Source organism: Drosophila miranda, assembly GCF_003369915.1.
Source record: "Drosophila miranda strain MSH22 chromosome Y unlocalized genomic scaffold, D.miranda_PacBio2.1 Contig_Y1_pilon, whole genome shotgun sequence".
NCBI classification, from domain to species: domain Eukaryota; kingdom Metazoa; phylum Arthropoda; class Insecta; order Diptera; family Drosophilidae; genus Drosophila; species Drosophila miranda.
Window position 1 is genome coordinate 28,694,614 of NW_022881603.1, and position 126,216 is coordinate 28,820,829.

The 126,216-nt window shown below is 46.4% G+C and overlaps 5 protein-coding genes and 4 pseudogenes across 8 annotated transcripts; 5 read left to right on the plus strand and 4 right to left on the minus strand.

The window, feature by feature from the left end:
• The first annotated feature begins 50,182 nt into the window (after positions 1-50,182).
• On the plus strand, positions 50,183-65,187 carry LOC117190206. 3 transcript variants are annotated; one of them, XM_033395262.1, is made up of 10 exons: positions 50,183-50,686; positions 51,701-51,936; positions 53,193-53,227; positions 54,356-54,492; positions 62,565-62,692; positions 62,745-62,988; positions 63,052-63,166; positions 63,224-63,365; positions 63,441-63,514; positions 63,587-65,187. In XM_033395262.1, the coding sequence occupies exons 1-10, from the start codon at positions 50,494-50,496 to the stop codon at positions 63,783-63,785; spliced, it is 1,503 nt and encodes a 500-aa protein (XP_033251153.1). In that variant the 5' UTR covers positions 50,183-50,493; the 3' UTR covers positions 63,786-65,187. The 3 variants fall into 3 exon arrangements, with proteins under 3 accessions (XP_033251153.1, XP_033251151.1, XP_033251152.1); XM_033395260.1 differs by lacking the exons at positions 51,701-51,936; positions 53,193-53,227; positions 54,356-54,492; XM_033395261.1 differs by lacking the exons at positions 50,183-50,686; positions 51,701-51,936; positions 53,193-53,227; positions 54,356-54,492 and adding an exon at positions 52,913-53,154.
• Positions 64,909-68,776, minus strand: LOC117190205 (annotated as a pseudogene).
• A 167-nt stretch (positions 68,777-68,943) lies between these two features.
• On the minus strand, positions 68,944-69,578 carry LOC117190207. The gene is made up of 3 exons (XM_033395263.1): positions 69,392-69,578; positions 69,078-69,266; positions 68,944-69,016 (listed from the first exon to the last, which is right to left on the minus strand). The coding sequence occupies exons 1-3, from the start codon at positions 69,508-69,510 to the stop codon at positions 68,986-68,988; spliced, it is 339 nt and encodes a 112-aa protein (XP_033251154.1). The 5' UTR covers positions 69,511-69,578; the 3' UTR covers positions 68,944-68,985.
• A 23,828-nt stretch (positions 69,579-93,406) lies between these two features.
• LOC117191581 lies at positions 93,407-94,534 on the minus strand. Its single transcript, XM_033396407.1, has 4 exons — positions 93,964-94,534; positions 93,861-93,904; positions 93,600-93,797; positions 93,407-93,538 (listed from the first exon to the last, which is right to left on the minus strand). Exons 1-4 carry the CDS (start codon positions 93,989-93,991, stop codon positions 93,407-93,409), a joined length of 402 nt encoding a protein of 133 aa, XP_033252298.1. The 5' UTR covers positions 93,992-94,534.
• A 74-nt stretch (positions 94,535-94,608) lies between these two features.
• On the plus strand, positions 94,609-99,352 carry LOC117191247 (annotated as a pseudogene).
• Positions 99,353-103,920: 4,568 nt separating this feature from the next.
• On the plus strand, positions 103,921-106,939 carry LOC117191317 (annotated as a pseudogene).
• Positions 106,940-107,216: 277 nt separating this feature from the next.
• LOC117191316 (spondin-1-like) lies at positions 107,217-110,420 on the plus strand. The gene is made up of 6 exons (XM_033396218.1): positions 107,217-107,458; positions 107,697-108,091; positions 108,156-108,368; positions 108,427-108,681; positions 108,744-108,915; positions 108,985-110,420. The coding sequence occupies exons 1-6, from the start codon at positions 107,269-107,271 to the stop codon at positions 110,385-110,387; spliced, it is 2,628 nt and encodes an 875-aa protein (XP_033252109.1). The 5' UTR covers positions 107,217-107,268; the 3' UTR covers positions 110,388-110,420.
• A 2,943-nt stretch (positions 110,421-113,363) lies between these two features.
• On the plus strand, positions 113,364-114,253 carry LOC117191582 (annotated as a pseudogene).
• A 121-nt stretch (positions 114,254-114,374) lies between these two features.
• Positions 114,375-120,108, minus strand: LOC108159315 (protein HID1). 2 transcript variants are annotated; one of them, XM_033395778.1, is made up of 3 exons: positions 120,091-120,108; positions 117,682-119,017; positions 114,375-116,486 (listed from the first exon to the last, which is right to left on the minus strand). In XM_033395778.1, the coding sequence occupies exons 2-3, from the start codon at positions 118,922-118,924 to the stop codon at positions 115,213-115,215; spliced, it is 2,517 nt and encodes an 838-aa protein (XP_033251669.1). In that variant the 5' UTR covers positions 118,925-119,017; positions 120,091-120,108; the 3' UTR covers positions 114,375-115,212. The 2 variants fall into 2 exon arrangements, with proteins under 2 accessions (XP_033251669.1, XP_017147977.2); XM_017292488.2 differs by lacking the exon at positions 120,091-120,108 and adding an exon at positions 119,092-119,170.
• Between the last annotated feature and the right edge of the window lie 6,108 nt (positions 120,109-126,216).

The window sequence follows — 126,216 nt, forward strand, 5'->3', positions numbered from 1 at the left end:
GATCTGCTTCTTACAGCTTTTTTGGCACAGACCACAGCGTATTCCATTTTATTATTTATTTATTTACTATTATTTGCAAAACAAATTGGTATCAGACCAATGTGCCAGACAACGCTCAAAGCGGAATTGGTAAAAAAAAGAGAGCAGAGTGGAGAGCGGTTATAGCGAGAGCTACTAAGCAGAGAGCGCTATTGCTCAGAAAGTTTGAAGAGCGAGAGAGAAAGAACAGGTATTGAAGTTGAGGTGATAGCGAGAGAGTGATAAAACAACAAAAGCTACCAGACGAGAGCGGACTGCCATGCGATGTAATGCGTACTCGCTCACTGCAACAACACAAACACAAGCACAAGCCGACGCCGAAAAATAAAAAGTTAAATAATGTTTTAACACAAATCAAAGGCATGCACTCGCGTAAATGAATAGGTTTCCAGATTGCTGTCTGGTTAGAAAGTATAATTAGAATTTAGTTAGGAAAACACCGGCTGTTTATTCAAAACAAAAGGAAAAAATGCCGAAAAAATGTACGTATCGCTCTCTCTCTAGCGATTTCTGCCCAGCTTCGGCTCGGTTCTCTTTCTCTGCCGCCTCGCCGCGTCGCTCTCCTCCTCATGTGGGCGCAGCGGCCACGTGCTGACGCTATTGCTAGGGAGGTTAGGGAAGCCAGCCTCGGCTGTACGTGAATAATGGGCGACCTCACGTGCGGTTTTTTTTTTCAGAGATATACAGCTATTCTTGTCCTAATGATTCCGACTGGCCGTGCTTGCGCATGGTACAGTCCCGATTCCCCCTGCTACTCTTTCTTCTGATCGACTGTTCCACTTAGCGCCCCAAAACATAACGGAACCCCGGAGTCCCTGCTCGGGCGCCATCTGTAAGGAAGCGATCCTGGGCTGGGGTACATATCTCAGTCTACTCCAGGGTCGAAATTACAGCAATATTTATAATTTGCCGGGACTCCGTATTTCGGACCGACGATGGGGGACGGGGCCGCAGTCCCGCGGACGGGAGCGATCGTAGCGTGGGACGGGGCAGTTGGTTTCACCGAGAACACTCCGGTTATCGCCGAATAGCGCCTTCAGGGCCCCACCGAACTCAGAATCAATACGGAGGTCTTTACTATGCGATAATACCGACAGGTGTCGCCGAGAGTACCTAGGCTATCGCCGGACAGTACTTACGGGACCCCGCCGGCCTGAGAGTTACTAAGAAGCGGAAAGGGGGACTATGCTATGCGGGAATACCGACAAGTATCGCCGAGAGTACCTAGGCTATCGCCGGACGGTACTTACGGGACCCTGTCGGCCTAAGAATTACTACGACGCGGAAAGGGGACTTTGCTATGCGGAAATACCGGCAAGTATCGCCGAGAGTACCTAGGCTATCGCCGGACGGTACTCACGGGACCCTGTCGGTCTAAGAATTACTACGACGCGGAAAGGGGAACTTTGCTATGCGGGAATACCGACAAGTATCGCCGAGAGTACTTAGGCTATCGCCGGACGGTACTTACGGGACCCTGTCGGCCTAAGAATTACTGCGACGCGGAAAGGGGAACTTTGCTATGCGGAAATACCGACAAGTATCGCTGAGAGTACCTAGGCTATCGCCGGACGGTACTTACGGGACCCTGTCGGCCTAAGAATTACTACGACGCGGAAAGGGGAACTTTGCTATGCGGGAATACCGACAAGTATCGCCGATAGTACCTAGGCTATCGCCGGACGGTACTTACGGGACCCTGCCGGCCTAAGAATTTTACGAGGGTCAGGGATATCGACAGGCATCGCGGCATCGCACTTACGGGACACCGCCGAACTAAGAATTACTACGGGGGTCGGGGATACCGGCAAGCATCGCCGAGAGTGCCTAGGCAATCGCCGGATAGCACTTACGGGACACCGCCGAACTAAGAATTACTACGAGTACGAGAATACCGACGCGTATCGCCGAGAGCGCTTAGGCAATCGCCGGATAGCACTCACGGGACACTATCGGGCTAAACATTACTGCGAAAGTCTTTATCATACAGGGCAGGTATCGCCGAGAGGGTTTAGGCAATCGCCGGACAGCCCCTTCGGGACCCAGGGAACTACGGGGATCAGGCGAGACACCAACAAGAGTCACCGGGGGCGCTTAGACGATCGTCGGATAGCGGCCTCGGGACCCTGCGGGGTCACAAACTACGGGATGGGATCATGCGGAGGGAACGCCGACAGGTATCACCGGGAACGCCTAGGCAATCGCCGGACAGCGGCCTCAGGATCCGGTCGGGCTACGAACTACTGGATGGAATCACACAGACTCGGGCAAGAGGCGGGAGGAAGGGCAGGGAAGATGAAGCCTCGGGCCTCCAGGTTCCCTAGTGTATATATTGTTGGTGGTCGTGCTATGTTTCTGTTATATTACATTTCACTTTATTCTTTCTGGGTTCCCTACCTATCGCACCGCTCAGCAGCCCGTATGCACGTCCAGAGACTCGCTTACCCCTGAACTCCCACGCTTGTATTCGTAGAAAGCCTCCTCTTCCCCGTGGGTACGGCGTAGATGCAGGATCTCCTCTCCGTAAGTGTAGTATCGATGCAGGGTCTTCTCCCCGTAAGCGTAGCGTCGATGCCAGATCTTCCCCGTGTCACTGATAGCGTTGGCGTGGATCCGGGCCGCCACGTGTTATTTTACTTTTTCCAAGCCACTCGAATTTTTCCGCGAACACGTCCGACTCCTACGACTGCTCCCAAACGACTTTTTCTTCCACGTTTTCCCCGCTCAGAGCCGGCGTTCTGCTCGCTCTGCCGATCCAGCGTCAGCGTGGGCGGCTAGCGTCGTCATCCTCGCTGCGGCAGAAGGCTGCGTCGTTGTTTCCCCTCTCTTTCGGCGTCTGTAGCTGCGCCGGTGACTTTCGCCTCTCTTTTCCGCTGCTGGCGCGTCGTTGCTGGATTTGATTGCTGTTCTCAGCGGTCCTCTTCTGCCGTTGCTGCGTTGATGCTGTTATCTTATCTTTTCAGCGCTTCTCCTCTGCCGTTGCTGCGTCGATGCCGGCGGCTCGCTGTTCTCGGCGTTTCTCTTCTGCCGCTGCCGCGTCGATGCCGGCGGCTCGCTGGATCCCGGTGTTTTCCTCGTCTCTCTTTGGCCGCTGCTGCGTCGTTTTTGTTGGGTTTGGTTCTCGGCGTATTCCTCGTCTCTCTTTGGCCGCTGCTGCGTCGTTGTTTTCGGGTTTCTGCTTTCTCGGTGTATTCACGCCGTTGGTGCGTCGATGCCGTTGGTTTTCGGTCCTCGGTGTATTCCTCTCCCTCTTTGGCTGCTGCTGCGTCGTTGTCGTTGGGTTTCTGCTTTCTCGGTGTATTCACGCCGTTGCTGCGTCGATGCCGTTGGTTTTCGGTCCTCGGTGTATTCCTCTCTCGTTTTAGCTGCTGCTGTGACTCGTTGTTGTTGGGTTCTGTTGGTTCTGAAAAGCCAGTGGCGTCCGCCGTGATCGCGACTTTCCCCCCTTTAAAGAAGATAATAAGCTACGTGGGGCTTAGAGACCCCTCGGGCCGTATAATATATAAAATTAATGTCATGTAGCCTTCGTGGCCTTTGAGTAAATATAAAGTGTGTATAAAATTTAGTGATAGGTAATTGTTCCATGGCTTGATTTAAATATTCTTTTGTGTAATCAGAAAATAATCTTAAAACACACAAGGAATATATTTTATAAATTTTTTCAGTATTATTAATACAGGTTTTTTTATTTCTGTCAGCAGACACGCACCACACACACATAAACATATATATACGTACTTTTTCAAACACATTCACTGAAAACATGTACCGGGTTTTTCCGGCTATCTGTAGACAGCAACAATCGATTGAATTTTTCTTCCAACTTAAAGAAAACAAAAAAGAAACAGAATGAGCAGCTACAGTGTCTCTGCGACGTCAGATTCCAATGTTTTAGCCCTAAGTGAGTGTTCGGAGCAGAACCCAGCCGATTAGCTGCTTGCCAAATAGCACCTAATTCTTGGCCCTCAGCCGCTTATTTTGTTTGTTACTTATATCTATGTCACTCATTTGTTTGTTAAAGCTTTGCGCGTGCTTGCCCTGCTAAACGCTCTCTGCCAGCTCGCTCTTCGCTATCTCCGCTTTGCGTCTGCCTACCGACGTCAGCCGAGCGAAGCTGCGCTTAGCGATCGGAGCGGCAATGTAAAGGGCAGGCAAGCCACACTTGCAATTTGGATGTCACGCATTAAAGAACATATCGTAATTTTATTTCTGCGCCGAGTTTTATTTAATTCGAAATAATTAGTCGGCCGATTGGGGATAAGAAACATTGGTGACCCCGACGTGATCTCTGAGTTGCAGTGTCAATTAATAATCATTCGCGATCGACATTCGTTAGCCCTAGCAAATTTTCGGCGGTTAAGCACAATTCGGTGCTAAAACACACTTACATACACCTACATACACGCATTGCTGGCTATTAATTTCTCTGTCGCGACAATTCAGTCAGTGCAGTGCGGTAGGCAGTGCAGCGAACTCACTAATACACACAAGCGGAGTACAAAGCGGAATCGGACAGCTCGCAAATCCGCACAGCTAAAGGCATTAGCTGTAATCCCTTTGCTTTCGGTTCCCACGTTTATACGTATACAGGGTGTCTTTTTCGGTCGTGCTGAGTGACTCTTTTAAAACCTCAACATGGCAGCACCTGAGCCTACCAATGTCGCGAACGCAGCAATGCCGAGTGATGTAGATTTCTACAAGCACAAGGCCGAGTCCATCGCGCGCCAACTAAAGGCCATGGATCGCTCTCTCACCAAGGAAGAGCTTGCCGAGTTAGATGAGGCAGAACTTCAAGCTCGCTTAGAGCAAATCGAGCGAATGAATGCGGATTTCGATGCCGCTCAAACGAGCCTTGAAAGGCTGGATTTCCTGCAGTTAGCCCATGATGCCCGGCTGGACTTTTCGAATGTTTATGTCAAGGTTAGGTCCAGGCTGTCGCGGGAGTTGATGGCTGCTCGCACGGTAAATGTTGCCAATTCAACGGCTCGGCATACTCTCGAGGGGAATTCGTCGTTGTTCGCCTATAATAGTATAGGCCGTTCTCGAATGCCCGAGTTGCAGCTTCCGCGATTCGGTGGGAACTACATGGATTGGCCAGAATTCCACTCGATGTTCTCGACAATGGTGCACAAAGACCATCGTATACCAATCATCGAAAAATTCCAATATCTTCGTGGATGTCTAGATGGTTGGATGCGCTGGATACGATTCGTTCCTTCGAACTTTCTGAGGAGAATTACGTCAAGGCGTTGAATTTGCTAATGTTGCGATTCGATAATAAACTGTTCTATTTTCAGGCACACGTCAAGGCTATTTTCGGGCTGCAAGGGGTGGAGAAGGGCTCAGCTATCGGCTTGCGCGCGCTCAGCGACAAAATCAATTCGCACTTGCGTGCACTTCAGACCTTGGCGACCCCGCAGGAGATTTCCGATGGGTTGCTGATCTTCATCATAGGCACGAAATTGGACCACAAGACCAAGGAGAAATGGGAAGAGCACTTGCCGACGTCAGGATTGCCTCGGTGGTCAAGCATGGCCTCATTCTTGGAAGCAAGATGTCGGATGCTGGAAAATTTGGGATCGGCTATGGTAACAATTCCTAGCCAGCAGGTGGGAGAAAGTAAACCTAGCACCCTAATCACCTCCATTAACGATCATAATAGCTCAACATGCAAGTATTGCAAATCCTCCGATCACTACATATCCCGATGCCAGGCATTTCTAGATCTCCCTGTTTTTTCTCGATACAAGGAGGTGAAGAAGCGCCATTTATGTCTAAACTGCCTCAACAAATGACATTCATTGCAACGCTGCAAGTCAGGGGCATGTAGAAATTGCCAAGCAAAGCATCACACACTGCTCCACATGCAGTCGGGCGCTGACGCTGAGTTGCCGTCGCCGAGCACGGAATCGACCCAGCATGATCCTGCAAGTGCCCTAGTAGCAAGCAAATATACTAGCCCTCCCCCCTCGAGTCAAAAATCTCTGCCTAGCCAAAACGTGCTGCTAGCTACCGCAATCGTATATGTCATGGGCCGTTTTGGATCGCTTATTCCATGTCGTGCCATTTTAGATTCCGCTTCTCAGGTTAACTTTATAACATCGAGACTCGACAATCAGCTGCAGTTAGATCCTCACCCGTCTCACGTTCAAATCGCCGGTATTGGAGAGTCAATTCTACCATCCAGCAAGGCTGTAGACATCGTCCTGCAATCTCAAGACGAAAGCTATCACGGTTTCCTCTCTGCAATTATCACTGCCTCAATCACAGGAATGCAGCCTAACTTCGGCCTAGACGCAAAGGATTGGCCAATGCCAAATAATCTAAAACTGGCTGATCCTAATTTCGCCAAGCCCCAGCGTGTCGATCTGTTGATAGGTGCTGGTTTGTTCTTCGAATTAATGTGCGTTGGACAGATTCGACTGTCAGACCAATTGCCAAGATTGCAGAAGACGAAACTTGGCTGGATAGTGTCAGGAAGTATTAAAAACTCTGAGAAAGCCCGTGCGGCGCTAGCAGCCGTTGAAGATCCCCCTGTCATCTCCGCTTGCGAGACTAATTTGTGCGATATTGTAAGGCGGTTTTGGGAAGTCGATGGAGATTATTCGCCCTCATCAATTTCGGAGGAAGATGTTCATTGCGAACAGCATTTCGTCACAAACTGCATTCGCCTAGATTCCGGAGCTTACTCCGTGCGTTTGCCAACCAAATTCAGTCTAGAGGAATTAGGAGAATCGTATCAGCAGGCGCTACGTAGATTTCTCAATTTGGAGAGGAAGCTAGCAAAAAATGCACAGCTTAAGGCAAAATATATGGAGTTTCTCCAGGAGTATCGTGATTTAGGACACATGTCGCCAGCTTCGCGGCAGTCAGACCTCCCGCAGTACTTCTTGCCTCACCATTGCGTCCACAAGCAGGATAGTACAACCACCAAATTACGCGTAGTGTTCGATGGATCTGCCAAAACAGCGTCTGGAGTATCACTGAATGATGCGCTAATGGCTGGACCCACCATCCAACCTAAAATTCTGATAACTCTGCTTCGTTTCCGCTTTTTTAAAGTCGCCTTGTGTGGCGATATCTGCAAAATGTACCGCTGTGTACGCGTTTCCCATCCCGATACGCACGTCCAGTGCATCCTATGGCGCAATGACCCGAAGGAGGAGATTCAGGAGTTCAAGTTGGAGACTGTTACTTACGGAACCAAACCTGCCGCTTTCTTAGCAATTCGTGCTATGCATCAATTGGCAAATGATGAAAAGTTGCGTTTTCCGCTTGGCGCTGATGTTGTTCGAAGAGATTTCTATGTCGATGATCTCATATCTGGAGGGGACAGCATTGATTCTGTCATCAAGATTCGTCAGCAGGTAAAGGAGCTACTTTCGAAAGGATGTTTTCCCATACGTAAATGGTGTTCCAATGAACCCGCTGCTTTGGAAGGCGTATCGGAGGCGGATCGCGAAAAGTTCCTTACCTTTCATGACGGGACTGAAGTAACCAAGGCGCTTGGTCTAGTTTGGGATCCCACCACGGACAATCTTCTGTTTAGCTTCGCTCACGTCGGAACCGCTGCAGGCCCAATATCGAAGCGTTCGGTCCTGTCTACACTAGCTAGGTTCTACGATCCTCTAGGGCTCATCTCTCCCATCATCACAAAAGCTAAAATATTTATGCAGTCGCTATGGAACGAAAGCCTAAAGTTGAATTGGGACGAAAGCCTGCCCCAGGATCTACATACGACTTGGATTGAGCTGACTTCGCAGTTGTCGATGGTTAAAAACTTTAAGTTTCCACGTTACGTGCTTCGGCAGCAAGCCAGAATTGAAAAGCACGCGTTTTGTGATGCGAGCCAAGCAGCATATGGCGCCTGTGTATACATGCGTTCGGAAGCTCTTGGCATTGTGCAAAGTCATCTCTTATGCTCTAAATCCAGAGTCGCGCCCTTGAAAAGTATGACTATCCCCAAGCTTGAGCTATCCGCTGCCCTCGTATTAGCCGAACTAGTGTTCACCATAGTTAAGGGATTATCAGCTCCATGCCAAATACATTGCTGGTCGGATTCGTCCATAGCCCTTGCCTGGATTCGAGAATCACCATTGAATTTTAATATATTTGTTTCTAATCGAGTTCAGCGGATTCAGGAGCTCACCGCTGGAATGACTTGGCATCACGTGCCCACAAAGTTGAATCCTGCCGACATCATATCACGTGGATCCACGCCCGCTGAACTAATGGATAGCAGCCTTTGGATCTCTGGACCACCATTCTTGCGTCTTGAGAGCTCAGAGTGGCCTGCAGGCTTGCAATTGCCGACCGATGTACCAGAACGTCGTCATGCAGCATTGGTTGTTTCAAACGAAAGGGATGTATCGTACGATTGCAAATTTCAAAACTCATTCGGATCCATGCAGCGCGTCTTTGCTTACATATATCGATTCTACATTCTCAAGGACAAAGGCATAGCGCGGTCGAAGGGTCAACTTACCGTAATCGACATCAAAAATGGTACGCATTTGCTCATAAGGGCAATACAGCAGCAACAATTTTCGGAAGAGATAAGGGCCCTCGCCAGCAAACAGGCCCTACCCCCAAAAAGCACGATGGCCTCACTGAATCCATTTCTGGATAGCTTTGGATTGCTGCGTGTTGGAGGCCGCCTCCAAAATGCCGAATTGGACTACGACGCGAAGCACCCGATCCTGCTTCCTAAGGGACATCCTGTCACTGTCTCTATTATTATCTTCTTTCACGAAAGGTTTCTCCACGCAGGAGCTCAAGGATTGCTCGGACGGCTTCGGCAAAAATTCTGGCCTATTGGTGGACGCAAATATGTGGCGGGAATCATTCGCAAATGTGTTAGATGCTTTCGTTTGAAGCCAGTGCTGAGGGAACATATCATGGGAAACTTGCCTGCGGATCGCGTAAGGACTAATCCAGCATTCCACACAACGGGCGTTGATTTTTGCGGACCCTTTTATCACAAGTCGGAAGTCAGAAGCAGGCCTCCTATCAAATTTTACATCGCTGTCTTCGTATGCTTTAGCACCAAAGCAACTCATTTGGAAGTCGTTCGGGATCTATCTACAGAATCCTTTCTGGCAGCATTAAGGCGTTTTATAAGTATACGTCCCAAACCTCGAATCATCTGGTCAGACAACGCTACAATTATTGTAGGAGCAAAAAATGAGATTTTGGAGCTTCGGCAAATGTACCTCAGCGATCCTCATACGTCGGCTGTGTCACATCTCTGCGATTCTAGTGGAATCGATTGGAAATTCATCCCCCTCGCTCACCTCATTTTGGGGGTTTGTGGGAGGCGGCTGTTAAAGCAGCTAAATATCATTTTCATCGCATCGTCGGGACCTACATTTTTACTCTTGATGAAATTCAGACCTTGGCTTGTGAAATCTCTGCTTTGTTAAATTCCCGTCCGCTTTATGCAATTACAGAAAGTCCCGATGATCTAGATGTGCTCACGCCAAACCACTTTCTCAATGGAGCCCTGAAAGCTGCATTCGACGAGCCAGATGTGGCGCATCTCCGGGTCAACCTACTTAGTCGATGGCAGCGGCTGTGTCAAATGAAGCAGGCGTTTTGGAGAAAATGGAGCACGGCGTATCTTTCGATTCTTCAGGAGCGGTGCAAGTGGCGGTCATCGTCTCCAAACATCAGCTAGGAGCGCTCGTCATGATCAAGGAGGAAACGCTGCCACCATTAAGGTGGCCGCTTGGCCGCATTGAGAGCGTCATCCCAGGAAAAGATGGAACCATCAGAGTAGCCGTCATCCGCACTCAAAGAGGCCGTTTCAAGAGGGCCGTTGGAAAAATAGCGGTTCTGCCCCTTCAGGATGGATCTGTTGAAAGCCTTTGCCTTCCAACGGGGGGTGAATGTTCGGAGCAGAACCCAGCCGATTAGCTGCTTGCCAAATAGCACCTAATTCTTGGCCCTCAGCCGCTTATTTTGTTTGTTACTTATGTCTATGTCACTCATTTGTTTGTTAAAGCTCTGCGCTTGCTTGCCCTGCTAAACGCTCTCTGCCAGCTCGCTCTTCGCTATCTCCGCTTTGCGTCTGCCTACCGACGTCGGCCGAGCGAAGCTGCGCTTAGCGATCGGAGCGGCAATGTAAAGGGCAGGCAAGCCACACTTGCAATTTGGATGTCACGCATTAAAGAACACATCGTAATTTTATTTCTGCGCCGAGTTTTATTTAATACGAAATAATTAGTCGGCCGATTGGGGATAAAAAACATTATCTCCACAGTGAGCATAATTGTTAAACGAGTATATAACGAGTATCGATATTGAAATACCTAAAGCTTTACCTACCACAATGTGCAGTGCAACAGTACAGCTGCAGTCATAACTACATACTTACATATATAGTCACACCAAAAGACCTAACACCGAATCAAAACTATAATTTCACCCATAGGAAAGAACTCAACTGAAACATAAATATATGAACTGTAACTATTAAGCCCTAAATTGTAATTTAACTGATCGAAAATAATATCCAAAAACCGGAACTGAAGCCGTTTGTATCAACTAACTTCTCAAGAGACATGCGAAAAGTATTAGGGTGGTAGCGCTGCCCATAATCAGATCAGAGTTAGCTACAAACAGAGAGTCAAATGCCACAACTAATTCCACACTCGATCCGCGTGATCTGAGAGCAAGCAGAAACCGAAACGAATCTAACATAACAATTTTAATAATAATTCTATTCTACTTAACAGGCAAGAACTAAAACCAATAAAAACAGAATATACAAATTAAATGAGAAAGTGAACTTTTTATTTGCCAAATCCGTTTCGGGCGGTGTGGGCATGGCTTGAACCATGAACCATCCAGGCGGTGCCTGTGATTTTGTTGCATAAAAATGTTTCTTATAGGGATTATAGAAATGAATACAAGATATTCTGTATTCCAATCTACTGCAGTACAACCTTGCGTATACGTGATAGCATTCCGCCATCGCCATCACCATCCGCCATCATTAAATGTACATTACATGTTACATGACATGACATTTGTACTACGTCTGAATTTCATGTGTGTTTGTGTATTTCCTAAAAAGCAAGGGCAGGACGGAGTATAGAAATCGGAACATCGGAGCCGAAAAGCTTTTCTTTAACGTTAACAGAGTCGAAAAGCTATTCTGAAAAGTTAACAGTGCCCAAAAGCTTTTCTGCGATTTTTACATCCGTATGTACTTGCCGATTCTTACATTCATACTAAACACATGTAGAGAAAGAATGTGGAGGATGGATGCTAAGCGATAGAGAGTCTCGCATATTTGTAAGGTGGGGTTGGGGATCGGTTGGGGGGTTGTATGGGTATTTTGTTTGTTTTGCTTTGCTTCGGCCTTTGTCGTTGTTATTGGTGTCATCGTCGGCGTTGTCGTCGGCATTTGGAATCGTGTTATTTTTATGCCCGCACGAGAAGCTGTCGTCTTCCGCTGCCTTTTCGTCTTCTGGTTCCCACCGAACGTCCGTGTTGTGTCTGCGGCTGCACTTCTACTTTCTGCCTTCGTCTCAGTCGTCAACAGGACATCGAGCAGTGCAAGTCGACTGGTCGCACGTGGATGTAGCGGATGTTGTTGCTGTAGCCCTGTCTTGCCGTTGGCGTTGGATTGACAGTGAGTGAAGTAGAGTGCAGTTTTGGATTTTGTAAAGTTTCGATTTGTTGTCGTTGTCGTTGCCGTTTCTGTTGTCGCTGCTTCTGGCTGTATCCCCGTGTCCTTGTCCTTGCGTCGCGTGTGTTATCCATAGCCTTGCTCATGGTCAGGTGTCACAACCCCACACCGCACCCCTCCACCAGCTCATCCGCAAGCTATTCACGATTGCACTCAGGTCGCAGTCCTTACCCAGCCTCCGCCAATTGAATGCAAAAGTTCAGGCTATTCCGAGCGCTAAAAGCCACCCTTCCCCCCACGAAGATATTTGGAATCAATGCATTAGAATTAACATAAACTGCCTGGGATCGACATACACAAGAGCCGGAAGGAGGCTGCGGCTGAGGCTGCCATACCACACCACTGCCACATGTCATAAGTCAACTACAGGGCTGCTGCTCCTCTTGTCCACTCGCAGCTCTGGGACTGAGCGGATGCCGCTGCAATATGCATTTATTCGCTCAGTAAGGGAGTGAGTGCGAGGGAGAGATGAGCGAACGCGGCAGCGGAGGCACCGTCACCGGTGGCCGTCATGCCCGGGTCAGTCCCACGCCCGGACGTGCCAGTAAGATTGCGTACACGCCATGTCCGCGCTCCGAGCCGCAACAGGATCTGGCACTGGCAGTGCCGGCCCCAGCGCGCAATTGCCTGGCCATACCCATGTCTTCGCTGCAGACGGCCAACGGACCCAGCAACAAAGGTAAGTGGGGGTCAGGGTCATGACAATCAAATAAAGAAGAACAAGAGATGAAATCCGGTAAATGTGTCTTATCTGACACTAATAGGGCTAATGAGTACAGCGGACACGCTTTTGGCATGCAATTGTTATGTCTGTTCTCTTTGGGCTCTGATCTGTTCTGGGTCTGGGTCTCGGTATTCGATCGAACCATTTGTTCCCGGCAATACGAATAATTGCGAAAATAGATGTTTACCTTAGCTTCTGTTTTTCCGTTCCTTTTCTTTCCTCTCCCATATTTGTCCCCCACCTTTATTTCATTTTCCCCTTCGAACAAATTTAAATGCAACTTTTGACTTTGATTGCCATTTCATTGTCTTCGGCAATCATCAAAACAAAATTTGTGTTTTTCTTTCCACAAATACAAACAGAGCGTAGAGCGGTAGAGCCGCAGAGCGTTAGAGCGTTAGAGAGGGAAAAAGACCTTTTGGCCAAAGACCGACGCCGTCTGGCGTTTCAAAATCGATTGGCAATTTCTCAGAGCTGATTGCAACCAACACGAAACAGCGGCAGCCCCACAACCCGAAAAGCTTATATTAAAGATCACAGAACTAGATTTGATTGCCACCAAAATAGATTTCAATGAAATTGTTGGTGTTCCCGTAGTAAGCTACAGTAAAGGTGAAATTATTTGGTTTATTTAAATGCCCAGAGCTGCTGTGATCTTTAGGCTGCCGCAAGGATTGACTCATTATGTGGATACATATGTATCTTCTTGATCAGCATGAACAGACGAGCTGACATAGCCATTTCTACTGCTTATAGCCAAACTAGAATCTCTTCTGAGTCTGAAATCAGACAGATTGGACCACTAAATCATTCATGGGATTCTCGCAGTCTGCAGTTTGCCTACCACTTTTTACCACCTTAAATCACCAGCGATCTCGAACCTGTCCTCACATATGAAAATTAATACTTAATTAATAGCACCGACTACGACAGAAACAGAAAAAGAGTTGCAGTAAAGGCCCATGCCAGAGCCTGTGCTACTCATAAATCTGGCACCAATCTCTTTGTCTCTTCTGTCTCTGGTTAATTAATACTTTGCCCGGGTGGCCAGAAAAAGTCAATAAAAGGGGTAACGTAAAAGCCCCCTTGATCCTTCCTGCTGCTACCCCCTAACGTAGGAAGCGGAAACGTTCGCTCCGCGTGCAACGCTGCGTATGATTTATGCAGCGTTTCAGAAGCTGTTGCATATGCATGAGCATCATTTGTACAGGTGAGCAGAAGGAGCAAGAGAAGCAGAAATTGCAACCACCGCAATGCAACAATGGGAAATTACATAGAAAAAACGCAAACAAAGAGTAAATTGAAAAGCCAACTAGAAGGAAAGGCAAAGGCAATGGCATCCCACTCACGAAACGGGAGCAGCCAAACTTGGATGCTCTTCAGGGGCAAAGAGACCTTTTGGCTATAGAAAGGGTATCCCAGCAGCAGCAACAATCATTGGGTTGGTGTTGCTTTTTTGGATCTCTGCCAAACATGGACGGAACAGGAAGGACGGATGGACAAACTCAGCCTCAGCTTCAGCCCGGACAATGACAACATTGATAGCTAGCTGGCGACACGGCGACCCCACTTCATTTATCAAAATTTATGACTCTGCCAACGGCCGCACAGCAATTGCATCGGCAACAAAGATGTAGATTGCAACTGTCACTGCCATTGCCACTGACAGGGCCAAAGCCGCAGTAAGGTCAATCTCATTACAGCTGACTCACAAAGAAAAAAGTAGCCGGAACAGACCTCAGCTTCCACAGGCCAGCTTTAGCCAAATCCTATTCTGGCAGACAATTCTGGCAGGTATCGCATTCAAAGATCACCGCAGTCTAAGTTGGGGATAAGAGTTCTCTGATGCAATTGAGTCTATCAAAATGTTTTGGCTACGTACAATATTTAGTACAGATTTTCCCCATGAAATGCCTTCCCAGAGAAACTTTCTTTGTAAATTAAACCATAAATATTTCTTCGCTCACTTTCGGCTTGGGTTAATCTTTGGGGCTTCTCCCTCGATTTCATGCTCTATTTAGTGCCCAAGTACCCCGACTTTCTCTGGGCCGTTCCCTTCCTTCTTGGCTTCCCCTTTTCCATCACATTTAATCCACTTGGCAGCCTTTTTCCTTCACGCTCAGATTTATTTATGCAGAAAGCAAAAATGCCATAAAGAAATATGCTGACTATTTATGTACATTATATTGTACATATTTATGTGTGACGTATGTGTGAGAGGGCTCAACGATTTCCAGGGAAATCTAACAATAAAAATCTTTAATGCATATGCCTGGCTAAGGACTCCATAAATCCCTTTTTGAGCCACAAAATGTATTCATTTACGATGGCGGAGGTGAAGCCTCCCCTTCCATACACGTGGAATACCACCTTCTTCTCTGGCCTTTTCTGCCGTCGAATGAATGATGAAGAAATGCGCAAATAAAATGAATGCCAAAGCATGAATCCTGATGCTGCAGCACCCATTTCCGACAACGCCTGCCTACTCCCCTGGTGAAGATGCATTCCATGGAGAGTCACGTAAATGAAAGTCGGTAGGGGAGGTTCTCAAAAGAACAAATAAAAACCTATGTAAATTGTCTCTACAAGGCAGTAACGGAAGGCAGGCGCCTCTGCTATAGATCTTCATGTAATGTGGGAGTTTTGTTTATTCTGTACGAGCTCCCTATCTAAAAGTTCCCAGTTGTGGGAATAGTTGATTGATGCATGAGAGATATGCCTATGAAGATACAGGCATAAATTATACGCCTGTTGTGTATTGAAGATTCAAGGAGCGGGGAGTGCTGTTCCGTTTTGTTGATGTCGGTCTCCAGATATATCGATTTGATACAAATGCGCTCCTATAAGCCCCTTTAAAAACTTCCTCAGTAGTTTTCCTTCCCAGAATAAGCCGAAAAAGATGGAACTGGAAAATTACCTCAAGTCGCGCTAGCAGTTATGCAAAAGAAAATTGGTTTGAAAAGTTTCACTCTTCTTAATCCAAGTACGTCTTTGCCTCTCATTTGTTTAATTTTGAATGATTTTGTGCCATTTTCTTGGGAAAACTTTGTACGGCATGCAAATGCAATAAGGAAAGCCCAAGAAGAAAATAAAATGAGTTTCCATGTTGGATAGACCCACACAGAAAGGCCGCCATTATACATACACAGATACACTCTTAATGCTGCTTATTAGGGTTGGTCTTGCGACAAAGTTTCGGCGTTCGTCACTTGAGCGGTGGTGATAAGCTCTTCTGATGAGCCTGAGCCTGATCCGGGGCCAAGCCCAAGGACGCACAAAATTAGTGGAAGTCGGTGACGGGGGGGCGGAATCTTCGTCTTTGCGGATAATTGATTTGTGGCAATCGTTCAGGATGATGAATGCTTTTGGGAAAATCTCACAAAATATACTTTTCGAGCTATGTGGCGGACATTTTTCAGATACTTTAAGTCTCCCAGAAGCCTCCCCAAATCTCCCACCCTCCTTTTTCCCTATTTCTTTTTACCAATTGGCATGGCACAAACAGGGGTTTCCCATAGAACCGATAAAACAAGAGCGAAAAAAAATTACTTGTAAGTTCTAGTCCATAATTTGCAGCAATTGACCAAATTGAAAGGACCACAAACCAAATTGTGGGCGACGTATGCGGTGGATTTCAAGGCCCTATATGCGCCCCTAAAAATATGCAATAATTTATGACACCAGTCCATAGCGAGAGTGTGTGCGTGAATGATATTTTATAGGGGAAACGAGAGAGAAAACAAAGATCATTTTTGTTAATAGTTCAAGGAAGTAGCTGATAACCAGCTATGTTGATTTAAATTAACTTTAAAATTGTATTTATTGATTTACTAAGTATTTCGGATCCGCGCAAAATATTTCCGCTTCGTTGGACCCCCCACGAAGACATTTTCCATAAATTTGTGTAGAAATAAATTTCTCAATTTAACGATTTCCATTGTTGTGGATTTTTTTGCTTTTGCAGCAGAGCCATAAATATCAGGGCCTGCCGTTGTCTGAGCCCTGATTTCAGCGCTTATTATGAATAATGACAGCAGAAATTAAATTGGGATTTGGTGTGGTGTGGGGTTGCTTGGCAAATATGAAAAGAAGTTCGCATTTGATTGACATGCAACTTGGCCTTTTTTATCAGCGTTTGAGCCAAATTGAGCTGGCTGCACTGGGCCCAGTTATCAATCAGAGCACCTTTGCCAGGTATGTCTTTCCGTCAGTTTGCTGACACCTGTTGAGAGAGCTGCACCACATCCAAAATGTATCGCAACGCCGTGCAGAAGTTCTGGGACATGGGCCAATTCAATACGGGCTTCGAATTTGACTCTGAGGCGGTCCTCAAGTGCGAGAGGACCCACACGAAGCGCAACAAATTGGCCACCCTGATGAACTGGCTCAGGCAGTTTAACGAGCCCCCATATGCGACCATATGAGTGAGTCTACATCTTCCACATATATTTCCATGTGTATGCGGTATGTGGTATGGTGGGGGCTGCCTTTAAGTGCAAACCAATATGTAAATTGTGCAAATGCTCTCCAACATTTTGTGTGTGCTGATGGTATTTTCCTATGGCCTACAGGCGGATGCGGGGGGTGGTGAAGAGCACTGACAGTTTGTTATGTGAGGTTATGGCCACTTGTGTCAGCAAAGCCATAATGGGCCGGAATTATTTATATACGAGTATCAGCATTTTGGCTCTTGCCAATGGCCAACAAGTTTTTATGCCACAATTCTCTCTATTTGGTAATTGGATATATGTATTTGATGCAGCACATGCTTCAATCGATTGTGGTGGGATATTATGCAAATATCATGTGAAATATCATAGCGCCTTATGCCAACAATTACCCTAGGAAGTGACGCTTATGGGGAAGATGGAATAAATATTTCTAAACTACATTTTGGAGCAAGGGTTTTGTATTTTTGTCAGAAATAGAGGAAAGCTTCTGATATTTGCATCTGCTGTACATGAACAAATGGTTATGGGAGGGCGGATCGCTAAGGTAGAGGTTCCAAAGAAGCGGGGTAGCGGGGGTTGAGACGTAATTAATTATGTAAAAGCGTAGGCCCGAGAGCAGTGTGGATCTTGAGAGCGAGTGGGAAAGCGAGATCTCTGTTAGACAGTGGGTACAGAGCTCTGTAAGTGGCTGTCCACGGAGAGCGGCGATAACAGGCTGTTGCTCAGTTACATCTTTACAGAAGGATTGCGGAGTCGGTTCTGCCCTTCGTATAACTATTTCTATTTTAAATTTGTAATACAAATTATAGAAAAATCCTTAATCCTTGAAACATGTCTGTACACATCCGTAAAAACTACTGTTAAAGCGGTAGCTATTTTGCAGGTACTTTTATTACCGGTTTTACAAACAAACGAGGGGGAACGTTGTGAGTTGCTGCGGAGACCGCAACTCTACAGTTATACCCGATACTAAGTCAGTATGACTCTCCTCCGGCAGACGCCGCTAATATTAAACGACACGACAAGGAGTGCGTGCGAGAGAGACAGAAAATCAGTCTGAGCGTGACGTCGGGGGCTGCGTAGCCAGTGCAAATTGATTTGTTCCTTTTGGCTATAAAAATGATCTGATCTGATCCAGATTCAGCAATCTGATAGATATGGTCATTATCTATGATTCTGCGTTTTTAGTTTTCTTGAATGTGAAATATTGTGGATGCAACAGATTTTCGTCCTTTGTGGGGGCGGAAAAGGGTGCGGCGAAATTCTGAGATATACGTTTTATAGTGAGATCTAACAGAAGTGCGGATACCAAATTTGGTTACTCTAACCTTAATAGTCTCTGAGATTTGTGGATGCCCCAGATTTTCGTCCTTTGCGGGGGCGGAAGGGGGTGTGGCGAAATTTGGACACGAAACGGTCAAGGTCCGATATCACAGGAGTGTGGATAACAATTTTGGTTGCTCTGGCTCTTATAGGTTCTGAGATCCTTGAACTCATATTTTGCAATTGACAAAACCGACCATGAAACCTGTGTGTTAGAGAGAGACAGAGCGAGAAAGAATGAAATTGTTTTCTTGATTCTGGCTAAAATCATTATACGATCTGGTTCAGATTGTGCACTGTAGAAGATATGGTCATCCTCACCGATTCTGCGTTTTTGGTTTTATCGTATCTTTAAAAATGTGAATGCCACAGATTTTCGTCCTTTGTGGGGGCGGAAGTGGGCGGGGCGAAGTTTTGAAATATTTTTGTGGCAGTGACATATCACAGAAGTCGGGAGCCAAAACATCGTTGCTCTAGCTCTTATAGTCTTTGAGCACTAGGCGCTGAAGGGGACGGACGGACGGACGGACGGACGGACAGACAGGGCTCAATCGACTCGGCTATTGATGCTGATCAAGAATATATATACTTTATGGGGTCGGAAACGATTCCTTCTGGACGTTACACACATCCACTTTTACCACAAATCTAATATACCCCAATACTCATTTTGAGTAACGGGTATAAAAATGTACAAACGTTGTTTACCGTTAAAGTTTGATGCGAGTGTAATCAGCCTCTGTCGCCATAAAACCCCCATGCAGCTGCCACACTTTCTCTCTCCCCCCTCTCTTTCACATGTGTGGTGGCCAGTTGTGACTCTAAAACTCCAGAGAACAGCTTGGGAAGTACGGCCCTCGCGTTTAACATTAACTCTGCTCTTTACAAAAACAAGATAAGAGATCAATTACAAGAGAGCAGTAGTTAAAGCTTCCATTGAAGAGCTTAATGTCTAATTTAGAGAAGCAGCGTGGATTTGTGGGAGTTATGTTTTAAAGCTTTACTAGAAATCATACGATTACTCCGTTAGTCGTGGAAGCTATGTGTAAGCTTTGCTTAGCATCGTACGATTACTCCGTTACCTAGGGAAGCAAGGTGTAAGCTTTGTCTAAAATCGTACGATTACCCCGTTGGTTGTGGAAGGTAAAGTTCCGATCGTAAGGGCTAATGCAAGTAATAGAACTTCTGGCTAGATCATTGCTATAGTGAAGCTGTGCGAATTCGGATGTGTCTTTTTATACAAATATATATATATACAAGTGAATTTGAAAACGTTGTGCAATCAAACACGTGCCAAGTAAATTAAAGTTCTGGTGGACTACATTATTCCTTTTGGATTAAGAAAAATAAAAGGTATTTGGACCTTACAATAGTGACACAGCTTTAACAGTCTCGTATCATAGGGCTGGAAATCTTACTACGTTCGACACCTCCAAGAACGAGGTCGTCAAAGTCCATCGATTTCTTAGTAGATCTGGGAAAGACCTCGGATTTCCCAGGAACCAGCATCTACCTAAACCAACGATAACTACAACCAAATAAACCAGAAAGAGCCGTTCAAAGATATACTAGAGTGAAACCCGAAGTTATGTGGATGCATACTTGAGCGGAAGTACATTTTGGAGTAAGACGAGAAGAATGGTTTTCTTGCGAATTCGGAGAAACTAATATGCCGCACTCGTCACCCTTCTCGCTTATGAATTAAGCGCGCGCCTAAGGCTTTCGCATATAGTTCTTCGCAGTGTGTGGAGTGGTTCTCAAACTGTGAAAATAAAACATTATTCTGCGGCGATCCACACTGCCGTTTAATAGTCGTCGTGTGAAAATGTACCAAAGTATTAGTTTTGAGTCTCGTCATGAGATTTTCCATTTATTAAAGATTAGGCTACGCACTAACTATTTTTGTATTGTATAGATTTTTTGTATAGATTTAAAAAGAAAAAAACCAATAATGTATATAATTACCCATAATTAGAAATTAGCGCAAATGAAAACCACATTTTTTAAGATCAGCCGTTGAGTGGCAAATCGTCGTCGTACGGGTATGGAAATGGAAAGAAAATCGGTGTTTCATGCGAATTAGAAGTGAAGACCTGTATATTCATAATTTTTCTCCCTTCCTCAGAATATGTTCCTACGTCCCCCTTGAGCTCAACGGACACGCCGGATAATTCGTATAAAGTATGAGTGAGTTACGAAACTTCCTTAAACGGAATTCTAGAGTATTTTCGAAATATATATCTGTCTTATAAAACTTCTATTCCGGTATATAAAACAACCATATCCGTGCCATAATTTAAAGCGGATCGGCTACTAATTTTTCTTTCACGTTTGCCTTCTAGTTATATAATTATCATATTTTTCTCTTCTTTCCAATTTAATTTCTTTTACGCCATATTCTCTACACATAAGTCCTATATACATATAACTAGATATAACTGGATACTATTTCTTCCTTCTTTATTTAATTACTTTATGCTAAGTTTATACTTATCTGGAAAACCATGAAGTCCAAACCCTTAAATTTTGAATTATTAAATAATAATTAGTAGATAATAATGGAACATTAAACCTTTCGTGTTTGTCCTGAGTAGAGCCTGAGGAAGTCCGATGATCAAATAGAGATGCGCTCGATTAGGGTTATGCTGTCGATTAAACGGCATACAAAGGTAGGGAGGGTAGAGAAGGGGTCAAAGTCATCTGAGTTCCCCAAGAGCGACGGAATATAGCCTGACTATTTGTCGGTAGTCGGTTAAACAGTTAGTTAAAATTCACATTATTTTCTTTTTGATTTCTTTGGTAGAGTTCCTTTTGAACATTAAATCAAGTGTACCTAAAACATCTTTGCGAATGTGTTCGTATAGCAGATAGGAGAGTAGGAAAGATCCCACGACATTCCGGCGAGCTAGTTAGAGCATAGCTAGAGGTACACGTTCCGAAATCCTGCTATACTATTGGTGTCTGACCGTCAAAAAAAAAGTATGTACAACCTCCATCCGTACATATAATCTCACACCTCTACGAATATGAATTTCTGGCACATTACATAGATTGGCGCCCAACGTGGGGCCAGAGTACGAGTTACTACTGGTTAAAACCCCCAAAAACTTTGCTCGTTGCAATTTTAAATTCCACATTAAAATTAATACTTCCCGTCCAACTACTGTAACGGAGGATATTGATGGAATTTTGGGTTTAAGATTCTGAGTTTCGGAATACCTAACCAAATAGAATCCGACAGGTAGCAAGGGATGGAAACTGATATTTTTTTTGTTACCAGAATTAATTTGCGAATATACGACAGCTATTCACAAAGGCGGATAGGTCGGCCAAATTATAATAGGATAACCCCAAAAGAGTTTATGAGGGAAGAGTATCGATGGCTTTCGGAAGTCTAATTTTCTAGATATAGATTTGGAAATTAGCCATTGCCAAGGTTACTGACCACATAAACATACCATAGACCAAATTAGATTTCATTGAGGTTATATTCCGGCGACAAGAGAAAGCGTATATCGGACGGAGTCAAGCCCGAAAAGGACAAATATTGGGTATTTAGGAAAATTTTGTAGAATTTATTGAAGCTTTGGTCCTATAATTAGGGATTTCCACATTTAGTGATCAGAACTCGTATTACTGGGTTACCTTAACATGTCACCAGTACAACGTATCCCAGGGGGCAAGGCGTCGGGTGACGTGGACGCCCGATCTGTGGTATATGTCAAGAAGCCATAAGAAGAAGTCAACTAATATGTACTGCATCTTGTGGGCACAGGTATCATGATACTTGCATGAAAGAATTCGTGAAAAATAACAGAAATTGCCCCGTATGTAGGGCGGAGTTGAATCCGGAGGAACTTTCGTTTGATGAGAATACTCTAGCAGCCGAATTACCACCCGACATGGGTTCGGGTATAGTGCCGTTAGAAGGGGGATCCAACCCGGAGTCAAACGCTTCAGAGAGAGGACATCAAAAGTCAAGAGGGGCTAGGCCTAAACAGGGATGGGGAACTACATCGCGCAGAGGGATGCATACTAGGTTGCAGTCTCAACAATTTCGGGATAATTCTTTGGGCAGTATCAGCCATAGGTCGGGCGAAGGAGATACGCCGGACAGAACCCTTGAGGTTATACAAGCCCTGATAAAAGGTGAGCAGAAAGATATGATGGTGGAGCTAAGTTCATTCGTTAAGAATTTGATCGAAGAAAATCTACGCGGACAATTAGGTAGGATGACTATAGCTTCAGATAGCACGCCTGTGCAAGCGACAAGGCAAAATCACGAGCCTAATATAACAGGAAACTCGTTGTCTTCAGAAAATGGAAGGGAAAGGGGATTACCACATCCAAATGTCTCTAACAGGGCAATAGCTCCTGGGAAGGCCGCTAATATCTTAGCCAGTTGGCGACTAAAGTTTGACGGATCCAAAGACGCTATGCACGTCGACGAATTCCTGTACAGGGTTCGTTCACTTACATCCTCCACTTTAAATAACGATTACGAATTACTCTGTGACAATATGCATCTGCTTTTCTCGTCTAAAGCCAGCGATTGGTTTTGGAACTTCCATAGAAAGAACCCACAGTTTTCTTGGCAAACTTTTTCTGCCTCGTTTAGACAACGATTCGATGATGCTAAAGATGATTTCGACTTGTGGGAGTTGATTAGAAAACGCCGTCAGAGAGAGGGTGAATCGTTTGACGATTACCAGACGGCCGTCGAAGAATTAGTGTCCAGGCTCTCACACGAGGTTAGCGAAAATAAGTTAGTAGACATTTTAAAACGTAACGCAAAAACGGCCCTCAGATATGAACTCTTGCATCTCAAAATCAGCGATCGAACTGGCCTGAGAGAAGAAGTTCGCAAGCATGAAAACTTCTGTAAAGACAACCATAACCCTTTTCCACGAGGTAAATTCAGTAAACCGAATGTAGCAGAAATACTTACGGACAATGAAGATATGGAGGAAGAAGACGTTTCGCAGATTTATCGTAAGAAACTGGTATGCTGGAACTGCGACCAGGAAGGGCATCGTTTTGATGATTGTTTAGGAGAAAGGCGAATTTTCTGCTATGGTTGTGGTGCTAAGGATATTTATAAACCTCGATGCGTCAAATGTAACCCAGCGAAAAACTTGAAACGGGATGTACCGACCGGAGCCCAGTCAGTACATCCGACCAAGAGCAGCAACTAAACGAAAGTAAAGCAACTACCTTAAGAGGGCTTTCCGAAGGGGTAGTTGACGTAAAACCGGATATGATACTACACCAAATTTGTACAGGTATAGATGTAGCGACTCAAACGATGGAGAGCAAAGAGTTAGATTCAGAAAATGTGAATACGTGGTTTAAATTGATAGTTAAGCCCAAACGATCGACGGTCCGGAGACGAGCGTTCTGGAAAAACGTCCAATCTGTTCGAAAACGTTTAGTCTCAGCAGTTATTCTGAGTTCAGATAACCGATTGTACACGGAGGTAATGATCGAAGGGCAAACTTATAAGGCTTTGCTGGATTCAGGAGCAACCATTAGTTGTTTGGGTGGGAGAGCAGCAACCTTTTTAGCACATCACCCACAATCTCAGAAGTGTTTGGGAACCATACGCACTGCCAGCAACGAAGCTTGTACCGTAGTGTCCAAATTGGTGGTTCCGATTGAATTCCGTAAAATAGTTAAGGAAGTAGAGTTCTTTATCATACCAGATTTAAAGCAAGATGTTTATTTAGGAGTTGACTTTTGGAAAGATTTCGGTCTTCTATCCCAATTATTGACCCGAGAAGGAACTGTGAGCTGTTTGGAGAATAGAGACGACACGATTATGAAGGAAACGCCTAAAATGCATTCCCTAAATGAAGAACAAAGGAACCAATTAGATGCGGTAATAAGAACCTTCCCGTCATATGAATGCGACGGACTAGGTCGTACACACCTAATACAACATTCTATGGTAATCAATGCCGAAGTACCCGTCAAACAACGACATTGGCCCATTTCCCCCGCGAAAGAGAAAGTGATGTTCGAAGAAGTAGAGAAGATGATTAAGCTGGGCGTGATAGAACCTTTAAATAGTCCATGGAGTAGCAATTGCGTCCTAGTAAAGAAAGGGAACAAGAATAGGTTATGCCTTGATTCTCGAGAGATCAACAAATATACCCGAAAAGATGCATACCCCCTTCCCCATATAGATGGGATACTCAGTCGATTGCCACCTGCCAAATACATAACGTGACTCGATATGAAGCATGCTTATTGGCACATTCCCCTAGAGGAGTCTTCACGCCAATACACCGCGTTTACCATACCTAACCGACCGCTGTATCAATACAAAGTTATGCCTTTTGGTCTAACCAATGCCTCACAAAGCCTCTGTCGTTTAATGGATAAGGTAATACCTGCTAACTTGCGTACGAGAGTGTTTGTTTACCTCGATGACTTACTAATTTTATCAGACGATTTCGAATCCCATTTAATGTTACTGAGAGAAGTTCAGTACACTTACGAAAGGCTAATCTTACGATAAACATTGCCAAGTCGCACTTTTGCATGCGTGAGATTAAGTATCTGGGGTTCATCATTGGATACGGACAGGTAAAGACGGATCCGAGTAAAATTGAAGCTATTAAAGAATTCCCCGTTCCCAAGACGGTGAAACAATTGCGACGATTCCTTCGTCTTGCTGGGTGGTACCGTCGTTTCGTCGACAATTATGCAACGGTAAGTTGCGCCCTCACAGAACTATTAAAGAAACCGAAAGCGTATGCGTGGAACCCTTTGGCCAATCAGGGATTTGAAAAACTTAAACAGTGCTTGACGTCAGCTCCCATTTTGTCTACTCCTGATTTCTCAAAACCCTTTTTGCTGTTATGTGATGCTAGTACTGTAGGAATTGGTTGTGTGTTAGCTCAGAAAAACGAAGAAGGAGAAGAATTACCCGTAGCATTCATGTCCGAGAAGCAACTAAAGCTCAGAAAAACTACTCAGTCACGGAATTAGAATGTTTAGCGGTGATAAAGGGAATTAAAAAGTTTCGTGCTTATGTAGAAGGTCAGGCATTCGAGGTGATAACCGATCATGCCTCATTACAATGGCTTATGCGTCAGAAGGAGTTGTCTGGTAGATTAGCTCGATGGGCCATAAAACTACAGGGATTCTCTTTTGAGATAACGCACCGGAAGGGCTCACTAAACGTGGTAGCGGATGCCCTATCGCGTAAAGAGGAAATTACTGTTTCTGAAATGGAAGAGCAGGGTCCGATAGTTGATCTATCTGCCGCAGAATTTAAATCACCAGAATATATGACCTTAATTGATAATATTCGCGCTAAGCAAGACAAATTACCAGACTTGAAGATTCTCAATGATTTTGTCTACAAAAGAACCGAACCTGATCAGGGAAATAATGGTGTAGATAATCTATCTTGGAAATTGTGGATTCCTAGGGAACTCACCCAAGGTGTATGCCGCTCACAGTGGAGTAGGGAAAACCATCGAAAAGATTAAAAGATATTTGTTTTGGCCAAAAATGAACAAGCAAATACGTGAGTATGTAACTCATTGTGAAGTGTGTCGTCACACCAAACACCCGAACACCGTGTTGAAACCACCCATGGGAAAACCAATGGTGTCTGATCGTCCGTTTCAAAAGCTTTATATGGATTTGCTGGGTCCATATCCCCGATCCAAGAAAGGGCATATTGGTTTACTTATTATCGTAGATCACTTCACAAAATTTCATTTCCTATGCCCCCTTAGGGTGTTTACTTCCAATCGGGTGTGCGATTACCTCGAAAATTATTTGTTCTGTACATTTGGAGTCCCCGAGGTGATATTAACAGATAACGGATCTCAATTCGTTTCTGGAGCCTTTCAGGCTTTTCTAACCCGCTTTGGGATACAACATATTCGTACGGCGATATATTCACCACAGGCGAATGCCAGTGAGAGACTCAATAGATCGGTGTTAGCAGCTATAAGAGCTTACATAAGCCGGGATCATTCCACTTGGGATACCAAATTACCGGAAATCAGTGCTGCTCTCAGATCCAACATTCACCAAAGCACCGGGTACTCGCCCTATTTCCTAATCTTTGGACAAAATATGATTCTGAATGGTAAAGACTATGAGTTGCTTCGCCGGAAATCTTACTACGTTCGACACCTCCAAGAACGAGGTCGTCAAAGTCCATCGATTTCTTAGTAGATCTGGGAAAGACCTCGGATTTCCCAGGAACCAGCATCTACCTAAACCAACGATAACTACAACCAAATAAACCAGAAAGAGCCGTTCAAAGATATACTAGAGTGAAACCCGAAGTTATGTGGATGCATACTTGAGCGGAAGTACATTTTGGAGTAAGACGAGAAGAATGGTTTTCTTGCGAATTCGGAGAAACTAATATGCCGCACTCGTCACCCTTCTCGCTTATGAATTAAGCGCGCGCCTAAGGCTTTCGCATATAGTTCTTCGCAGTGTGTGGAGTGGTTCTCAAACTGTGAAAATAAAACATTATTCTGCGGCGATCCACACTGCCGTTTAATAGTCGTCGTGTGAAAATGTACCAAAGTATTAGTTTTGAGTCTCGTCGTGAGATTTTCCATTTATTAAAGATTAGGCTACGCACTAACTATTTTTGTATTGTATAGATTTTTTGTATAGATTTAAAAAGAAAAAAACCAATAATGTATATAATTACCCATAATTAGAAATTAGCGCAAATGAAAACCACATTTTTTAAGATCAACCGTTGAGTGGCAAGTCGTCGTCGTACGGGTATGGAAATGGTAAGAAAATCGGTGTTTCATCCGAATTAGAAGTGAAGACCTGTATATTCATAATTTTTCTCCCTTCCTCAGAATATGTTCCTACGTCCCCCTTGAGCTCAACGGACACGCCGGATAATTCGTATAAAGTATGAGTGAGTTACGAAACTTCCTTAAACGGAATTCTCGAGTATTTTCGAAATATATATCTGTCTTATAAAACTTCTATTCCGGTATATAAAACAACCATATCCGTGCCATAATTGAAAGCGGATCGGCTACTAATTTTTCTTTTACGTTTGCCTTCTAGTTATATAATTATCATATTTTTCTCTTCTTTCCAATTTAATTTCTTTTACGCCATATTCTCTACACATAAGTCCTATATACATATATACATATAACTAGGTATAACTGGATACTATTTCCTCCTTCTTTATTTAATTACTTTATGCTAAGTTTATACTTATCTGGAAAACCATGAAGTCCAAACCCTTAAATTTTGAATTATTAAATAATAATTAGTAGATAATAATGGAACATTAAACCTTTCGTGTTTGTACTGAGTAGTGCCTGAGGAAGTCCGATGATCAAATAGAGATGCGCTCGATTAGGGTTATGCTGTCGATTAAACGGCATACAAAGGTAGGGAGGGTAGAGAAGGGGTCAAAGTCATCTGAGTTCCCCAAGAGCGACGGAATATAGCCTGACTATTTGTCGGTAGTCGGTTAAACAGTTAGTTAAAATTCACATTATTTTCTTTTTGATTTCTTTGGTAGAGTTCCTTTTGAACATTAAATCAAGTGTACCTAAAACATCTTTGCGAATGTGTTCGTATAGCAGATAGGAGAGTAGGAAAGATCCCACGACATTCCGGCGAGCTAGTTAGAGCATAGCTAGAGGTACACGTTCCGAAATCCTGCTATACTATTGGTGTCTGACCGTCAAAAAAAAAGTATGTACAACCTCCATCCGTACATACAATCTCACACCTCTACGAATATGAATTTCTGGCACGTTACACATGACGCAAACGCACACAGCCATTCACATAAAGAGCAGTGCGCACACACACATACACATGCAAAAACACAAACACGAAGAAACAGTTTCCGGCCGCAACATTTGCAGCGCGTTTCATTGCGATGTCGGTGATGGTTCTTTGGGTCTGTTTTTGGTATTTGCACGTAATTTGCACAACATTTTTCAATTTTATGTTCGCGGAAATGGAATGATGCCGTTATTTATGCTCTCCCTTTGTGCGCCGGCCATCTTGTGAGCCCTCTGGCAGCCCCTCTGCGTCTGCCTCTTCTGCCCTTCCATCAGATTGGCTGGGGAAAAGCAGTTCGGAAAATTGAAACTGATGCAGCCAGAGCCAGCTGAAATGCTGACACAGATTTACTTGCAATTTGCACCACCGCTTTATGGTCTCTGTTTCCACCCCGTCCTAATTTCCGTTCCTATGTATCTGCCCTTCTCTTTGTTCTCCGTTAATGGTAGAGTTAATGGAATTTGGAATTTCATGTGGTTAATGGGGGTTCCCTGATACTCGTGGCACTCGTGGTAGTATTTCATTTTACTGCCAATTGGCACCACAAAACTGTGAACAAGCCCTGCCGTGTGACGTTGGGGATACCCTCGCACTCACCGACTGATAGATACGTTCTAGCCTTCACTCTGCCCCCTGTAGTGCCAGTTCCCATGTCCATCAACCGCGTATCTTTGACACCCGCTTATCAGAATCAATGCAGAGGCAAAGGTATGTCTTGTACTATATTCTGGATTGACATGCATCACATGCAATGACAGGGGGAGTCTACTATGCAAGCGTTAGTCATGGAGCAGTCATGGAAGTTTAAAAGTAAAGAGACTTCGACTATGTGATACCTCTTATGCAGTAACATACAAAATAAATGATTTCGATGATTCATAGATCCAACAGCCAATATATCGTTAATAATCAGCCCATACTAGACGAACCAAGTGGAGTAACTTGGTTCTCTCTCCACATGACATGGAAAGCTGATGAAAGCGTGTTCCGACAGTTCCGTTAACCGCAAAATATAATGCGCAAAACTCGACTATGGCATAAATTAGGCAGAACATTCTTATTATGATTATTATGGCCTAGAGGAGGACTCAATAACTAACTATCAAAATGACATTTGCCTTGTGGGAACCCTAATGAGGGAGAAGGGTGAGGTGGAGGGAGAAAATCACGTGCCTAGCACGGTAAAAGTTATGACCTGCTCAAAGGCGCACAGAGGAAGAAGGAGAGGCAGGAGCAGGAAAATAGCAAGAGAACAGTAAATTTATGCATACGTTAAGCAGCTCATAAAGGAAAAGCCGAAGAGCCAACTAAAGATTTACTGTGCAGTGCAGAATGGATGGAAAACGGCGACATTTTCAACACTTTTCCCAGTGCTCCACCACCAGCAGCACTTGAGAAGGCCATGAAAACGGAATTCATTTGAATTTATAAAGCATGGAATTTCATTTAGATCGGGTCTCTGGGGCGTGTCCAAGGACTAGTACTTGGAAAAAAGGCTTTCAATAAGCGATTAAGCCAAGTCCGAGCCACAACCAACACAGCAATCAAGGGAGGAACATTTAGTTGTCCGGATGGATTCCAAGCTTGTGGTTTTTATGGGTATAGGGTATTAGTGGCAGGACAGTGGAGTTGTTGCGTGTTGTTTGCCGCAGTTAGTCCGCATGCAACCCAAAAGTAATGGAGAATGGCCAGAGCAGGTCCTGCGGCAGGGTCATCTCGCACAGCACTAATCCCGACCCTGCTGCATGACAATTGCTGTCGGGGCAAGAGACAGGCGAAGCGCCCCAACTTAGACACATGTAAATCACATCTGGTCTCCAGGGCTCCGGGCCAGTTCAAGTAGAAAACGGACAGGCACTCCAAAGCCCCAAAACCTATAATGTTACGGCTACGGGCTGGTTAAATCTTGTTGGCAATGCAGCCTCAGCAGGAAAGGGAATCGAGGTTAGTGCACTATACTGCGCTCTGGGTTCAGCTCGCCGGATGGGGTCGGGGTCTTTCCTATCCCTATACTTCCTTGTTCTCGCCATATTATAAAAATTTAAGTGCACTGACACAGAATCTACTTTGATCAAAACAAAAAAAACAAATGTAATCAATCCCCGGTCGGCATAGATGGCAAGAAGGAATCCGGTAGTCGCGTATTTAATTTAGTGATCCTAGGTGTAGGAGATCACTAGTTCCTCTATACCCTCCCTACCTTCGGCAATGCGTGGAACGATGTTGGCATGGCCCCTAACGTAACTACCGCTGCATTATTACACTCGATGCATCATTGGCATTATGTACTTAGACAGAATGTTTGTTTTTTATTCCAAATTCATGATAATTCAAAATAGTTATATTAATCAAGATTCAAAAGATTCATATATAACAAAAGGTTCATTAACTTAAGAATATAAAATACAATTCATATCAAAACTGAGCCTTTTTACTCACGAAGGTCAACATTTCCATTCAATACGAAACTAATGATCATTACCAATTCAAACACTTTCCTTGACGAGCTCGTTGGGCCCAATGAACTGCTTCGGTAGCTGTGGAACAATATTAATTATATAAAAATAGTAAAGAATTAAAGAATGATATTTTGGCCGACATTGCCAGAGTGAATCAAGGCTTAACATTGAGTTGATTAGGAAAGGACTTAAGACATATGATAAAGAAAGTAATTCTATAGGAAAGATATTCCTTAATATAACTGTATATGTTTATATGATTTTACATCTAAAGTCAAATTTAATTGAAGTGCAAACACAAGAATGCAAGCAAAAGAAAAGAACAAGACAAAGCAAAGAGAATGTCGATGATCAAATTAATGCACGTTTATATGTGTGTGCAAACGCACGCATATGTCCGAATTCTCTTCGAACGAAAGCTCGCTCTTGGCGTGTGAGTTATCACGCTCTCCCTTTCATTACGCTGCACCGCTGCTATACCCTGCTATTTCGCGGGTATGTTCGTACTCACGAATCGATGATCACATGTTGTCCACGACACAGGTCACCCTAGATTCCGATTCCTGATCTTGTATTCACATCTTCTGCACAATTTTAGCTGACATAAATTTCCACTTTAATTCCTAGGCGTTGTCGATTCCGCATCAAGGATGTTGAGTTGCATCTCGCAAGATACGATTAGAGGGCATTCAAAAGTTGGCCAAAAATAAGACACTGGAGGTTTCGTGGGGGGGGTTAGGCGTGAGAGCGCCAAAGCACGGCAGACCTCCAGTGACCAAGAGATTCTGTAATAGATTCGGAATTCAGTGAATGTACCAAACCTGCTTTCCTCTATAATCACCTTCTTTTTCTCTACGTAGCACTTTGCACTTTCACCACACAATATACATAGCTTGATCTTGCTTTTTAGTCGATTCTCCGCCGACTTGCAGTTATGTAATTTGGTATGTATTATGTAATACAGGGACACGTGAACTTCCACTAGCGTTTGGCACTATTGGCACAGGCACAACCGAAGTGTTTTGGGAGAAAAATGGAATTGATCCGCGTGTTCACCGTCGCTGTCGGCTTAAGCGGCATAGACGAGCTTTAACGGGACCCTTCCATGGAATTCGGTCTCGAGAGACGAAAAAGAACATTCCAGCAATTAAAGCTACATACTCGAAGTAGCTGTTTTTAAAGCCTTGGTGTTCGAACTAATCAAGTTGGCGCGTGATTTGAATCTGCTTTATATTTTTATTTATTTATTAAATTAACAAATTATCTGTTAATAATGGTACTTAGTTACTAAAGGCAGAAAAAGATAAGTTTGGAGTTTGCTAAATTTAAATGATTATAAATATTGCATGCAATTAGTTTAAGAGACAGTTCAGGGGATAGGGTTAGACAGAGGTAGTTATAATTATGGCATAAAACCCTAAAAGGTTCATGATCAGCATAATTAGACCTACATATGGGTAGACGGATAGGCCTAAAAGTACGGGTAGGTCTGGATGGAACGGCCAAGTCAATCTGACCCAAGAGAGTTTGGGAGTCAACAGTCCCAAGAAGGAGCTTGTGCACGAACATTACGCCATTGCATATTCTGCGATGGTGCAACGACGGCAGGTCAATAAGATTTAGCCTAGACCGGTAGGGTGGCAAGATTCTACCCGAATCCCAGTTAAAGTTCCGAAGGGCAAAAATTAAAAATTGCTTTTGCACGGATTCAATAACAGCCTGCTGCTCTTTATACTGCGGGCTCCACACACAAGAACAATACTCCAATATAGGACGTACTAACGAGATGTACAGTTGTTTCGTAACGTACGGGTCGTCAAACTCCTTGGACCAACGCTTGATGAACGCTAAAACACCCTTAGCTTTATGTACAGTTGCAGCTATATGGGTGTTGAAACACATCTTATGATCAAAAAGGACTCCGAGGTCATTTGAACTCGAAATTCGCTCAAGGACATGATTTCCTAGAACATATGAGACAAAATGAGGAGCGCGACGGTAAAATGTCATAAGTTTGCATTTGGAAAGGTTCAGAAAAAGAAGATTAGTTGAACACCACAATAGTAGTTCACTTAGATCAAGTTGAAGGCGTGTGTGCAAATACCAATCAGAGTAAGAAAGACAGATTTTGACATCATCAGCATACATTAGTGTAGTAGAGTATGTTATAACTTGAGGAAGGTCGTTCACAAATAAAATAAACAGAAGCGGGCCCAGATGACTTCCCTGTGGCACACCTGAAGTAACATTAACAGTATTTGACAACACGTTAGAAAACAAAACACGTTGAGTACGGTTAGAGAGATAGGACAAAATCCAATCTAGAAGATTCGTTGGGAACCCTAATAAGGAGAGCTTTTGAATAAGCAGAGCATGGTTCACAGAATCGAATGCCTTGCTGAAGTCCGTAAAAACTACATCCGTCTGCAAACCAATTTGAAAACCACGGTGGATTAGGTTAGAAAACTCAAGAAGGTTAGTCGATGTTGAACGATGTCTGAAAAAACCGTGTTGCGACGGAGATATCAAGCTGCAACAAAGATGTTGCAGTTGCCGGGTGACCAGGAACTCAAGAAGCTTCGGGATGGCGGAAAGCTTTGCGATACCACGATAGTTTTCAATGTTTGATCTTGAACCTTTTTTGTGAAGCGGAATGATGTAGGACTCATTCCAAATTACTGGGAGACAAGACTGTTCCAAGGAGAGGTTGAAGAGAAAGGTCAAGGGCTTGCAAAGGGACTGGGCACAGTGTTTTAAGATGCAACTTGGTACCTTATCTGGACCCGCAGAAAACGATATGTCCATAGATGACAAACCTTCAAGAACAACGCTTTCCTCGAAAAAGGGCAGAAAAATACTGTTAGCTTGAGGTAGCTGGTACGGATACGGAGTGGATGCGTTGTAAATATGAGACGAGTACGTTGTTTGGAAAAAGTTAGCGAATAAATTTGCAATACCAACAGCAGAAGCTTCTGTTTTGTTCTGGTAATGAAGGGACGGAGGAAAAACGTTTGACTTGCGCTTAGAATTAACGAACGAATAGAATTTTTTAGGATCACTACGAAAATTACTACTACATTGTGAAAGGTAATGATTATAACACTGACTATTGACGGCAAGGAACAGAGAGCGAGCGGAGGAGTATAGAGCTAAGGCCAACGTGGAGCCCGACGTCTGGTACTTTTTATAGAGCCGGGATTTATTATTTTTTAAGTATGACAAATACTTGGAGAACCAGGGAGGCTTGGACGATACAGGTACAGTGATATCTGGAACAAACGTATTAAGGGCATTATATCTGGGAAATTATTAGGGAATTTAATCTGGGTTTGCTTCACTGGCCACTACACTCTCCACCACCAGATTATGTCCCGGAGTGATCGACAGGGATCGTAATCGAAAAGAAAAGAAGGACAGTGAATTAGCGGGTTTGAATATCCTTTACGTGGTATACTCCCATTTTCTTTCCTTTCTCGTTCGATAATTCGTAATAAACAGGACTTAGCTTTTTCGTTACTGTTGCTGTCACAAACACCTGCGCTAATTTATGGCTGAATGGCTTTGGGAGAAATTGCGAACGTAAACCTGATCTCCGACGTTGAATTGTATGTTTCTACTCCTCAAATTGTATACCCTCGCGTTGGTTGCATGAGCCTTTGCATTGTTGACCTTTGCTGCATACCTTGCCAACTGCAGAGCATCGGGGTAATTAACTCTAGAATCATCTGATAGCAAGTTAAGTTTCCTGAGCAATTCGTAATCCTTGCCATTCAAAATCATGTTTTGCCCAAACGTAAGGAAGTAAGGAGAATATCCGGTGGTTGTATGTAGACTAGATCGAATAGCACCGTTAATCTCATTCAGTCGTTGATCCCAGGTAGTGTGATCTTTCCCCACGTACGCACGGATCGCCGCCAAAACCGATCGGTTTAAGCGCTCGCTTGCATTCGCTTGAGGCGAATAAAAAGCGGTACAAATATGTTTAATTGAAAATCGAGTTAGAAAAGCCTCAAAGAATCCTGATCGAAATTGAGAACCATTGTCCGTTAAGATGGATTCCGGCACTCCAAACGTAAAGAAAATGGAATTTTCTAAGTACTCGCAAATCTTTCCGGAAGTGAATCGTTTCAATGGACAGAGGAAATGGAATTTTGTACAATGATCCACGATTATTAATAATCCGATATTCCCTGCCTTTGAACGAGGGTATGGACCTAACAGATCCATGTAGAGTCGTTGAAACGGTCTCTCTGATTGCATTGGCTTTCCCAATGGTGGTCGTAATACTATATTGGGACTTTTGGTCTGTTTACAAATGACACAATTATTCACATACTCTCGGATTTGAACCAACATCTTGGGCCAGAACAGGTATCTCTTAAGTTTTTCAACGGTTTTACCCATCCCGCCATGTGATGCGCTAGGAGAATCATGGGCTTGTTTGATAACACTACTGACTAGGCCAGAGGGTACCCATAATTTCCACGACTGGTGGTCAGATTCAGAATCTCCAATCGAAGCTTCGGTGCGTTTGTATACATAGCCATCTGTTATTTTTAAATCTGGAAGTTTCTCTTGGTTCTGCTGAATGCGTTCAATTAAATCAAGATATTCCAACGAAGTGAAATGCTCGGACTCTAAATCGATAATCGGCCCTAGATCTATAAACTCATCTACTGACGATTCATTTTGCCTTGACAGAGTGTCAGCAATAACATTTTGTGAACCCTTCCGGTGTTCAATGCGAAAATCAAAACCCTGTAACTGTATAGCCCATCGCGCGAGCCTTCCAGACAAATCCTTTTGTCGCATCAACCACTGCAATGCTGCATGTTCGGTTATTACTAAGAATTCCTGGCCTTCTATGTAAGCTCGAAATTTCTTAATTCCCTTAATAACTGCTAGACATTCTAGTTCTGTAACGGAATAATTCCGTTGAGCTTTGGATAACTTAACCGACATGTATCCAATTGGCATTTCGAAGCCTTCTTCATTCTCTTGAGCTACGACGCACCCGAGACCAAAAGAACTAGCATCACACAATAAGATGAATTTCTTAAAAAAATCAGGAGTTCTGAGGATTGGAGCTGATGTTAATCTTCGTTTCATAACTGCTGATTGCCTGAATCTTAAATGAATCAGTCTTAATCTGACCATCCGAAATTATGAAACCGAGATATTTAATCTCTCTCATGCAGAACTTAGATTTTCGAACGTTGATAGTGATATTCGCTTTTCTTAAGCATAGTGCGATTTCTTGCAAAAGAATCAAGTGCGAATCAAAGTCATCCGATAGAACAAGCAAGTCATCAAGATATACAAAAACTCGATTCCGTAAATGTGGGGGTATGACATGGTCCATTAAGCGGCATAAGGTCTGAGGTGCATTTGTCAGACCAAATGGCATGACCTTATATTGGTACAGTGGACGATTCGGAACGGTAAACGCAGTATACGGTCGTGATGGCTCGTCCAATGGTATTTGCCAGAAAGCATGTTTCATATCAAGACCAGTTATATACCGCGCTGGAGGTAAGCGGCTTAAGATCCCGTCAATATGTGGTAAGGGGTAAGCATCCTTCCTCGTGTATTTATTGATCTCGCGAGAGTCTAAACACAACCGAACCTTATCACTTTTTTGAACAAGAACACAATTACTACTCCAAGGACTGCAAGAAGGTTCTATGATATCGAGAGCTAACATGTTATCTACCTCAGCAAACATAAGTTTTCGCGCGCAGGGGAGATTGGCCAGTGTCTTTGTTTAATCGCCTTAGCATCCCCTACGTCGATCGAGTGCGAAATAATGCTGGTTCTGCCCAATCCGTCTCGTTCGTACGAAGGAAAAATTTCGACGACACCTTGCAGTCTCTCCTGCTCTTTACTAGAAAGTTTGTGTAACTTGGGTGAGCTTTCCTCATCCTCCGTGGGACCTATATCTAACTCAGAGACACTTTCGCTCATGAGTCGATCAGCAAGTTTAAATTTCCTAAAAAAGTCAATTCCTACGTAAGCCTCTTGGGTTAAGTTTGGTATGATGAAAAAATCTATACTTTCCGTGAGACTACGATATGTAATAGTCGCTGTGAAAATGCCCTCAACCGAGCATTTGGTTCCGCTGGCTGTTCCTTCCCGAACACTTACGTGATTTCGGATGGTTAAGGAGAGCACGGGCGGCATTGTTGCCAACGCAACTAACCGACGCTCCATAATCTAACAAGGCGTTGTAAACCTTGTCTTCAATCGTGATGGGTGTGTACAGACGGTTATCTCCCGTACTGAATATGGAAGCAATTAAGCATTGTCGAGTGCTAACAACTGTTTTCCAAAATTTGCGTAATCGAAGGGTAGATCTTTTAGATTTTGTCGTAGTTGATATGGTACAAAGATCGCCAAATATCCTATTTCTAGCTTTCTTGTAATTTGACAGTCTTACATGTAAGGGTAAATATCTAGTTGGTCGTTTATCCGATAAAAATCCTGAGTCCATAGCGGTTTTAGCTAAACCCTCATCTATAGTCTGACTGATGCTTTCGCTATGTTTTGGTACGGATGTGCCTACAGGGGGTTCGTTGACACATCCCGCAGCCGGTTTTCCGAAGGATGGCACTTAGAGCAACGTGGCTTGTAAACATTCTTGATTCCACAACCGTAACAAAATATGTTTCTAGGTTCCACACAATCATCCCATCTATGCCCTATCTTATCACAATTCCAGCAGGACATCTTATTACGCATGATCGCTGATATGATTGGTTCAGGCTCCTCAAGGTGTTCCCTCTCCTACCTCTGCAAGGTCCGCGTTATTTAATTCCGTCGCCAAATCAACATTTCCCCGAACTAACAATTCTGTAGTGCATAGTCCGCGACAGGTTGGACAACTCGGTGAACTCTTAAGCCAATCGGTCAAACAGGAATGGTGAAATTGATGTTGACACGGTGTCGTGGCAAACAATTGATCTTTCTCAAGTTTATCGTGGCAAATGCGACAATAGCCATGCTGATTTAATGCAGTTTCAAAGCTATTATCTTTACTGGCCATATTTCCTCTTAATTTTTTTTTTTTTATCCCCGATACTCAAAATGAGTAATGGGGTATATTAGATTTGTGGTAAAAGTGGATGTGTGTAACGGCCAAAAGGAATCGTTTCCGTCGCCATATTATAAAAATTTAAGTGCACTGACACAGAATCTACTTTTATCAAAACAAAAAAAAACAAATGTAATCAATCCCCGGTCGGCATAGATGGCAAGAAGGAATCCGGTAGTCGCGTATTTAATTTAGTGATCCTAGGTGTAGGAGATCACTAGTTCCTCTATCCCCTCCCTCCCTTCGGCAATGCGTGGAACGATGTTGGCATGGCCCCTAACGTAACTACCGCAGCATTATTACACTCGATGCATCATTGGCATTATGTACTTAGACAGAATGGTTGTTATTTATTCCAAATTCATGTTAATTCAAAATAGTTATATTAATCAAGATTCAAAAGATTCATATATAACAAAAGGTTCATTAACTTAAGAATATAAAATACAATTCATAGCAAAACTGAGCCTTTTTACTCACGAAGGTCAACATTTCCATTCAATACGAAACTAATGATCATTACCAATTCAAACACTTTCCTTGACGAGCTCGTTGGGCCCAATGAACTGCTTCGGTAGCTGTGGAACAATATTAATTATATAAAAATAGTAAAGAATTAAAGAATGATATTTTGGCCGACATTGCCTGAGTGAATCAAGGCTTAACATTGAGTTGATTAGGAAAGGACTTAAGACATATGATAAAGAAAGTAATTCTATAGGAAAGATATTCCTTAATATAACTGTGTATGTTTATATGATTTTACATTTAAAGTCAAATTTAATTGAAGTGCAAACACAAGAATGCAAGCAAAAGAAAAGAACAAGACAAAGCAAAGAGAATGTCGATGATCAAATTAATGCACGTTTATATGTGTGTGCAAACGCACGCATATGTCCGAATTCTCTTCGAACGAAAGCTCGCTCTTGGCGTGTGAGTTATCACGCTCTCCCTTTCATTACGCTGCACCGCTGCTATACCCTGCTATTTCGCGGGTATGTTCGTACTCACGAATCGATGATCACATGTTGTCCACGACACAGGTCACCCTTGATTCCGATTCCTGATCTTGTATTCACATCTTCTGCACAATTTTAGCTGACATAAATTGCCACTTTAATTCCTAGGCGTTGTCGATTCCGCATCAAGGATGTTGAGTTGCATCTCGCAAGATACGATTAGAGGGCATTCAAAAGTTGATACAGATCGTCCGTACAACGGAAACGCTGGTAATTCGAAGCGGCCAAAAATAAGACACTGGAGGTTTGGTGGGGGGGGTTAGGCGTGAGAGCGCCAAAGCACGGCAGACCTCCAGTGACCAAGAGATTCTGTAATAGATTCGGAATTCAGTGAATGTACCAAACCTGCTTTCCTCTATAATCACCTTCTTTTTCTCTACGTAGCACTTTGCACTTTCACCACACAATATAGCTTGATCTTGCTGTTTAGTCGATTCTCCGCCGACTTGCAGTTATGTAATTTGGTATGTATTATGTAATACAGGGACACGTGAACTTCCACTAGCGTTTGGCACTATTGGCACAGGCACAACCGAAGTGTTTTGGGAGAAAAATGGAATTGATCCGCGTGTTCACCGTCGCTGTCGGCTTAAGCGGCATAGACGAGCTTTAACGGGACCCTTCCATGGAATTCGGTCTCGAGAGACGAAAAAGAACATTCCAGCAATTAAAGCTCCATATTCGAAGTAGCTGTTTTTAAAGCCTTGGTGTTCGAACTAATCAAGTTGGCGCGTGATTTGAATCTGCTTTATATCTGGGAAATTATTAGGGAATTTAATCTGGGTTTGCTTCACTGGCCACTACACTCTCCACCACCAGATTATGTCCCGGAGTGATCGACAGGGATCGTAATCGAAAAGAAAAGAAGGACAGTGAATTAGCGGGTTTGAATATCCTTTACGTGGTATACTCCCATTTTCTTTCCTTTCTCGTTCGATAATTCGTAATAAACAGGACTTAGCTTTTTCGTTACTGTTGCTGTCACAAACACCTGCGCTAATTTATGGCTGAATTGTTTAGACGCGTTGCTTTGGGAGAAATTGCGAACGTAAACCTGATCTCCGACGTTGAATTGTATGTTTCTACTCCTCAAATTGTATACCCTCGCGTTGGTTGCATGAGCCTTTGCATTGTTGACCTTTGCTGCATACCTTGCCAACTGCAGAGCATCGGGGTAATTAACTCTAGAATCATCTGATAGCAAGTTAAGTTTCCTGAGCAATTCGTAATCCTTGCCATTCAAAATCATGTTTTGCCCAAACGTAAGGAAGTAAGGAGAATATCCGGTGGTTGTATGTAGACTAGATCGAATAGCACCGTTAATCTCATTCAGTCGTTGATCCCAGGTAGTGTGATCTTTCCCCACGTACGCACGGATCGCCGCCAAAACCGATCGGTTTAAGCGCTCGCTTGCATTCGCTTGAGGCGAGTATAAAGCGGTACAAATATGTTTAATTGAAAATCAAGTTAGAAAAGCCTCAAAGAATCCTGATCGAAATTGAGAACCATTGTCCGTTAAGATGGATTCCGGCACTCCAAACGTAAAGAAAATGGAATTTTCTAAGTACTCGCAAATCTTTCCGGAAGTGAATCGTTTCAATGGACAGAGGAAATGGAATTTTGTACAATGATCCACGATTATTAATAATCCGATATTCCCTGCCTTTGAACGAGGGCATGGACCTAACAGATCCATGTAGAGTCGTTGAAACGGTCTCTCTGATTGCATTGGCTTTCCCAATGGTGGTCGTAATACTATATTGGGACTTTTGGTCTGTTTACAAATGACACAATTATTCACATACTCTCGGATTTGAACCAACATCTTGGGCCAGAACAGGTATCTCTTAAGTTTTTCAACGGTTTTACCCATCCCGCCATGTGATGCGCTAGGAGAATCATGGGCTTGTTTGATAACACTACTGACTAGGCCAGAGGGTACCCATAATTTCCACGACTGGTGGTCAGATTCAGAATCTCCAATCGAAGCTTCGGTGCGTTTGTATACATAGCCATCTGTTATTTTTAAATCTGGAAGTTTCTCTTGGTTCTGCTGAATGCGTTCAATTAAATCAAGATATTCCAACGAAGTGAAATGCTCGGACTCTAAATCGATAATCGGCCCTAGATCTATAAACTCATCTACTGACGATTCATTTTGCCTTGACAGAGTGTCAGCAATAACATTTTGTGAACCCTTCCGGTGTTCAATGCGAAAATCAAAACCCTGTAACTGTATAGCCCATCGCGCGAGCCTTCCAGACAAATCCTTTTGTCGCATCAACCACTGCAATGCTGCATGGTCGGTTATTACTAAGAATTCCTGGTCTTAGTCTTGTAAGCTCGAAATTTCTTAATTCCCTTAATAACTGCTAGACATTCTAGTTCTGTAACGGAATAATTCCGTTGAGCTTTGGATAACTTAACCGACATGTATCCAATTGGCATTTCGAAGCCTTCTTCATTCTCTTGAGCTACGACGCACCCGAGACCAAAAGAACTAGCATCACACAATAAGATGAATTTCTTAAAAAAATCAGGAGTTCTGAGGATTGGAGCTGATGTTAATCTTCGTTTCAATTCTTCAAAAGCATTGGTTGCGGTTTCATTCCATATTAAGGAAGTATTCTGTTTCTTAAGCATCTCGGTCAATGGATAGCTCACGGAGGCATAATTTTCGACGAAACGTCGATAACATCCGGATAAACCGAGAAACCGTCGTAACTGCTTTACCGTTGTTGGAATTGGGAAGTCGTTGATTGCCTGAATCTTAAATGAATCAGTCTTAATCTGACCATCCGAAATTATGAAACCGAGATATTTAATCTCTCTCATGCAGAACTTAGATTTTCGAACGTTGATAGTGATATTCGCTTTTCTTAAGCATAGTGCGATTTCTTGCAAAAGAATCAAGTGCGAATCAAAGTCATCCGATAGAACAAGCAAGTCATCAAGATATACAAAAACTTGATTCCGTAAATGTGGGGGTATGACATGGTCCATTAAGCGGCATAAGGTCTGAGGTGCATTTGTCAGACCAAATGGCATGACCTTATATTGGTACAGTGGACGATTCGGAACGGTAAACGCAGTATACGGTCGTGATGGCTCGTCCAATGGTATTTGCCAGAAAGCATGTTTCATATCAAGACCAGTTATATACCGCGCTGGAGGTAAGCGGCTTAAGATCCCGTCAATATGTGGTAAGGGGTAAGCATCCTTCCTCGTGTATTTATTGATCTCGCGAGAGTCTAAACACAACCGAACCTTATCACTTTTTTGAACAAGAACACAATTACTACTCCAAGGACTGCAAGAAGGTTCTATGATATCGAGAGCTAACATGTTATCTACCTCAGCAAACATAAGTTTTCGCGCGCAGGGGAGATTGGCCAGTGTCTTTGTTTAATCGCCTTAGCATCACCTACGTCGATCGAGTGCGAAATAATGCTGGTTCTGCCCAATCCGTCTCGTTCGTACGAAGGAAAAATTTCGACGACACCTTGCAGTCTCTCCTGCTCTTTACTAGAAAGTTTGTGTAACTTGGGTGAGCTTTCCTCATCCTCCGTGGGACCTATATCTAACTCAGAGACACTTTCGCTCATGAGTCGATCAGCAAGTTTAAATTTCCTAAAAAAGTCAATTCCTACGTAAACCTCTTGGGTTAAGTTTGGTATGATGAAAAAATCTATACTTTCCGTGAGACTACGATATGTAATAGTCGCTGTGAAAATGCCCTCAACCGAGCATTTGGTTCCGCTGGCTGTTCCTTCCCGAACACTTACGTGATTTCGGATGGTTAAGGAGAGCACGGGCGGCATTGTTGCCAACGCAACTAACCGACGCTCCATAATCTAACAAGGCGTTGTAAACCTTGTCTTCAATCGTGATGGGTGTGTACAGACGGTTATCTCCCGTACTGAATATGGAAGCAATTAAGCATTGTCGAGTGCTAACAACTGTTTTCCAAAATTTGCGTAATCGAAGGGTAGATCTTTTAGATTTTGTCGTAGTTGATATGGTACAAAGATCGCCAAATATCCTATTTCTAGCTTTCTTGTAATTTGACAGTCTTACATGTAAGGGTAAATATCTAGTTGGTCGTTTATCCGATAAAAATCCTGAGTCCATAGCGGTTTTAGCTAAACCCTCATCTATAGTCTGACTGATGCTTTCGCTATGTTTTGGTACGGATGTGCCTACAGGGGGTTTGTTGACACATCCCGCAGCCGGTTTTCCGAAGGATGGCACTTAGAGCAACGTGGCTTGTAAACATTCTTGGTTCCACAACCGTAACAAAATATGTTTCTAGATTCCACACAATCATCCCATCTATGCCCTATCTTATCACAATTCCAGCAGGACATCTTATTACGCATGATCGCTGATATGATTGGTTCAGGCTCCTCAAGGTGTTCCCTCTCCTACCTCTGCAAGGTCCGCGTTATTTAATTCCGTCGCCAAATCAACATTTCCCCGAACTAACAATTCTGTAGTGCATAGTCCGCGACAGGTTGGACAACTCGTTGAACTCTTAAGCCAATCGGTCAAACAGGAATGGTGAAATTGATGTTGACACGGTGTCGTGGCAAACAATTGATCTTTCTCAAGTTTATCGTGGCAAATGCGACGATTTAATGCAGTTTCAAAGCTATTATCTTTACTGGCCATATTTCCTCTTAATTTTTTTTTTTATCCCCGATACTCAAAATGAGTAATGGGGGATATTAGATTTGTGGTAAAAGTGGATGTGTGTAACGGCCAAAAGGAATCGTTTCCGTCGCCATATTATAAAAATTTAAGTGCACTGACACAGAATCTACTTTTATCAAAACAAAAAAAAACAAATGTAATCAATCCCCGGTCGGCATAGATGGCAAGAAGGAATCTTTACTAGTCGCGTATTTAATTTAGTGATCCTAGGTGTAGGAGATCACTAGTTCCTCTATACCCTCCCTACCTTCGGCAATGCGTGGAACGATGTTGGCATGGCCCCTAACGTAACTACCGCTGCATTATTACACTCGATGCATCATTGGCATTATGTACTTAGACAGAATGGTTGTTATTTATTCCAAATTCATGTTAATTCAAAATAGTTATATTAATCAAGATTCAAAAGATTCATATATAACAAAAGGTTCATTAACTTAAGAATATAAAATACAATTCATAGCAAAACTGAGCCTTTTTACTCTCGAAGGTCAACATTTCCATTCAATACGAAACTAATGATCATTACCAATTCAAACACTTTCCTTGACGAGCTCGTTGGGCCCAATGAACTGCTTCGGTAGCTGTGGAACAATATTAATTATATAAAAATAGTAAAGAATTAAAGAATGATATTTTGGCCGACATTGCCTGAGTGAATCAAGGCTTAGCATTGAGTTGATTAGGAAAGGACTTAAGACATATAATAAAGAAAGTAATTCTATAGGAAAGATATTCCTTAATATAACTGTATATGTTTATATGATTTTACATTTAAAGTCAAATTTAATTGAAGTGCAAACACAAGAATGCAAGCAAAAGAAAAGAACAAGACAAAGCAAAGAGAATGTCGATGATCAAATTAATGCACGTTTATATGTGTGTGCAAACGCACGCATATGTCCGAATTCTCTTCGAACGAAAGCTCGCTCTTGGCGTGTGAGTTATCACGCTCTCCCTTTCATTACGCTGCACCGCTGCTATACCCTGCTATTTCGCGGGTATGTTCGTACTCACGAATCGATGATCACATGTTGTCCACGACACAGGTCACCCTAGATTCCGATTCCTGATCTTGTATTCACATCTTCTGCACAGTTTTAGCTGACATAAATTTCCACTTTAATTCCTAGGCGTTGTCGATTCCGCATCAAGGATGTTGAGTTGCATCTCGCAAGATACGATTAGAGGGCATTCAAAAGTTGATACAGATCGTCCGTACAACGGAAACGCTGGTAATTCGAAGCGGCCAAAAATAAGACACTGGAGGTTTCGTGGGGGGGGGTTAGGCGTGAGAGCGCCAAAGCACGGCAGACCTCCAGTGACCAAAAGATTCTGTAATAGATTCGGAATTCAGTGAATGTACCAAACCTGCTTTCCTCTATAATCACCTTCTTTTTCTCTACGTAGCACTTTGCACTTTCACCACACAATATACATAGCTTGATCTTGCTTTTTAGTCGATTCTCCGCCGACTTGCGGTTATGTAATTTGGTATGTATTATGTAATACAGGGACACGTGAACTTCCACTAGCGTTTGGCACTATTGGCACAGGCACAACCGAAGTGTTTTGGGAGAAAAATGGAATTGATCCGCGTGTTCACCGTCGCTGTCGGCTTAAGCGGCATAGACGAGCTTTAACGGGACCCTTCCATGGAATTCGGTCTCAAGAGACGAAAAAGAACATTCGAGCAATTAAAGCTCCATATTCGAAGTAGCTGTTTTTAAAGCCTTGGTGTTCGAACTAATCAAGTTGGCGCGTGATTTGAATCTGCTTTATATCTGGGAAATTATTAGGGAATTTAATCTGGGTTTGCTTCACTGGCCACTACAAACCTCACAGATGCGGCCCGCTCTAGTTGCACTTGAGTTGAGGCTTAGTTGGGAAATATCTGGAAATAATTTCAGTGTGATTTTTCAGTATTAATCGTTTTCGGCCCGTGTCCATGCTCTGCCACAAAATGGTACGGAATCTCCTCTTTAATAATGAGTATTGATTAGCTGGCATAATGAATGCCCCATTCGTTTGCTTGACAAATGGGCCATTGATGCGATTTGTCTACGGGTTGCGGCTTGCGGGTTGCAATTTGGAATAGCGGATTGGAAAATTTCAGCTTGGATTTGAAATAAAGCGGAAGCAGAGCCTAAAACATTTCACAGAGAGGATATCCTTAGCATTCTCCAAACGGCAACAAATTTCGATCATTTATTAGCGGAAAAACAAAACAATGATTGGTGGAAAGACTTTCGTTTTGGCAGTCAAATTTCTGGCAGTGGCAGCCACTCGCAGGGAAAGGGTAGAAAATAAATAACATGGACAGGAAATAATCAATAAAAAGCCTATTCTAGAGCAGAGGACGCAGCTGGGAAAAAAATACCCATGAAGGGGTAGAAAAGAAAATCTACTATAGATAATGTGAAATAGAGTTCTTTTCTGAAATCTTGACTTTAGATGCGGAAACTATTTGCATTGAAATGAGGGAGTATGAAATGGAACTGACATTAATTTTTAAAGCTGAGAAAGTGGACAAATGGGTTTTTATGGAGAGCGCAGAGGTATGGAAGACAGAAAAAACCTTCCTCTAGAGCGCTGCCAAGTCCACCTTTGACCCACATCGCCTGGTTTCACTTTCATTTTCGTTTGGCGTTAATTGTTTTCGGCTCGAGGAGCCCTGAAATGCTTTACACATACATAAAATTTCCCCATAATGCCATAAATATTTAATAAATTTGACAAATAACAGTCGCAGCAAACGGCGAGGGCCAAGCGGTCCGTCACAAGGGGCGTATGCGCAACAAGTGACGAGCACGAGCAGGCCAGAGCTTTTGGTCTGCCGTGCGCTTGTCTATGGTTCTGTCACTTTACATATATTTAAGTCATAGAGTCGCATACAAAGTTAATGAAAAACGCTCGCCGTGCGAGCGATGAGAGATCTGACGGCGACGGCGACGTCGCCAGGAGGCATGGCCGCCTGTCAGCGGAAAAGCTCTCCAAGTGGCAGTTGTACATCTGACGTGTCGCGGGCAAAACGCTTTTCATTTTCGTGAAACATTCATAATTCCTTGAGTTGTTGCGTCGGCAGGAGCGCGTGGGACAAAGCGCGTAAATACACGTATGGGATAAACCATTAATAGGCCCACCGATAAGGTCTCCCGATTTCTCTATTGATTGCCACCTGCCCCCGCAGCGGGTGACGCATAGCCGGAGTTAAACCAATTAGTGTGCCGAGCAGTCCTGGGCTGAATATTACGCATACGCCCCGACGCACAAACGAACAACTGCGGTCGGTATGTGCCACTGCGTCGGCTAAAACTGGCTGAAACTAATTTGGCAATTGCCGAAACGTTGCCACAAAGTTTGCACTTGACAAATAAATATATAAATTGATTCGATTCAAATGAAATGATTCACCATAATTCGGTGGATTCATGTGTGCCAGCAGCAGTGAAAATTCAATTTTCCACAAACAAAAGGGCCTAAAAATGAAACGCGAGCACTGATAAAGATAATTTCTTCATTTGTGCAAGCCCAAACTTTTCCCAGACATGACTGACATCCAAATAGTGTATCAAATATAGATATTCAGCTGAAGAGGTACAAGTTTGTTGCCATGGTTTAAAGAATTCGTAACTCTTAAAATTTCAATCCACGAATGGAAAATATAGAAAACACAAAGAGGAATAAATGAATTGACTCTTTTGAGCAATCAGATTTCAGATCGCCAGGCACATGTATCTGTATGTAGGTATCGGCCATAGGCGGCTGTGGTGCAGCACCCAAATCATTCACACTTCACACACACGCACACACACATGCCCGTGATATGTAGTTTACGATATATGTACACACGGCCAGCCAAGGTCAAGGGCCGTCCGACCCGCCTACCTTCCTTGTCTAGGTCACAGCACCCTCTCGATGCTCGATGCTCGATGCTCGCTACCGCACGCTCCCTCTCACGCCCTCTCTGTTGGCGCAATTCTAATTTTATAATTTTCGTGAGTCTGCTTCTTGCCCGTTTTGGTTTATTTTGTCAGAGGAGAAAACGCAGAAATTGTATTTTATTAGCTTGTTTATTTTTGGCCAGAAAACGAAACGAAATGCGGCTTCCCAAAAGTGTTTTCTTTTTGATTTTATTGGGTTATTATCTCCCGCATCTTAGCCCGCTGTTGTTTTGGCCGCTTGATTGTTTTGGCCTACCAGTGTATGTATATTTGCTCCGATGTGTGCTCGATGTTTAATGATAGGCATTATTATTGCAGTAACTGGGGTCGTAAAAGCAATTAATTATACTGGGCCCAGGCCCAGCCACTTGAAAATGCTGTAAAAATGTTTACGAGCCATTTTGACGTGGCTCTGTTTGATTCTTAGTTTCGCTGATGGCCTGAGCGATTGAGGGAGTGCTGATGGCAGGGCTTAAGTGAGTGCCAAAAGAAATTCCACTGATGGAAATGCAGCTGGGGCAGCCCATGGGGAAACCGATTTGGTACAGTAAATTCCACATAACTGAAATGAAAATTATGCTTTCTTTATGGGCTAATCATTCTTTGAGTTATTATGGGAAAAATTCTTGAGATTTCATTAAGATTAAGTTCGCCAATTTCGTTTCGCATTAGGCCTAATGATATTCCCTTTCCCTTGTGTGGAATGTCCTTTGTTCACAGACTTTTACTAATTATACCCGATACTCAAAATGAGTATTGGGGTATATTAGATTTGTGGTAAAAGTGGATGTGTGTAACGTCCAGAAGGAATCGTTTCCGACCCCATAAAGTATATATATTCTTGATCAGCATCAATAGCCGAGTCGATTGAGCCCTGTCTGTCTGTCCGTCTGTCCGTCCGTCCGTACGTCCGTCCGTCCGTCCGTACGTCCGTCCGTCCGTCCGTCCCCTTCAGCGCCTAGTGCTCAAAGACTATAAGAGCTAGAGCAACGATGTTTTGGATCCAGACTTCTGTGATATGTCACTGCTACAAAAATATTTCAAAACTTCGCCCCGCCCACTTCCGCCCCCACAAAGGACGAAAATCTGTGGCATACACATTATTAAAGATACAAGAAAACCAAAAACGCAGAATCGGTGAGGATGACCATATCTTCTACAGTGCACCAGCTGAACTAGATCGTATAATGATTATAGCCAGAATCAAGAAAACAATTTCATTCTTTCTCGCTCTGTCTCTCTCTAACACACAGGTTTCATGGTCGGTTTTGTCAATTGCAAAATATGAGTTCAAGGATCTCAGAACCTATAAGAGCCAGAGCAACCAAATTTGGTATCCACACTCCTGTGATATCGGACCTTGACCGTTTCGTGTCCAAATTTCGCCACACCCCCTTCCGCCCCCGCAAAGGACGAAAAACTGGGGCATCCACAAATCTCAGAGACTATTAAGGCTAGAGTAACCAAATTTGGTATCCGCTCTTCTGTTAGATCTCACTATAAAACGTATATCTCAGAATTTCGCCCCACCCCCTTCCGCCCCCACAAAAGACGAAAATCTGTTGCATCCACAGTAGAGAAAACTAAAAACGCAGAATCATAGATAATGACCATATCTATCAGATTGCTGAATCTGGATCAGATCGGATCATTTTTGTAGCCAAAAGCAAGAAATCAATTTTCAGTGGCTACGCAGCGCCCGACGTCACGCTCAGACTGATTTTCTGTCTCTCTCGCACGCACTCTTTGTCGTGTGGTTCAATATTAGCGGCGTCTGCCGCAGGAGAGCCATACTGACTTAGTATCGGGTATAACTGTAGAGTTGCGGTGTCCGCAGCAACTCACAACGTTCCACCTCGTTTTTAAGTGGGTTTCCCCGACAACTAGGAAACACCCATTTCATGCTTCATTTGCGCCCGCTTTCAGGCTGTTTATAAATGGCCAGGACTTGGCTAAGCGCTTTTCAATTTGTACCCAAAGCCGGCCCCTCAACACCCCTACCGAAGGGCTCTCGGAAGCAGCTGTCTAAATTTATCGCGCCAGGAAATCAATAAGCTACCATAAAACTAATTGCGCCGTGTCTTGAACTAATTAAACTCACACAAACCTGTTCCGACACCCACAAGCCACCCACAAGAGTACCCTGCTCTTGGAGTCAGTTTAATTGCCGAGCATTTGGAATTTTATATTCCCGCTTTTTCCGGCAATTCCGATTTTCCCCTTTGCCGTTTTCTCTCAATTTTGTTGTTGTTGTTGTTCGGTTTACCATGCGGTAGCCTGCAAGTTCGGTTCAGCAGTTGGGCTGTGCTAAGTAATTTTGAGACGGAAACCGGCAATTTCCGTAAGCCGTTGAGCAGCTCCTCACACGGACATACACTCCTGTGCATGCCGACCCTCACACAAAAACTCCGAAAGTCATTTGGGCCGCCACTCCACTCCGGACAACAGCCATTTTGGAAGTTAACGAACCGAATGGCGAAGAAAACCAGCTCCCTCCACACTTCTATATACTAACCCTAATGTTTATTACTTAGGTTACTAAAAATGGATATGAAATATAAGCTTGTATTAGGTGTGATCACAATTATTTAAGCATTTAACCATCGACTCCTGAGAATCTTTTGCCCATTAAGTTATATCAATAACTTCTGATGTTGTGACTTGTATCCTGCACACACACACACACACACATAATCACTCATGACACAGGGTATCCACTAGTCGAATAACCAAAGAACATGGAGATAACTTCTCTCCACCTGTGATTTTCCGTACATGGGGCGAAGGCAAATAAATTGCAAGTCCTTTAAAACAAAAATTAATACAAATTCTACGTAATAACAAAGTTAACAAAGCGAAAGCGCAACAAAAGCAACGCAAATAACTGAAAGTTATCTACCAAATGAAATCCACAGGCACACAGCAAATGAGATACAAAACAAAAACAAAGACAAGAAACAAGAAAAGCAAAAAAAGCAAGAACAAAGCGCACAGGCCGGCCACATAAGCGGACAAACACACACCAATACTCCACCCACAGAACATACCACTCACCCAACCGCCCAACCACCCACCCACACAAGCTCCATCCGGTTTGTTGGTCAATAGTAGGAGGACCAACATCACCACCACCATAAACCACAGCGACAAGTCGCACACACTGCGTACATAGCTGTGCCACATCCCCGTAAACGTATACGTACCCCTACCCGTACCCGAACTCACGATGAATTTAATGTTCCGTAAGAATTTCCGCGAGGGGGCAAGCAAGTCTGCCGGCGGCGGCGGGAAGCTACAATCGAAGGCAAACCGGACGAAGCGGTCGCGGGACATGGGCCTCGTGCAGCAGCCGGAGGAGATACACTACCGAACACACCTGTTCTTCTCACCCAATCGTCCTGGCTATGACGTCGGCGAAGGTAAATTGACGTTCGCCTTGCGGCACTAACAGCAGCAGCAGCAGCAACAGCAACAACAGCAGCACAAGCAAATGTTCCGTTTCAATCATCCACAAACATGACTCACCTTCGCTCATTCTCCTCCTTCCAATCCCTCTCTCTCTCTCTTCTTTGCATTCGCTGGAGCCTGGCCCTCCGTCACTCCGTCGCTTGTGCTCCATTAACCCCACATTGTCATTTGCATTTCATCCATATGCAGTGCATTCAATTGAAATACTTCCATCAGTTTTACAAACAGCTTATGGCTGGGGGAAGGTAGGATGTCAATATGTCATTCGAAAATTAATTGAGAGTCTAATCAATTGGTGACAGTTTTTCAATTAAATTCAATTATTACACGTTTTATTATGTACGAGTATTAAAAATAATTAAATGAGAATTAGGTGCCCTCTTGGGCACCGATTGGCATCTTGAAAAAGACAACAGGGATGCCAAAAAATGCTCAGTAGAAGAAATGTCAGAAGTCCCAGAGAGTTATCATCCTGCATTTTCCCTGCATGTGACTGTACCTGGGCCTGTGCCTGTGCCTGTGCCTGTGCCTGTAGGTCTTCCTGCTATTGGTGTGAGTGGGGAGCCTTAGCTAATCTTCCGATTTCCAGTTGGCTTGGCTTCTGGGGCACAGAGCACACACTCGTACAGCAAGCTAGAGCACAGCCGTATGTAAGTTACTTTTGTAATTCCCTTTAACTTTTGCACTTCCTGCTCCCCTGGCAATGGCCTTGAATCTCACTTTGGTGCAAGGAGGTGTGGCTTAGACTTAGAGGATATCCAAAAGAAGGTCCTACTAACCCATCCCCCTCAAACTGATGGAACTGATGAATGTGTCTCGAATCACGTGATTCCCAGCTCACTCAAACATCATCCAGCTCCGTAATTGTAACCCCCCTCCCCGCACACACATTCATTTCGTATGTTGTTAGTTGTTTGATTGCTGCGTGTTTGTGTCCTTATAAATATCGAGAGAATCCATTGCAGAACGATGCAGCGCACTCTCAGGCATACCGAGTACCCCAATCTTGAGCACAGCCCCGTCCTTCGCCCTGCCCGGCAACTTGCAACCCTATGAGTTGGACGCCCCCCAGCCGCTGGTCGATCGCCGGCCGTCCTTTTCCCTGATGCGGTGGAATAGCAGTAGCAGCGGACCGGGTACTGGCAGCAGCAGTGCGAATAACAGTTTGCTACGCCTGCAGCAGCAGCAGCAGATGCACTTGGCAACAGCAACAACAACCTTGGGATACGGTCATGGTGATGCAACAGTGGCCACGGCAACAACCACGTTGCTGACGGCCGCGGCTGCAGCCACGCGGCAAGGTTTGAATCTCCTCAACTATCCCACACAGACTCGATCCGACTGGATACGGTGGTCTCAACTAGTTGTTGTTGTTGCTGCCCAATCGATCAGCCCCTAACGACACTGCCAAAATGCTCACACGTACACGCACCCACACACAAACAAACACACACACACACACAAACCAAAGCCCCTCACGCATTTTCCCCATTTTGTTGAACTATTTTCCACCCAAAACCTATAACCTACGCCCTACACCCTACAACACCCGTTCCAAGCCAATCCAACTCCCGAATACCCGAAACTTACACACGCACGTTGTAGCTAACCTCAAACGTTCCGATACCGATACCGATTACGAATTCTTTTCTAATTACGGTTCTTCGTCTTCTTTGTTTATGTTGCAAGTTCAGTCCTGTTTATATTTTGTGTTTATTAGAGAAAAAACTGAAATCGAGACAAAATATACTCGGGAACATGTAACGAACCTAAAAGGGTTCGATACAATCCGTCCCTCGACTTATAATGAGAGCATCGCACCACACCCCGCAACCAACGCCCCCCCTCCGCAAGCAACCACCGAACAAAACGCGCAAACTCCATAACGATGACCAAAGACATCAGGTCACGCGAACTTTCCCCACTCCAGGCCAAGCCATCGGCCAAGTGCGGTTTTCCGGATTCATCGACGGAGGAAAGTCGACGCCGCCAAAATCTGCGACGATCACCAAGAACGGTAAAGTGCACCCCGACGCGGAAGTGCATTTGTCAAACCCGCCGACCCAGCAATACGGGCCTATAAAAAGACGGCGACGAGAACCAAAGAGCGACTTACGCAGAGATCCGGCTCACAGTACGGTCGTGGTATCAAAACTTACGCAGAGACCCGGTCCGGAGTACAGACGCGGTACCCGGAACTCACCCGTACCCGTACCCGAACTCACGATGAATTTAATGTTCCGTAAGAATTTCCGCGAGGGGGCAAGCAAGTCTGCCGGCGGCGGCGGGAAGCTACAATCGAAGGCAAACCGGACGAAGCGGTCGCGGGACATGGGCCTCGTGCAGCAGCCGGAGGAGATACACTACCGAACACACCTGTTCTTTTCACCCAATCGTCCTGGCTATGACGTCGGCGAAGGTAAATTGACGTTCGCCTTGCGGCACTAACAGCAGCAGCAGCAGCAACAGCAACAACAGCAGCACAAGCAAATGTTCCGTTTCAATCATCCACAAACATGACTCACCTTCGCTCATTCTCCTCCTTCCAATCCCTCTCTCTCTGTCTCTTCTTTGCATTCGCTGGAGCCTGGCCCTCCGTAACTCCGTCACTTGTGCTCCATTAACCCCACATTGTCATTTGCATTTCATCCATATGCAGTGCATTCAATTGAAATACTTCCATCAGTTTTACAAACAGCTTATGGCTGGGGAAGGTAGGATGTCAATATGTCATTCGAAAATTAATTGAGAGTCTAATCAATTGGTGACAGTTTTTCAATTAAATTCAATTATTACACCTTTTACGAGTATTAAAAATAATTAAATGAGAATTAGGTGCCCTCTTGGGCACCGATTGGCATCTTGAAAAAGACAACAGGGATGCCAAAAAATGCTCAGTAGAAGAAATGTCAGAAGTCCCAGAGAGTTATCATCCTACATTTTCCATGCATGTGACTGTACCTGGGCCTGTGCCTGTGCCTGTGCCTGTAGGTCTTCCTGCTATTGGTGTGAGTGGGGAGCCTTAGCTAATCTTCCGATTTCCAGTTGGCTTGGCTTCTGGGGCACAGAGCACACACTCGTACAGCAAGCTAGAGCACAGCCGTATGTAAGTTACTTTTGTAATTCCCTTTAACTTTTGCACTTCCTGCTCCCCTGGCAATGGCCTTGAATCTCACTTTGGTGCAAGGAGGTGTGGCTTAGACTTAGAGGATATCCAAAAGAAGGTCCTACTAACCCACCCCCCTCAAAACTGATGGAACTGATGAATGAGTCTCGAATCCCGTGATTCCCAGCTCCCCCAAACATCATCCAGCTCCGTAATTGTAACCCCCCTCCCCGCACACACATTCATTTCGTATGTTGTTAGTTGTTTGATTGCTGCGTGTTTGTGTCCTTATAAATATCGAGAGAATCCATTGCAGAACGATGCAGCGCACTCTCAGGCATACCGAGTACCCCAATCTTGAGCACAGCCCCGTCCTTCGCCCTGCCCGGCAACTTGCAACCCTATGAGTTGGACGCCCCCAGCCGCTGGTCGATCGCCGGCCGTCCTTTTCCCTGATGCGGTGGAATAGCAGTAGCAGCGGACCGGGTACTGGCAGCAGCAGTGCGAATAACAGTTTGCTACGCCTGCAGCAGCAGCAGCAGATGCACTTGGAAACAGCAACAACAACCTTGGGATACGGTCATGGTGATGCAACAGTGGCCACGGCAACAACCACGTTGCTGACGGCCGCGGCTGCAGCCACGCGGCAAGGTTTGAATCTCCTCAACTATCCCACACAGACTCGATCCGACTGGATACGGTGGTCTCAACTAGTTGTTGTTGTTGCTTCCCAATCGATCAGCCACTAACGACATTGCCAAAATGCTCACACGTACACGCACCCACACACAAACAAACACACACACACACACAAACCAAAGCCCCTCACGCATTTTCCCCATTTTGTTGAACTATTTTCCACCCAAAACCTATAACCTACGCCCTACACCCTACAACACCCGTTCCAAACCAATCCAACTCCCGAATACCCGAAACTTACACACGCACGTTGTAGCTAACCTCAAACGTTCCGATACCGATACCGATTACGAATTCTTTTCTAATTACGGTTCTTCGTCTTCTTTGTTTATGTTGCAAGTTCAGTCCTGTTTATATTTTGTGTTTATTAGAGAAAAACTGAAATCGAGACAAAATATACTCGGGAACATGTAACGAACCTAAAAGGGATCAATACAATCCGTCCCCCGACTTGTAATGAGAGCATCGCACCACACCCCGCAACCAACGCCCCCCCTCCGCAAGCAAACGATGACCAAAGACATCAGGTCACGCGAACTTTCCCCACTCCAGGCCAAGCCATCGGCCAAGTGCGGTTTTCCGGATTCATCGACGGAGGAAAGTCGACGCCGCCAAAATCTGCGACGATCACCAAGAACGGTAAAGTGCACCCCGACGCGGAAGTGCATTTGTCAAACCCGCCGACCCAGCAATACGGGCCTATAAAAAGACGGCGACGAGAACCAAAGAGCGACTTACGCAGAGATCCGACTAACAGTACGGTCGTGGTACCAAAACTTACGCAGAGACCCGGTCCGGAGTACAGACGCGGTACCCGGAACTCACAAGAAGACATCGGCAACCAATTAAAATAAGTTCATTTAAACCGCTAAGAATTACAATAAAGTGTCGAATTATCAAAGTAAAACCCCCGATTGCGTAAGTTCACCCCAATTAGTCGAGGCACCGACGCCACCCCACCCCGAGTCTACGCAGCCGTTTCGTATACACGACGAGCGACGCCCATCCTAGCCCCGATCCACCTCTCTACGACAGGCCGCCCACCTGACGCCGCCGGACTGAGCTTACCTCAGCCTGAAATAGGTGCATCACAAGTGGCGTCCGAGCAGGGACCCAAGGGAACGTCAGCGAGGGTTTGTGGAATAAAACCCCACGGCCACTAGAAAAGAACACAAGAAAACGACCCGAAGAAAAACCTCGACCTCGCACAATACCAACGGCAAGAGTTGCGCAATGAGCAGACGAAAGCGCGACACAGCGACAGAGAAACGCGAACAGTGCCGTCACCCCGAGAAGAAATTCGAAGCGTCAGCCGCGAAGCTCGACACAGTGCCCTAGTGAAGGAAAAGCGCAAGCCCAGCGAAACAGCAACTCGAGTAACAATCGAAGCGATGGAATCCCATACAGAGGAACAGCCCAGTGGGTATTATCCTGGAGAATTCGTCGCCAACCCAGGGGTGAGTACCGGCTGGATACACAAACGCCGCCGAGAGGAGCTGGAGTCCTTCGCGGAGGAATTCGGATTCAGCCGCGAGGGTAACGTGGAAGATTTGCGGAAAAATTTCGCCGAACTAGTCGCTGGGCCCCTCGAACACGATGCCTGGGTCAGGTTGGCAGAGCTCGAGCGGCAGTACGCCAGATCGCCAGGACGAGCCAGATCGCCCCAGCCCGACATCTCAGCACTAACAGAGAAGCGAAAGACGGACCCCAAACTCAGCCTACAAGTTCCAGGAGTCATGGAGGGCAAAGCCAGCACCTCACCGACATCGATAACCGTCGAAGATCTACCCGGAGCCAAGGCCTTCGCCCATGAGAAGGATCTTGCCGACAGCAGGAGGAAATGGCCCCACGGACGGTCATTACTACAGTCACGCCGCACAGATGGCGGAACGGATCCGAAAGTGGGGAATCCAGTTCGACGGGCAGGACGACCCACTGTCGTTCGTCGAACTACTGGAAGAGCGTGCCCTCTCGTACGGGGTAGACATGAACTACGTGCCGCGAGCCATGGCAGAGCTCCTCACCGACCGAGCCAACCGTTGGTTCCGCACCAGCCGACTCCATAGCGCCTCTTAGGCCGATTTCCGCCAGGAATTCCTAGCCTTTTTCCTGCCTCCCCGGTACTTCGAGCAATTGGAAGACCAGATCAGGGACCGCAAGCAAGCGGTGGGCGAACCGTTCAAGGACTTCGTCATCGAGCTCCGGTTGCTCATGCACCACGCCGGGTACGACGAAGCCAAGGAACTTAGCCGGATCTATGACAACACCCTCCCGGCGTACCAGCTGTACGTGCGAAGGCACGAACTGAGAAGTCTGACGCAATTAACAATGTTGGCCACAGAGTTCGAGAGTATCTAGGAACGAAACGTACCAGCGACCCTCATCCCCCCTCGACAACCACCCAGGTACACGCGGCCAACGGCACAACAAAACGAAAGCGGGACGAATCGGGCCCAATTCCGAAAACCTCACTGGAATACCTCGGAACCCGCAAGGAAGCCGCACCAGGCCGGCGCTCCAGCACAGGAAACGGCACATCGAATGATCACCACACCTATCGCCAACCCACGCGCAGCCTGTCGACGCTGCGGAGAAGCTGGACATGTTTCTCGCGACTGCACCAACCCATCGATCCTCTTCTGTTGGGAATGCGGCAAGCGCGGAACGCGCACCGTGGGCTGTTGCCGCCGGGACCCGTCGGGAAACGACTCACGTCCCCAGCTGACACGGGAACAGCCGGGCACGACGCTTCCTCAGACAACCAACTAAGAAACCCGCTACAAGTACACGACGGCCGGATAATGGCGAGAGTGACCATCGGAGGACGGCGCGCGGAAGCCACGGTCGAAACCGGGGCGTCCCGAAGCTTCATCAACGCCGACCTCGCCGCAAACTCGGCTGCGACAACGACCTGCGAGCCGCATGCGTCCCGATACGCCTAGCAGACGGCTCGGCTCGCGAGATAACTCAGATCTTGCTAGCGCGCGTCAAACTAGACGAACAAGAGATACAGATGCCACTCTTGGTACTACCCAATATGGTAGAGCAAGCCATCATAGGGATGGATTTCCTGTGCGCCATTGAAACCACAATACAATGTGGCGCCTCCACACACACCTCCATCTCCAAGGCTCCCGACGCCCCACCCCAAACACGCCGACGATCACCGCTAGCCAAGTACACGCCCCCGGACCCACGAACTCGAGACCTCCGCCGCCAACGAATTCGCCGCCACGACACGAGACAAGAGCACAAGGAACAAGGAACAAAGAACCCATGGCCACGACGAGGCACACCAGCCCCAGGCCCACTCCAAGAAAACCAAAACTAAGCAAAGCCACGAAGAAAGCGAGCCGGTCCCCCGAGGGCACCGACGCGGTTCCACCAACGAAGGGAAAGGAACCCAGGACGCCCCTCCAGAAGGCAACCCGGCCCCAGAAACGACAGCCGCCACGCAGCAGCCAGGCGCTCGAGGTACCACCTCCGACCGCCACCCTAGCCCACGAACGCGCCGACACCGCCCTCGACGCGAAAACGACCCCTACGACACCGACCGACCCGCTACTCCCGCGTCCTCTCAGGCAGGAACCGGGAAAGGCGATCACTGCCACGCGAGGCACCCATCGGAACCCCGACGCACCTGGAGCCGACGCACCATTGATCGTCCCCGACATCATGGAACGCCTCCCGGGCAACACCTCGTACGGCGCCGACATGCGGCCCAGAACCACGCCTGGAGCCATGTCGGTGAACCTCACCGCCCAAACTAGCCGTCGGTCAAACGCTACGATCGCAATCGAGACCCGCACGTTCGTACATCACGCTGAGTACAACGTCGCGCAAGCACCCCCCAGGACACACACGAGCCCCCTACTCATGATCGAGGCACCCGCCATCGTCGCCAGCATAAGCGAATACACTCGCGAAGTCGAACCACCAAGCGCATTCGACACAACAATCCTCCCCGAGAACCCCGACCACACTTGCGACCCAGGAATCGACGACCCACCCGAGGACGATTCGGCCATGCGGCGGATCATCGATGAACAGGTCGACCAACTGATAGCTGAGGACCTAATCGAACCATCCCGGAGCCCCCACAGCGCGCCAATCGTCCTGCTCCGCAAAATGGACGGGAGATGGCGCATGTGTGTAGATTATCGGCAGCTAAACGAGCGTTCCATCCCGGACGCGTACCCGCTACCCAGGATCAACTACATACTAGAGTGACTCCGAAATGCCCACTTCATCACGTCCCTGGACCTGAAAAACGGGTATTGGCAGATACCAATGGCCCGCGACAGCCGGGAAGCCACGGCATTCACGATACCCGGCCGAGGATTATACCAATGGAAAGTAATGCCTTTCGGTTTACACTCCGCGGGAGCCACGTTTCAACGGACCCTCGACGCCGTTATCGGCGCAGACATGGAACCATTCGCATTCGCATATCTCGACGACATCGTCATCGTCGGGAAATGCTTCCAGGAACACCTGAACAACGTGAAAGAAGTTTTCGCACGACTGCGGAAGGCAAACCTACGGGTCAACACGGACAAGTGTGCCTTCTTTCAACGCCGGATAAAATACCTGGGCCACATGATCAGCAAAGAAGGTATCCACACGGACCCCGACAAAATCGCAGCCGTAAAGGATCTGAGGCCGCCGACCAACCTGAAGGAGCTACGACAATGCGTAGGCATGGCCGGGTGGTACCGCAGATTTGTCCCAAATTTTGCCACCGTAGTCCAACCAATGTCACTGCTGCTGAAGAAAGGGAAAGCATGGACATGGGGTCAAGAACAACAAGACGCCTTCGACGAGCTGAAAACACTGCTCACCACCGCACCGGTACTCGCCTGCCCAGACTTTAACGTCAAATTTTCCCTGCAGACGGACGCAAGCAACCTTGGAGTAGGCGCGGTCCTCACCCAAGAGATCGAAGGGAAAAAGCGGGACATCGCATACGTCAGTCGACGCCTCAACAAGGCAGAAGAAAACTACTCGGCCACCGACAAGGAATGCCTCGCCGTCATCTGGGCGATCCGAAAACTGCGATGCTATCTCGAAGGCTACCGATGCGACGACATAACCGATCATCTCGCACTAAAGTGGCTGAATACCCTCGAGAGCCCTTACGGTAGAGTAGCAAGATGGGCGCTCGAACTACAGCAATACCAATACGACGTGCACTATCGGGCCGGCAACCAGAACGTAGTCGCAGACGCACTGTCAAGACAACCACTGGAGACCCTCTCCCGCATTGAGGAAGACGACACACCATGCACCTGGCTTAAACAAAGGATCCAACAAGTCCAAGACGAACCCCAGAAGTACCCAGACTACACGTACGAAAATGGGCAGCTATACCGCTATCTAGGACACGGAGCCGACGACGACGACCACATACCGTGGAAACTATGCGTGCCCAAAAACGGCCGGACGAGAGTACTCCGCGAATGCCAAGACGAACCAACGGCAGGACACCTTGGCGTCCGGAAAACAATCCTGAGGACAACACAACGATACTACTGGCCAGGACTACACCGAGACGTGCGACAGTACGTGCAGGGCTGCGTAAGCTGTCAGAAGTTCAAAGCCACGCAGCGCAAGGGCGTGGTCAGGATGCTCACACGCAAAGCCGAAGAACCCTTCGCCACCCTGTGTGCCGACTTCGTCGGACCATTACCACGGTCCAAGCAAGGGAACACCATCTTACTGGTGTTCTTCGACACTTTCTCCAAGTGGGTCGAACTGGTACGATCGTTCAGAACATTCATGCGAAGCGCAGGCGTGGAGCTGCAACACACAGCCCCATACGCCAACACCACCTCTCAAACGCCGCCGAGGGCTTTGCGGCAAAGCTAGCCCCGAAGTTCGACGGCCCTACCGGGTCAAGAGTTTTCCATCGCCAAACATCGCCAAATTACAGCACTGCGAAAGCCGGAAACACAAAACCGCAAATATCAACGACCTGAGAGAGTTCCACGATCACGAGTCCGAAGAACCCACTGACCTACTCGAGAATGCTGACATCGACGAAGAAAGCAACGAGACATCAACCCGACGCCCCAACCACGGCACCGCTGAGTCAGCAAAACCCGGGACACCCGGCCAAAAGACAACACCGACAAAAAAACTAGCCCGATGGCATAATACCGCCGAGAATGCAAGCGCAGCGAACCGCGCGACCACCAATTAATCGAACAGCGCTGACGCCAGTGAGAGAAGTAACGTAACGCTTACGACCCCGTGCCCCACAAATCCGCTGACGAAGCGAAGAGAACGAGGAAACCCCCAACGCAGACAACAGAAGAAACCACAAGAGCCCGACCCACGAGTCCTCGTAACTCTCGCCGGGGAAGAAAGGGGAGGGTGTAACGAACCTAAAAGGGTTCGATACAATCCGTCCCCCGACTTATAATGAGAGCATCGCAACATACCCCGCAACCAACGCGCCCCCCCCCCCCCCCCCCCCCCCCCCCCCCCCCCCCCCCCCCCCCCCCTCCGCAAGCAACCACCGATCAACACGCGCCAACTCCATAACGATGACCAAAAACATCAGGTCACGCGAACTTTCCCCACTCCAGGCCAAGCCATCGGCGAAGTGCGGTTTTCCGGGTACATCGACCCCCGACGCGGAAGTGCATTTGTCAAACCCGCCGACCCAGCAATACGGGCCTATAAAAAGACGGCGACGAGAACCAAAGAGCGACTTACGCAGAGATCCGGCTCACAGTACGGTCGTGGTACCAAAACTTACGCAGAGACCCGGTCCGGAGTACAGACGCGGTACCCGGAACTCACAAGAAGACATCGGCAACCAATTAAAATAAGTTCCCCCGATTGCGTAAGTTCACCCCAATTAGTCGAGGCACCGACGCAACCCCACCCCGAGTCTACGCAGCCGTTTCGTATACACGACGAGCGACGCCCATCCTAGCCCCGATCCACCTCTCTACGACAGGCCGCCCCCTGACGCCGCCCTTAAGGTTCCATCACATTTTTTACAAATTTCTTGTGGATTGACCCCTGGACGGGACTGAGCTTACCTCAGCCTGAAATAGGTGCATCACAAAAACCACAGAAAGAGCATTGGGTGGAGCCAATAATGGACCAAAAAGGACCATGAGATCGATCTGTTATCCTATAACCGTACTAATCTCATTGCTAACAGAGTATACATATGCTAAGGCAATTCTTTTCTATGCTTCACAAAAGCACTGGATCAATGAGAGGCTTTCGTCATAAGAGTTTTGTAATTGTCATCGAAAGCTTGCCAGCCCAGCTACTCCGTTGATTATCTTTTCAACTAAATTGCTAACTGTACTTGTACTCCTGCTAAGTCTTTTGAACTCGCTCGCTAATGTTGGACTACTGCGTTTTTTCAGTGAACTTTGGTGGTGGTGGCCACTCTGGAGTCACGCGATCTGAACTCACAAGAAGACATCGGCAACCAATTAAAATAAGTTCCCCCGATTGCGTAAGTTCACCCCAATTAGTCGTGGCACCGACGCAACCCCACCCGAGTCTACGCAGCCGTTTCGTATACACGACGAGCGACGCCCATCCTAGCCCCGATCCACCTCTCTACGACAGGCCGCCCCCCTGACGCCGCCCTTAAGGTTCCATCACATTTTTTACAAATTTCTTGTGGATTGACCCCTGGACGGGACTGAGCTTACCTCAGCCTGAAATAGGTGCATCACAAAAACCACAGAAAGAGCATTGGGTGGAGCCAATAATGGACCAAAAAGGACCATGAGATCGATCTGTTATCCTATAACCGTACTAATCTCATTGCTAACAGAGTATACATATGCTAAGGCAATTCTTTTCTATGCTTCACAAAAGCACTGGATCAATGAGAGGCTTTCGTCATAAGAGTTTTGTAATTGTCATCGAAAGCTTGCCAGCCCAGCTACTCCGTTGATTATCTTTTCAACTAAATTGCTAACTGTACTTGTACTCCTGCTAAGTCTTTTGAACTCGCTCGCTAATGTTGGACTACTGCGTTTTTTCAGTGAACTTTGGTGGTGGTGGCCACTCTGGAGTCACGCGATCCGAGCCGATTTCCCTGGCTACCTTGGATCGGGACTGCTTCATCATTCCTGTGCATAGTGTGGACCGCTTCCTGCCGGCCGGTATACCGGTAAGTCAGATCCACGGTCAGAGTTCTCCCAGACTAAAGCTGCCTCTTGTAGCTACCCGCTCTGAGTGCCGATGGCAAGACAGTCAGTCCGCTGAGCATCCTGGAGGTCTCCGATCCGAAACTATGCATTCTGGTGCATTTGATGAGCCCCTTGGAGGCTATCGATCCCGTGATGGAGTCACTCTTGGCGCTCCCGCTGCTCAAGCAGCGCTCAATCGCCTCCGAGCTGGTGTCGGAGGTGCAGCAGGCCAACACAGCTGTGGGCGGCATGCTCCTGGCCAACATGGAGAAGAGCTGTAAGTGTGGGGAAGAAGAAATGTAGACCGTAGAGTTCTTACTTGGCTTGTTGTCTTTTGCAGCCGAGTTCCCATTCATCTCGTACTATCTCATCAATACGCTGCAAACGGATCCTTCCAGCTTCTATGCCAGCCTGCGCGTCTCATCGCTGTCCAAGTTCGAGCCCAAGGCCCTCAAGTGAGTTAGCCTGGCCATCCCCTGATGTTTGCAATCTCCAATTGAAACCCATTTCAGATACACAGCCGCCCACACTCTGGATCTTTATAGCGAGGTGGCATCCATTTACCGGCCGCCGTTGGTGCTGCCCTCGAACGAGGCCGGGAGCTTTAAGAAGTCGCAGACCGAGGCCACCGGCTACATTATTACCGTGTTTAAGGCAGGTGGTTGGGGCCGTCGTCCCCGGTCGAACGATTCCATGGATTTCGTGAAAAATTCAATTTTAATTCCGCAGGTGTTCGAGGGCGACGATGGCGAAAGGTTTGAAAAGAATTGGCTCTACTGGACAGGGGCCCGGATGCTGTACAGGTAAGAGTGCCTGGCTCGGCCTGGAATTTCATTGTTAATTCCCTAACTCGTGCATGAATACTTGTATTTCAGATACTTGCCACGGGCGGCGGGTCTGCGGCGCATCGCTCTGCACAAGAGCACCTCACAGAAGGGGGACAAGATGTACCTCCTGGTTTGCGAGTGTGCCGACTTGCTCAAGGACATCTCGCTGGCCGCCTTCCTCATACCGGCCATGCGGGCCAGGCTCTGCGGCTACACGGGACTCTATCGACCAATACAGGCCTTCTAGATGGAATCGCCATCGCCCTATATTTTTCTATCAGCTATAAATAGTTTAGTCCGGCTGAGATGGACTCTGCACCTGTTACGTGATTCGATTCTGATTCGATATTTACCAGCCCTAAACAAATTTTAAAACTCTCTCCACTCAGATACGGATCAGCATCTGCCAATTAACACTCGATAGGCGTATATCGTATATAAGTAGGAGACAATATACTCAAGGTAACTCATATCGTATGTTAGATTTTTCTATAAAACATCTCGGGAGACAGACCCAATAAATAGGACCATATCTAGTGTGAATTGCTAGCGAAGAACTTCCATTTTAGCCACAACAAATAGCGAATCAATAAGAGCTATCTATATCTATTCGAACCTAGATATATCAAAAGTTTAACACAACTTCGTACATATGTATGTAGAATAGACAGATGTATAAACGCTGAATTTTTCGCGCTGAAAAGTAGCATAACAAAACCGCAAACCAAGAGTCAATTCTTAGCATAAAATCTAGAAAATGTTGATCAGAAAAGATCAGAATAACCGCAATGTAGTCGAGGGAAAACTTTGCCCAAATCTAACAATCTGCCAAAAATTAGCAAAAAAAACAAAACAAAAAATCCGTTTGGGGTTAAAAAAATTATATAAAATTTCACTTTTATATACTCGTATGTAGCTATGTATGTATGTAGAAGAATAAGGATGCGATGCAGACCAAACCAAAGTTTTTCAATAATAATTAATTAACAAATTTTTGCTTGGCTAAAGCTTGCCACTAAGCCTAAGAGACATACTAAATAACCTAATGATTTTTAAAAATATACATAGGAAAAGCGAGAGAGAGAAATAGAGAGAGTATATATGTATGTGCTGGTGAACTTGTTAGGCACTTACTCCACACACACTCCCACACAGACCAGGACTCTGTTGGAGGGACATATAATTTTGCAGAATAAAAACAATATCAAAAAGTGCTGTGATAATTAATCTAAAGCAGAAAGCAGCAACACAAAATGAAGAATCGTGCTGAAGCCGAAGCCAATAATGTATCTCTCATTGAATGGTGATAGAAGGCATGATATTTTGCTTTAATTTGGGGTTCGTGGGATTCAACCAGTCAAAGACAATTATTCCATCTAAGTAGCTGCCATTGAAATGCTTCAGAGGTCTCTGGCTTATATTTTCCAAAAATTAACTTGGTTTTTGTTTTCTAGTTAGTTACGAGTACTTGCAGTCCTAAAACCCACACTTTTAACGCTTAAGCTAAGCCTAAGCCATATAGGATATTAATTATATACTGTTCGACGATAGTTCTTAACAAACAACTTTTTTGCCACAACTAAAGCTTGCAGCAACCAAAAGTTATGCGCGTTTTGGCATTAATAATAAAGCGTAAATCTAAATGATAATAAATTCTATTTAATAGTTTAGCCAAAGATGTTGTCAATGAGGTAGCCGCCGCGTCGCGGCTTGAACTCCGCTTGGCGATTCCTGTGCAGGATGTACGCCTCGAACTCCTGTGGCTGGCGGGGACCCCAGTCCAGCGTGGGCTGCAGGAACATCTTCAATTTCTGTAGCGTAGAGAAAGGAATTAACATCGTAAGATGTATCCCTCCTCCCTACTTACGATGCTGAAAGTCTTTCCCGGCTGCTGATAGATCGTATAGATGGCCCAAATGGGCAGCTGTAGCACTGCCAGGCCCCAGAAGATCCAGCCCGCCGTATAAGCAGCCCGGGGATACTCCACACTTCGATAGGTCAGGGGCTCATAGTTGGAAAGCATATAGACCAGGACGAGGAACATCAGGCCGGGGGCCACAATGGCCCAGCAGATGCGCCAGTAGAAACTCGTCTTTACGTTCAGCATGAACTCGATGTCGCTGCAGATGCGCTTCACCCCGTAGATCCAGCCCACGGCCAGCATCTCGGCAATGGCCAGTAAAATGGCTATGAAGGTGCAGCCGTAAAAGTCCACCAGGTTGAGAACGAATTGTCATATAGACCAGCCCGCATAGGAAGCCGATTAGGGAGAAGGTGGCGGACAGTAGCCAGTGGGGCAGATGGTTGAACCGATCCTTAACCACGTTGATCACAGAACTGTCCATGCCCACGTTGGACCCGATCCCCAGCACCAGCAGCATGAAGAACAACAGCTGCGGCAGATACTTGAACTTGGCAATCGCCTCCGGATACGAGATGAAGGCCAGTCCAGCTCCTCCCTGGACCACCTGAGCGATGTCCTCGGTGTTGGTTTCATGGTCCAGATTGCCCAGGATACCGAAGATGATGCAGCCGGCGAGGATCGAGGTGAAGGAATCAATGCTGGAGATGATGATCACATCTCTGATGGGAGGGAAGGCGGCATTAGATAGAGGGAGGAAGGAAGGCTTATCCACGAACTTACTTGTGGACATTCTTGTGGAAGTCGTTGAAGGAGGCGTACATGACCATGTTGCCGAAGCAGATAGCCAGCGAGAAGAACATCTGGGTGATGGCAGCATACCAGACATGCGGATTCAGCAGCTCGGACCACTTCGGCTCGAGGAAGTAGATGATGCCGCGCCAGGCGCCGGGCAAGGTCAACGCCCTCCCCAACAGGATCAGCATGATCAGATACGGAAAGAGGGCCAGGAAGTAGGATGCCTTGCCCGAGCTGCGTATGCCTTTGAAGAGGATGGTGCCAATGATCAGCCAGGTAGCGAACAAGCAGAGCACCAAGTCCCAGCTGGGAGTTCCCAGGCCATTCTCCTGCAGGTTCTCAGGCTCCCTGAGCACCGTATGCCTACAAGAGGTAAGCTACTGAGAGCTACTCAGGGGGCAATATTGTTTTTGGTCCAACTCACGTGAAGTAAAGCTCCGCAGAAGATACACCCTGGCCGAGGGCAGTTCCGTTGGGTGCGACGGTGGCTCCTGTGGCCAAGCAAGCACTGCCCCACGGCACCAGACAGTAGGTCCACGGCAGGACATCTTCAAAGCTAGCCACCAGATAGCGTATGGTTAAGGCCATAATGCAGGCGTAGTAGGTGGTGGCCAGGGCAGTGGAGTATACCTGGCCGTAGGCGATTCCTGGACAGGATATTCATCGTTGAGAGACAGAACAGAGTCTGAGGGGGATTCACTCACCCTTCATAATGGGAACCATGTCGAAGGCCTTGATGCAGCCCCGGCTCGAGAACTGTCCTATGACGACCTCCAGATAATAGATCGGTCTGCCGATCAGGAGGAGTACTATTACATAGGGGATCACAAAGGCTCCACCGCCATTCTCCAATGCGATGAACGGAAAGCGCCAGACATTTCCCAGGCCCACGGACAGAGCAATGCACGAAAACAGGAACTCCACTCCCCGACACCATTGATCGCGCTGGCCAGAGGATTTCACACCCCTCTCCACCGCCTCTGCCTGTGCCTCCAACGGAAGTTGTCCCTCGATTTTGTTTAGGCAACAGTTAATAGTAAGCTGAAAGGATTGAGGTAGCGCCAAGGATATTCCAAACTAAAGTAATGCGCATACTACCCACCTCATCGCTGGATGTGGTATACAGAACGGAGCTTCTCTCTGTCTGGTCTTTTGCCTGGCTTTTATCCATCCTTTGGCTCAGTCTCTGGTACTCTGCAGCAGCATCCATAGTTATTGGATTAGGACTGACTTAATTCCTAGGACAGTAAACGAAGAAGCTGGCAGAACAAGACACAAAAGCTCACATTAATCAATGAAGATGGGAGGCCACGATAAAATAGACTCCAGGGAAATGGCGATATTGGACAGGGTCAGTATTGTGCTCCGAGGTCGGGGCTACTTATAAACATATCATTAGCATTAGCGTCTCAGAGATCAGGTGACAAAGAAGTTGATGGCACGCTTAGCGTATCAAGTTTTGGGGTATAAATTGGGATAGTTTATGAATCTGTTTACTTCTAGTTTCTTGTTTTTATTGTTGATTTGTGATCCCATAATCGTGTTGATCGAGTTTCCAAAACGCCACTCATCACGTGTCATTAAACCAGTAACCAGGTGCGATTCTATTCTTTGCCCAAATTGTCCCATAAATAGATGGATTAAATTTTAAGCCGTATTCTCAACTGGTTAGAAATTAATGGAAGCAAAATTTTGAATTTTGATTTTTGCTGTCACAGATTCCGGCAATTAATTATAATGCCAAAATGTACGGGCGCCGTTCAAAATGCTGATAGTACAAAATGCACTTCGAAATCGCTAGTCAGTGGGTTCAATGCGATCATCAATCACATCCATGGCACTCTCTGCCTGGTTCCGCAGTTCGTGAACCACGGTGTGTCCAAATATGACCGGAATCTTTGGAATCGTAAAAAAAAATATCTAATCTGGACGCATGCCTGTCTAAGGCAGAGTGTTGGTCGCATATAATTCGGGACTGTTCCAGACTGTTTGCCCAGCTAAGTGTAAGATCTAGATAGTAGCTAGCAGACCAGATATGCTGTAAACTCTTGGCATTATCTAAATGCTTCGGAAACATTTAAACATTTGTGGCAACTTCTCCGCTTATCTATTATACACGACACACAAAGATCAAGCACCAACACCACATAATCACACAAGAGATAAAATATACTTTTATGCTTACACTTTCACTTGGAATCTTCTTAATCTCGCATACAACAGATGTCCCGATGTCCTACTTTGTCACCGTCAACCGTCTATAGCAAACGGCCCAGTGCGACTAACTGAAGCATAACTGATAATAGACTAGGAAACCTCCGAAGCCGAAGCAGCGGCACCATCTGATATTTGCCGAGATGAGCGCTGAGTGCTATAGCGATGCTCGTTGCGCACTGAGAATTTCAACCAAACAGGAATTATTAGGGGAACTCAAGCCCAAGATCTTACATATGAATCCATCGGCTCACGAAGGGTTACGCTACTCACATTGATCATCGCTTGGGAGTATCTCTAACCCATCCAACGAACATTAATTACTGCGACCCTGCCCTCAAAATGCAAATCATTTCAATTAACTGTGCCAGATTCAGACTCAGCCGGGCGGCATCTCTACTGATCATCGTCAATCTCCCTGCCGACGTCCCCAGTTCAAACCCAGGGAGATATGCATATATAATACCCACTCAAATAGTATTAGTACTTGCAATATTTACTAAAACACGAAAAATTATAGCAATAAATTTGTCTGATTGATCCATTTTATATTGTATGGTATCTGCTCCACCTACTATAACGAAATTTGATTGCTAATGTAATGCCTGCGGGAAGTGGTGGTGCAACAGATTTAAGCTATGGAATCTCGATTGATGGTTCGCTTACCGATGCACATACTGCTGCTGCTGCTGCCTGGCAAGGTGGCTATAAAGTGGTCGAAAGTTGGTTCCATGCAACTGAAAATTCTCCTGCGTCTGCTGATTTTGGAGAGAGGGATCTATACAGTAGTATCCATTCAGTTCAGTTGATTGTTCTGGTCGTCTGTTGTTGCTAATATGATCTTGATACACCTTTCTGAAAATTGCAGTTCGTTTAAAATCGCATTAAACTTTCTTTGCTACCTTAGCTTGCCACAACATAACCCCCGATTTAAGGGGATCGAGTGTGTTTAAGGCAATAGCAAGCTAATAAACACGTACATAGAGCCTATTAGTTGGGAAATTTCACGTTCCATCAAGAACTCATTCTCACGATGCCTATTCCGGAGGTCGGAGAGGTGAATATTCTGCTCCGTGAGCATGATTTTAGACTTTTCCATGCACTTGAGCTTCTTCTGCCTGCGATTTAGTTTCTCGCAGACGAGGCGTAGCTGCCGACTCCAGCTGGATGGTTAACTGAAACGAGAAATATATGTAGTAGTTTAAGTTGCTTGATGGCAACGAGTAACATTTATTTGATAAGTATGTTGGACTTAAAATTATAACAGCTCCAAGTTTTACAAGTATGTTTGTGACTAATTATATGCGTGTACGTCTGATGCGTGGCTGAACTGACAACTGACTGATCTCTCTCTCTTGCTATCGGCTCTCTCAGAGCCGATTACTGCTCTATCCCGACGACACGACGAAAACACAACCGCTTCGTGTCTCTCTCTTTCCTTCGTTTCCTACATTCGGCTGTCCTGACGGACCATTCGCCTCGGATGGGTCTAGGCAAGGTTTCATATATTCTGAAACTGTAGAGGTCTTATAGGGAACCTCAGTATCCCCAATCTTCTCGACTTCGTACCTTCCATGATTCTTTACCCTAACCACCTTATACGGCCCTAGATACTTTCCTTTTAGCTTTAATCCAGTACCATACTGAGTACGCTTGATAGCTACTAGCTCATTAACCTCATACTGTCTATCTAGTTTCCTTTTTAAGTCAAAACTCTTCTTGTTTTCCTGCCGTAACCGTGCAATGTTTTCAACTACTTCCTTTCTAATTTTTTCGCGGTCCTTATTCAACTCTTCGATAAGTGATTCTTCCAATATTTCTTTTATTTTTGGATAGATTCCTATACGCATGTCTAGCCCAGTCAATATCTTGAAAGGTGTTACCTTGGTACTTCGCGGCTCAACACTGTTGATCATTTGCTGTACTTTTCCTAGATGCTTATACCAACTACCGGAATTACCCTGACACAATTTCGACAACATAGGCACCACTATCTTGTGCATCCTTTCGACTTGACCATTCCCACGTGGAACGCCTGTGGCAATCATTAGAATATAACCAAACAAACTTAGAAAATCCATCAACGACAACCAGTATATAATTGTACTGTTTTTTAGTCATTTCCATTGGTCCAACGTGATCAATGTGATACGTTTGTAACGGCCTATCACCCTTGTCTATTGGTTGCAAATAACCCTCACGTTTTCCTGTCTTTTCATTGACAATGATACACTCGACACAACTATTTATTACGCGCCATACTTTGTCTTTTAACTTCGGAATATAATACGACTTTTCAATGATATCTTGTGTCTTTTTAACTGAAAAATGTCCTTGCTTATGTGCTATTGATATAATCTCATTTTCCAACTGAGCTGGTACTACTGTAAGATATGAATATTAGTTTATAAGACTTGAATATTAGTTTAAGATTTACTCATCGATAGTATTATAAGAAATACCAATGTACTCGATATATCGATACTTGTCCTCGACAAGTATCGATATGCCAACACACATTCATTCGAATACGACGATCAAGAAAGAAGAACATATAATAAAACCGTGCTATTAAAAGTTTACACTACAATGAGCTCCTTATCCAGGATCCTTAAACAAAATCTGATTCTGAATATAATAATCCTCATATTCTTTGTCCTCTACAATACTTTTAACAGCCTTAACCCAATCGTCGGTTAGCTGAGCTTCTTTCAAACGATGAGCTATACTTTCGGTCACCATAAGACAAGATATACGACTCAACGCGTCAACGTGCCTCACCTTCGTTCCTGAGCGATGTTCTATAACATAATTAAAATCTTGTAGGTACATGGCCCAACGTGCTACTCTCAAAGGAACGTCTTTCTTTTTGATCGTCATTGTAAATGCATTACAATCTGTGACAATTTTGAACTTTATACCCAAAACGTATACACGCCATTTCGCTAAAGCTTCGATAATTGCCAGAACCTCAAGGTCATAAGCAGGATATTTCTCTTCACATGGCTTAGTCCTACGGCTCATATATTGAACTGGATGGAATTGGCTGTCTTCCAAACTCTTTTGCAGTAACACGGCTCCATACCCCCATTTTGATGCATCAGTATGGATTTCTGTCTCCAACTTCGGGTTGTACATTTCTAAAACAGGTCTACTAATCAAAGCTACCTTTAGTTGTTCAAACGCAACCTGATGTATCTCCTTAAATTCAAATTTAACATCCTTCCGCAGCAGATCTGTCAATGGTTTTGCAATAACAGCATAACCCTCAATAAACTTTTGGAAATAAGAAGTCAATCCTATGAAACGCTGCACTGCTTTTTTATCAACTGGCACTGGGAACTTTTCGACTGCCCTCGTCTTCTCATCACTTGGTCTTATCGTATTCTTTTCTATTATATACCCCAGAAAATTACCCTTTTGTCGTAACAGCTGACACTTTCTCCAATTTATACGTAGCCCATTCATTTCCGCTATCTTCAGTACTTTTCTCAACTTTAACAAACTCTCTTCTACATCTTGACTACAAATAATAACGTCACCCATATAGACTGCTGCTTCATTATTCTTTACCAAATCTCTCAACACAGCCATTATAAATCTGGTAAACACTGCTGGAGAATTTGAAATTCCAAATGGTACATATAAAAATTCGAACTGACCATTCTGAGTCACAAAAGACGTATATTTTTGAGACTCGACTTCTACAGGCACATGGAAAAAACCATTCGTTAAATCCAACGTGGTGAAATACTTTGCACCCTGCAGTTTCTCCAACACTGTATCCATATGTGACATTGGAAAGTTATCGCGAACTATTTTCTCATTCAGCTTTCGGGAATCACAGCATAGTCTCTTGCTACCGTTCTTTTTGGGTACCAACACTACTGGTGATGCATACTCCGATGTACTTGGCTTTATAATCTTCTGAGCCAGCCACTCTTCCACTTGCTTGTCCACGATTTCCTGTTCACACAACGGTAATCGTCTCGGATGCTGGAAAACTTTTATCTCATCCACTAATACAATTTTCATTTTTATCGGCGTATCTACATTTCTCTGAGGTTGGTACTTTCCTACCATACCCTAGGTTAGGTTAGGTTAAGGCGGTAGCCGGGAGGGGGGGATAAGAGCCTCCCGCCCCCAAGCTCACTTGGACCTATAAAAGGTCCGTTGTGTTGCCGCATGGGCATGTGCCCCTTCGCGTTGCCCGAACCGTGAGAGCATACTACTGCAGGTTAAGGGCAGTCCCATCCGGTGGCTTGGATGTATTTGGACAAGGTCCCTGGTTTGATTACGGACAGGTCCGAAATGTCCGTGAGGAAAGCGGCCCCGAGAATACGAAGACGACGATTTCAAGGGCTGGGCAGTGGCAGAAGAAGTGGGGGACCGATTCCTCCTCCTCATCGTCGCGACAACTCCTGCAGAAGTCGTTATGAGGGATTGACAGTCTAGAGGCGTGAGTGCCGATCTGCCAGTGTCCCGTAATGGCTCTAGTAACTGCAGAGCACTGTGCTCTGCTGAGTTTATACAGCTCTGCTGAGCGCTTCTTCGATCGATATGGCCATATCAATCTTGAGACTTTACAGGAAACGGTTTGCTGCCATCTCCTATTGGCATTTTGCTCGAACAATTCGTGCGTTAGGAGCCTGCACGTAGCCAAGGGCATCGCTACTTGCTCCCTCTCCGGTAGGAGAGGAATCGTAGTACCCTGCCTGGCTAGCTCGTCGGCGGCGTCATTCCCCTCGATGTCCCTGTGCCCGGGGACCCATATAAGGAAGAGATCTAACTGCTCTGCGATCTCGTGCAGAGACCTGCGGCAGTCATTTACAGTCGCTGAGTTCGACGATATTGAGCCTAGAGCTTTGATAGCTGCTTGGCTGTCCGAGAAGACGCACACTAAGTGCGTATCTAGAAGTAATTTGGAGACGATCGAAATGGCCTCCTTGATGGCTTCAACCTCCGCTTGGAACACACTACAGTGATCCGGGAGCCTGAAGCAATGACTGATGTTCAGCTCGCTGCAGTAGACTCCGCCTCCCACGCGGCCGTCTAGCTTTGAGCCATCAATGTAGAAGTGGACCGCATTTGCAGGTCCTGGTTCGCCCATCTCCCAGTCCTCCCTAGATGGGATTGATACCTGGAAGGGCGTCGAGAGGTGATCACTGGGGATACAGTAATCTGTCCTCTCTGGTAATTGCGGGAGTCTCATCAGGATTCCCGAGTGCCCAACCGCGGATGCTTTCCACAGTCTGGCTTCTCTCATTCTGAGGGCGGAAAGTGTTGCCACCTTCTTTCCCATGAGATCCACAGGGAGGAGGTCCAGCACAGTATCCAGGGCTTCCCCTGGAGTAGTGCGTAGCCCGCCAGTTATGCATAGCTCTGCCATGCGCTGAACTCTGCTGAGTTTATTGAGGCATGTCCTTCTGTCCAAGGCTGGCCACCATACCACCACTCCATAGAGCATGATTGGTCGTATGATGGCGGTGTAGAGCCACCGAACTATATAGGGGGTCATTCCCCATTTTAGTCCGATGGCTTTCCTGCAAGTATAGAGGGCCACTGTGGCCTTCTTTACTCTATCCTCTATGCTCAATTTCCAATCGAGCTTTCTATCGAGGATTAGGCCAAGATACTTGGCGTTGTTGCTGAAGACTAGCGTTTCCCCACATAGTCTTGGGGGAATCAGTACCGGAACTTTGTACTTCCTAGTGAAAAGCACCAGTTCCGTTTTAGACGGGTTTACGCCTAACCCGCATTTGTCTGCCCATTTCGACATTTTCGTGAGAGTACTTGTCAGGCACTCACACAATGTCTGCGGAAATTTTCCGGAGAATGCTATGGCAACATCGTCCGCGTACGCCACCACACGGCAGCCACCCCCCTCTATCTCCCGCAGCAGTGTGTTCACTGCCACGTTCCATAGGAGGGGCGAGAAGACTCCGCCCTGCGGTGTGCCTCTGCTGACAAATCTGGTACACGTTGACGTCCCCAGTGATGCCTCAACCGTCCTGCATTGTAGCATCTGATCGATCAGGCTCACCGTCCTGGAGTCAACGCCCAGATCCGTCAGTGCGCCCGTGATGGCGGTCGGAAGGATGTTGTTAAAGGCGCCTTCTATGTCGAGGAAGGCTACTAGGGTGTACTCCTTAAAATTAAGGGATGCTTCGATGATCGATGTGATCGAGTGTAGGGCCGTTTCGGTGGATCTTCCCTTCCGATAGGCATGCTGGGAGTCTGAGATCAGACTGGACGGAATGCACGCCGTTAGATGCAGCCCCAGGAGCCGCTCCATCGCCTTTAGAAGAAAAGACGATAGATTTATGGGTCTGAAATCTTTTGGGGCAGTGTGCGAGGGCTTGCCTGCCTTGGGTATGAATACGACTTTGGTCTGAAGCCAGGTGTCAGGAATGCACCCGTGGGAGAAGATTCCCTCGTAAATTATTTTGAGCCAGTTAATGGCTTTATGTCCCGCGTGAATCAGTTGGGCAGGGCCCAACGGACTTGTAGGGTTTAAAGCTTCTGATCGCCCAGGAAATGTTCTCCTGGCTTAGCAGTCTCAAGATGGCATTTGAGGCGACAGAAGGAGGCGCGAGGTAGTTGGGTCTGTTTTCATCGCAGCCAGGGAAGTGGGTATTTAGGAGAAGATTTAGCGACTCCTCGCTGGACGTAGTCCACGACTGGTCGGTGTTCTTCAAGTAGCCCAGGGTGGGTGTTGTCTTCGAGAGAACTCTGCGCAAGCGTGAGGCTTCTGAGTTACTCTCGATTTCGCTGCAGAACTTACGCCAGGAGGCGCGTTTGGCTTTTCTAAGTTCTTTGTTGTAGGTTGACAGACTGGCCTTGTATTCGGCCCAGTTTTGCTCAACGTTTTCAGCCTTAGCTTTATTGAAGAGTCTCCGGGAGGCTTTCCGGAGTTCACCCAGTTTCGGATTCCACCATTCAGGTTTCTTCCGGCCTCTGTTCTTGCCAGAGGGGCATGCTTTGTCGAGCGCCTTATTGCAGGCGTCGGTAAAGATCTTAAGAAGACGAGTCGTGGCCTCCGTGGAGAACTCCTCCTCAGATGGGGGCTCAGGGAGAACACGACAGAGGTAATCAGAGTACCAAGTCCAGTTTGTCCGCCTGATGTTCCGGAATCGGACTGGCTTCGGTACTGAGAAGGAGAAGACAGTTTCCACGTACCTGTGGTCCGAGAAGGAGTGCTCTTCCAGGACCCTCCAGGATTAAATGTTACGCTGTATCTCATGAGAGGCAAGCGTGAGGTCCAGGACCTCCTTGCGGTTTTTAATGATAAAGTTGGGAGCACTACCCCGGTTTAGTAAGACCATCTGAGTGGTCAGTAAGTAACTGAAAAGGTACTCATAAGCTACCATACCCCTAACCTCTCTAGCATGTACTTCACTGAGATGACCAACATCAATTGAAAACTCCTTCTCAACTTCGTCAATACTTGACATGCAAATGCCTTTATATTCATTAAACAATTCCACGCATGAGGACGATGCTACCTGATCAAGTTTCTTATCTTTATCCTCGCCACAAACTCTACGAACAAATCTTGTTCCTGTCTTAGAAACTTGCATGTCCACATGATCCAGAATAGTCCTTCCTAAAATGGCTTCAAAACCAATATCCTCGTCTGTAATGACATGAAATTCTACCTCCATTTCAATCTCATCGATTTTCACTGGTATCGAAAAGCTACCAAAAGTGACAACTTGACTATCTCCATTACCTGTTAAACATTTCTCCTGGCCGATCAGTTCAAGATTTCCAAATTTCAAAAATACCCTCCTGCGAATTAAACACAAATCTGCTCCAGTATCAATCAAACCTTGGAATACCAAATTCGCGTACTTAATATCCTTTAATTCCAAACCTGATGGAGTGAAAATACCTGACGGCTTATCAACGACTACCTTATCTCGAATAATGTTCGTATTCGATCTATTTTCTTGTCTGGTTTCGACCTTGACATTACAGCTTGCAGCACGGTGTCCTGGTTGGCCACATTTGAAACAACAAAAATCATTTTTGGGACAATCTTTCCTCAAATGCGATTTGTCTCCACACTTAAAACATTTCCTAAAATTCTCTGCCATCGACCCTTTCACCGAACTCTCACTTTTATTACTCAGCGGCCAATTCTTACTCATCGGCTTGGATCCGCCTCTAGCTTTCTGGTAAACATCGATCTGAAATTTAAGCTCCTTTAACTTCTAGCTTGGTACAGCATTGCCTTACTTGCCCTAGCGTCTGGTATACCATCCACAAAATATTCGATTAAACTCTCATCATCTAGTTTAATTGGCTTGGCTATCTCCATTGACGCATACAAAAACTCATGCAACGACTCTCCTTTTTTCTGCTGGCGCTTTTGCAACATTCTATGTACTTCTACGGACGAGAGTTTAACACTAAACTCATCCAATAGAGCTGCCTTCAACGAATTCCAGTTACGAATATCACGCAAACTACGAGCGAAAGATTTTGCTGCACCAACTAACAACTGCTTGGCATAAATGAATAATTGTAATTGACTCCATTGAACAGTAGCTGCGCATTCTTCTAATTCCTCTATCCATTGATTAATGTCGGGGTTATTAGAACCAGAAAATTGTGACACACTACCTTCCACGTCTTTTAGCGTAAACCAAGATTTATACTCTGCCTGTCGCGTACCTGGTTGAACTGCTACGGTATCATCCACTGCTGTTACTACGGACTCATTCTCTGACTCTTCTTCATCCTCAACTGGAAAGCCGTGATGTATTAATAGTCTATCTTGCAAATCGCGCTTTCGTCCCGTCGTCTGCAACGCAAGCTCTCTTAACTTCTCTCGCAAATGTGCGACTCTCAGTGTCATTATCTCTTCAACTTGCATCGTGACGATTTAAATACAAAATAATTGATATTAGCTTATATCTAAGAAAATGTAATTAAATCAACTTAAACAACCTTATTACTGCTGGCCTGTTAACAATTTTCCAGTTAACATCGACTCCGAAAACGCCTTTAAAGTCGTCACTGTTAACGATCGCTTCTCTGTTAACGCTCACCTTACTATGGGTTTACCCTTGTTAACTCTCGCTTCTGCGCAGAACTTTCCAGACTCCAAATTTGACGCACACACACCACCACATCCAGATCTCGCTTGCCTGTCGATGTCGCTGTTACCGTCCTCTCTTTGTTGCCTTGCCTTGCTCTCGCTGTTCGCCCTTAACTCGTTGTCGCTTCCCGAATCGTCGCTGCTTCTGCTGTTACAAAATGGTCGTCTCCTTGCTGCTTGTCTCTTCTTGTAGTTGTAGTCTCCGTTCGACGCAGTGCAGCACAACAACAATCAATGTTCTTTGATTCTTGCCGTTTGCTGCCGTCGTTTTGTCGCTTCTGCTTCCTTTGGAACGAACGCACTCAGATTGTCGTCTCTGTGCCGCTTGTCTCCTTGTAGCTCTAGCCTCTCAGACGCAATGTACAACAACAACAACGAAGGTGTTGATTCTTGCTGTGTTTGCTGCCGTCTGCCGTCGTTTTGTCGCTTCTGCTCTCTTGAATGTCTGCTCACACTAATGCGCCTTCTTCGACAAGTGTCTCTCTCGCACTTATAGGTCAGACTGCAATTCAATTTCGCACCGCGACCGATCTCTTGTGTCACCAGTCTCGTGTTCGCCAAAATTTCCAAATACACGCACAAATCTCACTTGCAAATGTTGTTGTATTGGGCTTATTTTCGGACGGGCCCCCAATTTGTAGTAGTTTAAGTTACTTGATGGCGACGAGTAACATTTATTTGATAAGTATGTTGGACTTAAAATTATAACAGCTCCAAGTTTTACAAGTATGTTTGTGACTAATTATATGCGTGTACGTCTGACGCGTGGCTGAACTGACAACTGACTGATCTCTCTCTCTCTCTTGCTATCGGCTCTCTCAGAGCCGATTACTTCTCTATCCCGACGACACGACGAAAAAACGACCGCTTCGTGTCTCTCTCTTTCCTTCGTTTCCTACATATATATGTAGTAGTTTAAGTTGCTTGATGGCAACGAGTAACATTTATTTGATAAGTATGTTGGACTTAAAATTATAACAGCTCCAAGTTTTACAAGTATGTTTGTGACTAATTATATGCGTGTACGTCTGATGCGTGGCTGAACTGACAACTGACTGATCTCTCTCTCATGCTATCGGCTCTCTCAGAGCCGATTCTGCTCTATCCCGACGACACGACGAAAACACGACCGCTTCGTGTCTCTCTCTTTCCTTCGTTTCCTACATTCGGCTGTCCTGACGGACCATTCGCCTCGGATGGGTCTAGCCAAGGTTTCATATATTCTGAAACTGTAGAGGTCTTATAGGGACCCTCAGTATCCCCAGGCTTCTCGACTTCGTACCTTCCATGATTCTTTACCCTAACCACCTTATACGGCCTAGATACTTTCCTTTTAGCTTTAATCCAGTACCATACTGAGTACGCTTGATAGCTACTAGCTCATTAACCTCATACTGTCTATCTAGTTTCCTTTTTAAGTCAAAACTCTTCTTGTTTTCCTGCTGTAACCGTGCAATGTTTTCAACTAATTCCTTTCTAATTTTTTCGCGGTCCTTGTTCAACTCTTCGATAAGTGATTCTTCCAATCTTTCTTTTATTTTTGGATCCATTCCTATACGCATGTCTAGCCCAGTCAATATCTTGAAAGGTGTTACCTTGGTACTTCGCGGCTCAACACTGTTGATCATTTGCTGTACTTTTCCTAGATGTTTATACCAACTACCGGAATTACCCTGACACAATTTCGACAACATAGGCACCACTATCTTGTGCATCCTTTCGACTTGACCATTCCCACGTGGAACGCCTGTGCCAATCATTAAATGCTGTATTTTCTCTCTCTCACATTATTCACGAAACAAATTGGACATAAACGCTGCACCCCTATCCGTCACTATTCTGTTTAGGATTACCAAAACTAGTCCCCTGAATTTCCAAACACTTAACGACCTCTTCAACACCTGTACTACGTGTAGAATATAACCAACCAAACCTAGAAAATCCATCAACGACAACCAGTATATAATTGTACTGTTTTTTAGTCATTTCCATTGGTCCAACGTGATCAATGTGATACGTTTGTAACGGCCTATCACCCTTGTCTATTGGTTGCAAATAACCCTCACGTTTTCCTGTCTTTTCATTGACAATGATACACTCGACACAACTATTTATTACGCGCCATACTTTGTCTTTTAACTTCGGAATATAATACGACTTTTCAATGATATCTTGTGTCTTTTTAACTGAAAAATGTCCTTGCTTATGTGCTATTGATATAATCTCATTTTCCAACTGAGCTGGTACTACGATGAGCTCCTTATCCGGATCCTTAAACAAAATCAGATTCTGAATATAATAATCCTCATATTCCTTGTCCTCCACAATACTTTTAACAGCCTTAACCCAATCGTCGGTTAGCTGAGCTTCTTTCAAACGATGAGCTATACTTTCGGTCACCATAAGACAAGATACACGACTCAACGCGTCAACGTGCCTCATCTTCGTTCCTGAGCGATGTTCTATAACATAATTAAAATCTTGTACATGGTACATGGCCCAACGTGCTACTCTCAAAGGAACGTCTTTCTTTTTGATCGTCATTGTAAATGCATTACAATCTGTGACAATTTTGAACTTTATACCCAAAACGTATACACGCCATTTCGCTAAAGCTTCGATAATTGCCAGAACCTCAAGGTCATAAGCAGGATATTTCTCTTCACATGGCTTAGTCCTACGGCTCATATATTGAACTGGATGGAATTGGCTGTCTTCCAAACTCTTTTGCAGTAACACGGCTCCATACCCCCATTTTGATGCATCAGTATGGATTTCTGTCTCCAACTTCGGGTTGTACATTTCTAAAACAGGTCTACTAATCAATGCTACCTTTAGTTGTTCAAACGCAACCTGATGTATCTCCTTAAATTCAAATTTAACATCCTTCCGCAGCAGATCTGTCAATGGTTTTGCAATAACAGCATAACCCTCAATAAACTTTCGGAAATAAGAAGTCAATCCTATGAAACGCTGCACTGCTTTTTTATCAACTGGCACTGGGAACTTTTCGACTGCCCTCGTCTTCTCATCACTTGGTCTTATCGTATTCTTTTCTATTATATACCCCAGAAAATTACCCTTTTGTCGTAACAGCTGACACTTTCTCCAATTTATACGTAGCCCATTCATTTCCGCTATCTTCAGTACTTTTCTCAACTTTAACAAACTCTCTTCTACATCTTGACTACAAATAATAACGTCATCCATATAGACTGCTGCTTCATTATTCTTTACCAAATCTCTCAACACAGCCATTATAAATCTGGTAAACACCGCTGGAGAATTTGAAATTCCAAATGGTACATATAAAAATTCGAACTGACCATTCTGAGTCACAAAAGACGTGTATTTTTGAGACTCGACTTCTACAGGCACATGGAAAAAACCATTCGTTAAATCCAACGTGGTGAAATACTTTGCACCCTGCAGTTTCTCCAACACTGTATCCATATGTGACATTGGAAAGTTATCGCGAACTATTTTCTCATTCAGCTTTCGGTAATCACAGCATAGTCTCTTGCTACCGTTCTTTTTGGGTACCAACACTACTGGTGATGCATACTCCGATGTACTTGGCTTTATAATCTTCTGAGCCAGCCACTCTTCCACTTGCTTGTCCACGATTTCCTGTTCACACAACGGTAATCGTCTCGGATGCTGGAAAACTGGTATCTCATCCACTAATACAATTTTCATTTTTATCGGCGCATCTACATTTCTCTGAGGTTGGTACTTTCCTACCATACCCCTAACCTCTCTAGCATGTACTTCACTGAGATGACCAACATCAATTGAAAACTCCTTCTCAACTTCGTCAATACTTGACATGCAAATGCCTTTATATTCATTAAACAATTCCACGCATGAGGACGATGCTACCTGATCAAGTTTCTTATCTTTATCCTCGCCACAAACTCTACGAACAAATCTTGTTCCTGTCTTAGAAACTTGCATGTCCACATGATCCAGAATAGTCCTTCCTAAAATGGCTTCAAAACCAATATCCTCGTCTGTAATGACATGAAATTCTACCTCCATTTCAATCTCATCGATTTTCACTGGTATCGAAAAGCTACCAAAAGTGACAACTTGACTATCTCCATTACCTGTTAAACATATTTCCTGGCCGATCAGTTCAAGATTTCCAAATTTCAAAAATACCCTCCTGCGAATTAAACACAAATCTGCTCCAGTATCAATCAAACCTTGGAATACCAAATTCGCGTACTTAATATCCTTTAATTCCAAACCTGATGGAGTGAAAATACCTGACGGCTTATCAACGACTTCCTTATCTCGAATAATGTTCGTATTCGATCTCTTTTCTTGTCTGGTTTCGACATTGACATTACAGCTTGCAGCACGGTGTCCTGGTTGGCCACATTTGAAACAACAAAAATCATTTTTGGGACAATCTTTCCTCAAATGCGATTTGTCTCCACACTTAAAACATTTCCTAAAATTCTCTGCCATCGACCCTTTCACCGAACTCTCACTTTTATTACTCAGCGGCCAATTCTTACTCATCGGCTTGGATCCGCCTCTAGCTTTCTGGTAAACATCGATCTGAAATTTAAGCTCCTTTAACTTCTAGCTTGGTACAGCATTGCCTTACTTGCCCTAGCGTCTGGTATACCATCCACAAAATATTCGATTAAACTCTCATCATCTAGTTTAATTGGCTTGGCTATCTCCATTGACGCATACAAAAACTCATGCAACGACTCTCCTTTTTTCTGCTGGCGCTTTTGCAACATTCTATGTACTTCTACGGACGAGAGTTTAACACTAAACTCATCCAATAGAGCTGCCTTCAACGAATTCCAGTTACGAATATCACGCAAACTACGAGCGAAAGATTTTGCTGCACCAACTAACAACTGCTTGGCATAAATGAATAATTGTAATTGACTCCATTGAACAGTAGCTGCGCATTCTTCTAATTCCTCTATCCATTGATTAATGTCGGGGTTATTAGAACCAGAAAATTGTGACACACTACCTTCCACGTCTTTTAGCGTAAACCAAGATTTATACTCTGCCTGTCGCGTACCTGGTTGAACTGCTACGGTATCATCCACTGCTGTTACTACGGACTCATTCTCTGACTCTTCTTCATCCTCAACTGGAAAGCCGTGATGTATTAATAGTCTATCTTGCAAATCGAGCTTTCGTCCCGTCGTCTGCAACGCAAGCTCTCTTAACTTCTCTCGCAAATGTGCGACTCTCAGTGTCATTATCTCTTCAACTTGCATCGTGACGATTTAAATACAAAATAATTGATATTAGCTTATATCTAAGAAAATGTAATTAAATCAACTTAAACAACCTTATTACTGCTGGCCTGTTAACAATTTTCCAGTTAACATCGACTCCGAAAACGCCTTTAAAGTCGTCACTGTTAACGATCGCTTCTCTGTTAACGCTCACCTTACTATGGGTTTACCCTTGTTAACTCTCGCTTCTGCGCAGAACTTTCCAGACTCCAAATTTGACGCACACACACCACCACATCCAGATCTCGCTTGCCTGTCGATGTCGCTGTTACCGTCCTCTCTTTGTTGCCTTGCCTTGCTCTCGCTGTTCGCCCTTAACTCGTTGTCGCTTCCCGAATCGTCGCTGCTTCTGCTGTTACAAAATGGTCGTCTCCTTGCTGCTTGTCTCTTCTTGTAGTTGTAGTCTCCGTTCGACGCAGTGCAACACAACAACAATCAATGTTCTTTGATTCTTGTCGTTTGCTGCCGTCGTTTTGTCGCTTCTGCTTCCTTTGGAACGAACGCACTCAGATTGTCGTCTCTGTGCCGCTTGTCTCCTTGTAGCTCTAGCCTCTCAGACGCAATGCACAACAACAACAACGAAGGTTTTGATTCTTGCTGTGTTTGCTGCCGTCTGCCGTCGTTTTGTCGCTTCTGCTCTTTTTGGAACGAACGCGCTCAGATTGTCGTCTCTGTGCCGCTTGTCTCCTTGTAGCTCTAGCCTCTCAGACGCAATGCACAACAACAACGAAGGTTTTGATTCTTGCTGTGTTTGCTGCCGTCTGCCGTAGTTTTGTCGCTCCAGCTCTCTTGAATGTCTGCTCACTCTAATGCGCCTTCTTCGACAAGTGTTTCTCTCGCACTTATAGGCCAGACTGCAATTCAATTTCGCACCGCGACCGATCTCTTGTGTCACCAGTCTCGTGTTCGCCAAAATTTCCAAATACACGCACAAATCTCACTTGCAAATGTTGTTGTATTGGGCTTATTTTCGGACGGGCCCCCAATTTGTAGTAGTTTAAGTTACTTGATGGCGACGAGTAACATTTATTTGATAAGTATGTTGGACTTAAAATTATAACAGCTCCAAGTTTTACAAGTATGTTTGTGACTAATTATATGCGTGTACGTCTGACGCGTGGCTGAACTGACAACTGACTGATCTCTCTCTCTCTCTTGCTATCGGCTCTCTCAGAGCCGATTACTTCTCTATCCCGACGACACGACGAAAAAACGACCGCTTCGTGTCTCTCTCTTTCCTTCGTTTCCTACATATATATGTAGTAGTTTAAGTTGCTTGATGGCAACGAGTAACATTTATTTGATAAGTATGTTGGACTTAAAATTATAACAGCTCCAAGTTTTACAAGTATGTTTGTGACTAATTGGCCGTCAGCCATCGGGTGCTACAGGGGGACAAACGGATGACGGGTCGGCTCGCACAACTGTGAACTCGGAACTGAGGCGCAGCCGCTCCGGTTAGTAATACCCGGTGCGGTCTGCGTCTCACACCCCCCCCTAGGACACAGAGGGTTGCGAGCGAACCGTCACCCGCCGTAACTGTGCACACCGGTGGAAGTGCGACTATACTCTCCCCGTGAGGCCGGCTGGAAACAGGTCCTAGCACGGTCATGTCTCTGCTAGGATGCTGGCGAATGGTAGTCGGGCGGAGAGAAGAAAACTCTCAGTGAAATTACCCCAATCCAAGGTGACAGTTATATGCCGAGGGATGCATGGCCGGGGGGGTGCCCGGTCGCTAATATGCGGACTCTGGATACCTGCCGACCTCCAGTTTAAATCAGGCTTCCCGGGGCAAGCGGGCTATGCCTCGGGTGACCATCCCCTTCCCGCCTACTCGTGGGAACTACTATGCCAAATTATAAATATATAAAAACCAACAAAGGACAGGAGACGAGCGGCTTTCATCCTGTCCAACGAAGACCCGAACTTCAAGGCGTCAGCCGAAGGAAAGGAGCAGAGGCTGTGGTCCTGCTCAATCCTTCCACTGTTCCAGCCAGCCAAAGCCGGAAAGGGCGCAGCCAAGGCCGCCAACAAGCGGCAACGCTCAGCGGAGGACCCGCAAATCAGCCAGGCCAAGCCCAGCAAGCCAAGCGGGTGAAGACCCACCTCACGAACCGGTCGTTCGCTGAGGTGGCGAGGGGCCATGTCCCTCGCGATAAGTGGCACCTGGTGGAGAACGAGCTCCAGGACCGGTTCCTACTGGAACTGGAGGAGAACGGCGGACCACCGCCAAAAAGTGAGGACGCAGGGTGGCATCAAGGCAAGGTGAAAGCCATCGCCTGCCAAGACGCTCGCTCTGCGGCCCTCTACATGAAGGCGGTGGCGGCCCTAAAAGAGGTCTATCCAGGGGCGAAACTGGAGGCCGTGAAGTGGGAAGATGTCCCTAGTCGCCCGAGAGCCAGAGCGTGGGTCTCGGCTAAGCCTGCAGAGCCTGAGAAGATCCTCAGGTTACTGCAGGTCTGCAACCCCCACCTTCCTACAGCCGATTGGAAGGTGGCAAAGGTGGAGGATATCCAAGGGCAGAGGCGCCAGATTATCCTCGTCCTAAATGAGGAATCCATTGATCTCCTCGCAAAGTCGGACGGTGTAGTGGATTATGGCTACAAGAAGGTCACCATATCCACTTACAAGTCCGATCGCAAGGGCAGGCAAGCGGAGGTCGAGCCAGACCCGGAGCTGCCGGAGATCCCGAAAGAGGGGGCCTCGTGCGAGGAAGACAACCCGGCGTCGGATGCGGCGTCCATGATGTCGGACGATATCTTGGACGACTACGCGTTCGACGAGAGCGACCTAGCCAGAGGTCTCAGCCACATCGTTGTCGGGGAGGAGCCGGAGTCCCCTGACAGCGATCTAGAAGCAACAATGGTGGAGGCGAGCCTCAGGAATGTCGTTGACGCTCCTGCAGATAAACCTCCACCATTGTAAGGCAGCATGCGCTGCTCTACTGCTCCACCTGGCCAAGGGTGGAGCCGACATAGTCCTCATTCAGGAGCCCTGGATCCTCGGCAACAGGGTCTCCGGTCTGAGGACTTCTGACTACAAGCTATATGTAGCTGAAACCGCAGGTAAAATTCGTACCTGCATTCTTGCAAAAAGAGAGTTGCACTTATTTTTGCTCCCAAATTTCAGCAATGAAGACCACACCGCAGTGAGCCTCGAAGGCCAGGAGCGCTCACTGAGGATCTGCTCCGCATACATGGGGCATGAACAACCAGACCCCCCTCCACACGCGCCTCTCCGGGCTCTAATCGCAGACTGCTCGGCCGAGGACATCGGCCTAATTGTGGGGTGCGATGCCAATGCACATCACTGTCAGTGGGGAAGCACTGACACAAACGAAAGGGGTGAGTACCTTTTCAGTTACTTACTGACCACTCAGATGGTCTTACTAAACCGGGGTAGTGATCCCACCTTTATCATTAAAAACCGCAAGGAGGTCCTGGACCTCACGCTTGCCTCTCATGAGATACAGCGTAACATTGTATCCTGGAGGGTCCTGGAAGAGCACTCCTTCTCGGACCACAGGTACGTGGAAACTGTCTTCTCCTTCTCAGTACCGAAGCCAGTCCGATTCCGAAACATCAGGTGGACAAACTGGACTCGGTACTCTGATTACCTCTGTCGTGTTCTCCCTGAGCCCCCATCTGAGGAGGAGTTCTCCACGGAGGCCACGACTCGTCTTCTTAAGATCTTTACCGACGCCTGCAATAAGGCGCTCGACAAAGCATGCCCCTCTGGCAAGAACAGAGGCCGGAAGAAACCTGAATGGTGGAATCCGAAACTGGGTGAACTCCGGAAAGCCTCCCGGAGACTCTTCAATAAAGCTAAGGCTGAAAACGTTGAGCAAAACTGGGCCGAATACAAGGCCAGTCTGTCAACCTACAACAAAGAACTTAGAAAAGCCAAACGCGCCTCCTGGCGTAAGTTCTGCAGCGAAATCGAGAGTAACTCAGAAGCCTCACGCTTGCGCAGAGTTCTCTCGAAGACAACACCCACCCTGGGCTACTTGAAGAACACCGACCAGTCGTGGACTACGTCCAGCGAGGAGTCGCTAAATCTTCTCCTAAATACCCACTTCCCTGGCTGCGATGAAAACAGACCCAACTACCTCGCGCCTCCTTCTGTCGCCTCAAATGCCATCTTGGGACTGCTAAGCCAGGAGAACATTTCCTGGGCGATCAGAAGCTTTAAACCCTACAAGTCCGCGGGGCCAGACGGCATTTTCCATGCCCAACTGATTCACGCGGTACATAAAGCTATTAACTGGCTCAAAATAATTTACGAGGGAATCTTCTCCCACGGGTGCATTCCTGACACCTGGCTTCAGACCAAAGTCGTATTCATACCCAAGGCAGGCAAGCCCTCGCACACTGCCCCAAAAGATTTCAGACCCATAAATCTATCGTCTTTTCTTCTAAAGGCGATGGAGCGGCTCCTGGGGCTGCATCTAACGGCGTGCATTCCGTCCAGTCTGATCTCAGACTCCCAGCATGCCTATCGGAAGGGAAGATCCACCGAAACGGCCCTACACTCGATCACATCGATCATCGAAGCATCCCTTAATTTTAAGGAGTACACCCTAGTAGCCTTCCTCGACATAGAAGGCGCCTTTAACAACATCCTTCCGACCGCCATCACGGGCGCACTGACGGATCTGGGCGTTGACTCCAGGACGGTGAGCCTGATCGATCAGATGCTACAATGCAGGACGGTTGAGTCATCACTGGGGACGTCAACGTGTACCAGATTTGTCAGCAGAGGCACACCGCAGGGCGGAGTCCTCTCGCCCCTCCTATGGAACGTGGCAGTGAACACACTGCTGCGGGAGATAGAGGGGGGTGGCTGCCGTGTGGTGGCGTACGCGGACGATGTTGCCATAGCATTCTCCGGAAAATTTCCGCAGACATTGTGTGAGTGCATGACAAGTACTCTCACGAAAATGTCGAAATGGGCAGACAAATGCGGGTTAGGCGTCAACCCGTCTCAAACGGAACTGGTGCTTTTCACTAGGAAGTACAAAGTTCCGGTACTGATTCCCCCAAGACTATGTGGGGAAACGCTAGTCTTCAGCAACAACGCCAAGTATCTTGGCCTAATCCTCGATAGAAAGCTCGATTGGAAATTGAGCATAGAGGATAGAGTAAAGAAGGCCACAGTGGCCCTCTATACTTGCAGGAAAGCCATCGGACTAAAATGGGGAGACCCCCTATATAGTTCGGTGGCTCTACACCGCCATCATACGACCAATCATGCTCTATGGAGTGGTGGTATGGTGGCCAGCCTTGGACAGAAGGACATGCCTCAATAAACTCAGCAGAGTTCAACGCATGGCAGAGCTATGCATAACTGGCGGGCTACGCACTACTCCAGGGGAAGCCCTGGATACTGTGCTGGACCTCCTCCCTGTGGATCTCATGGGAAAGAAGGTGGCAACACTTTCCGCCCTCAGAATGAGAGAAGCCAGACTGTGGAAAGCATCCGCGGTTGGGCACTCGGGAATCCTGATGAGACTCCCGCAATTACCAGAGAGGACAGATTACTGTATCCCCAGTGATCACCTCTCGACGCCCTTCCAGGTATCAATCCCATCTAGGGAGGACTGGGAGATGGGCGAACCAGGACCTGCAAATGCGGTCCACTTCTACACTGATGGCTCAAGGCTAGACGGCCGCGTGGGAGGCGGAGTCTACTGCGACCACGTGAACATCAGTCATTGCTTCAGGCTCCCGGATCACTGTAGTGTGTTCCAAGCGGAGGTTGAAGCCATCAAGGAGGCCATTTCGATCGTCTCCAAATTACTTCTAGATACGCACTTAGTGTGCGTCTTCTCGGACAGCCAAGCAGCTATCAAAGCTCTAGGCTCAATATCGTCGAACTCAGCGACTGTAAATGACTGCCGCAGGTCTCTGCACGAGATCGCAGAGCAGTTAGATCTCTTCCTTATATGGGTCCCCGGCCACAGGGACATCGAGGGGAATGACGCCGCCGACGAGCTAGCCAGGCAGGGTACTACGATTCCTCTCCTACCGGAGAGGGAGCAAGTAGCGATGCCCTTGGCTACGTGCAGGCTCCTAACGCACGAATTGTTCGAGCAAAATGCCAATAGGAGATGGCAGCAAACCGTTTCCTGTAAAGTCTCAAGATTGATATGGCCATATCGATCGAAGAAGCGCTCAGCAGAGCTGTATAAACTCAGCAGAGCACAGTGCTCTGCAGTTACTAGAGCCATTACGGGACACTGGCAGATCGGCACTCACGCCTCTAGACTGTCAATCCCTCATAACGACTTCTGCAGGAGTTGTCGCGACGAGGAGGGATAAGCCGGTTATTGGGCGTGGGTTTCCTCCGCCGATCCGCCTTCGCCTCCTCGCGCATCTGGACCACCAGCTGCTCGGTCCTGAACAGCTCCGTCTTCACATCCTTCAGATGCGAGTGCAGCTGCTGCTCTCTTTGGTAACTGGAGTCAAGCTGGACTACTGTACTCCTCAAATGGTCCTCCAGCTCCCTGCGGATGTGGAATGGAAACTTTTAGGTGCACTGTGCATCGAAAAACTCTACAGTAAGGGCCTCACCTGATCTCGGCCCTCGTCTGTTGGATCTTTATATCCAGCTCAGCGTTCCCCACCTGCAGCTTGCGAGTATTCTTTTTTTGTCGGTGGACACAGGTCTTGAATTGTTGGCATTCAGGACCTTTAGTTTCAAATCGGCTATTATCTGATCTCTCTCCACAACGACCTGGTCGAGTCCATCCTGACGCTTCTGTTGTTGGACCTTCAACTTGTTCTCCTATTCCTTGTTCTACATATTCCCCGTTTCTTTCGACTTCTTTCTGAGCCTGGAGCACGATAGCCTCCGACTCCTTCACTAGCTAGTCCAGCGCCATATTGCTGTTAAAGGAAAGATAACTCAGAAAAATTTAATTGGAAATCCCCATCTGGCTGTGTTTGCTGCCGTCTGCCGTAGTTTTGTCGCTCCAGCTCTCTTGAATGTCTGCTCACTCTAATGCGCCTTCTTCGACAAGTGTTTCTCTCGCACTTATAGGCCAGACTGCAATTCAATTTCGCACCGCGACCGATCTCTTGTGTCACCAGTCTCGTGTTCGCCAAAATTTCCAAATACACGCACAACTCTCACTTGCAAATGTTGTTGTATTGGGCTTATTTTCGGACGGGCCCCCAATTTGTAGTAGTTTAAGTTACTTGATGGCGACGAGTAACATTTATTTGATAAGTATGTTGGACTTAAAATTATAACAGCTCCAAGTTTTACAAGTATGTTTGTGACTAATTATATGCGTGTACGTCTGACGCGTGGCTGAACTGACAACTGACTGATCTCTCTCTCTCTCTTGCTATCGGCTCTCTCAGAGCCGATTACTTCTCTATCCCGACGACACGACGAAAAAACGACCGCTTCGTGTCTCTCTCTTTCCTTCGTTTCCTACATATATATGTAGTAGTTTAAGTTGCTTGATGGCAACGAGTAACATTTATTTGATAAGTATGTTGGACTTAAAATTATAACAGCTCCAAGTTTTACAAGTATGTTTGTGACTAATTGGCCGTCAGCCATCGGGTGCTACAGGGGGACAAACGGATGACGGGTCGGCTCGCACAACTGTGAACTCGGAACTGAGGCGCAGCCGCTCCGGTTAGTAATACCCGGTGCGGTCTGCGTCTCACACCCCCCCCTAGGACACAGAGGGTTGCGAGCGAACCGTCACCCGCCGTAACTGTGCACACCGGTGGAAGTGCGACTATACTCTCCCCGTGAGGCCGGCTGGAAACAGGTCCTAGCACGGTCATGTCTCTGCTAGGATGCTGGCGAATGGTAGTCGGGCGGAGAGAAGAAAACTCTCAGTGAAATTACCCCAATCCAAGGTGACAGTTATATGCCGAGGGATGCATGGCCGGGGGGGTGCCCGGTCGCTAATATGCGGACTCTCGATACCTGCCGACCTCCAGTTTAAATCAGGCTTCCCGGGGCAAGCGGGCTATGCCTCGGGTGACCATCCCCTTCCCGCCTACTCGTGGGAACTACTATGCCAAATTATAAATATATAAAAACCAACAAAGGACAGGAGACGAGCGGCTTTCATCCTGTCCAACGAAGACCCGAACTTCAAGGCGTCAGCCGAAGGAAAGGAGCAGAGGCTGTGGTCCTGCTCAATCCTTCCACTGTTCCAGCCAGCCAAAGCCGGAAAGGGCGCAGCCAAGGCCGCCAACAAGCGGCAACGCTCAGCGGAGGACCCCGCAAATCAGCCAGGCCAAGCCCAGCAAGCCAAGCGGGTGAAGACCCACCTCACGAACCGGTCGTTCGCTGAGGTGGCGAGGGGCCATGTCCCTCGCGATAAGTGGCACCTGGTGGAGAACGAGCTCCAGGACCGGTTCCTACTGGAACTGGAGGAGAACGGCGGACCACCGCCAAAATGTGAGGACGCAGGGTGGCATCAAGGCAAGGTGAAAGCCATCGCCTGCCAAGACGCTCGCTCTGCGGCCCTCTACATGAAGGCGGTGGCGGCCCTAAAAGAGGTCTATCCAGGGGCGAAACTGGAGGCCGTGAAGTGGGAAGATGTCCCTAGTCGCCCGAGAGCCAGAGCGTGGGTCTCGGCTAAGCCTGCAGAGCCTGAGAAGATCCTCAGGTTACTGCAGGTCTGCAACCCCCACCTTCCTACAGCCGATTGGAAGGTGGCAAAGGTGGAGGATATCCAAGGGCAGAGGCGCCTGATTATCCTCGTCCTAAATGAGGAATCCATTGATCTCCTCGCAAAGTCGGACGGTGTAGTGGATTATGGCTACAAGAAGGTCACCATATCCACTTACAAGTCCGATCGCAAGGGCAGGCAAGCGGAGGTCGAGCCAGACCCGGAGCTGCCGGAGATCCCGAAAGAGGGGGCCTCGTGCGAGGAAGACAACCCGGCGTCGGATGCGGCGTCCATGATGTCGGACGATATCTTGGACGACTACGCGTTCGACGAGAGCGACCTAGCCAGAGGTCTCAGCCACATCGTTGTCGGGGAGGAGCCGGAGTCCCCTGACAGCGATCTAGAAGCAACAATGGTGGAGGCGAGCCTCAGGAATGTCGTTGACGCTCCTGCAGATAAACCTCCACCATTGTAAGGCAGCATGCGCTGCTCTACTGCTCCACCTGGCCAAGGGTGGAGCCGACATAGTCCTCATTCAGGAGCCCTGGATCCTCGGCAACAGGGTCTCCGGTCTGAGGACTTCTGACTACAAGCTATATGTAGCTGAAAGCGTGGGTTTCCTCCGCCGATCCGCCTTCGCCTCCTCGCGCATCTGGACCACCAGCTGCTCGGTCCTGAACAGCTCCGTCTTCACATCCTTCAGATGCGAGTGCAGCTGCTGCTCTCTTTGGTAACTGGAGTCAAGCTGGACTGCTGTACTCCTCAAATGGTCCTCCAGCTCCCTGCGGATGTGGAATGGAAACTTTTAGGTGCACTGTGCATCGAAAAACTCTACAGTAAGGGCCTCACCTGATCTCGGCCCTCGTCTGTTGGATCTTTATATCCAGCTCAGCGTTCCCCACCTGCAGCTTGCGAGTATTCTTTTTTTGTCGGTGGACACAGGTCTTGAATTGTTGGCATTCAGGACCTTTAGTTTCAAATCGGCTATTATCTGATCTCTCTCCACAACGACCTGGTCGAGTCCATCCTGACGCTTCTGTTGTTGGACCTTCAACTTGTTCTCCTATTCCTTGTTCTACATATTCCCCGTTTCTTTCGACTTCTTTCTGAGCCTGGAGCACGATAGCCTCCGACTCCTTCACTAGCTAGTCCAGCGCCATATTGCTGTTAAAGGAAAGATAACTCAGAAAAATTTAATTGGAAATCCCCATCTGGCTGCTCCGCTCACCGAGACATTAGGTTCTCCATCTCAGCCTTCATCGACGCGATGGTGTTGTCCTTAGTCGTCAAAGAGGTATTCTTTTGGGCCAGTTCCCTTAAGTTTTCGTTGTTTTGTGTCTCGTAGAGTCGTAGCATCTGCTTCAGCTCGACCACCGTCTGCTGCCAGTTTTCCTCCACCGCCTTCAGCTTTTCCTCGAGGTCCGCCTTGAGCCTAATCATCTCTCCATTGTAGGCCTTATGCATCTGTAACAACCGAGCCTCCATGAGCAGTTCGCTTTTGTCGCTGTACTGATCCTTGTTGGGCGAAACCTGTTGGCAGACAGGTGGCACACACACCTGGTCTGGCTCTCAGCGATGCTGGACATTTGCCGGCTCGGCGGATAGACGGGAAAGAGCTGAGTATTGGAGCAGAAGGCGAACCAGACGAGAGCCAGAACCAGCCGTACCAGAAGATCCTTCAGCTTGACTGTGAGCTTCTCTTTCTGATTGCACGCCTCCAGCTCGTCCTTGGCCAGATGATCGTACAACATCATAAAGCCCGAATCGACGATCCCCTGGCAACGATTCTTCAGATCTTGGACGCTTTCGATGGCTGCAAAGAAAATGGCACTGTTGTGTCCACAGGCTTAGGATGGAATCAATAGAAACTCACGCAAATTCTGGAGCAAACGGATCGGATCTTCATTCCTATGAACCCACTTGCTGTCCCCGTTGAGCACAATGGCAACCAACTTGTACGAGCCAATCATTTTGGACTCCTCCGGCCCCAACGATTGCAGCTTCTCGAAAAAAGCCGCTTGAAGGCATTGAATACTCTGGTACTGTGCCTGGAGAGCACGCGCACGATTTCGAATGAGGACCCACTGGTGGGCCGTGCCTTGAATTGGATGAGCGTTGAAAAACGTACCGTAAGACAATTAGATGGAGGGTAAACATACGTGGGGCGACTGCAAGGCTGTTCTTCGAGAGAGAGAGATCTTGGCTTGTTGCTGCGGCGTTTCTGGCAACGATATACGCTCGTCGACGGATCCGGAGCACGACTCTATGTCCTTTAACTTACTAGGCATCGAGCAGATGCTCAGATTACACCCTTCAGTGCAGCAGAGCGTATAAATAAATTGGCTTTCGTTCGAAGCCTGTAGAACAATCCATTTTAGATTAGAACGAGGCTCCTTCCCCCTTTTACCGCAGGAACTTACCCTCAAATTATTAGCCTTAGCTCGCAAATCGCTGGCTATAGTAGCTGCACAGGATCGGGAAGGGGATTAATTATTGAGATTGGCTAGAGAACTAAGAACTCACAGCGAACAAATACTGTGCTAGTAGACATTTCTACATATCACAACAAAATGCAGTAATTGTTTAAAAAATATAATATATACATATATAAACATATACATCTAAATACAACAAAATGAACGATTTTGCACTTAACTCTGATAGTGATCTGATTTCAGTGTACTATTGTATTTGAGAGTTTAGTTTGTTTTCGATATTGTGCTGCTAAACAGCCTGCCCTGACAGCTAATGCCGACACATTAACTAAGGCACACAGGCTTTTATTTTGTTTTATTGCATGTATGTCCACAGTACCTGGCAGTTTACAATTCCGGTCCCCCGTTGTTAAGGATGGGCGAGTGAAAACAGAAGCCCATCAACAAATGCGAAGCCACGCACAAAACGGAAGCCGTGCTGAACGATGGATAGGAAAGAAGAGCATCGCGTCGGTTCCCATTCTCTCTCTCCCATTAGCCACTCGTCCAACCCGAATAATATGATGCACATCGTCTGGGCAGGCCAGTAATCGGCGGGGCTGTCGGTTCCGATGCTCGTGCAAATTTGCATTCAGTTGCCGTTCGAGTGTCTCCAGAGAACGTTCCGTTCTGAATTCATTTTTTTTCCACATATCTGTCTATCGCGAAATGGATTCTGAACTCGTATCCCATAAGATCCAACAATACTGAGCCAAAGAAGTGTCAAAAACGTCCTGAAGGACTATTAAAGGATTCATTAAACATTGGAAAATTACGTATCCAGTAAGTTGCAGTGTTCCTTTGGGCAGTCTGTGATACTTTGGACTCACTTCGATTTTCCACTGTCAGGGCGAAGCCCCAAAAGTGTTTTTAATGATGGAAATCTATGGGCATTGTTTTTGTAGTCGTCTGGTGGCTGTTATTTTGCTCACATTTCCTATGAACAGTCGGCGCGTTTTTCAATTGAATTTAATCAGTGACGTAGACGGTTTATATACTATGCAGTAGTACTCGTTCGTATACTATATCGGACTATATGTACGATTAAATATAGGCTTGCAATGCGATGCGATTGTCAAGGGGGAATCAACGCAAACCAGACTCCTCTTAGTTCAAGTTCCGCATGGCAATGATGAGGTTTGGCTCTGAAAGGAAATAGGTAGTGTCTGTAAAAATAGAAATATTCGTAGACATCGAAACTGGGTAAAGTATGGGCAATTGGAAGGTATACATACATATATCGCTGTGTATGCCTAGACGCTTGCGCAGGCCACCAACGAATTCAAGTTCAATTCAGATCCACAACTGGCCTGCCATTGACATTCGGTACGAGTGCTGATAATTAAGACAATGAAGGGAATTCGAAATAGGTTCCAGAAACAGCTTTTATCCACTCGGGGGAAGCCGATGCCACAGAGCCGATCTAATTCAGAATAAAAGTTCCTTCTCTGCTATCCGATTGTAGCGATCCGCAATGAAAGCCATCGAGAGCCTCATCCTATTCCTGGCAGTGATGCGCACTTGGCCGCGAATCGAGGACTGCAACCGCATCCCGCTGGGGGCCACCGCAGCCAAGTCTCCAGTGGACGATAACTATGTGCCGGGCCAGAGGTATAACGGTGAGTGGTCAACCACAGACAAGTAACCTGCCCCCTTCAAACTCATCCTGCTCTTCCAGTGACCCTGAGTGCCTTTTCGGGCCTGTCCTTCGTGAGCTTTTTATTGGCCCTGGACCTCGAGACGGGAGATGGCGAGGATGATCCGAATGCAGTGGGCACCTTTGAGCTGCAGGATCTGTCCGAAACGCGCTTCAGTCCGCGGTGCGCCAACCTCGTGGAGAACACGAACACAAATGTGAAGACTCACGTGGACGTGGTCTGGGTGGCACCGTCAAGTCCCGGACAGGGATGCATCCTGCTGCGGGCGACCGTGATGCAGCATCGCGATGTTTGGTTCATGGACGATGGCTTCTTGACCAAGCGCATGTGCGAGGAGAAGGTGGACGACATCGACAGTCAGCCCAGCATTATGGATCCGTGCTGTGCCTGCGACGAGGCCAAGTACGAGGTGGATATCGTTCAACAAGTTCAATGACTTCCAACAAGCTAAATTACTCTCATTATCAGCTCACCTTCGAGGGCAAGTGGTCGCGGCACACGCATCCCAAGGACTTTCCGGCGAACAGCTGGCGCACGCGATTCAGCGACATCATCGGCGCCTCCCACACCATCGACTATCGGTTTTGGCAGTACGGGGAGATGGCCAGTGAGGGGCTGCGGGAGGTGGCCGAGCACGGCTCCACTCGCACCCTGGAAAGTGAGCTGAAGGACCAGAGCGAGCACATCCGCACGATCATCAAGGCACGGGGAATCGCCTATCCAAATGTGACTGGCAAGACTTTCGCCGTCTTTCGCGTCGACTCGAATCATCATCTGATTTCTTTGGTCTCCATAGTGGATCCCTCGCCCGACTGGATTGTAGGTGTCTCCGGGCTGGAGTTGTGCCTGCCCAACTGCTCGTGGGTGGAGAACAAGGTCCACAATCTGTATCCCTGGGATGCGGGCACTGACAGCGGTCCATCTTATATGGTAACATGCATATCTCACATTTATCTCTGCGATCAATGTTTAATCCCTCTTTATACCCGATACTCAAAATGAGTATTGGGGAGTATATTAGATTTGTGGTAAAAGTGGATGTGTGTAACGTCCAGAAGGAGTCGTTTCCGACCCCATAAAGTATATATATTCTTGATCAGCATCAATAGCCGAGTCGATTGAGCCCTGTCTGTCTGTCCGTCCGTCCGTCCGTCCGTCCGTCCGTCCGTCTATCCGTCTGTCCGTCCCCTTCAGCGCCTAGTGCTCAAAGACTATAAGAGCTAGAGCAACGATGTTTTGGATCCAGACTTCTGTGATATGGCACTTCTACAAAAATATTTCAAAACTTCGCCCCGCCCACTTCCGCCCCCACAAAGGACGAAAATCTGTGGCATCCACATTTTTAAAGATACGATAAAACCAAAAATCGCAGAATCGTAGAGGATGACTATATAATCTAGAGTGTAAAATCTCAACCAGATCGTATAATTATTACAGCCAGACTCAAGAAAACAATTTCGTTCTTTATCGCTCTGTCTCTCTCTAACACAGGTTTCATGGTCGGTTTTGCCAATTGCAAAATATGAGTTCAAGGATCTCAGAACCTATAAGAGCCAGAGCAACCAAATTTGGAATCCACACTCCTGTGATATCGGACCTTGACCGTTTCGTGTCCAAATTTCGCCACACCCCCTTCCGCCCCCGCAAAGGACGAAAATCTGGGGCATCCACAAATCTCAGAGACTAGGCTAGAGTAACCAAATTTGGTATCCGCACTTCTGTTCGATCTCATTATAAAACGTATATCTCAGAATTTCGCCCCACCTCCTTCCGCCCCCACAAAGGACGAAAATCTGTTGCATCCACAATATTGCACATTCGAGAAAACTAAAAACGCAGAATCATAGATAATGACCATATCTATCAGATTGCTGAATCTGGATCAGATCGGATCATTTGTGTAGCCAAAAGCAAGAAATCAATTTGCAGTGGCTACGCAGCGCCCGACGTCACGCTCAGACTGATTTTCTGTCTCTCTCGCACGCACTCTTTGTCGTGTCGTTTAATATTAGCGGCGTCTGCCGGAGGAGATCCATACTGACTAAGTATCGGGTATAAATGTAGAGTTGCGTTCTCCGCAGCAACTCACAACGTTCCCCCTCGTTTTCGCTACAGTCTGCCGACCAGCCGCAGGTGCCGCCCGACGTAGTACGTCGCATCAAGTCAAACTACCCCAACGACCCTCGCTCGCCCTTCTACGATCCCACCGGAGCTCAGATGAAGCCTCTGGCCACATTGCACATCAAGCGAAGGCGTCTCTACAAGAAGAACTGCGAGTCGACTGATTGTAAGGCACAATAACTTAATATCTACTCTGAATAAGCCTAATTTCGAGGTCCTTAATGCCTTTCCAGCGGAGCAGCTGCCGGCGGAGTGCGCCACCCAGTGCGTCATCGTTGCAACAATGACCTGCGGGAGGAGAAGAACTGCGTGGGACGCAATTGCGCCAGCTTCAATGAGGAAACAGCCGACGGGGTGCAGGCCGAGGTTGGATATCTGACTGAGGGCTCCAACGATCCGCAGTGTGGGCTGTCCGAGTGGAGCGAATGGTCCTCTTGCACTGTAACATGTGGCATGGGCGAGCAGACACGATCGAGGCACTACCTCAAAAAGAAGGCCAAGAAGAAGTGCCAGAAGGCGAGCAAGGCGCGCCTGCAGGAGACGAAGGTGTGCGAGGCCATGGAGTGCGGGGGCGACATAGTCCCCGAGGACGCAGCTGGAGACGCGGTGGATGGGGCCGAGAAGCGTTCGATCTTTCGCAACTTCGAGAGCTACAGCCAGCACAAGGAGGAGTATATACCGCCAGTGTGTGGGATTACGCCCTGGTCGGACTTCTCGCCCTGTCAGGGTCCCTGCGGAGGCCACGGAAAGCGACAGCGTATACGGAAGGTGTGGAACAACAACCAGGTGTACGGTGTGCGAGACCCCAGCGACGATGGCAGTGATCCCTGCCGCCACATCAAGCTGCACGAGGAGGTGAACTGCACGAATCCCAGCTGTGACACCATCGTTCCTAATCTTTGCTACGAGGACCTGTTCGAGAGCCCCTGCTGGGACAGGGACGTGACCAACTACTGGTACTACGACCACGTGAGCAACCAATGCGCGATCTACTGGTCGGACCGCTGCGACACCAACCGCAAAAAGTTCAAATCGAAGGAGGAGTGTGAGGACATCTGCCGCCTGCCTCGCCACAAGCAAGAGCTCCAGAACGACCGTCTCCAAACCATCGACTGTCTCGTCTCCGAGTGGGTCACCCACAGCTGCAACGCCAACTGCGGCGACGGCTATCAGCTACGGACCCGTCGCGTCCTTCGTACTCCAAAATACGGTGGCAAGCCATGCCCAAGCATCTGGTGCGCCTCGATCGCTGCTATCAGCGCTGCGACGACATTTATTCGATCAGCGGTGGGGGATTCGGCGAGCGACGTCATGTGGCCAAGACGCCACCACCGGATCCGCGGGATGAGTGCCGCTACTCGGAATGGTCCGCCTGGACGCCCTGCACAGCCACGTGTGGCGACAACGCCGTCCGGCAGCGCACCCGTACTCTGCTCAACACGGATCTGAGCTACAAGTGCAAGGATCGTGTCCGCATGGAGAAGTGTATGATGATGCCGTGCCTCCTCAGCAGCAACGACGAGGCCGAAAAGTGGTAAGGCAACAGGAACAAGGGGTAGGAGGCGGAGGAGAAGGGTCTATCGTCAAGTATTAGTCGTACACACCAATTATGTAATCGCAAGTGAATTAATGACAAAATATATAAGAATCCCCCAGGTGCTCCAGGCCATTGACTGTTGATAGAGAAGGTATTCGAATAATAAGAAACTCTAGCTCCCAGCTAAGTTCCACTTCTGCTGGGGCAGTCGTAGTATAATATTTCGGCTTCATGCCACTTTCGTCATTGACCCAAATCTGCTGTACGACTGTGGCACGGCCCTTGCCTCCTTCACGTTGTGAGCTGCTGCGGAGACCGCAACTCTACAGTTATACCCGATACTAAGTCAGTATGGCTCTCCTCCGGCAGACGCCGCTAATATTAAACGACACGACAAGGAGTGCGTGCGAGGGAGACAGAAAATCAGTCTGAGCGTGACGTCGGGGGCTGCGTAGTCAGTGCAAATTGATTTGTTCTTTTTGGCTATAAAAATGATCTGATCTGATCCAGATTCAGCAATCTGATAGATATGGTCATTATCTATGATTCTGCGTTTTTAGTTTTCTCGAATGTGCAATATTGTGGATGCAACAGATTTTCGTCCTTTGTGGGGGCGGAAAAGGGTGGGGCGAAATTCTGAGATATACGTTTTATAGTGAGATCTAACAGAAGTGCGGATACCAAATTTGGTTACTCTAGCCTTAATAGTCTCTGAGATTTGTGGATGCCCCAGATTTTCGTCCTTTGCGGGGGCGGAAGGGGGTGTGGCGAAATTTGGACACGAAACGGTCAAGGTCCGATATCACAGGAGTGTGGATACCAAATTTGGTTGCTCTGGCTTTTATAGGTTCTGAGATCCTTGAACTCATATTTTGCAATTGACAAAACCGACCATGAAACCTGTGTGTTAGAGAGAGACAGAGCGAGTAAGAATGAAATTGTTTTCTTGATTCTGGCTATAATCATTATTCGATTTGGTTCAGATTTTGCACTGTAGAAGATATGGTCATCCTCACCGATTCTGCGTTTTTGGTTTTATCGCATCTTTAAAAATGTGGATGCCACAGATTTTCGTCCTTTGTGGGGGCGGAAGTGGGCGGGGCGAAGTTTTGAAATATTTTTGTAGCAGTGACGTATCACAGAAGTCTGGATCCAAAACATCGTTGCTCTAGCTCTTATAGTCTTTGAGCACTAGGCGCTGAAGAGGACGGACGGACGGACGGACGGACGGACGGACGGACAGACGGACAGACAGACAGGGCTCAATCGACTCGGCTATTGATGCTGATCAAGAATATATATACTTTATGGGGTCGGAAACGATTCCTTCTGGACGTTACACACATCCACTTTTACCACAAATCTAATATACCCCAATACTCATTTTGAGTATCGGTTATAACGAGGGGGAACGTTGTGAGTTGCTGCGGACACAGCAACTCTACGGTTATACCCGATACTAAGTCAGTATGGCTCTCCTCCGGCAGACGCCGCTAATATTAAACGACACGACAAAGAGTGCGTGCGAGAGAGACAGAAAATCAGTCTGAGCGTGACATCGGGCGCTGCGTAGCCACTGCAAATTGATTTGTTCCTATTGGCTATAAAAATGATCTGATCTGATCCAGATTCAGCAATCTGATAGATATGGTCATTATCTATGAATCTGCGTTTTTAGTTTTCTCGAATGTGCAATATTGTGGATGCAACAGATTTTCGTCCTTTGTGTGGGCGGAAGGGGGACCATATCTTTTAGACTGCAGAATCTGAATTGGATCGTATTATTATTATAGCCAGCATCAAGAAAACAATTTCATTTTTTCTCGCCCTGTCTCTCTCTAACACACACGTAGCATAGGCGGCTTTGCTTAGAGTAAAACATTAGCGCCTAGATCTCAAAGACTACAAAAGCTAGAGCAACCAAATTTTGTATCCACACTCCTAATATATCGGGACGAGACGAGTTTGTTTCAAAATTTCGCCACACCCCCTTCCGCCCCCGCAAAGGACGAAAATCTGGGGATATTCAAAAATCTCAGAGACTTTTAAGGCTAGAGTAACCAAATTTGGTATCCGCACTCCTGTTAGATCTTACTATAAAACGTGTATCTCAAAATTTCGCCTCACCCCCTTCCGCCCACATAAAAAACGAAAATCTGTTGCATCCACAATATTGCACATTCGAGAAAACTAAAAACGCAGAATCATAGATAATGACCATATCTATCAGATTGCTGAATCTGGATCAGATCAGATCATTTTTATAGCCAAAAGGAACAAATCAATTTGCACTGGCTACGCAGCGCCCGACGCCACGCTCAGACTGATTTTCTGTCTCTCTCGCACGCACTCTTTGTCGTGTCGTTTAATATTAGCGGCGTCTGCCGGAGGAGACCCATACTGACTTAGTATCGGGTATAACTGTAGAGTTGCGGTGTCCGCAGCAACTCACAAAGTTCCCTCTCGTTGGTTTTCTCATATCTTTAAAATTGTGGATGCCACAGATTTTCGTCCTTTGTGGGGGCGGAAGTGGGCGGGGCGAAGTTTTGAAATATTTTTGTAGCAGTGACATATCACAGAAGTCTGGATCCAAAACATCGTTGCTCTAGCTCTTATAGTCTTTGAGCACTAGGCGCTGAAGAGGACGGACGGACGGACGGACGGACAGACAGACAGGGCTCAATCGACTCGGCTATTGATGCTGATCAAGAATATATATACTTTATGGGGTCGGAAACGATTCCTTCTGGACGTTACACACATCCACTTTTACCACAAATCTAATATACCCCAATACTCATTTTGAGTATCGGGTATAACGAGGGCAACGTTGTGAGTTGCTGCGGACACAGCAACTCTACGGTTATACCCGATACTAAGTCAGTATGGCTCTCCTCCGGCAGACGCCGCTAATATTAAACGACACGACAAAGAGTGCGAGCGAGAGAGACAGAAAATCAGTCTGAGCGTGACATCGGGCGCTGCGTAGCCACTGCAAATTGATTTGTTCCTATTGGCTATAAAAATGATCTGATCTGATCCAGATTCAGCAATCTGATAGATATGGTCATTATCTATGAATCTGCGTTTTTAGTTTTCTCGAATGTGCAATATTGTGGATGCAACAGATTTTCGTCCTTTGTGTGGGCGGAAGGGGGACCATATCTTTTAGACTGCAGAATCTGAATTGGATCGTATTATTATTATAGCCAGCATCAAGAAAACAATTTCATTTTTTCTCGCCCTGTCTCTCTCTAACACACACGTAGCATAGGCGGCTTTGCTTAGAGTAAAACATTAGCGCCTAGATCTCAGAGACTACAAAAGCTAGAGCAACCAAATTTTGTATCCACACTCCTAATATATCGGACCGAGACGAGTTTGTTTCAAAATTTCGCCACACCCCCTTCCGCCCCCGCAAAGGACGAAACTCTGGGGATATTCAAAAATCTCAGAGACTTTTAAGGCTAGAGTAACCAAATTTGGTATCCGCACTCCTGTTAGATCTTACTATAAAACGTGTATCTCAAAATTTCGCCCCACCCCCTTCCGCCCACACAAAAAACGAAAATCTGTTGCATCCACAATATTGCACATTCGAGAAAACTAAAAACGCAGAATCATAGATTGTGGTAGCTATACAGGGCTCAATCGACTCGGCTATTGATGCTGATCAAGAATATATATACTTTATGGGGTCGGAAACGATTCCTTCTGGACGTTACACACATCCACTTTTACCACAAATCTAATATACCCCAATACTCATTTTGAGTATCGGGTATAACGAGGGGGAACGTTGTGAGTTGCTGCGGACACCGCAACTCTACAGTTATACCCGATACTAAGTCAGTATGGCTCTCCTCCGGCAGACGCCGCTAATATTAAACGACACGACAAGGAGTGCGTGTGAGAGAGACAGAAAATCAGTCTGAGCGTGACGTCGGGTGCTGCGTAGCCAGTGCAAATTGATTTGTTCCTTTTGGCTATAAAAATGATCTGATCTGATCCAGATTCAGCAATCTGATATATATGATCATTATCTATGATTCTGCGTTTTTAGTTTTCTCGTATCCTCAATATTGTGGATGCAACAGATTTTCGTCTTTTGTGGGGGCGGAAGGTGGTGGGGCGAAATTTTGAGATATACGTTTTATAGTAAGATCTAACAGGAGTGCGGATACCAAATTTGGTTACTCTAGCCTTAATAGTCTCTGAGATTTGTGAATATCCCCAGATTTTCATCCTTTGCGGGGGCGGAAGGGGGTGTGGCGAAATTTTGAAACAAACTCGTCTCGGTCCGACATATTAGGAGTGTGCCACAGATTTTCGTCCTTTGTGGGGGTGGAAGTGGGCGGGGCGAGGTTTTGAAATATTTTTGTAGCAGTGACATATCACAGAAGTCTGGATCCAAAACATCGTTGCTCTAGCTCTTATAGTCTTTGAGCACTAGGCGCTGAAGGGGACGGACAGACGGACAGACAGACACACGGACAGACGGACAGACGGACGGACGGACAGACAGACAGGGCTCAATCGACTCGGCTATTGATGCTGATCAAGAATATATATACTTTATGGGGTCGGAAACGATTCCTTCTGGACGTTACACACATCAACTTATACCACAAATCTAATATACCCCAATACTCATTTTGAGTATCGGGTATAAAAAACTATACCAATTGACGGCAACTCAATCAAGATGAGATAATTGAAAAACTCAACGATTAATAGAGACGATTCACCAATTCGGCAGTCAGTCGACGCTGATCTGTGGACAGCTATGGATCGAGACGCGATGTGGCGACTTGTACGGGTGCTTGTGCTACAAATTTTGGCGATTCGGGGCGTCCGGGGGAATGCAATCGAATCCCGCAAGGAGCCAGCGGCGAACGGTCCGCTGTCGATGAAAACTTTCGGATTTTGATCGATGGAAATCCAGCGACCTACGTACCCGAGCATCAGTACAATGGTGAGGGGTCCCGTGCACATGCCTAGGAAGTATCTCTATCATAAATTTACACAGTGTCGCTTTCCTGTCCCATCAATTTAAAATTCGTGAGCTTCACGCTGGTCATCGAGAGCGAGGATCAGGCGGTGGCCTTCAACGGACACCAGATTCAGCGTCGGCTGCGAGAACATGGTCGAGAGCACCAACACCAACGCCAAGACCCATATTGAAGTCTCCTGGGTCGCTCCGAAGTCTCCCGAAAGCGGCTGTGTCCTCATCAAGGCGGGGGTAGTGCAGCAACGTTATGTATGGTTCATTGATGAAGGCTTCCTCACCAAACGCGTCTGCCCCGAGGAAATTGACGAGCTGAACAGCATGACGCCGCCACTCCAGAACTGTTGTGCCTGCGATGAGGCCAAGTACGATGTGGGACGCCCAAGACTGGCCCAGAATGTTACGCCGTTACAGTTCCTTTCCCTTTCAAGATCGTCCTAGAGCGCAAGTGGACCAGGAACACGCATTCCAAGGACTTCCCAGTTGAGGCCTGGCGCACAAGCTTGGGCGAGGTGATTGGCGCCTCGCACAGAAATGAATACCGCTACTGGGCCTACGGAGGACGAGACAGCCTCGGTATGCGCGAGATGGCCGAGCATGGCGCCACCCGTACCCTAGAGCAGGAGATCCGAGACAACACCCAAGTTTGACTATTCCTTTTCTTTTCGTGAGGGTTCCTGTTCCATCTGGTGATCTCTTACAGAATGGCGCTGTGCGTACCATCATCAAAGCCCCGGGCATCCCTCATCGTTTGAATGCCTTTGGCTCCACGCTGGCCAATGCCCGGGTGGATCCGGCTCACCATCAAATCTCGCTGGCTGCCAAAATCGATCCATCGCCCGATTGGATACTGGGTGTGGCGGGTCTGGAGCTGTGCCTCAACAATTGCACGTGGCTGAAGCGAAAGGTATTGAACTTGTACCCCTGGGACATAGGCACGGATTCAGGACCCTCATATATGGTGGGTAAAGATCACAGATCACAGATCACATGCTGCCAGTCACAGATTTCAAATGGAAGAACGGGTTTCTCCCTCAGTCTCCCGATCAGCCACAGGTTCCACCAGATGTGATACGACGTATAACTTCTTCGTATCCCAGCGATTACCGTTCGCCATTCTTCGACGATACGGGCGCCTCAATGAAGCCCCTGGCCACGCTCTACCTGACCAGGAAGAAACTCTACATCCGCGAGTGCGAGGAGGGTGAGTGACCAGAAACATAATGATTCAATTATATAACTGACCCTTGGTTTACTCAGTATCGCAGGGTGGACGGGGGCCCCTGGAATGCGCCGTACATCCTTGGAACGATTGGAGTAACTGCAGCACCCGCTGTGGTCAGGGCTATACCAAGCGCATTCGCAGCTACAAGAATCCCAACCGAGCGGCCAATTACAACTGCGTTATTCAGCTGGAGGAGATTCGCCAGTGTCAGGGCACCCAGTGCGGTCAGGGGGAGGAAGAGTACGCCATTGCGGGCCCCGGTGTGGATGTGGGCTTGGGTTTGGGTGGGGAGGGTGTGACAGGCACTGGCTCCATGGCCGAGTGTCAGCTGAGCAACTAGAGTGAGTGGTCGCCATGCTCAAAAACATGTGGCCGAAGCATCTCCACACGGACCCGCGACTACTACAATCCCCAGGCGAGGTCGCGATGTCTGACGGTCATGCGACTTCCCCTGGAGGAGACAAGGCAGTGTCTGGGCTTGGACTGTGGCGGAACCATACCCGACAACGGGGAGCTCGATGGTTTGCCGGAGCCAGAGCTATTCGGCGAACCCAATCAGACACCCAACTGGAACACCAATAGTCACAATAACAGGCTGGATAGTCCGTATGGAGGATCAGCGAATCAAGGATGGAACAGAAAGGGTTTCAGCCCCGCTGAGAATGACAATGCCTTTGGCAGGTCATCGTACGGTTCTGCGGATAGATCGCAGGACACCAACTCGCCCTTTGACCAAACGGACAGCCAGCAACGTTCACCGTTTGATCCAACCGACAGTCGACGGGGCTATAACACAAATCGCCAGCCACTCGATCAAGAGCGGCCCAACTATAATACCTACGGCAGTGAGAAGATGCTGGGTAACAGACCCGGGAGTAGCTACAATGATTACAGCCTCGGATACAACAGCAATGATTACACCACCCCTAACCTAAGGCCGGGCCTTGGCTTCACCACTAGATCTCCCTACGCAGGGCGCTATCCCAGTCGCCAGCAGGACATCGCTGAGCCGCCGAGCAGCAGCGGCAACAGCAACTACAATGTGGTCCAGGACTACTGCTTCGAGAAACCCATTGCCTCCACTCGTCCCTGCCTGGCCAATCCGGTGGCTTTAAGCAACTACTGGTTCTACGACCACGAGTGCAAGATCTTCACCACGGACAACTGCGATGAGAACAAGAACCGTTTCCGTTCGCTGATGCGAACGGTACATGGGTACATGTCTGCAGCCCCAGATGAACGTGGAGCGTAGCGAAAATGAATCCATGGATCTATATGGCGGGGGAGCTTACGCCCAGACCGGGGGATCCTATGCCCAGACAGGCGAAGCTTATGGCGCTGCTCGATTCGGCGAAGCGATATGGGATATAGGTGAGCCGCTGTCACACAAAAGGAACACATACGATCCGTACAGAACGGGTCGTTATGGCAACTGAAGAGTGGTCGGATTGCTTAATAAAGTATTACGATGAATAATTGCCAGTCAGGGTCTTTTTACTCGACTTTCATCCAGAGTTGAAAGAGAATTTCAGCTGTGTTCCGGTTTCTCTGTCGCAGTTTTTAAGAGAAAGCCAAAGCTTTGGTTGTTTTTCCGGCGCTGATAAGGCCCCAGTCGCAGTCTATAGGAATCAGTGGGTCAGAAAAATAAGGCGCTCGGCAGTACACTCTACTACACTGCTGGGGCTTATCGGGGAACCGTCGGAACAGCAGCCAAGACTCTCTTTTGGATTCACTTTTCGCAAAAGGGAAAAGCTTCGCTCAGTTTGCAACAGTCGCCCAAGTCAAATGGTTATAGACTTTCCAGAATGTGGCGCACCGACTCTGTTCCTCTGTTTCCACTGCTTCTGGCGGCGTTGACGATCGGCACAGCCCGCAGTCTGATCTGTACACGCCGACCGGCAAACACGGCCACGCCCAAGTCGCCAGTGGATGAGAACTATGTGATAAGCATAACAGGCAATCCGGAAAAATACATTCTCGGACATGAGTACAACGGTGAGTAAAGTTCATTGGCCCTTGCGCTTGAACTTCATGGGAAGAGAGCCTTGGGCTTTGAGGCATCATCGGAATAGCTAGGCTGCCAAGATTTCGCAATGTTTATTGTTTAGTAAACAAATTACGCACATGTGCCTTGAGTCGATCTGGCTTATCGCGGTCTCTGGCGAATTCGAAAGCCTGGCACACGATTATTCAAGGTCAGCGATAACAGCTAAAGAACTGAATAATCTTACAGTTTCCCTGAATGCATTCAACGGGCATCGCTACATTAGCTTCATTCTGGCGCTGGAGAACGAAAACGGGGACTTCAACTATGCGGATGACCTCGGCAGCTTTGAGCTGAGCGACATGACCGAGTCGCGCTTCAGTCCCAACTGCATAAACATGGTGGAGAACACCAACACCAATCCAAAGACCCACATGCACCTGACCTGGGTGGCGCCCAGCGAGCCAGGCAGCGGCTGTATCCTTATGCGGGCTACGGTCTTGCAGCATCGCGACGTATGGCACATGGATGACGGTGGACTAACGCGACGTATTTGCGAGGAGGTCGTTGACGATGTGGAGAGCCAGCCGACGGCTCCTTTGATGGATATACCCTGCTGTGCCTGCGACGAGGCGCGCTATGAGGTGAGAGTGGTATAGCAAAGGCGTATAAGTTCTCCAGTAACCTTTTTCTTGTCCAACAATACAGCTGATATTTGAAGGCGTCTGGTCCCGCAACCTGCACCCAAGGGACTTTCCAGCTCGAGACTGGGAAACGCGATTCTGTGAGCTTTTGTGGGCTGCCCACAGCTCCGATTACCGTTTCTGGGAATCCGGATTCCTGGCGAGCGAGGGTCTCAAGCAGTATGCGGAGCACTGCAGCTCGCGTCTGCTCGAGCGGGAATTCAGCATCAACTTTCGGGTGAATTGATATTTCTCTAGATCGGCTGGAAATCCAAAGTAACGTCACGTGTTAACAGGATCAAAAGATCCGCACTATTATCAAGGCACGCGGCCCGTCGTTCCCCAATATGAGTAGCAAGTCCATGGCCTCGGTGCGAGTGGATCCATTGCATCACATGGTATCGTTTGCCTCCAAAATAGAGCCATCCCCAGACTGGATCGTGGGCGTCAGTGAACTGGAGCTATGGCTGCGGAACTGCACGTGGCTAGAGGGAAAGGTTATAAATTTGTATCCCTGGGATGTCGGCACGGATGCGGGGCCAAGCTATACGGTAGGCGATAGCAGGATCAGTCGCTAATTTTGCACTAATTTTGAGCCCTCTCTACTTAATAGTCACCTGACCAGCCGCAGGTCCCTCCAGATGTCATCAGGCGCATGCGTTCCGACTTTCCAAATGATCCGCGCTCGCCCTTCTACGACGGGACGGGGGCTCCCATGAAGCCCATGGCAATCCTGACCGTGCGACGTCACCGTATCTACGAGCGGCGCTGTGCGGATGAAGACTGTGAGTGTAGCCGTAGTATACATAGATGTCCCATTTTTTATGATAATCAACTGATCCCCAAATCCACAGCAAACAATCCAGCAGAAGTACCCCGAGAGTGCCTTACACGTCCCTGGTCAAGCTGGAGCGACTGCTCATCCAAATGTGGCGATGGCATGCAGTACAGGCGACGCGTCTACAAGCAGCCTGAGCTGGCGAGGATCTACAACTGCAATGAGCCGCAGTATGACGAACGCGAGTGCCAGGGCCAGATGTGCGGTGCACAAAATCTAATGGGGAACGTTGGAGACTTTGATGATCTGGACCCTGGAATGGGAACGGGCTTTGGCATGGGCGTGGGAATGGGCGGAAACATCCGTCAGTCGTCCCAGCAACGAGGGCCCGAGTGTCAACTGAGCCGTTGGGGCAGCTGGAGTGCATGCAGCGTGACCTGCGGAGAGGGCTACGAAATGAGGCAGCGCCAGTACCTCAATCCTGGAGCCGAATCGAAGTGCCAGAGTGTGCATCGAATGGATTTGCAGGAGACGCGCAAGTGTGAGGGCAGAGCTTGCCTTGGTAATCTGCCAGGATCAATTAACGGCGACATGGACATGAGTATGTCACCTTATGAAGAGTCCATGGGCGGACGAGGCGGCGGAGGAATGTATGGTCCACCCTCAGAACTAGACGCCAATAGATTTGAGGGAAACTCTAACAGAGGCTATGATGGGACTCCAATAAATCAGGATCGATCGGAATTCGGCTTTTCGGTTGGCAACCTTAAAGGCCACACCCCCATTTGGGGCGACAGCTCACAGAAATCGGATGCTGTGTGGCTTCCAGAGCGACAGACAACTCTGAACCAGAAGCCACCGTCCTACAAGCAGCCCAGGATTCAAAGTAATTACAATGTCGCCGCCGGCTTTGAACCGATAACGGAACCACCATCACCCTGGTCACGCCAACGTCCCAGTGACATTTACCAGCCGTCGCGTTTAGAGGATGTAGAACGGGCTCCTTGGCAGCGACAGGGTCCCGGAAACACACACAGCAGAGAGTTCCTTACATCGGATACAGACATTCCTGACGCTGGTACAGAGCAGGAAGCATGGCCACGACCCAATGGCTACCGCAACGGCGATACTGATCCCGTCCTGTCGACTCGCTGCTTCCAAATGCTGCACACCGTTCAGCCGCGCTGCCAAAATCAAACGATAACGGGACAGTTCTGGTTCTACAACTTCTGTGCCGATGAATGCATGCTGTACGCAACAGATCCGTGCGATCGCAATTTGAACAAATTCAGCAGGTGGGAGGAGTGCGAGAAGTGTCGCCTGCCGGAGTTCGCTCCTCTGCAGCAGCACCGCTCCAATTCTCCCGAATGCCAGGCACTGAGAGCCACATGGTATGCCGAGGAGAGAGTCCGGAAAGAGCAACGAGCGTCAAATAGAAGAAGGAATTACGGTGGCCAACGGCAACGCGGTAGAAATTAAATTACCTATGTACATTTTAATATATAGTAAATACTTTTTTAGGTTTGCATTATTTCAGTAAGTTTTATAACCATATATGTATTTAGTTGATAATATATTAGGGATAAAACAGGATGTTTCATTCAGTCACTATCACTGTCGGAGGGTAGCAGCGGTGGGCCTCTCGGGTGCGTTCACAACGTTTGGTGTTCCAGCTGGGAAGATGAGCAGCTCCCTTGCGTACCTTTTTCGTTCAGGACCGAGAGCGTTTCGTCGGCCTTGTTCTGCCTTCTAATATGTATTGTAACTATAGAATATATAGGCAAGTGGAATGAAGATCAATCCACCGAACTGGTCAACTCCTGCCTCAATACTAGGAGATAAGAAGAGCAGAGAGATAGGAGAGATTCAAACAGGAGCAGTGTTAAATGGTTCATAGGCGGCTCCTTGACGCCGAGCTGTTCTGTCAAGCCCTGACCAGCTTTTCGACAACAGATCGAAGGACTGTAACAGGTGTCAAATGGAGGCGGCATACAAGCCGCTCGACTCACTGATAGAGTAATACGTGTCAAAGGTCTCGAATATATAGAATCTATCGTTTTCCTTGCACTCTGCAGAACGTGGGACTCCAAATTGAGACTCCATTTTGAGCCTGTATTTCAATATAAATGCTTCAGACGCCACAACGGCCACTTACCCAGTCTTTTGTCGGGGATCTCTTATGTCTTTATGTCTTTAGACGCAGAAGTTTGCCAGTTCCGTGGGACTGGGTGCCAAAATGAACCGAAAGTCGTGTGAATTCTCCACTGCACAAAAAGTATCAAAAATAATTCGCTTGCCGGTCGTCACAAGGTGTTTGTTTATGTTTTTTGTTTTGATAACTAGCCGACAGCTGATAGTGATGGCACTCGACGTGTGCATAAGCCGAGACACGATAGTACGATAAGAATCACGAGGAGGCTTCCCCAACTGCGAAGTTAGCTACGAATTACCCTTAAAGTCTATGAAAAATTATTAAAAATCGATTTGAGATTGATTAATGAATTTAATAAATTGTCTGTAGAATAATTTGATACGGTTACGACTACTATTTTGCGGTTTTCTATTGTTACACTTGGCTTGTTTCCCAGAGGGCAATGCCGGCTAGCTGTCGACCCCAGGGATGGGTAGTTCCCCTTGCCCGCCAAATGTAGACAAAAAAGGAGACATACTACTTCTCGGGACATCAAAACTAACAACAACCTAACAACAACAAAGAAAATCATAAACAGACGGCTATCAAGTGGGTGAAGCTTGGGTGTTATCACTTCGCGCGCCCGCCCTACCTGTGACCAAACACAACGTTCATTTTGGCCACCCTCTGCTGGAACGGTAACGGCTGGCCTAATCCATGGCTTACGCCATGCGTCCTCCCTCTATTTTAAATTTAATGCATCATGCTTCAATATATATCCAAGCTTTAATAATCGTAAATTGACAATTTCATCTTTCTCATTAATAAATAGCTATACTCAAAATTATCACTAACCACTAAGAAACACCAAAACGTTCGACACAAAGGCAAACAAGGAAATAACTGCTGAAATTTCGTTCAACCAACAGGGATACCCTCACCCATACGTAATGGAATATGTGTAGATGAGTGGATCCAGTTTTACGGGAGTTAATTTAACTCGGGCCCCTACGGAGACTTAACCTACCAAGAGCTCTTGTTAAGGGTCCCCGGGACATAAACAATAAACAATATTTTTCCACAAATCGCTCGACCAAATACGGTGGACTGATGGGACCCCCGCGTCACCCACTAAGGGTTAACCTTCTGGCACTGAACAGCTGATCTCAGATTTAGGTTCGTGAAAGGTGTTGGTGTTTTTACATATTTTTTTTCAATGGCCAAGATTTTACGTTAAACGGTTTAAGCTAATACTAATTACTAAATAAAGGACAACACACGGAACAAAATAACATTTAATGTGGAACGGTGTTTGGAGTGCGGATTATGTTTTTTTTCTTTAAGTTCAAACGACGTGGGCGATCGCTGGCCGTGGCCGGTCAGCCCTAAATTTATATAGGTCCGTTTATACGTGTGCGCGTGTGTGTGTGTGTGAATAGGGTTTCGGGGTTTTTACTTGGTGAATGAGACCAAACGTGTGGCACGCACTGGAAGGCGATGCAACGATCATGCGGTGTGGCTAGAATCGCCCTGGCAGCTAAATCGTCCTCTTTCACCCTCCCCCTTCACACGTCCCGCGCTACTTGGCTCACACACGCGCAACTGGAACGAACTCACTCAGGTTCCGTTGGGCAGTCTTCTTCTCTGCAGTCGACTTTCTCGAACTCCAGTGTCCCTCTCCAGGAAACCTTCTGGCCCGGTTCTGGTGGCTATATTCCTTGCCGGCTGTTAGTAAAATTTTCTGCATTACAACCTATTTTATCGCCCGCCTTTTCTGTACTCACTTCAAACTTTCTGTTTTAAGCACAAAACTTCAAATTTCGACGTTACTCCGTCCACGCTCCACGATTTCCATAATCCAATCCACGTTTTCTAATATTTTCACTCCAATTTATCCCCTTTTCCCTTACTAATACATATAACTAATCCTATTCTCTTCCTTATATCCCCAGTAACGGCTCCAGCTCCCCCGATGTCACCATACACCATCGAGCCTCCCTGGACTTCCGCTAGATGGCGCGTCGCCCTCAGCCCTAGCCACCTATCGTTCAGGTGGGACTGGAACACTATCAAGTTCGCACCAGTCTAGTGTCATATCAGCATAATCAGCTGTATTTCAGAGCTGCCTACAACCACGAAACGCAAATTGCACAAGCACAAAGAAAATCAAAAGCACAAATGAAAAGTAAAAATAACAATATAAGAAGAAATGCATTTGCAACGTTTTCAATTCATGATGCGTAGCATGTTGAGGGTGCAACAGATTGCTGCAATGGCTCAACACCAGCAACAACTCCGTAATTTATCACTTTATTGGCATTTGACACAATCACAAAGGACGGCTGGAGCTCCAGGAGCAGGAAAAATGTCAGGTGGTGACTGGCCACCGGCGAGAGTTGCACCTGTTGCGTATGGACCAAACGGACACCAAAACCGGGCGCACCATGTTTAAGTTGGTACTAATGACGCAGTTATAGGGAAACTCTCTATTAATTGGAATACATTCTTTCAGACTTGTCACGTCTGCGGAAATTTTAGCCGATGATGGGGGTTCAACAAACACCGCTACCGACAAAAATCAACAAAAAGTCTGAGAAGTCACTGACAATAGGTGCCCGAATAGCGGAGCATGATCTTGAGCCGCGACTCAAGAATATTGTGAAATGGCTGGGCAAGCGACACGAAATCCGCATACTCATCCAGGGCAGTGCTAGCGGATCTTACGAAAGCAGCGCTGAGCGCATAGTCAAGGCTATTGGACAAACCATTGCAGACCCGCAGGTCATTGACAAAATAGTTCAAAAACGCAGCAAACGTTCATACATACATATATAAAATTTAGCATTTTGCCTGTGACTCAGCCAGCTCCAACTACGCCTACCCCCACCCAGTCGTGACAACTAACGCCATTGCCTCGGATAAATCCCAGTCATTTTACAGCAATGGCGTTGCCTCTGTCCTTTGGCATTAAACGGGGCGCCCATAACTACTCCTCCACGGAAAATAATGGGGGACGACGACCCACTGCATCGACCACTGGCGGCTGCATCAATTATTTTTATATTTACTATGAAATATGTCTTCTGGATGCACTTTAATTAAGAAGGATACTTGAATGCTTGAAAAGTTTAATCTGATGTATGCTCAGCATTTTAGTTAAGATCATTTTTATTTGTATTGAAAAGCCAATTAATAAACAGCCAGAAAACCTCAAGATAATTCGAATTTTTCATGGAAGTCATGATGAAGTTAAAACTCCAATCTATCCACTTCGATATCTTTTAATATCTCATATAGATTTGTGTTGATTTTATATAGGTGCCATTAATTTAATTGGTATTTTCTGTTATATATTTTGTATATAGCATGTGTTATGAATTGTATGGATTCTAAACACATAAGTTAATGAAATATTACACTCTTTCTTTATAATATGAAGTCGCTAGTTTAAAGCAAAGCTTACAATTGAACTAAAGTCTACTATTGTTGCACGAGCAGGTAAAGCTTTTATTTGGTTTGGAAATAAATATAAATAGTGTTTTTTTAATCATATTGGAAATTTGAAAAAGCAACAAATCGGAGCATAAGTTTGTGGACTTTTGGACATTCATTTATTTCGTTTACCTAAAAGCCTACGACTATAGCAGTGAATTTTGCTTTGTTTGGATACAAATTACAGGCGACGTACAACTTACATTATAATTTTAGCAATTAAAGCAATCAACTAAAAATACGGCACAAGGAACATTTTCATATTACACAAAATAAATAAAAGATTAATTTCATAATTTAGTTTATAACTAAAACACACAAAAACTTTATGCTTTAACGGCTGAATTATATTAATACATGTTTTTGGATAAAAAGATAGAGAGAGAACGAAAAAAGGGAATTAAATAACAATGTAAAAAGCCATTAAGAAAATGCTATCCTCAAAAAAGAACTCACGCTATATTGTTGCAACTGATAAGCCTCATACTGAAGATATTCTTGATGAATTTGAAACGGATAAGGAGTCTTACAATATGGTAAAAGGAATTCATTAAACATTGACATTTTCACTTAAACTTTTGGAATAATATATGCACTAAATAAGTTAACTACAGTAAATGCCAAAAGCGTTTTAGTTACATTGTTGCCGCTTTGATTGCATTGGTGATTCCAGATACTGACCTAGACGCGCTGAATCTCAAAGAGCTTGACCTCCGTATCATACCAAATGGCAGGCTCCACATTGCGCAGGTAGATGACACCCCAGATGTAAGTGCGGAAACAGGCTGTGGTGCCTGCGTTTGCCTGATACTTCCGTATTAGTATAGGATGTGGAACAGGCAACAGGCCAACCAGCGTTCCATGTTGCAGAAATTTAAGGATCTCTGATTCGTCAGTAAGGCCCTTGTCTATGCATATCTTCTCCAGCTGCGGTACCAGAACCTGAAGCAAGCGCATTATCGTCTGCAGCGGCAACTTTGAGCGCCAGGAGACAATCCACTCGGGTGTGGGTGCCCATCGATCCCCCTCGCCGGGAACCATGCGAATGTTGCTCCGATGGGCCACCGATAGCCGTGACTGGTGGTTGGTGGGTGAGGTAGATTTTCGACCACCAGTTGGTGTTGTGACGGGGGACTTGTCATACGGGACGATTTCAGTAGATTCTTCCGTCTGCGTTTTATCATTTGGATGGGCCTGCTCACGCTCAGTCATCTGACTGATGGCTGGTGTGTCTCGCAAGGATGTTTTCAAAGTGCCCGGCTCGGCAGGTTGAGCAGTTAGTATCTCTGGCTGTGGCTCTTCTATTTGTGACCGCTCATTGGATTCCGTTTCCGATTCAAGATCTTCCTCAGCCTTCGGCTCTGCATTTATCGTGTCCTCCTCCTCATCTTCATCTTCATCATCATTATACTCTTCCGGCACGTGGGCTGAGGGCAGCTCTTGCAAAGCAGCTGCTTTCCTCCGCTGCGGTACACGTGGCAAATTGAACTTTCCACCTGCCTTGCGCCCTCTCATACACTTGGCTATCCCGGCCATATCTGTGGGGAGATTCGCCATGGCATGGAACACATGACGCTTCCGTATTAAGGTATACACTAGATTCGAGTTCCCGTCAAACTGATACTGTATAATGTTGTTAAAGATCTCCAGCAAGAAGAACACCAAATGATGATTGCTTGGCGCTGATAACAGAAACCAAGGCGTGCTGAAGGCCTCGAGAAGATGCAGGAGCTTCACACTGGCCACCATCGAAAGGGTCTTCAAGTACGGTGAAACATTCACCAAAATAGTCAGCAGACAATCGAACAGCGGCTGCAGGCGCTGATGGTCAGTTGCAATGATTTTGTGAAACACTGTGATGAGCAAATCCGCATGAGTTCCGGTGAAGACTGGAATGTCCATCGGTACAGTGGCGGAGTAAACCTTATTTAGGCGAACACCAAAGTTTCGCTCCCCTGAAATGTAAGAACTTAAGTCGTTGCACACTGTCAATAATAAACGAGGGTAACGTTGTGAGTTGCTGCGGAGAACGCAACTCTACATTTATACCCGATACTTAGTCAGTATGGCTCTCCTCCAGACGCCGCTAATATTAAACGACACGACAAAGAGTGCGTGCGAGAGAGACAGAAAATCAGTATGATCGTGACGTCGGGAGCTGCGTAGCCACTGCGAATTGATTTGTTCCTTTTGGCTATAAAATTATCTGATCTGATCCAGATTCAGGAATCTGATAGATATGGTCATTATCTATGATTTTGCGTTTTTAGTTTTCTCGAATGTGCAATATTGTGGATGCAACAGATTTTCGTTCTTTGTGGGGGCGGAAGGGGGTGGGGCGAAATTCTGAGATATACGTTTTATAGTGAGATCTGACAGAAGTGCGGATACCAAATTTGGTTATTTAATTTGGCTCTTACAATAGCCCTAATAGTCTCTGAGATTTTTGAATATTCCCAGATTTTCGTCCTTTGCGGGGCGGAAGGGGGTGTGGCGAAATTGGGACACGAAACGGTCAAGGTCCGATATCACAGGAGTGTGGATACCAAATTTGTTTGCTATGGCTCTTATAGGTTCTGAGATCCTTGAACTCATATTTTGCAATTGGCAAAACAGACCGTGAAACCTGTGTGTTAGAGAGAGACAGAGCGAGAAAGAATGAAATTGTTTTCTTGATTCTGGCTATAATAATTATACGATCTGGTTGAGATTTTACAATCTAGAACATATAGTCATCCTCTACGATTCTGCGTTTTTGGTTTTATCATATCTTTAAAAATGTGGATGCCAAAGATTTTCGTCCTTTGTGGGGGCGGAAGTGGGCGGGGCGAAGTTTTGAAATATTTTTGTAGCAGTGACATATCACAGAAGTCTGGATCCAAAACATCGTTGCTCAAGCTCTTACAGTCTTTGAGCACTAGGCGCTGAAGGGGACGGACAGACGGACAGACGGACGGACGGACAGACGGACAGACGGACGGACGGACAGACAGACATGGCTCAATCGACTCGGCTATTGATGCTGATCAAGAATATATACACTATGGGGTCGGAAACGATTCCTTCTGGACGTTACACACATCCACTTTTACCACAAATCTAATATACCCCAATACTCATTTTGAGTATCGGGTATAAAAAGGGGCTCACCTGACAACAGCAGTAGTATGAATACTCCTATGTGCATCAGGCCTACGCGTGATTGGTCCGCCCGAGAGTAGTTCAAGTGATACAATATGGGAATGAGTATGTCTAAAACATCTGAACTCTTCAGAACGAAATACAAAAACTTTTTTTTGTAGTCGCATATCTTCCAGAACAAAATGAGCAGCTCCTGATGACAATGCAAACGCTTTGTGGAATTAGGTAAATAGTTTTGAACCAGGGGATTATTTAACAGACGAGTTATGCCCTTGAGGATAAAATGGAAATCCTCATCCCGATGGACACGCGACAGATAATTGATGAACAAATTGTCCCCGCAGTTTCCTTCGTCATAGGAGTGCTGTCCAGTTTGGGTGAGCTGTTGCTGCACCACCATGTCATGGTCCAACGTGACAATAAGGAGTTGCAGACAAGGCTCGACCAAGGGCTCCGTGGTGTCCGCAAAGATCAGGTGGTTGTAGGGTACGCCATATCCAACTGGATCATACGAACATACTGTGTTTAAGAATGATGTAAAGAGAGGCAGGGCATGACGATTGTCGGCCGAGGTGAAGTAGGCTATCCATTTGTTGGGCTCTTCGGATTGTTGAGGCGAACGGTACATCGGCTCTGAGAAACAAGTGAGAAGCAGCTTCAATAGCTCCGTGCGCCGGCGCTCCATGTGGGCATTGTGAGGTGGGGACTGGGCGAATCCCACTCCTGCCTCCCAAATATATTCGCAGCTATCAATATTGGCGAGTTCCTTGGCCTTATCCGGACCCGCGCGACGAGCCGAGGTAACAGTGAAATCTGGACAGAAGAGTAAATCGCAAATGGCATTCAGTAAAGACTGGGCCAAAGGCATTGTCTTTTCCTGGGACGGCAAACTGCTCCAAAAGAAATCGCGCCATTTATCATCCTCAAAGATGTATGGCAAACATCTGATCAGGAGGCGCACACAGTTCAAAACGCACTGTTGCTCTGCCTGAGTGCGGCAGCTGCTGTCCACCGCCTGGGCCAGTTTCTCGACAGCCTTATAGCACAGAGTGGCCAAGTTGGCTGGGTTATCGTTCCTTATTTGTCGAATTTCATTCGATGTAACCAAAGCGAACACATCCTCAAGCGTTGTTTGATGGCCTTGCCAGAACTGCTCCCAGAATTGCTCATCACTGGGGTCGATTTTCTGATTCTTTTGCGTCAGCTGCACAATTGCCTTGCGAAAGTTCAACTTTGAATCTGTGTTTCCCATATTGTTTGGGTTCTGATGTGCTTTGGTATTGTTGAGTGCCTGATTTCCACCTGCCCCGTGTGCGGTCGCCCCAATTCAAGTGTTTCCAGTGGTCTGAAATGAGTTTACATAGAATTTAAATACTTTTCTGTTTAAAATCCGAAAGATTCACAAATTCGCCTACGCACGTAAAGAAAAAGCAACCAGCTCTGTTGTTCTTGTTGTTGTGCACTGTTGACAGGTCGTCAGTACAGCCAGATTTTCTGAGTCAATACAATTCGTAAAACATTTGCAAAAAATGGCAAAAATCTGCAACTCCCTACACTACCTTTTTGAAGCATGAAGATGGAAGCATTTTGCATATCTAATGAATATCAAACAGGATTGAAATGTTTTACAAAATTACACTGTGCGACAATATGCAAACTTTTGAATGTACTTTGCTGGCCAACTGGCTTGTTTCCGCAAAGTCTGTCCTTTTTTTGTACAATAAAATTATAAGAGGCATAGGCAAAATATTTGCAACGAGATTTTTTTTTAGGTCTCTATGGATTTCTTGCTGGATCTCTAGCTAGATAGTTTTTCGCAGTGCACATCTCAGGCAAGAGCTTGAGATGGAGAAACATCGATGATAGCGGTCATCGATATTTTCGATGCTTTGAGTGCATGAAACATCGATTTTTTTCAAATTTTCCATCTTTCAAATCATTGTAATCCGTTTCCTTTTCGTCAAAACTCAGCTTTTTTTTTAATTGGATAAGCATAGGGGCTTAGTGGTGGCAAAAAGTTTAATTATGGCTGCTTTTCAGTTACGTCTGTTCGATTTTCCTAATATCTTATCCCTGTTCTGCCTATCGTGTCAACTATCACCACTTAATAATAGTAGCGTAATAATTTTGGCTGAGGGAAAAGAAGCAAAAATAAATCCTTCAGGCTAATTTTATCATTAGATCAAACATATTGTCATGATCCGCCTCTTTGCCAGCCTGGCCTATCGTTCCCAGCTAGCTCACGGGGAAGTCAGGGGTGTTTCCGACCCGATAAGGCAGGGGACGGATTAAACAATTCTCGCTCTCGTCCCACCCAACTACCGTTTTCTATTCACTCATGACTCTTTTCAAATTTTCATTTTATATCCATTATATTTTCTTATTTATCTTCTTGAACATTATTTGTTCCAGTCCCACCTGAACGATAGGTGGCCAGGGCTGAGGGCGACGCACCATCTAGCGGAAGTCCAGGGAGGCTCGATGGTGTATGGTGACATCGGGGGAGCTGGAGCCGTACTGGGTATATAATAAATATAATAGGATTAGTTACATATATGTATTAGTAAGGGAAAAAGGGGATAAATAGGAGTGAAAATATTAGAAAACGTGGATTGGATTATGGAAATCGTGGAGCGTGGACGGAAGAGTTACGTCGAAATTTGAAATTTTGTGCTTAAAACAGAAAGTTTGAAGTGAGTACAGAAAAAGTGGGCGAGAAAATAGGTTGTAATGCAGAAAATTTTACTCACAGCCGGCAAGGAATATAGCCACCAGAACCGGGCCAGAAGGTTTCCTGGAGAGGAACACTGGAGTTCCACACCGCACGATCGTTGCATCGCCTTCCAGTGCGTGCCACACGTTTGGTCTCATTCACCACGTAAAAACCCGAAACCCTATTCACACACACACACGCGCACACGTATAAACGGACCTATATAAATTTAGGGCTGACCGGCCACGGCCAGCGATCGCCCACGTCGTTTGAACTTAAAGAAAAAAAACATAATCCGCACTCCAAACACCGTTCCACATTAAATGTTATTTTGTTCCGTGTGTTGTCCTTTATTTAGTAATTAGTATTAGCTTAAACCGTTTAACGTAAAATCTTGGCCATTGAAAAAAAATATGTAAAAACACCAACACCTTTCACGAACCTAAATCTGAGATCAGCTGTTCAGTGCCAGAAGGTTAACCCTTAGTGGGTGACGCGGGGGTCCCATCAGTCCACCGTATTTGGTCGAGCGATTTGTGGAAAAATATTGTTTATTGTTTATGTCCCGGGGACCCTTAACAAGAGCTCTTGGTAGGTTAAGTCTCCGTAGGGGCCCGAGTTAAATTAACTCCCGTAAAACTGGATCCACTCATCTACACATATTCCATTACGTATGGGTGAGGGTATCCCTGTTGGTTGAACGAAATTTCAGCAGTTATTTCCTTGTTTGCCTTTGTGTCGAACGTTTTGGTGTTTCTTAGTGGTTAGTGATAATTTTGAGTATAGCTATTTATTAATGAGAAAGATGAAATTGTCAATTTACGATTATTAAAGCTTGGATATATATTGAAGCATGATGCATTAAATTTAAAATAGAGGGAGGACGCATGGCGTAAGCCATGGATTAGGCCAGCCGTTACCGTTCCAGCAGAGGGTGGCCAAAATGAACGTTGTGTTTGGTCACAGGTAGGGCGGGCGCGCGAAGTGATAACACCCAAGCTTCACCCACTTGATAGCCGTCTGTTTATGATTTTCTTTGTCTTTAGGTTGTTGTTAGTTTTGATGTCCCGAGAAGTAGTATGTCTCCTTTTTTGTCTACATTTGGTGGGCAAGGGGAACTACCCATCCCTGGGGTCGACAGCTAGCCGGCATTGCCCTCTGGGAAACAAGCCAAGTGTAACAAATGGCGCACAAGTTATTTTCGAATTCGCATGCATCTGGACTGACGCAGGTTCGGGTGGTATTACAACAAATGTCACTCGGGCTGGTAAAGGCAGATGCGGGGAATGAAAAAAAATAATAAATTTAGTGGAGAAGACTGCTCGCGAAATGCAGTTTAGCTGTCCCGGCAGAAGTCGCTGCTGCAGGCTTAAGGTGAGCGTAAAGCTGGTCCTTAATGGCGCGGGGTGATTGATGCTAGGGATGGATAGACGGAGGCAGTTAACGGATATATAAAATATGTGATAGGGACTTACGAATTACAGTTGAACATTTTGTCGCTATTCGATGTCGCAAGTGAACGTAAGTCACTGCCGTTCAACAAAAAAATGGCAGGGAGTGTGATATCGAATAAATCTGTGATGGAATGTGATATTGGAATAAGTTAGAGTAAGTCATGTAGGTAAATGTTCATTGTAGTTTCGCACCTGTTTGTTTAAAACAAAGCCGCTTTCGTGGTTTTTGAACCTGTTGTCTGTCTGCCGAGAGGTGGTGAGGAGTAGGTGGCCCGGGAGTCGTAAAGACAACCCGCGATGCATCTGTTGTCATGGCAGATCGGTATGATGGATGACAGGAACAAATCACAAGCAAAGTGAGCTCATGCACCGTGAGGCTTCTCGTTTATCGGCCATCGCTTAGAGCGATGACTAGAGTAGATGACAGGCCACACAAAGGTGGTGTTCGTAATTGTAGGATATCCGACCGTCAAGTGGAGCGCAGAAACTGGAGCGGTTACTGGTCCCGGCTAGTCACGTGTCCCCTTCTTAATGAATCTTGTAAGAAGAAGAACTGTTTTATACCCGATACTCAAAATGAGTATTGGGGTATATTAGATTTGTGGTAAAAGTGGATGTGTGTAACGTCCAGAAGGAATCGTTTCCGACCCCATAAAGTATATATATTCTTGATCAGCATCAATAGCCGAGTCGATTGAGCCCTGTCTGTCTGTCCGTCCGTCCGTCTGTCCGTCTGTCCGCCCCCTTCAGCGCCTAGTGCTCAAAGACTATAAGAGCTAGAGCAACGATGTTTTGGATCCAGACTTCTGTGATATGTCACTGCTACAAAAATATTTCAAAACTTCGCCCCGCCCCCTTCCTTCCCCACAAAGGACGAAAATCTGTGGCATCCACAATTTTAAAGATATGATAAAACCAAAATCGTAGAATTGTAGAGAATGACCATATCTTTAAGACTGCGGAATCTGAATTGGATCGTATTATTATTATAGCCAGCATCAAGAAAACAATTTCATTTTTTCTCGCCCTGTCTCTCTCTAACACACACGTAGCATAGGCGGCTTTGCTTAGAGTAAAACATTAGCACCTAAATCTCAGAGACTATAAAAGCTAGAGCAACCAAATTTGGTATCCACACTCCTAATATATCGGACCGAGACGAGTTTGTTTCAAAATTTCGCCACACCCCCTTCCGCCCCCGCAAAGGACGAAAATCTGGGAATATTCAAAAATCTCAGAGACTATTAAGGCTAGAGTAACCAAGTTTGGTATCCGCACTCCTGTTAGATCTTACTATAAAACGTGTATCTCAAAATTTCGCCCCACCCCCTTCCGCCCACACAAAAGACGAAAATCTGTTGCATCCACAATATTGCACATTCGAGAAAACTAAAAACGCAGAATCATAGATAATGACCATATCTATCAGATTGCTGAATCTGGATCAGATCAGATCATTTTTATAGCCAATAGGAACAAATCAATTTGCAGTGGCTACGCAGCGCCCGACGTCACGCTCAGACTGATTTTCTGTCTCTCTCGCACGCACTCTTTGTCGTGTCGGGTAATATTAGTGGCGACTGCCGGAGGATAGCCATACTGACTTAGTATCGGGTATAACCGTAGAGTTGCGGTATCCGCAGCAACTCACAACGTTTCCCCTCATTTTTTGTAATATTGGTGTTGCTCGGTGCAGATGCCACAAGAAGGGGGTAGTCGATAGTATTATACGCGATCACGCGTAAACAAAACAGTGGACCAGATAGGAGAAGTGTCAGGGGTGATGTTTGATCAAGATCGGGAGGAACTTGGAGCTGTGGGTGGGTTGCCAAGAACACCGGTCCAGGCCAGGTCAGAAGAATGGCCAATGTCCGACCCTACACCCACGCTTGCTTCCGAACTGGCATCAGCAGTCAACGTATCGTTGGCTCAGGCTCATGCGACACACAGGGCAGCGAACACTGACTCGATTAGTCGGGTGTTGCAGGAGGAGTTGCGTAAGGGGTTTATCGAGATGATGCACCAACTCAACGAGGTACTCCAGCCGGTTAGACAGCTGCAGCAGCAGAAGGAACCGCAGCGGGAGGAGGTTCAAAAAGAGCAGGAGTATCGAGGAGCAATCCCGAAAAGGAAGCCGTCTAGCACGACTGATGCGCCGATTCCGCCACCAAAACCATTTTTGTCTCGCTCGGGGCGAGGTGGTATTGGTGCGGAACCGTCTTCAGGAGTAGGACCGACCGCATCCAGTGAGCAGCATCAACGGGGTGGGCATCAAGCGCGAAATTGGCGAAACCCGATAGCACTCAGACACTCGGGTCAGGGTCGTGGCGAGGGTAGGAGAGCTGGTGGGATTCCTCGAGAAGAGCCGCATCCAAATCCCCCGGGTTATAGACCTCGGTGGGGCCGAGTCGAAAAATGGGACGTGACGTTCGACGGAGACAGCAACAAAATGACAGTCGAGGATTTTGTGTTCCGAATTGAATTCCTACAAGCCCAATGCCGCTGTCCGTGGGATGAAGTTCTAAAGGGATTTCATCACCTGGTTACAGGAAACGCGCGGGAATGGTACTGGCAGTACATCCGTGATCATGGCGGTGGTGTTTGGCAGGAACTAAGGGGCGACTTAATTGCTCGTTTCCGAGGCACGGCGTCCGAGTTCGACCGCATGAGAGAACTGCGAGAAAGAATGCAGCGGTCAAACGAGAGTGTGGAAGACTTTTTCCATGTCATGAGAAAGCTCGCGTCGAGGTTGGAGATGCCACCACCTGAAAAGGAGATGGTAAAAATCGTCAAAAAGGCACTCACAGATGAGATAGCGAGTTTCGTCTACGGCTTACGGGTTTATTCCTTAGACCAACTGCGGGATGAGTGCGTGGAAATAGAGGCGCATCTGAAGAGGAAGGCTCGATCTTCGTGGCGAGGAGCACCCAAAGCCACTAACTATGGTCGCGGGGCGAATGCGAACGTCAGCGAGGTCGCGCAGGTTCGGTCGATTAGCGATGAAGAGGCAGAGGTCATTGAGGAAGCGCAAGTGACACAGCGTGTTCCACAGAAGTTGATTTGCTGGAACTGCGGGCAGACCGATCATGCCTTTAGGGACTGTATGGCATCGGAGAGGCGAAATTTTCTGCTACCGGTGTGGGAAGCCCGATGGAAATTGTCCAACCTGTCCGAATTGCGCGGGAAACGTGAAGAGGGGTGCGATCCAAGCAGGCGAATCACGCTCACAGAAGGGGCCTGCGCAGAGAAAGTAGAAGAAAATAAAAATGAATTAGATAGACGTAATTTGCATGCTAGGTTAAGGAACTTATCATATGAAGAGCGCTTAAGAAATTATTTAGAAACCAGAAATAGAATATTTTCTGAACTACGAGTGGATGGTATGCGAGCACTGTCGGTGCGGGTGAGAAAGGCGAGATCCCGGTTTAAGCAAAGGCGAGCTATGAGGCGGCAGACCCGAAAGTTTTCGCAGAAATCTCTATAATGGGCGAGTCCGTGCGAGGCCTGTTTGATTCAGGCGCTACACACAGCATGCTAGGGTGTAATGGTCAGGAATTCCTGGAGAAGCTGGGCGTGGAGGGAGGCTCGTCGATATTCTTCTATAGTGAAGGTAGCGAATGGGGAAGATCGCGCAATCGTTGGCCGAGTAGAATTACCGGTGAAATACAAGGGAGAGGTAAAAAGATTAACGTTTTTCGTATGCCCTTTCTTGGAACAGGAAATTTACTTGGGGGTAGACTTTTGGCGGGTATTCTCATTGGCTCCTGAGGTGATGGGAGAAGGTCCAGTAGGGGCAGTAGTGGACGAAGTGCTGGCTGATCAAGTCGCTCACTATGTGGAAGGCCCGGAGAAGGAGATAGTGCAGGAAGAATGGGAGTTGTCAGAAGAGCAAAGGGCAGCCTTGGATCAGGTGAAGGCAGAGTTTCTGACTTTCGAAGCCGTAGGCCTGGGGAGGACGTCGAGAGAGACTCACAAAATTCAGTTGGTGGAGAAGGCCGAGCCTGTGAAGGATCGACATTACCCGCTGTCGCCAGCGATGCAGGAAGTGGTGTGTGGTGAGCTGGACAAAATGTTGGCTTTGGGAGTCATCGAGTACAGTGATAGTCCGTGGAGCACCGTGGTGCGAAGGCCGGGCAAAAATCGTTTCTGTCTCGCTGCCCGAAAGCTCAACAAAGTAACCATCAAGGACGCTTACCCACTTCTAGCCCTTACCCTAGCATCGAGGATTTTGTCGCGTCTCGATCAGACGATATATATCTCCAGCGTCGACTTAAAATTCGCTTTTTGGCAAATCGAGCTGGACGAGCGGAGTCGACCATATACGGCGTTCACGGTGCCGGGACGGCCTCTGTACCAGTTCCGTATGATGCCCTTTGG

Coding starts and splice junctions, on each gene's coding strand:
- LOC117191581 (XM_033396407.1), bottom strand. CDS start 93,991: ATGTCTACTAGCACAGTATTTGTTCGCT. Junction 93,905..93,963: donor TAGCACAGTATTTGTTCGCT/GTGAGTTCTTAG, acceptor GATCCTGTGCAG/CTACTATAGCCAGCGATTTG. Junction 93,798..93,860: donor CTAAGGCTAATAATTTGAGG/GTAAGTTCCTGC, acceptor ATTGTTCTACAG/GCTTCGAACGAAAGCCAATT.
- LOC108159315 (XM_033395778.1), bottom strand. CDS start 118,924: ATGGGAAACACAGATTCAAAGTTGAACTTTCGCAAGGCAATTGTGCAG. Junction 116,487..117,681: donor CATACTACTGCTGTTGTCAG/GTGAGCCCCTTT, acceptor CTTACATTTCAG/GGGAGCGAAACTTTGGTGTT.
- LOC117190207 (XM_033395263.1), bottom strand. CDS start 69,510: ATGGAAAAGTCTAAAATCATGCTCACGGAGCAGAATATTCACCTCTCC. Junction 69,267..69,391: donor TCCCAACTAATAGGCTCTAT/GTACGTGTTTAT, acceptor TGCAATTTTCAG/AAAGGTGTATCAAGATCATA. Junction 69,017..69,077: donor CAGCAGCAGTATGTGCATCG/GTAAGCGAACCA, acceptor CACTTCCCGCAG/GCATTACATTAGCAATCAAA.
- LOC117190206 (XM_033395262.1), top strand. CDS start 50,494: ATGAATTTAATGTTCCGTAAGAATTTCCGCGAGGGGGCAAGCAAGTCT. Junction 62,989..63,051: donor GGCCAACATGGAGAAGAGCT/GTAAGTGTGGGG, acceptor TGTCTTTTGCAG/CCGAGTTCCCATTCATCTCG. Junction 63,366..63,440: donor ACATTATTACCGTGTTTAAG/GCAGGTGGTTGG, acceptor TTAATTCCGCAG/GTGTTCGAGGGCGACGATGG.
- LOC117191316 (XM_033396218.1), top strand. CDS start 107,269: ATGTGGCGCACCGACTCTGTTCCTCTGTTTCCACTGCTTCTGGCGGCG. Junction 107,459..107,696: donor TCTCGGACATGAGTACAACG/GTGAGTAAAGTT, acceptor ATAATCTTACAG/TTTCCCTGAATGCATTCAAC. Junction 108,682..108,743: donor ATGCGGGGCCAAGCTATACG/GTAGGCGATAGC, acceptor TCTACTTAATAG/TCACCTGACCAGCCGCAGGT.